Source organism: Cyrtonyx montezumae, unplaced genomic scaffold (genome assembly GCF_038088225.1).
Source record: "Cyrtonyx montezumae isolate F1298 unplaced genomic scaffold, pur_monq_1.0 scaffold_10, whole genome shotgun sequence".
NCBI classification, from domain to species: domain Eukaryota; kingdom Metazoa; phylum Chordata; class Aves; order Galliformes; family Odontophoridae; genus Cyrtonyx; species Cyrtonyx montezumae.
In genome coordinates, this window is record NW_027071826.1 from 1058230 (window position 1) to 1201202 (window position 142973).

Consider the following 142973-nt stretch of genomic DNA (forward strand, 5'->3'; position numbering starts at 1 on the left):
CTTTCAAAGAAGAAATGCTTCCTAACATCCAACCTGAACCTCCCTCAGCACAACCTGAGGCCATTCCATCTCATCCTATTGCTGTTACATGGGAGATGAAGCCAACCCCCGCTCCACCACCACCATGGCTCAGAGGGATGAGGTCTCTCCTGAGCCTCCTCTTCTCCAGACTGAACAATCCCAGAAACAACATTGATTTTGGAAGAAAAAAGGCCACCTTTCCTCGAGGTTGTAACTTCTCGTGTTGTACAGACGACCTGCTCAGCAGAATAATCACTGTTCTGGTCCCAGCAGAAGGCTTGCACCGAATGAGCAGAGCCTTACGGGAAGTTTCCCCATCAGCTGCAGCCAGGGCTGGCTTCAGCTCAGAGACAGGAGACTGCACTGTGCTTTTAGAGCACACAGAGGCCCTTTAGTGGCTTGGTGTCGGCATGGGAAGGTTCTGCTTGGAAGCCTTATCTCCAGCTGTGCCAAAGAGACGGGCTCAGCCCAGGCTCCCAGCAGCTTCTGGCAACTGGCAGGGGAGGCACAGCTCTGGAGTGATGCTCTGCAGCCTCCCAAAGGAAAGTAAACATGTTCCCAAGGCAGGGCTGGGGCTGTGCTGCTGCTGGGATTTAGGTCCTGATTCCCCAAAGTCCTTAAGCTTGTAAAGAATTTGTAATTTGCTTGTAAGCAAATTCCCCCGTGCGTCAATGACCACATGCATACCCATGCTGTATGGTGTACAAGGAGGTCTCACCTTGGGGATGTAGCTCCACAGCTCCCACCACCCACAAGCCCTGTCCTTGGAAGTTGCTTTTCTTGCACTGAATTGCCACAAAAGATGCCAGACCAGAACCCTGTTTCAAAGCAGGTAGGGAAAGTATAATAGGAGATGTATTTGTTGCCTCTGCAGAGTGGGCTGATGAAAATGCAGGTGTCATTTAAATCCCATGAAAAACCTCTGATTGGGGTGAGGAAGTGTGACTGGGGAGTGGAAGTGATCTGAAGGGCTGGGAGAGTCCTGTGCCCCAGAGATGGAGTGAGGAAGGGACACATCACCTTAGGCTGTTGGTGAGCCTCCATCACCTCACTGGGGCATAAGGGAGCTCACTCCCAGGTCTTCACCCACAGGGGAAAGGAGCTTGTTGGACAGGAATTAAGAGCCTTCATCAAGGGCACAGCTGCACTAGAAACATTTCAATACCCCCCAATTTTCGATATGATTCAGCCTCCTAAGTGCCTATGCTATTTTGCAAAATGAGGACTTGGCTGGCTAAGCCTAATCTTGGCAGTCTGTCCTCAGTGACCCAGACAGGGTCACCCAGAGCCTGAGGCACCCCGAGATCAGGCCGGGTGCTCCACATCACGAGACCATCTGTGTTTGCTGGCTATTTTGGTCCCCCTCATTTGTCCTGCATCATTACATTTTTGCAGTGCCTGACTCCAGACGACTTCAAGTTCGTCTCCGGTAAGTGCAAAGCTAAGAGGTTTTGTTCCTCCGAGTTGGAATGTGAAGACTCAGCGACCAGCACCAGCAGGAACATTTCCCTGCCCCGTGACGGCTGTGTAAACAGGCTGAGTGCTCCCAGTATCTTTCAAAATATCTCTGTGGCTTTCTCAGGTCCAGGTAGTGGATTTCTTTGCAAGAACAGGACTTGGGATGGAAACAGTATGTTGGTACAGCACGAAGAGATGCTCTGGGATTGGTACCAGGGCTCTGTCCCCATCCTGATGGCACCAGGGAGTCTCCATGCGAGCAGGCAGGGAAATCCTGGCCGCAATGGCAGCACTGGGGACCTTCTCAGTTGCATTCTCCTTAGTCACAGCTGCATTACTAACCCCATTCTTATATTTTCCACGGAGACAGCATGAGTAAGAGCTGACTCCTAGGGCTGGTTGCTGCCTCCAGAAGCCCTGAAGGGGAGAAGCTCTGATGGTACTATTGGGCTGTTGAAGTTTCGGGACAAATCACAGTTGTGCAAGGAGCAGGATGGGGACAGGAACTCTGGAATGGATTGGTGGGGGGCACAGCATCCCCAGGCTGGTGTCATCTGTGAGGTCACCTTTTCCACCATCTCTCACACACCTCCATCTCTCCAAGGGACATATTCGAGACACACGCTGCTCGCTGGAGAAAAGCCCCCAGCTCTCTCTGGGCAACTTCCCTCTGTGCAGGGCTGGGAAGGGTGGGCAGAGGGAACAGGAACTTTCCCACTTGGGTGAGGCGATGGGAACCAAAAGCGCTCCCCCGGCACCAACCGCCCAGGCGGTGGGAACGTGAGCTCAGCCCCGAGGCGACTTAATGGGCTTTAAAAAACAAAAAAAAAAACCCAACCCTTTGTATCCGACCCATTCTTCTTCCCAAAGCCGGCTGGCACTGCTCCAAGGGGAAACCTTTGAGGCTGCAAAAGCACCGCAGCGATCACCCCGAAGAGGCTCAGCTATCACCCCCCCACTCCCCTCCCTCATCCCGGCCCCTCGGGAAGACCAGCTGGATGCCGGAGGGGTGCTCAGATCACTGCACCCGAAAAAAAAAACCCAACCCTTTGGCTGCAGCAGCCCCCTCGCTGCTCAAATGAACCCCCACCCCATTCCTCCCCACGGTGCTGGAGGCAGAACTGGGGGCTGTGCTGGGGCTCGCCGGGATTTACGAGCTCACAAGAATCTCGCCACCCATTTATCCCCCCTCCTCACTTTTTATGGCCGTGCAGATAGGGACTGAGCGATAGAGCTCAGCGAGTTCAGTTTGTGGATTGCAAACAGTCCTCCCCAGCGCTGCCCAGGTCTGCACACCCCTCCTGCCCACATTGCAGCTGCCCCCACCTGACCCCATCGTCCCCACCAGCACAGCACCGAAGGCCTGCCAAGCATAGCACCCGCTCACGACTCCCATCCCTCGCTCACACATCCCCTAATCTATCCCCATCTTCATAAAGTAGGTTTTTATTGCTTTTAAATTGCTGGCTTTTTTTTTTTTCCAGAGATATTTTTCTTTTCTTCAGATTGTACAAATCCTGCTCTTCTGCAACGCTCTCCGGTCTAAGTCTGGGATATTCTGCAGGGATTTAGGGCAGTGAAGTGCTGCGCTTCCAGCAGGAGCTGAGCACTTCTCTCCTTGTCAAAATCCCACTCCCAAGCAGGTCACCAGAATTTTTGAGTAGCTGTTTTCTCAGCAGTCCAAAAAAAGCATTCAAGCTACAATTCACTGATGCATGGTCATATTCAGAGGCTGGCAGCTCCTTTGAGTATCCTCAGTGTGTCTGGGGGTGTTTAGTTTTATCTGGGGATCACTGGCTGTTCCTGGGGGTGGATCCAAAGCTGTGCATTCAGCAGCCCCCTCCTGCCAGCAGTGATGTGAGCTGGCAGCACTGACAAATCCAGCCCCTTTGGTGGCACGTAGCCATTGCCACGGCTTAGCTTGTCCAGCAGAGGCTGGAATGGCTCAGTGTCCCCATCCCCGACCCCATCCCCACCTCCACACTCAGCCCTAGCCCCATTCCCATCCCCATCCCTATCACACTGGTGCAACCAAACCAGCTCAAGGTGAAGGTGATGAGAATATGAGGCTGAGCCAGCTCTGCTGGTGACCTGCACCACAGGGACACAATGTTCCCCAGAAACCTATAGGCAAGCAGTAGATCCTAGCAAAAATCTGCTGCTTTCCTTTATCAAAACCACTACCACTTAGTTTGGATGCTCCGGGCATGATTCAACACTCATTATCTTCACTGCACTGGAGATTAGGCTGCAATCTTCCCAGATAATAGCATTATAAGCTCAATATTATTCTTTCTACATTATTTATTTACTCAAAGTCCAGAACACTCAAAGCTTCCACTGGGACAGTAATATTGGTTCAGTGGACAACATGCACTGATTTCTGCCCTGGCAAAGACTGGATCCTTTGTAAGAGCAATCTCAGATCAAACGTGTTCTTGCTGATGAGGACAGGCTGCAGGAAGGTGAGTGTCTCTACGGTCACCTCCTCAGGTGCTGAAAGTGAGAGATGGGAGTCCTAGGGCTTTGGCAAGGGGTTGCTGAGCTCTAGGGTTGAGGATGAGAATGGGGTGGAGGATGGAGATGAGGTTGGAAATGGGGATGGGAAAGAAGATAGGGATAGGGATGAGGAAGGAGATGGGAATAGAGATGGGTAGGTGTAGGGGTTGGGGATGGGGATGGGGATGCTGAGCCATTCTAGCCTCTAGTGGGCAGACTGTTCTGCTCTTGGCCAAGTGACTGCCAGCACCTGGGGCACAGCTCACTGCATTAAAAATAAATTAGACTCCACTAATTAATCATTTAACGATAATTGCATGGGCTCCTGGCTTTGGCCTTGCTCATCAGCAAGTATAGGGAGCCCTTGGTCACAATGGGGCATGGGGCATAACAACAACCTGGCAGCCCAGCAAGCCAGGCTGGTTACAAGAGCTGGTTTGTGTCAGCCTTGTAAGGGCTGCCCAAGAGTATTGCTGGTGAAGTCACCCGGCCACGATTTTCCTCTGTGTTGGCACCATGGCAGAGGATGGCTGAGAATGACTCTCCTTTCCTTGATGACTTCAGCATGCAAGGCAAGAGCTGACTCTCCCTACATCCAGCTCTTCTCAGCAAACACAGTGATCATCTCTTTGCACTATGGCACAGGGCCCTCCACTCTTTCCTTGGCAATCAGGAGCGTTCACAACGCAATCAGCACACCTCCAAGGTGGGACTGGAGGCACCCAACTTGGGGTTGGCTCTTTTGGTTCACTCTGCCCAAGGGCTCCTGGAACCCACAGCCTCTGGCAGTGAGCATCACCCTGTGTTGCCCTCTGATGCTCACTGGAGAAAAAGCTGAAGGACCACCAGGGGAGCCCCAGACAGCTCCAACCAGGAGTGGTTCCCACTCCAGGAACAACGCCTGCGACGTGCCCACGACACACCAACAACACAAGCAGATGCTGTGGGCTACCTTTGATGTGTGTTTCTTTGCTGTTCAAAACAGCCTTCCTTGAAAGGGCTCGTGCTGGAGTCTGTTTATCAACACTGGTGCTGTTGTTAGGCTCCATCCATCTGTTGGATATGGAGGTGCCCTGAGCCATTCTGCACGTGGGAAGCAGAGGTTAGAGACTCCTTTGGATGTGCTCAGAAATCTTCCCCACGTTCAGGCCTGGATGTTTACAACCATCCATCTTTCATGACTCTCAAAGCACAGACTCATCCCTGGGGTTTGGTATAAACACTGGGCATTGGAGATGGAGGGTGTGATCTGGAGGTGCCATCATGAGCCACCCTGCATCACCAGTGCTGCAATATGCAGCTGCCTGGAAAAAGCCCAGTGGAGAAGCCATGCATCCCGGCACACCCAGCCCACCCCAGGAGCGGCGAGGGACGGAGTACACCAGAGAACATGCATCTCTGTGTCTGCTTGCTGTCTGTGTCCACATCAAGCAGAGATGTCTGGAAACAGGCTCTAGATAACACTTCCTGGACTGCTGCCCTTTGACAGCCTGACTCCAGCTTTCTGGAGCTGCCAGCAGCCTTCCACCCAGCACTGCCCCTAAGTGAAGCCCTGGTAAGTCAAGAAGGGGCAAGCTGTCTGACACCAACCACATGCTTGCAGCAACTATTGACCACAGGAGGGGCATCCCCATCTCTCTCCCCTCCTGTGGCCCACACCCTCATAACCTACCTGGGATCTGCCATCCCAGAGTTGGTTGTCACCACCCAACTCTGCCATTGAGATGTGCTATCTCTGAGCACTGATGTCCACGGAGAAGACACAAAGCCCTTCTGGGACCCAGGCTGCACCCCAATGACTTGACCCAGACCAGAGCATGGATCTGTGGTGGATCAGGGATGTGTGCTCAGCCTCCTTCTGTGTGAAAAGCAGCCGGACTGCCCATGCAGCTCACCCTGCTCAGGGCTGCCCACAGCTGGGGCTGCCAAGGTTCTGTCAGCCGCTCCCGTGGCTCTGCAGAGAAGCCATGAGTCGAAGTGCAGGGTTTGCTGACTGCATCTTGGCCCCGGGGAGCTGTGCTGGATGAATTGCTGTATAATCACAGCACAGCACAGCCTGCAGAACGGCATTGTAATACTTTTTCCTCTTATCATCACGCAGCTTTGCAGGCTCTCATTTGATCTTCTTTATCCATGTGAACGTGGCCAAGAACAGAGCAGCTTCTGCCTGCAGAACAGCTCCTTTTGTTCCCTTTGTCCAGCAGCTCTGGGCTGCTCCTCCATCTCCTCTCTCCCTTTTTGGAAGCTGTGTGGGAAAAAGCACCTTTCCAGCTCGATCTCAGTATAAGCTTGGCCATCGAAAAGAGCTTCATGCCCTGAATATTACAGATACTCTGTGAGCTGGAGCGCAGCATGGTAAAGAACACCCTGAGCTACACAGGGGCTGTAAGAAAGAAGGGGACAGATTCTTCAGCAGTGTCTGTTGTGACACGACAAGGAGAATGGTTTCCAACTGAAAGAGGGGAGATTTATATAGGATATATGGAAGATTTTTTTTACACTAAGGACAGTGAGGCACTGGCACAGGTTGCCCAGAGAGGTGCCCCGTCCCTGCAGACACCCAAGGTCAGGATGGGGGGGGGCTCTGAGCACTGATGGAGCTGTGGGTGTCCCTGTTCACTGCAGGGAGTGGGACCAGAGGGCCTTTAAAGGTCCTTTCCAACTCAATTGATTCCATGATTCTCTGATTCTCACTGGCTGGGTTCACTCCCAGGATCTGCCCCCACTGCCACTGTGTACCCAATGCCAGAAACAGACGTTGGCTCATTTTGGGTGATCTGTCTGACGAGCTGACCCTTTCTGTTGGAATAAATCCACAGCGAACCAGCTTGGAAGAGAAACAAAGAATGTGAGGGGCGTGAGAAATACAGCTCCACGTTTCACTCTGCTGCTGCTCCTGATGTGAAAGCTTCCACATGACTTCAGGCTGGAAACCGGTTGCAGTCAGCTTAGATTTTACAAATATTTCATTCAGAGGTGTTGTGAGCATAGAAGTGAACTCAGTGCTGCTCTGAGCCAGGCGTCCTGCCTTGCACAAAGCCTCTCCACATCGGATGAGCCCATTTCTAGCCCAGCCCTTCTCACTCTGGTTTCGGACAGGTGTGCAGCAATCATTCCTAATGCGATTTGCACACCCTATTGACTGAATACTTTCAAAACAAACCCCAGACAGATCTCAGCTCCCTTCCCTTCATCTCCCTCAAGGAGTACCTGTAAGAAGACATAGAATTACCCAAATGAGGGCTTTGGCAGGGCTGGTGCAGAGCAGGCTGCCTTACTCATCACAGCTCCAGCGGGAGGCTGGCGATCCGCTGGCGACTTGCAAGCGAATTATTTTTATTCTCTGTTTACAAAATAAGAGGAGGAGGTTACTGGGGAGGCCTTGGGGCGGGATGCATCACTGGTGGTGGTAAAACCGAGATGACACAGCTCGCTTGCACCAGACGAAGGTGTGCTCCCTCATTAAGCCTGACTCATCCCAGGGCGCGGGGGCTGCGCATGGCCCCGAGCTGCTGCCCAGCTGCCAGGAGCTGGCAGAGCCCTGAGCCCCACTGCAGGGCTCCAGTGCCACACGCACAACTGGTGGGACTGGTTGGGAGTGGTTGGCTTTGGCTTTCCCATCTTCCTCACTGGGAAGTGCTCTTTAGGCTGAGCTTGTGCGGGCTGGAAGATGAGGATGGTTGTGTTTTTTTTAACATGGTCTTGTTTCTTTTCTTTTGTGTGCTGTTTTAGACTCCTGGATACACAGCACTGTTAATCTCAGGCTTCACAAGCCGTAAATTAAGCCTCCTCAAATCATGAGGGGTTTATTTTTAATAGGTAATTCCAAAAGTAATGTATCCTACACATATTTCCATGGAAACTACAACAGATACAAAAAAAGCACAATAACCCCATTTGACAGAGCAAATTCTCACCTATAAAACACTATTTTCCACCTTAGTCACTACCATTAGCTCTGCACCTTTGCCAGCAATGAACAAGAGCCTGCATGCCAGCTTACTACAATCTGCACCAGAGCTGGTGACCTGTCATCACTGCTGAAACTCACCGCCCAGATTGTGACAGGACAACGGGGTATGGACTTAAACTAAAAGAGAGGAGGTTGAGTCTAGATGATAGGGGGAAACTCTTTACTCAGAGGGCAGTGAGGCCTTGGCACTGCTGCCCTGAGCTGTGGGTGTCCAACCATGGAGGTGCCCAAGGCCATGGATGGGGCTCTGCACTGCCTGAGCTGGTGGGGGACACCCAGCCCATGGCAGCAGTTGGGGCTGGGTGGGCTTTAAGATCCCCTCCTATCCAAGCCATTCTATCCTTCCAAGACCAAATTGGCTGCTTGAGTGGGATGAAGGAGCAAATGACTGTCACCCTTCCAAAGCTCTTTCCTCTGCTCAACTCACAAAGTAAGAGAGAGGAACAAACCTCCTTCCCCATCCCTCCTGCTTCCCAAGTTCCCTCATCATTAGGGAATGAAAAAGTCAATATTGAACGTGTTGAAATGAAGCACAAGGAACGAAATGCCTCCCTCGCTTGCCAGAGGCTGCTGAAAGAGCTGCGCGTGAACCTACATTTTCCAGAGCCTCCATCAGCTCGGGGGGACTGTTTTAGCTGGCCAATGTGCAGTGAAGGAGCCTGATTTCAGGAAGTTGAAAGGGAAAAAAAAGCACCTTCTAGTGTCTCATAGCTTGGCCTCCCCTGACAGAGGTTTAGAAAGCATCTGGCCATGTGGGAAATTCAAGAGGTGGTGCCCAGGGACAGAACAAGGGCCAAGGGACACAAACTGGGACGCAGGACATTCCACGTGAACATGAGATGAACTTCTTTACCGTGTGGGTGGCACAGCAGAGAAACAGGTTATCCAGAGAGGTGATGGAGTTCCCTTCTCTAGGGATATTCAAAACCCGCCTGCGTGCTTTCTTTGCAACCTAGTGTAGGGATCTGCTTTTGCAGGGGTTGGACTGGGGGATCCCCAGAAGTAATCCCTTCCAGCCCCTGCAATTCCTTTATTCCATGTGTTTCTGTGTGATTCCTTCTGAAAGGCAGCATGAGGGAAATACCTGCTGCTGCAAACAGATACATCCTATGGGACAGTGCCAGTCCTGCTGACATTTCCCCATTCTTTATCTTCAAACAGGGACAGTCAGTATACACTCAAATACTCCTTTCTTGTGTACCAACAAGACAGTTACCTTGGTCTGCTGGGTACAGTGGTGCCTGAGGGAGGCTGAATTAAGCCCTGCTGATGAGTTACAGTGCATAACGCTTCCCAAACACAACCACTGTGATTTATGACTGCTGAGATTACAAAGATTTTGTTGGGTAGTGAAGAGTGATGGTTGATGTCCCTCTAAATGCTTATCATCTCTGGCAGCTTAATTGAATCCTGTTAACAGATGCAATGAAACTGAGAAGCATTTCTCTCGGTAGCAGTCCTCACTGAAGCAGAGAAGCCTGGCCTGGCATTATTTCCTTGTTTTCAAGTATTTCCCTTTGAAGTCAGAGGTTGCAGAAATGACCTTCCTGAAAGAAATACGCTACGAAAGCAGCAGATGATTCAGGCATTTGATGGTTGCACCGTGTGCAGGAAGAGAATCTTTAACAGCACTCATCTACAGCGGCCACGGATGGCCCAGAGTGACTTTTAGGAAAGATGAAGGCACACGTGCAGCAGCAGGTCCACTTGCAGCAGCTGGGCTGTGCTAGTCCCACATCAAGCTCCACGCTCCATGGTGTTATCTTTTTCTTGGGAAAGCCGTGGTGCTGGGTAGAACTGAAATTATACCCCATGGCTCGCTCCTCTGATGGAGGTTGTAATGAGGGAGTTGGGATTCCAGTTATAGCTCAGCACAGCAGATACAGCTGGGTTTGCAGATGATAAAAATACAGCCTTGTCTCAGGAATGCTGCAGAAGTGAGGCATGCATGCAGTTGGTTTGATTTCAGAGCAGTCCTTTAACTCTGGCTGTACTGCGCAACAGTTGTTCCCAGTGGGAATTCAATATTTACAGAGTAAACAGCGAGGGGACATGGGCTGGGTGCCATCCCAGCAGGTAACAGGACCTGCTCTGTTCACTCCTGAACCTCAGCCCCTGGAAAACGTTACTCTTCTCTCCTCTGGGGTTGCAGCAGTTTTTCATTTACCACTGAGAAATACTACTTTATTTTACTCTGCTCTGCATGTTTCTCAATGCCTGCTTGTGAGGAAGAAGGTGGCTATTGGAATATAAGATGCTACAGTGTGCATGTTTCAATAGCACTCACAGCTCACTTCTTCCGATCAGAATTCAAGGCCTGGCGAACAGAATTAGCCATCCCCTCAAATAGAAGAAAGTTATCGTAGCAAGTAATCGTAGAATTATAGATCATTAAGGTTGGAAAAGACCACCAGGATCATCTAGTCCAACTATCAACCCACCCCCAACACAATCAGAGCCAGCACTCCATATATACCAAGCTTCCAATACAACCCACATACCATGGACCTCCCTAGGCTCCTGCAACCCTGCTGCCTGGAGAGGCCTTCATCGAGGAGACAATTACAAGAAGCTGCAGCCCAGCCAGGAGAGCAGCACCATGCCCAGCAGGCACTGCTGATGGCTGCGGGTGCAGCAGGACTCCCTGCTCTCTTTGCTGGAGTCCACCTCTGGCTTTGCAGCAGCACTCAGTGCTGTCTGTGCAACACTGCCAAGCACTGCGTTCCCTCGCATTTGCAGAAGCAACTTGCAGCTGTAAGAAAAATGTTTTCTCTCTAATCTGTATTTACGCAGGATGGAGATAAAGACATTCCTCAGCAATCACTTAATCTCTCTTTGCGCTGACACCGCCGTCTTTGCTCAGCCCAGCTCCGAAGCAGATACGTGCAAACACAGCACCGTGCTGCAGCCCGGGGAAGGTCCAGCTCAGACAGCAGGATGCTGAGACAAACGACAGCCCCTTCTTGTGGAAGCTCTGGAAGTTGGAAGTTTCTGGTGTGTGATGTGAAGCACAAAGCCTGCTCTCAGCTCTGCTCCTGTTCCCAAAGCAGCCGCGTGCAGGCATGCCATCCCCGCCGCAAGCCCGACTCGTGCGAGCAAGCTCCCAGCGAGCTCCGTGTGGGCTCACTGCCTGGCCCTAAAGGGCTGGAAAAACAGGAAACCCTTTCAAAGGTGTCTGAGGATTTGATGTTGACATTTGAATTTCCCCTTCGTATCACTGTGACTTTTTTGTTTGCGCACTTCATCCCTGCGCTGCAAAGCTGTCAGTTGTTTCTAGTTGGAGATGCTGTGCTTTTGAAAGTAAAGCCAAAGAGGACAGGAAATAAAAATGTTTGAAGACACTTCAGAGCATTAGACAAGTATTTGGCATGAGAAGCTGGGCCTTGAGGGGAAGGCATATCTCATGTACCAATAGCAAAGGCAGAGCTGTTCTGCTTAGCGACAGTTTTGGTGCTATGTAGTGGCAGGAAATAATGTAATGTACTCATCAGTAGAAACAGAGTTCTAACACTGTGACAATGATCTGGAAGGAGCTGGAAGGGACCAGCAGTAAAACAGACTGCACTGCTGGGCACGCAGCGTCCCTGCTCAGCCAGGCCTAGCAGCAAGCAGAGTGGTTGCTCAGCATGGCTGCAGGGGCTGCAGGTGCAGGGTGAGAGCATCCTGCAAGTGGACCAGCTCTTGGAGCAGCAACTGGCAGCGAGTTCGTCAAAAATGCACTCTCGGTGCTGAGTCTGGAGCTGGACACTGGCAGAACAACCACATGTAGTGTGTTAATGTAATACACTGGCTGAAAGTCCATCCTACTTGTCACCCAGTGCAGCAAATCTCAGTGCCCTGTCCCTGCATTTGCATTCCCATCAGAACCAACTTTCTGAGACAACGGCCTCCTTTGCCCTGGTGGACACAGAAAGAAGGCATTTCCTCAGAGGAAGTTCATTTGGATTTTCAGGCACACAGAAAAAGTAGGAAGAGTGGGAAAGCTTTTCAGTAATATGGGAAAGAGTTATCAGACAAAATTTCTTCTGCTGAAGGGAAACACTTTCCCCAAGCATTGAGCAGCCAAGGACCAACACATTGCTAACATTATTTTACCTCTAAAGGAAGAAAATTATTTCACTTTGCCATTCATTTTACCAGCACACACACTGCGGTGATTGAAGACCTGACTTTATTTTCAAAGAGTGCTTCATACATGTTGCTTTTGTTTCATTTCTGTATTATTTTCCAAGCCATAATAAATTTCACGTCAGTGGAGCAGAATGATTTATACCTCAACCACATTTTTGCTTTGAAGTGCCCATTGGCTGTTAATAGAATAAACCCTGTTACGTTCCCTTGGAAGTCACGGAGCAAACACGTTCAGATGCTGTGGACTAAAGGAGGGTGCTGGTCTGTCTGGCAGTGAGGATTGAGCCAAAATGGGGAGGGGGCTCCTATCTCACCCCTCTTGGGAAGTGCACTGAGCTTGTTTGGCCAGACCTCTGCACGTGGAGGCAATGGAAGAGTCAGGACTGGGTCTCTGGAGGTCATTTTTTCGAGGCTGGAGCCTGGGGAATGAACATTACAGTTCGTTAGAAAGCCACTAGTGCTTCTACAGCACACATTTAATAAAGATAACTTATGTCTGGCTGAAAGTTAAATACCTTGTAACTCGGCACTTAGTGTTCAGTGGAATATACTATGTGGTCTGTGTCTGACCTACACCTGAATTAACAATATGCCTACAAAGACTTGTGCCTCTGAGACATGGGAAACATGAGGCGATCAGAGAAGCAAATTCCCAGCTGGTGTAGCTTGGCAGGCACCCCGTGAAACCATCAGAGGTGTACCAAGCTGAGGCTAGCTGGGAATTAGCTTGTGTAGTTCAAGGGCTAGCTAATTTTTTTTAAAGGCAGAGCAAGAAGCAAATGCTGAACTCAGGTAATGACGCTTTAGACCACTGCAGTTGTGCAAAGATCACTCCATCCTCAGGGACAGATTTATCTTGGGAAACAGTGCACAGTGCACTGCTACCCCAGCTCTGAAGCTGCACTGCCAACACGGCACAGAAAGGGGAAGGAGGGAGACAGAGTCAGGGCAAGACAGAATTAAATTGGGGCATCTCGTCAAGAAGGCATTCTGTGGAAAGCTCTCCAAAAAAATGTTTCCTTTTGCTAAAACATCTCCAGTTTACATTAGGGAAATCTGCATTAGTTGTTTCATTTTGGTCATGCAGTTCTAAATCAGAACATGCCACTGAGCATGATATGCTTAAGATCATCTGATAGCATTCCTCCATGATGCATCTGACTTACAAGAGCCAACTACAAGAGAGCAAGACATTTCTTATGGACAGGACACTTTGGCAGGCTACATATCCAATACATACCAAGCTGTGAGGTATGGGAAACACCAGAGTTTGGAGAATGGTTTGAGCTGGGAAGCCCACTCATCACAGAGAAGGGGAAGACGATGTTCTTGGGATACTTGACCCCTGCAAAACAGGGAGATTCGGGTTGACAAGAACTGTTACCAACCTTTTTACTAAACACATGAAACACAGGCATCCATCGTTATAAAAACAGAAGGAAAACGTGAATTTTCCTTGTGCAGGATTTTAGGGTTCGGCACGAAAGGAAGTAGTGGATTGCCCCAGGGTATCAGTATGATTCTGCCAACCTGCAAGGCCAGACTTAGCAGGTGAAGTCCCTCCACGTAAGTAATCTCCAGTTGTCCTCTCTCCTCCATGGGACTGCCAACTGTCAGTACAAGTGAGAGCCCTTCTCTGGCCTTTGCTTTCAGCAAGGACTCAGTCTCGGCACACCTTGAATTCCCTATCAAAGTGTGTTAGACTTACACTGGCACAAACAATGACAACAGAAGGCTGGCAAGCTTGATGAGCTGCTAATGTAGTACAGCTTAGGTTTCAGCTTTCTACCTTTGTACCACAGAGCCTTCCAGTAGAAGACAGCTCACATGTGGGGCAGACTTTCATCAGCTAACTGCCAACAGGCTGCCCAAAAGGCCTTCTGTCCCACCCGGTGTCTCAGTGTGGACAAGAGACTACAGAAGCAGCTTTCCCATTTGTGTTATGGGAGCATGGACCAGAGCAGTGCCAGCAGAAGCAGCCATGAACAGCAGCAGATGCTGAGCCCCAGTGATAAAGTTAACCTAAGTGCCTGTGAGAAGTGACAGTATGAGACGCTCACAACCACCCTGCTGTGTAGATTTGCCCCCTAGGTTCTCTCCCTGGCCTCAACATGCCCGTTTTCTTCAGTTGAGGGTCACCCAGGGGAGAAGTCCTTGACTGGGTGATCCAGAAGGCCCACAGCTGAATTCACCAGAAGTCTTCACCCGAATCTTGCACTCAGGCACCACTGAACAGCTCTGAAACCACTCAGCAGTGAACAGCCCTCTGTGTTAGAAACTGTGATTACTGAGACACATCAGAGCAACAGCAACGTGCAATGCGTGCTGTGGGACCAGCTCAGACCTGAAGCTGGGGAGGCAAGAGAAATGATAGAGATATTATTTATTAAGGATGGAGCCAAAACATAACATCCTCCAGGCCTAAGTGTTTCATTTGTTCCACTGCTGAAGAGAAGTCACCACTAATGACAGGATGAACAACTCCACAAAACATACACTATAGAGCCAAAGGTCCTCATTACAGTGAAAGCTGACTCCCCCATTGCAGATCAGGGCCTGAACGAACATTACCTGTGCTGCTGTGGGTGCTGCATGCTTTCCCCAGGCAGCCTCCAGGACTGCCTCAGCCTCCTGCCTGCCTGGCCAGGCGAGGAAGCACAGTGTGCAGGTAAGAGGCCAACAGCAGCACGCAACAGCAGAAACAACAAGAATTTATTATTGAATTGGACTTGGCCTCTCCCAGTCTCCGTCTAGATCAGTCTCAAAAAGGCACCTCCTCCCCCCAGTTTCCACTGTTCTGATGTGTGATTTTAAACGTTTTAATGGGGCACCCACTGTCTCTCCCCAGTCTGGGGCTTGAAGAGCAGCTGATCCCCCACAGCTTTAACCTAAAGCAGGCAGGGCTGTAAAAGGGTAACTGATCCATGGCATATTGCCCCTGGGTTAGCTGCCAGCATCGTTCCCACGGCCGTGTCCTAACCTATCAGGAAATCTCACCTGTATGGCTGCAGTCAGCTCAGCTGCCAGCAGCCGGGCTGTGTCCTGCCCTGGATTCATCATGCCGCCAGTTTAGAGAGCTGCAGTAGAATGGAGGGTGGAAATCTGAAAGGGACTTCAGCCACTCAAGTCCTCGGCTGGGTTTTCTCTGTCTTCTGCTCTCATGGCCAGCTTGCTTAAGCCTTAACCTACAAAAGCAATAGTGATAATAGTAATATAATAATAATAATACAACTATTTCAGTAATACATATTAGAATACAATAATACCATTATAGCAGTACTATTGTTTAATAAGAAATACTGAAACAATACAGCATCGTAACACTTGAACAGCAGTTTAAATCAATAGCTACATGAAACCCCCATGATTCCAGGAAGCATTCTGTTTGGAAATAGCACGTTTTCTACCATTCCCCACCAGTGTTTTGTGTACACGTTCTTTACATCTGCTTGGCAAACACGGGCTGTGATGGATGTGGCTAGGAGAGCTGTGACTTCTCCATTCAGTTGCTCACCCAGATTTAGATCTGTGTATTCTGCCATCAGGGTTCTGCTGACCAAACACCTCTTGCAGCTTGTAACTCTTACGTCGGAGCAGGCAAAGCATGTGAACAGTGTCCACAGGCACCACAGCATCTTCTGGAGAAAGGTTTAGCCCAGGCACAAACAGACCCACCCAAACACGTGGGGGCCTCGATCCGGTTCAGGTTTTTTTTCCTGGGGAGCTGCCACTCACACCTCTGGTGGGAGTGACTCGGCAGGCACCGAAAGCCCGTGGGAGTACTCGTGGATGCCCTACAACTTCCCTGCCCTGGGCCAGCCAGGTCTTTCATGTCACAGGCGTGTTTCACTCAGTCCAGTCTTTGCAACGGATTAATGGATTAACCCCTCATCTTTGCAGTGAGCCTGATTGATGGCTCCACTTGTTTTCTTGCCTTTTGCATCAGCAACACAAGAGAAGGAACCACCGCACCAAAGAAACAGCTGCTGGAGAGAAGAAATGAAACTCAGCAAGTAGCTTACGGGCAATTTCCATTTTTTGTGCCACAATAGGTGTGATCTGGTGTAGCTAAACATTCCGCAGGCGTAGTTTTTCTCTCCTTCCCACTACTGTGGGGTCACGTTGCTTTAACAAGTCTGTGGGCCGACTGCAGGCCGTGAAAGACTGATTTCGAGGAGGGCAAGTGTCATAAGCCATTCACTTGTTAGGCTACTTCAGGATCAGAGTGGAATACACATATCTCTGGCTCCAGCTAGAGGCTACTTCACGGCAGTATAATGCAGAATCAAGGCGCATGAAAATACATACCCCAAATAAAAGAGAATGGGAAGAGCAGAGACCACAGAGACCTTCACATGTTGTCTGTTGCAGACAGCAAGATTTTCTTCCTCATCTGTCAACCAACAAGTCAGGATGCTGCTCCCTTCCCTCAGTGTTACCAAGTCAGTGAGTCTTGTAATGTATTAACCCTATTTGACATTGTGAAACAAGACCTCTGTTTGACTGAACTATTGCCCCAGAGGTTAAGTGCAAAGCCAGGCTGCTCAGTTAGAGGTAAAGCCCAGCCAGCCAATGCAGTGCCTGCCTTCCCCGGCTGGGCAGGGAAGGATTTGCCTGGGATGTGATTCCTGGGCCAGACTTCTGATATTGCTCAAGCTTCACTGCATGTAGTGAATGGAGTGCCCCTACAGAGACCAGCATCCTTATGGAGGGCTGATGACACACCAGTTCAGCCTTCTTTCTGACCTCTGGTGGGTGAGGCAGTGCTTGGGCAAAGGGACGTGCAATGGGACGGTGGCACACGAGGTCACACAGTGGGTAACTGGCAATGCAAGGCAATATGTCAGTGAGTCCATTTGGCAAAGACTCAGCCTGATGGGGCATTACCATTGTTAGAAACCAGCTCAGCTGGAATACACAGAGAGTGCTCAGACAGTGGAGGAGACAGGCCACATTTCTGCATCGGTTCACAACGAGGGACCAGAGAAATCCAGACAGCAGACACAGGGTAAGAACAAGCTGTCCACACCAGTTTAAAGAGCTTAGTCATCTCATTGAGTGCAGTGGAAAAGTTTCAACATATTTCAAGGGCTGGGACCTCAGGGGAGTACCCAGATAGCGAGATGAAGTCACCCACGGACAGGCACAGGTAGCCAAAGGTGGCAGAGTAGGCAAAAGGCATGAGAATTTCCTGGTCTACAAAAAGCAGACAGGAGTCAGCAGTGTGCACTTGCAGCCCAGAAGGTCAACTATATCCTGGGCTGAATCAGCAAAGAGAGGGCACTGGGGAGTGGAGGGGATTGTCGCACTCTACACAGCCCTCGTGAGACCCCATCTGAAGTGCTGTGTTCAGATCTCGGGCCCACAGTACAAGAAGGATGTGGAGCTTTTGGAGCAGCTCCAGAGGAGGGCCAGCTCACAGGGCTGGAGCACCTCTGCAACAAAGACAGGTTGACAGAATTCAGCTTGTTTATCTTTGAGAGGAGGAGGCTCTGAGGAAACATCATTGCTGCTTTGCATCACTTGAAGGGAGCTTACAAAGAGGAGGGAGACTGTCTTTTTACACAATCTGATAGTGACAGGGCAAGGCAGAATTGCTTTAAAATAAAGGAGAGATTTAAGTTAGTTGTTAGGAAGACACTTTACAGAAGGCAGTGAGGCACAGGCACTGCTCCCCAGAGCTTTGGGCGTCTCATCCCCAGCAGGTGCACAAGGTCGGGCTGGACGGCCCTGGACAGCCTGATCTGGTGGGGGCAACCAGCACAAAGCAGGGGTTGGAAAGGGATGGGATTTAAAGTCCCTTCCAACCTCAGCCATTCTATGATTCCACCAGCTGCCGGGAGAAACAGTTTCCTTTATATTCATCAACCCTCCCAAAACACAGCAGTTCCATTAAGTCTGCACTAGCACCTAGAGAAATTTACAATCCAAGAAAGAAATCAGAAGACATATGAGATTGTCATTCTTGTAACGGGGTTTGCAGCAGACATTGTGGGATACGACGTCAAACTGTTGGGTTTTCCTGAGACACTCTATCTGCTATACACACTGCTATAATCAAACATCTCCCCGGGCACAGGCTCAACGCCTTAGAGGAAGGAGTTCAGACGTCGCCAACGCGCGGCGGTGCGGGAACGGGATGACAACAGCCAGACCCCCGCGCGGCACCACGGCGACGCCTAGCGGCAGAAAGCTAAACAGCGCCGGGCAACAGCAAGCACACCAGTAGACCCGGCAGGAAAAACCATAAATGAGCTTAGTCCAGCCCCCAGACAGGCAAAACGGAGTTAAGAAAAAGAGACTTGTAAGCAAATAAAGCCCTGTTGCGAATGGAAAGACCATGCCGGCAGCCAGGGGACGGGGGGAGAATGGAAACCAAACCGTTGCAACTTGTGGGTTGAGGTGAAGATTTTTTATTAAGTCAGAAAACAAAGAGAGAAATAGCGATAAGGATAAGATTGGAAAACTGTCTCGTGAAGGGTGTGTGGAGAGCGTGTGACCTCAGTTTTAACAGGATTTTGCCAAGCTGCAGGAGAAGGCCAGGGGGACTCCGGTCAATCTGCACGTCGTGGAAGAAATGGCTGCGTTCCGCAGTCCGACTGCGAGCAGAAAGAAGCCGGAGCTTCTGTAGCACTCAGACACGCACAGCTCATTTGATGGATGTTTGCTGAGGAGCGTGCAGATCTTCTCCCTTTTCTGCAAGGCCTCAACAATGCCCAGAGCTGCGAGAGAGAGGAGGACTGCCACCACTGCACTGCGTCGTGGAGGAGGTGGGAGAGGACATCAGTCAGTCACCTCTTCTGCAACACGCTGCCCGATCCTGTGGCAGCCAAGCAGCCAGCACCCTATCCCTTCTTCTTTGAGAAAGAGATATGGGCAGAGGGTTTCTTCAGGCAAGCCGTTCATTGCCCGTTTTTGTAGAGGACAATGCTCCTGGAGCAAACGGACGCTCTCGGAGAGGCCGCGTGTTCTCTGCCCAGCTGGTTGGAAGGGCCTCTGTTTCAGGCATCCATGCGGCACCGTCATCATTGGCACGGGGTATGGCTGCCCACAGAGAGGGTTTGCTGTGAAGGAAACATTCAACAGCAATTCCTTCTGCATACTGAGCAGCATCTTATCCATGTCCACCATGCTCAGCTATGGGACAAGTGGAAGTCTGTCATTTCCCCGTTGTCAGAAGAGTTGTGAACCGATTTTGCAGCTCCCGCATCTCATACAGCGCCTGCTTGTGTTTGTCTGGATGCTGTGCCAGGTGCTGGAACAGGTTGGGCGGTCGGGACACTCGGAATCCCCATGGCAAGATAATCTCTTTAGGCACCGCCTCATTTCCTATGAAGAAGTGGTCCAGACGTTTCTCCTCCAAGCAGCAGCGCAGGTAGCGCAAGATGTCGTTCATCCGCAGCACGAAGTACCTCCGATTCCAGCTTTCCATAGGGATCTTAGTCAGGAGGTGCATGAGCACTGTCTTCAGCTCATAGATGGAAAAGTTGTAGCCCCGCAGGATATAGGAACACACTTTCAGACATTCCAGGTGGAAACTGTCCTCCCCAGCACGGGCAGCTATATGCTTGAAGAACTTTGCCTCTGCCACTGCGCAGGTCTGTGGCCAGGTCGTGCTGGGCATATAAGCAGCCTCTGTCTCCTCGCTGCTCAGAAAGATGTCAGTATTGCCTTGCTGTACACCAAACTTGATCTCAATCAAGAATTTTCTTTGGAGCATATCTATGAATTGAAGCCTGCAGGAGCGCTTTAACAGCATCACATTCAATCTGCTTACTGCTGACTGAGGCAAGCATTTCCAGCATTTTTGGAACAGTGACATGAACCAGCTGGCAGTCTTCTCCACGTCTAGGTAGGGGCCGGTGCAGAGGGTGTCTAGGAGGCTGGGTTGCTGATCTTTCAGCTCGTCCGCAGAGGTGTGGAGGAAACACAGCATTTTCAAATTCTGCTCTCGCCCACACGTGCATTTCAGCTGTACACGGATACAGGAGTTCTTGACTGGCAGCTCCTGTGTGGTATCCACTTCCAGGAAGAAAATGTGCCCACGTGGGGGTTTCATGGACACAAGCAAGCAGAAGACAGTTTCCTCCTCAAGGAGACTCCAGCCTTCGTAGGTACTGCCCATCATAAAGGATCGCTCTGGTATTGGAAAGAACGTATCTAACACAACAATATGACCTATATTGATCAGGACATTCACCATGCGCAGGATATCTTCTCCATGTTTCTTAAGGTGCTGGTTTGGCCAAAAAGATTCTGGAAGGAAATGTGATTGACCAGATTCTTCCGCTTGCAAGTTCTCCTCCCCATCTTGCTCCTGCAGATCCTCGATCCCCTCGTCTTCATATTGCTCTTGCTCCTGCAGATCCTCGATCCCCTCCTCCTCATATTGCCCTTGCTCCTGCAGATCCTCTATCTCCTCCTCCTCATATTGCCCTTGCTCCTGCAGATCCTCTATCTCCTCCTCCTCATATTGCTCTTGCTCCTGCAGATCCTCTATCCCCTCCTCCTCATATTGCCCTTGCTCCTGCAGATCCTCTATCCCCTTCTCCTCATATTGCTCTTGCTCCTGCAGATCCTCGATTCCCTCCTCTTCATATTGCTCTTGCTCCTGCAGATCCTCTATCCCCTCCTCCTCATATTGCCCTTGCTCCTGCAGATCCTCTATCTCCTCCTCCTCATATTGCCCTTGCTCCTGCAGATCCTCTATCCCCTCCTCCTCATATTGCCCTTGCTCCTGCAGATCCTCTATCCCCTCCTCCTCATATTGCCCTTGCTCCTGCAGATCCTCTATCTCCTCCTCCTCATATTGCCCTTGCTCCTGCAGATCCTCTATCTCCTCCTCCTCATATTGCTCTTGCTCCTGCAGATCCTCGATCCCCTCCTCCTCATATTGCCCTTGCTCCTGCAGATCCTCGATCCCCTCCTCCTCATATTGCCCTTGCTCCTGCAGATCCTCTATCCCCTCCTCCTCATATTGCCCTTGCTCCTGCAGATCCTCTATCCCCTCCTCCTCATATTGCCCTTGCTCCTGCAGATCCTCTATCTCCTCCTCCTCATATTGCTCTTGCTCCTGCAGATCCTCGATCCCCTCCTCCTCATATTGCCCTTGCTCCTGCAGATCCTCGATCCCCTCCTCCTCATATTGCCCTTGCTCCTGCAGATCCTCGATCCCCTCCTCCTCATATTGCCCTTGCTCCTGCAGATCCTCTATCCCCTCCTCCTCATATTGCCCTTGCTCCTGCAGATCCTCTATCCCCTCCTCCTCATATTGCCCTTGCTCCTGCAGATCCTCTATCTCCTCCTCCTCATATTGCTCTTGCTCCTGCAGATCCTCGATCCCCTCCTCCTCATATTGCCCTTGCTCCTGCAGATCCTCGATCCCCTCCTCCTCATATTGCCCTTGCTCCTGCAGATCCTCGATCCCCTCCTCCTCATATTGCCCTTGCTCCTGCAGATCCTCGATCCCCTCCTCCTCATATTGCTCTTGCTCCTGCAGATCCTCGATCCCCTCCTCCTCATATTGCCCTTGCTCCTGCAGATCCTCAATCCCTTCCTCCTCATATTGCCCTTGCTCCTGCTGATCCTCTATCTCCTCCTCCTCATATTGCCCTTGCTCCTGCTGATCCTCTATCTCTTCCTCCTCATATTGCACTTGCTCCAGCTCCTTGGCTTGCTCCTCCTCACTGCTGGAGCTCTCCTCATCCCTACTGACTTGAACCCCATGGAACTCTTTCTGCCTCTTCCACACGAACCAAAACAGAAGTCCAAAAACACAAAGAACAGTCACGAACTTCCAGAAAGGCAACACAGCAAAGAGCAGGGCTTGCATGCCCATCCTGCTGTGGTACCGTTCTCTCTGCTCCACCTCCTGCAGCAGCTCTGTCATCTTCTCTCGCAGAAACTCCGCACGCTGCTGCATGCGCTTGAGCGTCTCCTCATTCAACTCGTCACCAACACATGGCAGTGCTTCCATGAACAAGACAAGATCAAATGCCAAAGCCATGATCTGGAAGAAAAGAGAGAGTGGAGGTCAGTGGGGCTGGGTGGGAGTTTGCTCGTGGCTGGGAGGGCTGGGCCAGGAGCCACAGCCCCTGGGGCAGGTCGGAGTGGGGCGAGGGAGCTGGGAGGCAGCAGGGGCTGAGGCCAGCGCTGCCGCTGGCTGCCCAGAGAGCCACTCACAGGGTCCCCTGAGGACTAGGCCATCAGTGCGGGCTCCGAAAAGCCCTCGCGGGCTGGTGCTTGCGCATGGCTCAGCCCAGCCTTCCCCCTGCTGCTGCACTCCCCGATTGCCCAGGCCAAAGTTGAGCAGTGCTTCCTGCTGATGGCCCCAATAGAAGCCCCGCATTGTGACGCGTCCTCTGTGATGTCACAGGTGCCCCAGCCCCACCCTTTGGCCCCACCCAGATCAGTTCCTCTCGGCTGTCCTCCGGGGCACCAGCAGCGTCCATGTTCAGTGGCACGTGGCTGCACTGAGCTGCCAGGGAGCGAGCAAACTTTCTGGACAATGTCTGCCGAACCCCCTGGGAACTCTCTGAGAACTGCGGCCACTGCCGTGGAGCCGGAAGCTGATGCTTTATCTCCCGCAAGACGAGGTCACGTGTACCGCTGGTTTTACAGTCTTTGTTGTTGCTTATTACCTTTTAATAAATAATATATTCATAAAAGCCAAGTTTTGTTCCTGATCTACACTTTCTGTGCGGCCCAAGACAACTCCTCTTCACTCCATGTGGCCCAGGCAAGCCTGGAGGCTAGGCTGTCGCGGCATACGTAGAAATGCCAGTGGCCACCAGGATACGGGTGCACAGCTGCAGCTATTTTACATACAAACCGTCACGTCAAGCATCACGTGCCTGAAGGGCTCTGCGGCCTCCTTGTGCTGACTGTAACGTCGGCCTCTGCCTCCTGGCTGCTCAGGAAGATGCTCCCTAACCTTTGCGGTACCCAAACTGCCTCCACGCGGACAGCTCTGAAGGCATCCAGCACCTGGATGGAGCTCGTCCTCAGAGCACTGCAGGAAGCACAGCATGTCTCCCACTGGCATCTCGACAGGTGAGAGAAGGGGATTCCATTTGCACAGCTGCAGCAACCTCAGGAGGAAGCCGACGGGGAGCTGGCACCGCGGCCGCGGGGCCTACAGCTGCCCCTGGGGCACCGTTGCCATGTCTGTGAATCTGTGATTCTCCTAATCCCTGATTCTCTGGCTCTGATGGACCACAACGGCTGTCGGCTGGACAGCAGTGTAACTGATGAATGCCAACGGCTGTCGGCTGGACAGCAGTGTAGCTGACAGCAGCCAACGGCTGTTGGTTGTTGGGACTGTTGGAAATATCGAAATAATTTTGTCAGGACGTACCCTCTGATAAAGCAGAGTTTACTCCCTATTGCAATGGCGGGTGCCCCATAAACAGGGAGCACACAGAGACAAGAGTGTTACATCTTTTATCCCCTATTGCCCAACGCTTATCTCTTCCTCCCCTGGTTACTCATTGGCTGAGTACTGCAGGTTCACGCTCTTTGGCCACGCTTCTCTGATCATACAAATACCAAATAAACATAAATCCCTTAGTAATCTAAACAGCAACAAATGGTTGTTGTCTGAACACCGACAAATAGCATCTGGTCATTGCTTTCGAATCAGATACCAGGTCATGGCTGTCAAGTACCTGTTTTACACTTTAAACATAAACATTCCTCTCTGGCCTCTTACATTAACACTCGGTCATTGTTTTGTATATTTGTCTGTCCTTGCACAGAGATAAGCTTTGGAAAGAGGATGCAGGGGAGTAGGGCATCTTGAACCCTGCCTGTGACATCCTAACCTTCCCACAGGGCGCAACAGTTATTCTTTGTATAAAGGCCTGGGCTCCTTGAAAGCTTGTTAATTATATTTTACTGTTGCTGGCCTAAGCAAAGAATACTTAGCACAACCTTGTAATGCGTCTTTCTAGTAACTTAGAAGACTACACTTTCATCGTGTGGAACATCTACATTCTATTGTGGCTCTGTGAGTAAGAGCCTATGTGTAACTATGTGTCTAGAATCTTTTCCTAAACTGTATATGGTATTCCTACTTTCCACACAGACTATTTCCAGGGCTAAGTTACAGAATATTGAAATATTAAATTCCACTTCTTTGGATTAATTACACTTCTCAATATTCACTGCAGAAACAATTCAGTTCCCACAGGACAGCGATGTAACTCTCAGAAGCCAATGGCTGCTCCCCCAGGGATCCCAAGGGCCCTGTAGGCCCCAGCCAGCGGCCTAGGTGCGGCTGAGAGTGCTGTGTGCCCCGATGCAGGAAGGCCCAGAGGCCAGGCCGGAGGTGCAGTGCTCCCTTGCAGGGCCGGCAGGAGCTGGTGCAGCTCGGGATCAGCCACAGGGCCTGTCACAGGGCAGGGTTGCATCCAGAGGCATTTTCCTCCTTTGAGGATTCTGGCTCTCATGGCATCGTGTTTGACTGGCGCAGGCACACCGCAGTGAGCTGTAACTCCACGGCACTGCCTGGATCAGGGCACATAGTTTTGAAGCTTTCTGTCTCCATTTTAGGATTGCGCACTTGAACATCCCAGGAATATTCCAGATAGAGAAAAACCCTTGTACCTTGCCTGGAGTAAAGAACGGACTAGTTCATAGTTTCACTGGGAAGGTTCCTGAAGTGCAAAAACAATGGCCATAATGAGTACAAACACCCAGTTAAATCCATCGTGGGTGAAACACGAGTGCATGCTCCATACAAGTAGGCAAAACCATAAATGAGCTTAGGCCAGCCCCCAGACAGGCAAAACGGAGTTAAGAAAAAAAGCCTGCTAAGCAAAAATAAAGCCCCGTTCTGAATGGAAAGACCACGCCGGCAGCTATCAAGCTACTGCGAGGCTTACAAATGCTTAAGAACATGTACCACACTCCAGGACATGTGCGCAAGGACTTTGCTCAGCTCAGCAGCTTTTGCACATGGTAAGCGTGATGGGTCAGGACAGGAGGAGCAACACAGCAATCCTGAAGTTCACTTCAAGGGTATTTTAAAGGCTACACAATTAGAAACTAGAGAAGGAGTCCACATGCTGGTCTTCCACGCAACAAGACTTAATAAAACTCAGAAACGTGACTCACCTGCAGAGCATGCTTGCTGGCACAGTACCCTGAGGCAAGAGGAGCGCCCATGATCCCCATCACACTGCTCACAGTCACAATCTTTCCCCTTCTCCTTTGGATCATGTGATTGAGGACATGTTTTGTCAGAGAGATTGTGCCTAGGTAGCTAAGTTCCATTATGGCACTGAAGACATCCAGGTTTGTATCCACAAACAGAGAGCGTTGGGAACGTCCACCATTGTTGACCAAAACATCAATCTCAGGAAAGACAGGAAAGATAAAGTGATAAATAAATATGACATGTTTTCTTTAATGCTTATCCTTCCTCAGGAAATTGCTAACTGACTGCTCTCTTCCCTCCTGCCTCCCCAGGACACTGCTCCTTTGAAATGAGGCTGGCTACTTTCAAGCAGGGACAACAAAACAGAAACAGTCTGATGCCAAACATGAGCTCCTAGTATAGGAACAACGGCAGCTGGAAACAGAACAGAAGAAACAAATCTGGTACCAAAGGCTCAGAAGACTAAAGGTGTAGCTTGAAGCTTTGCCCATGGTACAAAATGTTGATCGGATCCGACTGTCACTGTCTGAACTCTGGACTCACAGTCCAAAAGACCACACCAAACAAGGCAAGCACTCATGCCTGATGTCCAGTTTTGTTCCACATAGCTCTGAATGCAAATTACGCACATTATAAAAACTACAAAATAAAAGCCCTGACTTTCATACACAATTTTAAGCCTAGAATATACAGACGAGGCTTGCTCCACTTGCTCGAGAAATCCAGCGACATGAAGCAAGTTAGTTTTGAATTCTTGGTAATGACCACTGATTGATTGTTGTTTGCTGTATCTCTGCAAAGCTGCCAACACCCAGAAGAAAACAACAGAAGGGATGGGAAGTTAGGTATTACTTGTCATGTTCATCAATGAAACTTAAAGAAGATGTGAATGTAAGCATCAGTAAACAAAGTGAAATACAGACATACATGCAGAGATAGGAGAGGAGGAGATGTAGAAATTCAGCCCCAGAAACACTCCTCACCTTGCCAAAATGCTTAAGAACACTGTTGGTGGCAGCTTCATGAGAGTTTCTGTCAGTCAGGTCAAGACGTAGAACAAGGATATCTTTGTCACTCAAGTTGCTGATCTCTAAAAACAAACATTAAGCGAATGGGAATCACTAAGATTGCTAATACAACAACTGCAAGAAGCGCGTATTTAAACACAATCACTTTCAGCAAAAAGACACCAAGAAACCATTACATTAAGAGGGAAATCAAATGCTTTCTCTGTCTTCATTCTGACCTCCATATAGAATCCATTTTTATCTGTTTCTCTCAAGACTTTTTCTCATCACTATGTTTACGCTTGTAAAAAGCTTGACTTCACTGAACAGGCTTGCATATCACAACATAGGCAATGCAATTCTCCAAATGAATTGCAACTGTCAGAAGCAACACATTTTGAGATTACTATTGGCAGCCTTCACATCTTCTTTGTAGGTAAACTGTTCAACCATGTTTACTCCCTGTAATGGGAACAGTACAGTTGAGGCCAAAGCCAGAACCTGTATAGGTGAGCTCTGAGGCAAAACCTAGAGAAGCTGGTTTATTGCAGGGGGAAGGAGAAGAATCTTTGCTAGTCCCTTCTAACTTGGGATATTCTGTAAGTTTTCTGTTTAACTGAGAGTTCTCAACACATTTATCTCCTAGAATAAAAGTCAGTTGTCACCAAGTTCAAGTCATTATGCTGAGTGTTTTCAGCTCTGCCTCTTCAGAACAACTGACCTTTTCCACACAAAGTACACCTACAGCTGCACTGTGCTACTGTGGGGCCTGGGGGCATCTGGCTCACAGAAACAAAACCTTCAGTGTTAATCTTCCATCTCTTTAAACTAGATATTTTTAAAAATTCCTTTATTTATACTGATTTCATAGCACAATTTTTGTTTCTAAACTGATTCCTAGTCACAATCACGTACACCTGCTCCCCTTTAACCGTTGTGCTCTTTAAACACAGAGTTTTTCATTATTGCTTGCACATATAGGTCAGGTTGAACTTCGTCTCTGCAGTGATGCACAGATGAGGTTACTGAAACCCATAGCTTGCTTGTGTTCAAAGGTCACTAGTATTTAGGCAACTGGATGGATATAATATACCCATTTGCCTGCTTTAAAGCCACTGCATTTCGATGTATATCCCCCTCCAAGACCTCTCCTCTCCTCTCTCCTCCACGCATTTTCCCCTCTACTTCTTTCATTATAGACAGCAATAAAACCCTGGTAGGTTAAACTACACCTCTACCTCCCACAAGCAGATTTGCGCAAGCATATCCTATTGAGACAGGCCACAGGGCTGGTCAAAGGGCTGGAGCACCCCTCCCATAGAGAGGGTGAGAGAGTTGGGGATATTTAGCCTGGAGAAGGCATCGGGGAGACCTCACTGCAGCCTTCCAATACCTAAAGGGGCTGCAGGAAAGATGGGGAGCAACTGTTCATCAGGATGTGTAGCAATGGGACAAGGGATAATGGCTTTAAGCTAAAAGAGCACAGATATAGCTTAAACATTAGGACAAAAGTCTTCACAATGGAGGTGGTGAAGGCCACTTAGAAAAACCATTTCAGTTACACAAATTGTTATATACACCATATAGTTCAGATTTGGCACCTTCTGACTTCCACCCCTTTGTGCTGATGAAAGACGGACCTCACGGGCCACGTGTATGCCCAACACTGTCATAGCAGCTGTGAGGTCCCCTCAGATTTGTCCAAGCACCGCATACAGGCTCTTGTTCACCAACAACAGAAATGCATAGCTACTGATAGTGACTATGCTGGAAAACAGCATTCTGTAAGCGAGAATCTGCTCTACCTAACACCGTTATTGTGCTCCCTGCATATGTTGCCGTTTCCATAGAAATAAATAGGGGGAACTACTTGTGAAGTGACCTATGCAGAATGAGACCCCTTCATTTGTTCCCTTCCTTCCCCACTGTATTTATTAGTAACTTAAACATGGAATTAGTAATGAGATTTTGAGGTAACACCGGTTCTTGAAGGCACTCGTACTGCATGCTTCAGTTACGCACAGTTTACGTTCACCACAAAATGTACTCCTGTGCTTTGTGGGTCACTATTTCTGTAGCACCTCCACCACAGTAAGAGTGGAACTGCCCACACAGAGCAAGAACTTGTACTTACGAAGGCACTTCTTTTTCACTCTTTCCAGCTCATCCTCTCTTCTTGCTGAGATAGCAAGCAGAGCTCCTATCTTTGGTAGCTGGTAAGCCAATTCTTCTCCAATTCCACTTGAAGCTCCTGTCACCCAGACAACCTTGCCACGCAGTTCATGCTCTGTCAAAAGAATCAGGACAGAAGTTCACACACACTGCCAATGCTGGAATAAACGTAAGTCACCGCAATCTGACGCCGCTTGTAAGACCTGTGCTCAACTTTATTGGCTGTTACAAAATCTTGACTTCTTTATTGTTTTGGTCACATGTAGTTGTGAAATTGTTCAATGCTGTTCTTCTGCCACTAGAACTTTGTTCCAAGGCCAATCTGAACAAACATGGATTATCTACCTGAGGAGGTATCTGACTGCAACTCTGCTGTGTCGTATTTCCACAGGCCTGATCAAAATGAGGTTCAGAGGAAAAAAGGGGAATTCGAGGAAATGACAGAGAACTGTCACAATATCTCAAATCCAAACAAAAGGCTGAGCAAACCTACCTCCAAATGTTCCTGAGGAATTGCTTAGGGAAGCCAGTTCCCTGAGCATAGAAGACCTATCAGAACAGAGTGTGTTCACCCACTCTGTTTTGCGTCTGGTGCAGGTTAATTCTTGCATTGGTCAGAGCACAGTACATTGAGTTCCCAAGGTGTAAGGTCATGCATCAATCTCCTGTGTGCTCACAGCTCTTGCTCAGGTATGCTTTTTAAACCTCTAGTAGAAGTAGTACCTTACTGTTACTCCTCTTACAGCCTGCTCCCCATTGTTTGGGGTCATTCCCACTCCAAGGCACATCTGCAATTTGTGAAAAAGTTTAGCTTTCCAGGGATATAGCCAGAATCATCAAATACAAATGGATCAAAACCAAGCATTTAATTCTAGAACACACTTCAAGCACTAACATCAGAGCACTTTCAGCATATATTGACTAAAACTTGCATCTGTGTTTCAAGATCAGTCGGTGGAGTGCTGCTGTGAAGAACTCTCCCTTCCATTTACCAGATACATACAGAGTATTCAAATTCTATTCAATTTCTAGCCAACCAAGAAGGATTTCACATTATAGATCAATCAGTACAGTCAAATTCACTTCCTGGGATTTAAAGGCCACTTGATTCTCAAAATAGCCAGAACAGCAATTCTAAGCTCACCGAACCTTAACCACTCACTCAGGCAAAAAAAACAAACCCTTTTTTCACTAAAGCCAATGACTATGACAACTCTCACTTCCTGCTTCAGGATCAATTCCCGCTTCTCTCCGCACTAAACCACCTCAAGTTTCTACTTGCAGAGTCTTCATGATAAAAATCCCATGAAGAGATGAGCATAGAAATCTTCCCATCTGACTGGAAGAGAACATTCAAGACAACCAGAGCTCAAGCAGGGTTTGCGGGATTGGCAGCGGGCATTATTTTCTCTTTTTTTCTTTATTGGCTGTATTACCTGAACTACAGACAGATCAGAAAGGCCAACACAAGCGTTTCAAATCGCGTCCCTTCGTTTTTTAGAGGCTCCCTACCCGAAGGGGTTACGGCCACACGCAGGAGACCGGGCCGCCCCAGGAGCCGCTCCGAGGCAGTACCGCATCCCCTGTCCTTATCGGCCCTCGGCTGTTCGTGTAACAGAGCCGGACGTGTGACCGGAAAAGAAACGAACCATAGTTTGGGGGCGACCCCGTCCGCGCGAGCCTGCTTCAGAGCCGCTTCACTCAGCAGCTCCCTGCGCAGCTGCCCCGCAGGGAGTACGCGTCAAGGGCCAGGCGACTCCGTGCCCGGCTTCCGAGGAAAGCCCGCACCCCCACGCAGCGTCGCACCCCTCCTCCTCACGGAAAGCCGCCCCGGGACCGCCTCCCACAACCCGGCCGGTCTGGGGCGACACGCGGCCGGCTTTACCTGGCTTCTTCCCCCGCCACTCCACCCACAGCAGCGTGAGGTCGCCGTCGGCGCGCAGCCAGCGCAGCAGCTGCAGCAGCAGCAGGGCCAGCACGGCCCCGCCCGCCAGCAGCGCGCAGCCACACAGCATGCCTATGCCTATGCCTATGCCTATGCCTATGCCTATGCCTATGCCTATGCCTATGCCTATGCCTATGCCTATGCCTATGGCCGCCGCCCGCTGCGCGCGTTTACGAGGGCCTCTGCCGGGCGGGAGCCGCCCGCAGCCAGCGCCGGCCTCCTCCCCGCCTCCCGCCTCCCCTCCCACTCGCTTTCCTCGTCGGGCTGCGGTGGGCGGCTCCGCGCTGCTTTCTCCTGGACGACAGTTTTGTGTAAGCGTGTTCTGCTCAGATCTGCCCTGACCTAAATCCTTCAGCCCCCCCGTTGGATGCTGAAGTGTTGTTGTTGGAGCTGGCACGCAGCTCAGAACCACGCGGCCGTTTGCTCGCACCCTCTCTCGCAGGGGACGGGGGGAGGGGGGAGAGAATGGAAACCAAACCGTTGCAACTTGTGGGTTGCGGTGAAGATTTTTTATTAAGTCAGAAAACAGAGAAATAGCGATAAGGATAAGATTGGAAAACTGTCTCGTGAAGGGTGTGTGGAGAGCGTGTGACCTCAGTTTTAACAGGATTTTGCCAAGCTGCAGGAGAAGGCGAGGGGGACTCCGGTCAATCTGCACGTCGTGGAAGAAATGGCTGCGTTCCGCAGTCCGACTGCGAGCAGAAAGAAGCCGGAGCTTCTGTAGCACTCAGACACGCACAGCTCATTTGATGGATGTTTGCTGAGGAGCGTGCAGATCTTCTCCCTGCAATCAGGGACTGCTCTCCCAGCCAAGCAGCCAGCACCCTATCCCTTCTTTGAGAAAGAGATATGGGCAGAGGGTTTCTTCAGGCAAGCCGTTCATTGCCCGTTTTTGTAGAGGACAATGCTCCTGGAGCAAACGGACGCTCTCGGAGAGGCCGCGTGTTCTCTGCCCAGCTGGTTGGAAGGGCCTCTGTTTCAGGCATCCACGCGGCACCGTCATCATTGGCACGGGGTATGGCTGCTACACTGAGGATTTGCTGTGAAGGAAACATTCAGCAGCAATTCCTTCAGCATACTGTGAAACATGTAAAGGTGATTCGTGTCAAAGATAAAAAGTCAAAGCTGCTGACACAATACCTTCGGACTGGCATTAATTCCAATTGGTATACAAAGTTACTTAAAGGAGTAAAATGTCCTTGTGAGACATGGAAGGATAGAACTTTATCTGCATTTCAAACACCAGTCTCGTGTAACAAAAAGCGTATTCCTCACACCAAGGGGTGAAACTAACACAGACCTTGGAAGATTAGCCTGGAATGCACCGAAAGATGGGGCCAGTGGCCCTTTTTGGGGTACTTAGCTTGGAGAAGCTAATCCTTGGAAAAGGACCACATGGTGCCAAGGGTGCTCCTCCCTTACTGATTTATGTGTTGGGCCAGCTGTGTTAAGCTTATCGCTACCCCTCCTAACAAAATACCAGTGAGGGGCTCTTCCCCTTCAAGGTTTGAAGATTTACATCAAAATCAACCCTTAAGTGTAATCCTCTTTATAAATCAGAGTTTGGAATGTGATGAATATGTATGAACTATACTTTTAAATAGGTATTCTTTCTTTCTTTGCGGTGTGTCGTTGGTGGAGAGAGACTCCCCGGCACACCCAGCGCTGCTTGCTTATTACTTTTCACCTTTTGATTATAACAAAATATTCTAAAACTCAGATTGGACTTTGAGCGTTTATGACAATACTGAGCAGCAACTTATCCATGTCCACCATGCTCAGCTATGGGACAAGTGGAAGTCTGTCATTTCCCCGTTGTCAGAAGAGTTGTGAACCGATTTTGCAGCATCTCCATCTCATACAGCGCCTGCTCGTGTTTGTCTGTATCCTCTGCCAGGTGCTGGAACAGGTTGGGCGGTCGGGACACTCGGAATTCCCGTGGCAAGATAATCTCTGCAGGCATCTCCTCATTTCCTATGAAGAAGTGGTCCAGACGTTTCTCCTCCAAGCAGCAGTGCAGGTAGCGCAAGATGTCGTCCATCCGCAGCACAAAGTATTTCCAACTCCAGCTTTCTATAGGGATCTTAGTCAGGAGGTGCATGAGCACTGTCTTCAGCTCATAGATGGAAAAGTTGTAGCCCCGCAGGATATAGGCACACAATTGCATATATCTGAGGTAGAAATTGTCCTCCTCAGCACGGGCGGCTATATGCTTGAAGAACTTTGCCTCTGCCACTGCGCAGGTCTGTGGCCAGGTTGTGCTGGGCATATAAGCAGCCTCTGTCTCCTCGCTGCTCAGAAAGATGTCAGTATTGCCTTGCTGTACGCCAAACTTGATCTCAATTATGGAGGTTATTCCAGAGATATCTATCAGTTGAAGCTTGCAGGAGCGCCTGGACTGCATCACCTTCAATCTGCATATTGCGGACTGAGGCAAGCAGTTCCAGGCAGTTTTGATCATCACTGTGAACCAGTAGGCAGTCTTCTCCACATCTAGGTAGAAGCCGGTGCAGAGGCTCTCTAGCAGGCTGGGTTGCTGATTTTTCAGCCTGTTCTTAGAGGTATGGATGAAGCACAGCATTTTCAAATTCCGCTCAAACCCACACGTGCATTTCAGCTCTACACGGATTTGGGACTTCTTCCCTGGCATCTCTTGAGCGGTGTGCAGTTCCAGGTGGAAAATGTGCCCACGCGGAGCATTCAGGGACACAAGAAGGCAAAGGAAAATTTCCTCCTCAAGGAGACGCCGGCCTTCATTAGCGCTGTCTATCTCAATGGGGGGTGCTGGCACTGGAAAGAAAGTATCTGCTACAAAATACTCTATTATACTAATGAGGTCATTAAACAGCAAGAGGATCTCTTCACAGTTTTCTTGACGGCTCTGGATCGACAGGACCATATCCACACCGGAAAAAATATCCTCCTGCTGTTTGTCCTCATCCTTCTCCTGCTCCTGCTGATCCTCCTCAGTCTTCTCATCCTCTTTCTGTTTCTCCTCCTCCTCCTTATCCTCCTTCTCCTGTTTCTTCTCCTCCTCCTCCTCCTGCTCCTTCAACACATCCTCCGCCTCCGCTTGCTCCTGCTGCTGCTCATCCTCCTTCTCCTCCTCTTCCAGCTTCTCCTCCTCTTCCAGCTTCTCCTCCTCTTCCAGCTTCTCCTCCTCTTCCAGCTTCTCCTCCTCCTCCTTCATCTCCTGCTCTTTTGAGACCTTGTCCTCCTCCATCTCCTGCTTTTTGGAGACCTCCTCCTCCTCCTCCATCTTTTGCTCTTTCAAGACCTCCTGCTCCTCGTTCATCTCCTGCTCTTTCGAGATTTCCTCCTCCTCCTTCATCTCCTGCTCTTTTGAGATTTCCTCATCCTCCTTCATCTCCTGCTCTTTCGAAACCTCCTCCTCCTTCATCTCCTTTTTCAAGACCTCCTGTTCCTCCTTCATCTTTTGCTCTTTCAAGACCTCCTGCTCCTTGTTCATCTCCTGCTCTTTCGAGATTTCCTCCTCCTCCTTCATCTCCTGCTCTTTTGAGACCTCCTCCTCCTTCATCTCCTGCTCTTTCAAGACCTCCTGCTCCTCGTTCATCTCCTGCTCTTTCGAGATTTCCTCCTCCTCCTTCATCTCCTGCTCTTTCGAGACCTCCTCCTCCTTGTTCATCTCCTGCTCTTTCGAGATTTCCTCCTCCTCCTTCATCTCCTGCTCTTTCGAGACCTCCTCCTCCTCGTTCATCTCCTGCTCTTTCGAGATTTCCTCCTCCTCCTTCATCTCCTGCTCTTTCGAGACCTCCTTCTCCTCGTTCATTTCCTGCTCTTTCGAGACCTCCTCCTCCTTCTTCATCTTCTGCTCTTTCGAGACCTCCTCCTCCTCCTTCATCGTTTGCTCTTTCAAGACCTCCTGCTCCTCCTTCATCTCCTGCTCTTTCGAGATTTCCTCCTCCTCCTTCATCGTTTGCTCTTTCGAGACCTCCTCCTCCTTCTTCATCTCCTGCTCTTTCGAGACCTCCTCCTCCTCCTTCATCTCCTGCTTTTTCGAGACCTCCTCCTCCTCCTTCATCTCCTGCTCTTTCGAGACCTCCTGCTCCTCCTTCATCGTTTGCTCTTTCGAGACCTCCTCCTCCTTCTTCATCTCCTGCTCTCTTGAGACCTCCTCCTTCATCTCCTGCTTTTTCGAGACCTCCTGCTCCTCCTTCATCTCCTGCTCTTTCGGGACCTCCTGCTCCTCGTTCATCTCCTGCTCTTTTGAGATTTCCTCCTCCTCCTTCATCTCCTGCTCTTTCGAGACCTCCTCCTCCTTCTTCATCTCCTGCTCTTTCGAGACCTCCTCCTCCTTCTTCATCTCCTGCTCTTTCGAGACCTCCTCCTCCTCCTTCATCTCCTGCTCTTTCGAGACCTCCTCCTCCTTCTTCATCTTCTGCTCTTTCGAGACCTCCTCCTCCTTCTTCATCTCCTGCTCTTTCGAGACCTCCTCCTCCGTCATCTCCTGCTCTTTCGAGACCTCCTCCTCCTTCTTCATCTTCTGCTCTTTCGAGATTTCCTCCTCCTCCTTCATCTCCTTTTTCAAGACCTCCTGTTCCTCCTTCATCTTTTGCTCTTTCAAGACCTCCTGCTCCTTGTTCATCTCCTGCTCTTTCGAGACCTCCTCCTCCTCCTTCATCGTTTGCTCTTTCAAGACATCCTCCTCCACATCTTGCTCTTGCTCCAGCTCCTGCTCTTGCTCCTCGTCACTGCAGGAGCACTCCTCCTCACTGTTGTCTTGATCTGCCCAGAACTTTCTTTCAATATTCCATATGAACCAAAACAGAAGTCCAAAAACACAAAGAACAGTCACGATCTTCCAGAAAGGCAACACAGCAAAGAGCAGGGCTTGCATGTCCATCCAGCTGTGGTACCGTTCTCTCTGCTCCACCTCCTGCAGCAGCTCTGTCATCTTCTCTCGCAGAAACTCTGCACGCTGCTGCATGCGCTTGAGCGTCTCCTCATTCAACTCGTCACTAACACATGGCAGTGCTTGCATGAACAAGACAAGATCACATGCCAAAGACATGATCTGGAAGAAAAGAGAGAGTGGAGGTCAGTGGGGCTGGGTGGGAGTTTGCTCGTGGCTGGGAGGGCTGGGCCAGGAGCCACAGCCCCTGGGGCAGGTAGGAGCGGGGCGAGGGAGCTGGGAGGCAGCAGGGGCTGAGGCCAGCGCTGCCGCTGGCTGCCCAGAGAGCCACTCACAGGGTCCCCTGAGGACTAGGCCATCAGTGCGGGCTCCGAAAAGCCCTCGCGGGCTGGTGCTTGCGCATGGCTCAGCCCAGCCTTCCCCCTGCTGCTGCACTCCCCGATTGCCCAGGCCAAAGTTGAGCAGTGCTTCCTGCTGATGGCCCCAATAGAAGCCCCGCATTGTGACGCGTCCTCTGTGATGTCACAGGTGCCCCAGCCCCACCCTTTGGCCCCACCCAGATCAGTTCCTCTCGGCTGTCCTCTGGGGCACCAGCAGCGTCCATGTTCAGTGGCACGTGGCTGCACTGAGCTGCCAGGGAGCGAGCAAACTTTCTGGACAATGTCTGCTGAACCCCCTGGGAACTCTCTGAGAACTGCGGCCACTGCCGTGGAGCCGGAAGCTGATGCTTTATCTCCCGCAAGACGAGGTCACGTGTACCGCTGGTTTTACAGTCTTTGTTGTTGCTTATTACCTTTTAATAAATAATATATTCATAAAAGCCAAGTTTTGTTCCTGATCTACACTTTCTGTGCGGCCCAAGACAACTCCTCTTCACTCCATGTGGCCCAGGCAAGCCTGGAGGCTGGGCTGTCGCGGCATACGTAGAAATGCCAGTGGCCACCAGGATACGGGTGCACAGCTGCAGCTATTTTACATACAAACCGTCATGTCAAGCATCACGTGCCTGAAGGGCTCTGCGGCCTCCTTGTGCTGACTGTAACGTCGGCCTCTGCCTCCTGGCTGCTCAGGAAGATGCTCCCTAACCTTTGCGGTACCCAAACTGCCTCCACGCGGACAGCTCTGAAGGCATCCAGCACCTGGATGGAGCTCGTCCTCAGAGCACTGCAGGAAGCACAGCATGTCTCCCACTGGCATCTCGACAGGTGAGAGAAGGGGATTCCATTTGCACAGCTGCAGCAACCTCAGGAGGAAGCCGACGGGGAGCTGGCACCGCGGCCGCGGGGCCTACAGCTGCCCCTGGGGCACCGTTGCCATGTCTGTGAATCTGTGATTCTCCTAATCCCTGATTCTCTGGCTCTGATGGACCACAACGGCTGTCGGCTGGACAGCAGTGTAGCTGACAGCAGCCAACGGCTGTTGGTGGGACAGCGATGTAACTCTCAGAAGCCAATGGCTGCTCCCCCAGGGATCCCAAGGGCCCTGTAGGCCCCAGCCAGCGGCCTAGGGGCGGCTGAGAGTGCTGTGTGCCCCGATGCAGGAAGGCCCAGAGGCCAGGCCGGAGGTGCAGTGCTCCCTTGCAGGGCCGGCAGGAGCTGGTGCAGCTCGGGATCAGCCACAGGGCCTGTCACAGGGCAGGGTTGCATCCACAGGCATTTTCTTCATTTGAGGATTCTGACTCTCGTGGCATTGTGTTTGACTGGCGCAGGCACACCGCAGTGAGCTGTAACTCCGTATCTGAGGTAGATATTGTCCTCGAGATCAACTGCTTTGGAATTGGCACATCTGGAGCTACAGTGGCAGATTTTGAGCTACAGGGGTTTTTTTTGGGAGGTTCCTGCCTCAGGGGAACCGAGTGAGAGCAGCTAGTCCCTTCAACTCCCGGCAGCTGTCTCGTGAGAGGCTGACGTGGCGTAGGCATTACCAGGGCAATGGTGCCCTTGCCCACACCCTCAGCTCTGAGAAGGCCTCAGGGAGGCTGCCCACCACGCATAGGGAGGAGTGATCTACACGTGAGTACCACCCCGCCTTACTGTGCTGCTGTAGGTGTGGGAGCTCGTGTGGCAGGGTTCATGCTATTTATTGTCGGTCTCTGTGTCAGGTTTTTTGTTTTTTTTTAATATATATTTATTTTTTATTATTATCTTTTACATATATATACATTATTATTTTAAAGTATTTTTATTTATTTATTTATTTATTTTTATTCTTTTATTTTGTGTGCCATGGTCTCTACTAGACAGAGGGCTTGACTTAAAAAGGCTGTGGCGACCCAGACAGAAGGTCTGCCTAGAAGCATGGCTACACAGGTCTCTGGTTGCAGGGAGTGCCAGAGCCTGCCGCTTCTGTAGGAGGATGGCAAGCAGTTCCCCTGTGTGAGATGTGCATGGTGACAGAACTGGAAGAGGAGGTTGAGAGACAGAGGGCCATCAGGGACTACGAGTGGGAGACTGACTGGTGGAGCAGCTCCCTCAAGTGCCAGAGAGAAAGGCGCCGGGGAGATCCCCCGCAATTGGTGGTGGACTCCGTGACCTGTCCCCATGGGACAGAGGGGGGTTATCTGAGGGATGGGGAGGGCTGGCAGAGAGTCCCAGCTCGGTACCGTGGGCAATCTCCCCCTCTGCCAACCTCGTGTCCCCAGGTCCCCCTAAGCAACAGTGTTGGACATTGAAGAGGAGATAAGGGGGGAGGTGCAGGAAGATTCCCCCAGGAGGCAAGGCAGTCAACTCCGTGCATTGAGACTGCTACTACTAAGAAAGAAAGGAAGGTGATCGTAGTGGGTGGCTCCCTTCTCAAGGGAACTGAGCGCCCCATTTGCAGACCAGACCCAAACCGCAGGGAAGTGTGCTGTCTCCCTGGGGCCCGGGTCAGGGACATTGCTAGAAGACTCCCGGATTTGATACATCCGACTGACTGTTACTCATAGTTTAGGCAGACAGCAATGAAATAACATAGAGAAGCCTGCGAACTATAAAGAGATTTCATGGGTTTAGGGCGATTAGTTCAAGGGGTGGGAGCACAAGTAGTGTTTGCTTCCATACCTTCTGGGGCGGTGAAGGACACAGAATGGGCTAGGAAGACACAGGTGATGAATCATTGGCTGAGAGGCTGGTGTAGAGATAGACACTTTGGGTTTTTTGACCATGGGGCAGTTTACTCGGCTCCTGGCCTGTTATCTGTTGATGGGATGCCCCTGTCTCAAAGGGGGAAATGAATCCTAGCACAGGAGCTAGCTGGACTCATTGAGAGAGCTTTAAACTAGCTGTGACGGGGGAAGGGGATAAAACAGGGCTCGCCAGTAAAGAGCCTAAGGGAGCTGTGCTGGAGCAAGGGTTGAGGAAGATATCTCAGCTGAAGTGCATCTACACCAATGCACGCAGCATGGGCAACAAACAAGAGGAGCTTGAAGCCATTGTGAGGCAGGCTAACTATGACCTTGTGGCTATTACAGAAACATGGTGGGACCACTCCCATGACTGGAATACTGGGATTGATGGTTACAAGCTCTTCAGAAGGGATAGGCAGGGAAGAAAGGGTGGTGGCATAGCTCTCTATATCAAAGAGTGTTTTGATGTTGAAGAGCTTGAGGTTGGAAATGATAAAGTACAGTGTCTATGGATAAGGATCAGAAGGATAGTCTTTAGGGGTGACATCATGGTGGGGGTCTGTTATAGACCACCTAGTCAGGATGAAGAGATAGATGAGGTGTTCTACAAGCAACTCGTAGATGTTGCATGATGGCCAGCACTCGTTCTCATGGGGGACTTCAACTTCCCTGACATATGCTGGAAATATAATACTACGCAGAGCAAGAAGTCCATGAGATTTCTAGAATGTGTGGAGGATTGCTTCCTGACACAGCTGGTGCAAGAGCCTACCAGGGGAGATGCCTTGCTAGACCTGCTCTTCACTAACAGGGAAGGACTAGTAGGAGATGTGAAAGTTGGGGATTGTCTTGGCCACAGTGACCATGAAATGGTGGAGTTTGCTATTCTGGGTGACATCAAGAGGGTGACTAGCAAAACTGCTACCTTGGACTTCCGGAGGGCAGACTTTGACCTGTTCAGGACACTTGTTGCAAGGGTCCCTTGGGACTCGCTCCTGAGAGGTAAAGGAGTCCAGGAAGCCTGGATGCTCCTCAAGATGGAAATCTTAAAGGCACAGGAGCAGGCTGTCCCTGAGTCCAGTAAGTCAAGCTGGTGGGGATAAAGACCAGTGTGGATGAACTGGGAACTTTTGTTGAGACTCCATGAGAAAAGAAGAGTCTATGTCCTCTGGAAGATGGGACAGGCTACTTGGGGTGACTACAGAGAACTTGGCAAGATTTGCAGGCAGGAAGTTAGAAATGCAAAAGCCCAGCTCGAACTAAGACTGGCTACTGCAGTAAAGGAGAACAGAAAATCCTTTTACAAATATATTAACAGCAAGAGAAGAACTAAGGAGAATTTCTCTCCCTTACTTGATGAGGCAGGGAATGTAACCACAGATGATAAGGAAAAGGCTGAGGTTCTCAATGCCTTCTTCACATCTGTCTTTAATAGAGAGAGCAGTTACTTTTTGCCCTGACCTGGAAGTCCAGGACGGAGCACAAAATACACCCCCTGTGATCCAAGCAGAGACTGTCAGAGATGTACTCCTCCATCTGAACTGCCACAAGTCCATGGGGCCAGATGGGATCCACCCAAGGGTGCTGAGGGAGCTGGCAGAGGTGATTGCCAAGCCGCTTTCTGCCATCTATCAGCATTCCTGGTTATCTGGAGAGGTCCCACAAGATTGGAGGCTTGCCGATGTGACTCCCATCTACAAGAAGGGCCATAAGGAAGACCCGGGGAACTACAGGCCTGTCACCCTGACCTCGGTATCAGGGAAAATTATGGAGCAGATGATCTTGAGGGAGATCACACAGCACATGCGTGGCAACCAGTTGATCAGACCCAGCCAGCACGGGTTCACAAAGGGCAGGTCGTGCTTGTCCAACCTCATCTCCTTCTATGACTGGGTGACCAGACAGGTAGATGAGGGAAAGGCTGTTGATGTTATCTACCTGGACTTCAGCAAGGCCTTTGACATGGTCTCCCACAGTATTCTCCTGGGGAAGCTGGCAGCCTGTGGTGTGGACAGGTTCGTATGCTTGAAGAACTTTGCCTCTGCCACTGCTCAGGTCTGTGTCCAGGTTGTACTGGGCATATGTGCAGCCTCTGTCTCCTGGCTGCTCAGAAAGATGTCAGTATTGCCTTGCTGTACGTCATACATGATCTGTCATCAGAGAAAATGGCCAGAAGCATGACATACACCAGTATGGTTAAACCATTCTCCTTTTCTTACCTGGGCAGTCTTAGTCTTATAGTGTTTAAGACAGGGGCATATAGAAAATAGTGCACAATCATTGGCAGAGAGCCTCGAGAAAAACAACTCTAAAAACGCCCCCGGCAGTTAACAGTTCTGCAAAACACATCCCAGAGGGGATAACTTTTGAGTGTGATATTGTACTAGTTCTGCCAACTCTATGCTGAAGGTCAGCTCCATGAGTCGTTCCAAGCCATGCACTCTTCCTCCAATTAGGGTCTGCCATCCCACAGCTTACTTGAACTTGTTTTCCTTTTCATCTGGAAGTGTCCTTGGTTCACAGCCTTCCTTTCTCGTGCTGTTTATCCCGTTCTACATCTTCTGCTCTAAATGCACTTTCTTTTATTTCCACAATTCCACCCCCCCTTTTTTTTTTCCTCGCCCTGTACACAGCATCCCAACCGCCTGATTTAGAGCTTTCTTCATTTTGTGTAACACTTTTTAACAGCATTGAAAGGTTCATTTAGGTTATCACAACTTAGTCAAGGCTTCAGTAGTTAACACACTGAATGTAAGAAAAGATACAAGGCAATCGTATCATAATGACAAGAAATACTATTAGACTTATTAACAAAACAACAAACATGTTTCACTTACAGCTTAAGTTCTTGCAACCTGAAAAAAGAGTCCCTGAGGGTCCCATTCTGTGAGACTCAGTAACTGATTAGGAAGAATCTTCAATTTTTATATACTCTGATATAGTGATTTTTTAATGTTCCCTAAGATTCACATAACATGTGCCCTTAAAATCCTCACAGTCATACCTTTGATTAATAATGGGAGATCAGTGATGGCACACTTTGTAAAGTTGCCCATCAGATAGAATCAACCTCAGTTGGCAAGCCTACTAGAGCATCACTAGTGGTATTGCTTTCCTTTGCCAGCTAACATCCTAACTTGGTGACTGTGGCTAAAGCTTAAGCGGTGCTGTTTTGGGGTATGTTTGATCTGAGAGACAAGATGTCTCAAGAGCAGAAGCAAGCAAACTGCATATTCAGAGCAACATAGAGTTTTAGTCAACACACACACACACACACACACACACACACACACACATCCATTTTAGATAAGCACAAGCGAGAAGCAGAAACTCCCTAAGCAAGCACATTATTAGATATTGACCCTTGAGAAATGGCAAGTTGACAGAGAGACAGAAGGAACATGCTGGTGGTGGATGCAATAGGCAGTGCCAGCAGGGCATCCCCTGCTTCAATGTGCACTTCTCCTCTCTCACCCATCAGATTCTCTCCTTTTACTCTTCTTAGGGCCTGCAGAGTTTTTTCCATTTCTACTCTGCATCTGCATGGCCAGTGCGTGATGCAGAACCCAAGTGGAATACCTGCTTGCAAAGCAGAATAAAATACTAAGGTCAGCTCTCTCTAAAAATACTTACAGTCATAAATATCAGTTGCCATAAAATTATCTGAATACTTTGTTCCTTCCCAAAATCATTCTTCTGTCAGGGGCCTTTAGGTCCCTGATATAGGTGCTAATTGAAAGAATCAGTGAACTTAAATATCTGTTGGGCAATATTCGAGCATTCTCTATTAAAATCATATGTTGAATCAAAGTAAGATAGTGTGTGCCGTTGTCTCGAGTGATGCACAGTCATATTTTTAAAATTTTGATTAGTGGATGAAAGAGAGTGAATCGTTCTATAGTACAGGGTCATCCCTTTATCTGGGATTCCTTTCCAGGTTTTGTCTTGAAAAACTAAGAAAAGGCTAATTGATAGGCTAATGATATAACCAGTGATGAAAGGATAAAACTAAACTAAAAAGGTTATTTCCATGGATTATGACAGTGGAAACATCAAATCCTGTTCATTTTTATATTTAATCTACCACTAAAATAGAAAAAGCAGCACACAACAACCTAAATAATACCTAATAATTCTAATTCTTAAGGTGACATCGGTAACACAGAAAAATCACCCATTCTTGTCATACCATGACCAGTGTTGTTACTGAGGTACCATCCAGTGGGTAATCCAGCTGTTTCTCATCACTCACTATGGCATGCATAAGTTATTTACAATACAAAAATCTACAAAACAATAAGAAACACACAATCCCAGTTCTTATGAGGGCTGGATGCTATTTTCTGCCTTGAGATAAGGCCGAATGTATCATGCTGGAATCCATACAGGGCTAGTGCTTGAGGAAACACATGGATATTCACAACCCTAAGTTATCAGTGGTAAGGGACCTTCCCAATGCCCTGTGGTCATATTCAGAATAGATTCATAGATTCATAGATACATTAAGTTGGAAAGGACCTACAAGATCATCTAGTCCAACCATCCTCCTATCACTATCCCTACCCAACTACTAAATCAAATCCCTTAGCACCTCATCTAAACGCTTCTTGAACAGCGCTAGGGATGGTGCCTCACCCACCTCCCTAGGCAGGCCATCCCAGTGCCTGACCACTCTTTCAGAAAAAAAATGTTTCCTCAGGTCTAATCTAAATCTTCCCCGGCGCAACTTGTGGCCATTCCCTCTCATCCTGTCATTATTTATCAGGGAGAAGAGGCCCACCCCCTCCTCACCACAACCCCCCTTCAGGAAGTGGTAGAGTGCAATAAGGTCTCCTCTGAGCCTCCTCTTCTCCAGACTGAACAATCCCAGCTCCCTCAGCCGCTCCTCATAAGACTTGTGCTCCAGACCCCTCCCCAGTTTTGTTGCCCTTCTCTGAACACGCTCCAGGGCCTCAATGTCCTTCTTGTAGTGAGGGGCCCAAAACTGAACACAGTACTCGAGGTGCGGCCGTACCAGAGCTGAGTACAGGGGGATGATCACCTCCCTGCTCCTGCTGGCTACACTATTTCTAATACAGGCCAGGATGCTGTTGGCCTTCTTGGCCACCTGAAGACGTGCTGTGCCACGGAGGTTTGTCCCTATTTGAGGCAAAGGGGCAACTGTCTGGAAGTCTGGGCATGTTAGAATAATGTTATGGATTTGGTCCACTGTCAATTGGAATTGTTTTTGTAAGGTTCCTCTGTTCTGATGGAGAAATTGATGGGAGGGCCGTGCCTGTTGAAATAATTTGAGGGGTAGCAAAGGTGACTGTGGCTTGGTCAGCCTTATGGTTGCCCTCAGTTAACGGACTAGGCAATGTAGTGTGTGATCGAATATGCATAATAAAATAAGGGAGAGTACGGTAAGAGACATAATGAAAACCCTGTTTGAGCTGTGCAAACGAAACAGGGTTGTCAACTTCCTTAAGAAAAGATCTTTCAATTCGCTGAATGATACCTGTAACATACAAGCCCTCCTAACAAGAGGGCTCTGCGCCCATTCCCGAGGGGCCCACGACAGCTGCTGGGAGAAGAGTCATGTTGGTATTGGTCAGCATCACTGACTGGGCGGTGGCCACATCCACTCCTGCACTGCCAGAGGTTACTGGTCTCAGTTTGCTGGCCAAGCATGGGCTGGCTGATTCAGGACCACATTTGTTGTCATAGCGTGCGGGCTCGCGCTCATCTTCCCGTTTCCTGACAGATCAGAGGGCATTGCAGCAGCAGGGAATTGAGGTCGGCAGTCTCTCGCCCAGTGTAGCCCTTTCCTGCACTGGGGACAGGGTCGAGGTGGAGCAGCACAAGCCTGCCTAGACTTTTTACAGTCCTTTTGTACATGACCGGGTTCCCCACAATTGTACCACTTCATTTTCTGAGCTATCCCTTCATCGAGTCAGGACACCAGCCTGCACTGCTCTAAAGCACTGTAGTACACTGCGGGAGCAACAAAATTTCTGCCTCCCATCCCCTTCCAATTATTGTCAGGAGGGAAAAAGTTTGGTTTGTCTGCCTGATTTACTGAACCGGGATCGAAATGATCCTTTGGGAGAGGCAAACGATGTGTGCGGGGCGGAGGGCAGCAGCTTGCGGCGGGGGGGGAGGGGGTGATGAGAGGCAGTGGCTCAACGAGCAGAGTGGATTGGGGGGTTCAATCGGGCTGTGCCGCAGTCCCGCAGCTTCTCAACGCTGCTAGATACACCTCTCTTAGAGAGTAAACTAAACAAAAGTTGGATCGCTGCCTCTACTTCCATCTTTTCTTTATCTTTACGCCAGCAATCCTTGACGAGCCGCGGGCCCGTAGGGTCGCGATCCCCACTGCACTCCTGCTACTGCGGCACTTGCCTCACAGTGCTACTCTTCCCTCTGTCTCCCGCAGATATCCCGTCCAGTGCGATCCGCAGAAGCTTTGAGGTACAGCTCTGTCGCTGTCCGGCGATGTGCACGTGCCAGTCCCTGTTCGGGCACCACTGCACCATGCGCTCTTCCTCCAATTAGGGTCTGCCATCCCACAGCTTACTTGAACTTGTTTTCCTTTTCATCTGGAAGTGTCCTTGGTTCTCAGCCTTCCTTTCTCGTGCTGTTTATCCTGTTCCACAGCTTCCCCTCTAAATACACTTTCTTTTATTCCCACAGTTCATGAAAGTCCTTGACGGTATCCACAGGAGTTCCGCTTTAAGTCCTGAACAGCAAACTAGGAAATCTGAAGAGCTCTGCTGAAGAAAGCTTTGGCATAAGCGTATAATAACCTGGTATAAGATCACAGAATAAAAACCAAAATGAGTCATGTTAGGAGACTGAGTGTACTGACCACAAATGTGAGTAACATATTTATAGAAGAACTGTAAGGTAATATAAAAATTAGGGTCGTCTAATAGCTTCAGTTCTAAGCACAATAGGAAGTAAATCTGCAACGACATGACAAGGTATTTCCATGGCAACTGATAGCATTTTCCATTAATCTGGAGTTCATTTCAGACCATAATCAGCCTGAGGACACTGAATGTGTGAGATTGCAGCAAGGTAACTAATGCCATATGCATCGTTGGTATGACGGGATCAGGAGGGAGCAAGAGCAGGACTGCAGTAGGGTTGTCCTAGCACATCATGTCCCAGACAGGAAATGCTCTTTGCCCTCCATTAGCACCGGATCTTGCTGCATGGATTTCCCTGCAATAGACTGTAAATAATGCAGTTGCGAGAAGTCTGCATCACTTCTCTTTCCCTTGTCCCATGACTGCGTCACTGGTCTGTCCTGGTTTCAGAAATAAGATATTAACTACCTTACCAGACATGCAGCCTTCCTAATTACTAGAGTCCTGGCCAGTCCCTCCAAGGCTTCCACTCACCCTTCAATGGCCCAGGAGCCCATTTCAGCCTAACCATACTTTAGCTCAGTCCAGGGCTGTCAGTCAGCCTGCACAAATAGTAAATGTGCTGTATTCTCTGAGGCAATCAGCTCCAGTGCCAGCATGATCTAAAGTGGAGCAGCGCAGCACCCTAACACGTACAAAGGCAGCCCCAGGGAATGAGAGTGACCAGGAGTGTGGTGATCAGAACGTGACACATCAGTTTGGCCGTGATGTGGCAGTTCACGCAGGGAGGGCTAAAGGCCTGAAGGCAGAGGGGGATGTCATGGGTGCAGTGTACTCAGCTTGATGAACTTTTCAAGCAAATGACCAAATTCCATGTGAAAATCACCAGGCTGCATAATATTCAGCAATCGGAGAGGTAGAGATTGATGCATGGTATTGTGCAGTGACGCAGGCAGACTGCCAGCCCTGTCTTAATTCCTTGCAAGAGGAGGAAACTAAACCAAATTCCAACTTGAGAAGACAGACCACAGAAACATGCAAGACAAGGGAAATCTTGTCTCTGCTTGGAGCAGGAGGGATCTCCTCTTGTACTGACCCTAAGCAACAGATACAAGGGCCTGGGGTTGGAAAGAAATGAGGGCATGGGTAATGATCCAGACCCAGGAAGGAACAACTGCATTAAATTACTCCAAGGACCCAAGTTAGAATCAATGCCACCAAACACAGGCAAAGGGTGTTAGTAACTGAGGACTCCATGCTGAGAGGCACTGCGGCATGAGAAATACATGGCTCCCTGACACCTTACCCACCTTGATTTAAGAACTGTGACCGAGCTCAAAACACTCAACATCTTCCATGAGATTTATGTTTTTCTTCCCATCGTACTGAGGAAAGAATCCTTCTCTGTTATCTGCATGTCTGCAGTCTGCAAACGAGGAAATACTGCATTTGCATATGTAACGGTGTTTCTATCATCTCACAGAGCTGAGATCCTGAGAGACCTGAAAAGGCAAAGCTGCTCTTATCTGAAGAGAAGGAGATGAGATCTGAGGAAGAAACACACCTTCGACACTCTATAGCTTCAAAGAAATGAAAGGAAGCGTTACATATCCGGTGTCTACAAACCCTTTTCCAGCAGCTTTACTGAAAATCTTTACATTTTTGAGGTGTTGCAGAGCTACTTACCTTCATTCATAGGTTTCCTGTTTTCTTCTGAGGCAAAACAGATTTATGTGCGAAAGGACAACCTGCACTTGACAGAGTGATGCCATCTGCTGCTTCTTGTTTACATCAGCTCTGTGAAGTCAGTTTCTAAGCCTCTGCATTTTCCAGTATGACTTTTCTGTAATTAATTATATCCTGACACTGCAGTATCACAGGATAATTCAGGTGAGAAGTGACTTGGCAGGTCCAACATTTTGCTCAAAACTACCTCAGCTCTGTGATCAGACCAGGTCAGGATTTTATCCAGCTGAGACTTAGAAAACCCAGAAACAGAGATTGCATAGCCTCTCTGGATCCCCACATCCATTTCCTCAGTTGCTCCACAGTTAAGTCAGTCCTGTATCCTTGCAAGGGGTTCCACTTTCCTTGGGGCATGCCTTTGCACTGATCTTTGCTGAATTTCATGAAAGGGGGTTATAAGAAAGGACAGACTCTTCAGTGGGGTCTGTTATGACAGGACAAGGGGAAATGGTTTCAAGCTAAAAGAGGGGAGAATTAGATTGGATATAAGGAGTAAATTTTTTACAATAAGGATGGTACGGCCCTGGCACAGGTTGCTCAGAGAGCTGGGGGATGCTCAGTTTCTTGAGACACTCAAGGTCAGACTGGATGGGACTCTGAGGACCTAATGGAGCTGTGGATGTCCTTGTGCACTGCAGGGACTGGGGCCAGATGGCCTTTTAGGGCCCCTTCCAACTCAAATGTTTCTATGATTCTAAGCTCCTCTTGGCTTTTCCAGGTGACAGCCCTGACCTCAAGCACATTGCCTGGTCCTCCTAGCTTGCTCTTTGCAGGTCTGTATGATCCTTCCTTGGCCTACACGCAGACTAATGAATTACAGGAGAGCAGTCAAGCTGCATTTGCCTGGTGCTGCCCCTGAACACAGACTAAGAAGGGTCTCTGTGGGCACTGGGACTTGCTCTGGGATACAGTTCTAGGAGATAGTTGGAGGCAGAGAAGAGAAAACAGTGGTTTTTTTTTTCCAAGGAAGCTCTTGTTTGAGCCCTTTGCGGACTGTCCTCACCTGTTCCCAGAGCCTCTGGTGATTGCTCCATGAGCAGGAGATGGCCACCTGCCAGCTCCTCACATCCTGACTCATTTTTCCTGAGAACTCAGCAAGTCAGAGTTTCACAGACAAGAGGAAATCCCTAAACAGCATGCAGCCCAGAAAGTGGAAAGTTTTTTGATTTGTTTTTTTCTTTGGCTGTTGTTGTCTTTATTTTGTTCGCTAGCAATAATAGCAATAGCAATTTTTTTTCTTTAAATTCCCAGCCTCCCCATGAGTGTATGTGACAGTGCACTTTCCCTGTCAGATCCCAGTGGAAATACCAGTTAGGAGGGTTCTTCCTGCCTAGGGGAGGCTCTACAGGAGGCTGTGGGATTTACCAGTTGCCACCTCTTGCTCCCTGCCCGTTGCTGGGGCCATGTGCAGTGGCAAGCTGCAGACAGCTTTGCTGGGGTGTGGGTACTTTGTCTACTTGCTGGTGGGTGCAGCCGTGTTCCAGGCGCTGGAGAGGACAGCCGAAAAGCAGCAGAAAATGGCAGCTGCCCAGATGAAGGAGGCTTTTCTGCAGAATTTCACTCACCTCACAGTGGCAGAGATGGAGCAGTTTATGAAGGTGGGTGCCAGCCCTGTGGAAGTCTTTTCTCCTGCCCATTTCCCCCCCTTAAATGTTATTTCCTATTCATCCTTGCTACTCTCTCTGTGTTCCTGTTGGTTTGTTTGTGTGGATTGTTTTTTGCCAACCCCAAGCCCGTTCCCCAGTTTAAGGAGGCAGATCTGTATACAAATACAAGTTCATGTGGCATGATAAAACATTGTGTGTCAGCTATTAACACCCCCTGCTCCAAGATGGCCCGATTCTTTGGGTTCTTGGGTTTATTTCTAGGAGATGCTGGGGGTTGGAACTTGATCCTTGAGGTCCCTTCCAACTCAACCCATTCTGTGATCCTATTGATTCTATGCTGCAGAAGTTAAACAGGCAGTGCAGTCAAGAGAAAGGAGTTTCTGGTCACAGCATGGGAAACAGAGAGCGACTACATTTCTCTCTCCATCATCAATATTTCCTAGCTGCATCTGCTACAGTACAAAGAAAACAGGGATTGCAAATAGCTTTGCAGTAAGTGTGTCTGTATGGGAAAGTGATGGAGCTCTTAATGAGTTTAATGAGTTTTGAGGATAAGGAGAGAAACACTATTTCTAATAATGCAAACAGCGGCTCAGCCCAGAGTTCAAATATGTATGCATCCCCTTCTTCATGGATTTTTTATTTTTATTTTTTAATTTTTCTTTTGGAGGGGGGAAATGGGTGGGAGGGAAGTAAAAATAACTTTTTCAAGACACTGAAATCCTTGTGCAAGCATTGCCAAGTGATTTATGCTAGCCTTGACTTTGTGGGACTCTAGTAAAATGATGAGGGAAGTTAAAACCTTCCTGGTGCAGTTTATTCCATCGAATGCCTTGTTTTTGCTAGAGCTCTGCCTTAGATTTTGTTTCTGCTGTTTCTGTAGAAACTAATCTGCATTCCAGATGTCCAGAATGTCCTCTGTATGCTGAAGCAGGGCCAGTTGGATACTGGAGTTTTTCTCATTGTTATTCTTGTTTGTTTTTTTAAGCCTTAGAAAAATCAGCATCATTTAGAATGAAATCCACAAAAGAAGGAAGGAGACTGAAAATACACAGTTATAGACGAAAGGGATGTAAGGGCTTGGGAGATAATGCCCTGCCCCAGGACATTATCAATCCAACCCAAACCTTCTCTGTCAGATGTTCATTGAACCTCATCTCAATGACTGCGTTGTCAATATCATGCCTGTGGTTCATGCGTGCCCTTTGCAGAATGGTGTACATGTCAGGCTGGATTCTGATTGTAGTTGCATCACTATTAATGCTTTGCAAACCACACCTGGATTTAAATAAGGAACACTAAGGAGACTACAGCCTTAAAAGTACATTTTGTGTATGTCATGTGTACCTGGCTGTAACTGCCTACAGGTGAACAATTAAGGAGCTCAAAACCAGGCACCCCATCAGTTAAATCAGTGGGCTGCTATGTTCTTCCATGTCTTCTGTAGATCTTTTTTTTTTTTTTCCTCAAGTATTTAACATGCAAGAATCAAGGTTTTTTAGGGGTGAACTTCACACTGAAGCAAACAATATCTCCTAAAAGCCATAAGAGCACTCAACCTAACCAGAGGGCAAAAGACAATCTTTCAAAACCACTGGCTGACTGCCAGCTAACCTTGGCAGCAAAGGTGTGAATGGTGTTAGAACATCAGTGAAAACAGGTGAGGTGAGTGGTGTTCACAAGAAAGGAGCAGCAATTGTCGTAATCTGTAGTATTTGTTCAGCAAAGAAGTGAGAAATGCAGTTGTGTTGATTTAAAAAAAAAAAATCCTTCCCTTCCAGAACTTGACTGAAGCGATTCAGAATGGAGTATATCCTGTTGGAAATGAGTCACAGACTGAAAGCAGCAACTGGGATTTCAGTAATTCCTTCTTTTTTGCAGGCACGGTGGTTTCCACAATAGGTAGGTTCTTCAATTTCCATATCTGTGTGTGTGTGTGTGTGTGTGTGTGTGTGTGATGCTTCTGTCTGCTTACTAGGACCTAACAGATAATACTTTCAAGGATAGAAAGACTAGTCCTTTATTGGCTTGGATGGGAAGGAGCTACTGGCATGGTCCTGAGACCACACGGATGCCCAAATCTTTGTGTATTACTTTTCAATACCAATAGTCTTTCATTTTGATTTTTTTTCCCCTCACTTGTTTTTCCTTTTCAAGCTATCTGTTAAAATCTCGGCTCTGCTGCCAGTTGTGGGTAGATTTTATTTACCTGATCTTTATTCTATAGTCAAGCAGGCTTTAAATCTGGGGGTGGTGTAAAGCAGAAAAGAATGGTAGGAAATAAACGAACTTTGCTGGGGCTTGGTCACCATCTTCAGTAACCACTGTTGAGCTCTTAATGAATGTACTGGATTAGCAATAAGCCAGGAGGAAGAAATGAGAAGATGACAAGGCAGTTTCTAAGACTTCTACTTCTTCAAGCTGTTTTCACCCTTGCTCCTGCCTGTCTCTTCCTTTCCCTCAAATATGCATCCCAGAAGGTAAAGGCCTGCAAAATTTGAGCATAAGATCCATGGCTGCTGCTTCGTGTTGTTATGCAATGAGGATTAAATGTGTGTTTTCACAAGCTGAGGCCTGTCCCACTGCACCCTAAGCACAGCTGCAGCAGTGACCTGTAAGTAGGACATGTCTTGGGCCCCTGTGGTGCCCCAGCATTGTGGCAGGTGTGTTGCTGTTGCATGAACTCACATGGAAACCTCTTGCTGTAGAAGAAAGAGGATGCACAGGGTTGATCAAAGTGTTTTCCAGCAGTCTGCACTGATCTCCTGGAACCTTTAGTATAAAGAGTATAAAGAACCTTTAGTATAAAGTATAGAGAAAAAGTCTCTAGGAAGATCTGGGGAGGAAAAGTAAGAGTTGCTTTCCCCTGTCGATAACATTGTACAAATACCACCGAAGAACTTGAGATGAAAATCAAATCTTACTGATTTTTTTTTAGCTACTCAGCACTGCAGTTATAAGTCCAGACTCCATCAATATTGAAGAGGTCATTTTATTATAGAAAAGCACTGAGTAGCTAAGTACTCTGAAAGTCTCCTGATCTGTTACATCAAAGACAAACATTTCATGGAAACATCAGTATTTACCTATTAATAGCCAATACATTCCTTGCCACTACCTGTATTATTGTAGTTCTTTCATTGTGGCATTTCTCTGCCAAGCAAAAAGGTTGCTTCCCATCAAATTTGTTTCCCCACTGAGTGAGAAAGGCTGTCCCAGGAGAAGTACCACTTGCTTGTTTCTCTGTGCCCCTACTTCAGAGGGCTGTTCTTGAGATACTTTTACCCATCTTCACCCATCTTGGCTTTGCTGCTGTGAAAATGCAGTATTTGTGCAACAGGAAGCACAAGACAGCCCAAGCATCTGAGTCCTAGCAGCCAATACATCACTCTGTTGTTTTATTTGTCTTCTCCCCAAAAGAAAACATGCAGTTTTCTAAGTGATGGATGCCTTGAGTTGAACTGTGCTCTGGAAAGTGTTTTTTTCTCATGGTAAGGGTAAAGTAAGGACATACACAAAGTACAGAGCTCTTGCACTTAAAGATACACCTCATGGGGTCTAAGAGCAACGAAGTCTCCAGTTCACTAAAGGACATATTTGGAGTTCTGCAGCTGTTGTTTCATTACTTATCTAAATCGTCTTCCAATAGGATTTTAAGAAAGATATCTCTCTGGTGTGAATGAATGGACTACCAGTCAAGTCTGGGTTAATTAGTGCAAGCTATTGCAATGCACCCCACACTGTGTCCAGGACTTGAGCCAGTATCTGGACATACCAACCTACTGGCATTCAGCCATGGAGGTCACTAACACACAGGCATATCAACAAGAAGGCAGATTGTGTGATTCTAGCATGAGAAACATCCTGAGACTCTAGACTAGACATCTTCCAGGTCCCCAGCCTGGTTTTTGTCTTCATGTCCATTTGTCACAGGAAATGCATGTTTTCCATAATGGCCTTTAGATTATGCTTTCATTCCCATTAAGGCTAGGTTGTGAGAACAGCACTCTCTGCATCCTCCAGAGCATCCAGGATGAATCACTTCTGCTTACTGGTTTTGTCAGAGAAAAGTGAGCATATGTGGGCTGAGAAGTGCTGGCCACATCTTCTGGAAACAGAGGCAGGCCAGGCTTGGCTGTGTGTGACTATGACCATGGATTGCTCCAGCTCTCTGGAATATCCCTCTGACACATGCTTTTTGGTGTTTTTTTTCATAGGTTATGGCACACTGCGTCCTAAAACTGTTGGGGGCCAGATCTTCTGTGTCTTTTTTGCTCTTTTTGGAATTCCTCTGAATATTGTTTTTCTGCACCGTGTTGGTAAGATCCTCTCACTGCTGTGTAAAAAGCTGGGGAAATTCCTGTACGAAAAAGGAATGAGAAAGGTAATTGCTTTTACTTAGGCACAGTGACTTGCTAGTTTCTAGGCTTTTATCAAGATATATCTTGGAATTATCCTCTATTATGCTTGTTCTCTTGCTGTGTTAGGCATTGTGCTAGGAGAGGGAAAGAAATATTCTTCACCTGCAGAGCCAAGGAGACAAGGCAACTAATGGAGGCTTTCAGAGAAGGGGATACGTTTTGCCTGTTCATCTAAATGGGATGTTTAAGCCCACTTCAGCAATCGATGGAGGGAGAGAGAGAGGGTGCTTCGTTCCACTTCTCTTGATACTTATCTCAGGAGCTAACATTTCTAGGGAAGTACCTGCCTCTCTTTTTATTGGCTGTTCAGAGATAGATGATTAAGCATTTCATCTCCAGAGAAGATGAGTTGTAAAGTACCTGAGCTGTAGGAGTTTCAGTAGATGGTGGCTCAGTGTTTTAACACCTCACTTTCCCTTATTCACTATACACTCCTTTACTCCCTTTCAGCCTTTGACTTTTACAGGCTCAGGTTGTCCATTTGAGCCCAGTTGCTGAAAGGTGAGGAGGCACTTCTAGGGGCCTAAAGGCACGGTCTCTCTTGTGAGGTTATGCCCCAGGTTATTTGGAGCTTCTCACATTCTCTCAATGTTTCTGATGAAGTGAGAATAGCTTTTCTGTGTCTCCTACCTGTAATTCTCTTCACATTAGGATTACGTATGACTACTACAGACAACCCCAGTCAAACTGTTAAATACCCTCCTGTGTCTGGCAAACTTAAGTAGAACATAGGCTAGATTAGGTGTAATCTCTAGCACAAGCACAGTACATGAAGGCGTGAGAAAATGTCCAACAGTTGCCGTCCATTTCCATACAATCTGAACTTGAACTATGCATCTGGTTGAAAAATCCATTTTAACCAGCCAAAGTTTCTTCACAGCTGCTTGGTGGCTGGATGCTTCAAAAGTTACTGGATAGACACTTCTTCATCAGGAGTTTGTTAAACATCTCCTTGTAGTCACTTATCCACTGGGTAGGATTTAATTTGAGGCACTGATGCAATGAGAAAATAAAGTCAACAGTCAAGACTATGAGATAATATGATATTGGAAATGATGTAAATTAGTTCTTTAAATATCTATTTTCCAAAGCAAATTTGAGTGTTCTTGAGACGCAATACCTGAATAGCTGAAAATTAATTAACTAAAAGTGAAGTTGTTTGGTGAAATCTGGAAATGGTCTAATTCTTAACGATAGCCCTTGGGAATTCCTCCTATACTCGTGGTCATTGAAGGCTAATAGAAGCAGAAAAAAAGACTGCATCTCTCCTGGTTACTATGGGTATGTAACACCTATAATGTGTAGCTTCTCCCTGCTTCAGGGCAAGGTGCAGTGATTATAGTAGGTATTCCTAGATGATCACCAATTCTGAATACCAAACATTACATATGGCCTGCTAGTGTGTCAAGTCATGATTGTAATTTGTTTCTTTTTCAGAAGAAGATCAAATTTCTGACTCTTCTGTTCTTTCTTGTGACCGGGATCCTAGTGTTTCTGTGTTTGCCGTCACTCTTCTTCCAGATAACAGAGGGTTGGTCCTACAGTGAAGGAATTTACTTTGCATTTATCACCCTCAGCACCATTGGCTTTGGAGATTATGTAGTAGGTAAGGTTGATTTCAGAGAGGAGATGCAGCAAAGCACCAGGGTGGCAACTTTAATTACTGTGAGTTGACTGCACAAGTCACCAATGTACTGTACAGACAAATCTTCCATCTAGTCTTTGACCTGTCTTTATGTTGAATAGATTTGGGTTAAATACTTGTCTCTCTAGGATTGCACGAGGTGATTAAAGCAAATTGCTGTCTAAATGTAATTAAATGGTGTATTTTGTGGTGCAAAGATGCCAGATATTTTGGGGAGGGAAGAATTCAAGAAGCCTTGGAATTTGCATATACAAAAAGGGAATTGTTTGTGACTTCTGTACAAAACACATATCCCTAAGTCCTACATTTCAGAGTATACAGTAAAGAAATAAGTGTTTGTGTTTCAGATGATTTTGCCCAAGTCCAAGAAGTAGAAACTGTAGTCACTCTTGTTGGAGTGCTTCTTAAAACACTTCTGTGACTCCGCTGGTCAAAATATACTCTTAACAGAATTAGCTTCTAGAGGAAATCCACAGTGAAAACCAGGAGTTAAAAGAGCATCCATGGGAGAAGCAACTGAACACCTGGATTCCTTGAAGAATCAAAAATTTCTCTCCAACAACCTGTCCTGCCAGCATCTCTCCAGTACACATTTTTCCTCAGAACTGGTACAAGGAGGAAGCTCAGAAGCTAAGACTTGAGTGTGTTTTGCAATTACAAGAGCAAGTCACAGCCCCAGAATAACTGCTTCAACAGTGCTTTCCTCATCTGCATCATGTTATTTTACAAACACGGTTAAAAAAATTAGATGAGCCTCCTGGCTCTGTGATTTCATCTTCATTATGATGACTTAGTTGGAGCTTCAATATTTTTTCCTGCAGTAGTTATCTCAATTGGTGTCAAGCAACGGCAATAAAAGGATAAGTTTTAATACCACACAAGCAAAAAATGATTTAATACCACACAAAACAATCAGAATGAGTGTTCTTAATTTAGAATTGATTACCAATGACAAATGGCTTTGTGCTGGCCAAGTAGAAAAAAACAGGCTTGAGTTTATTTGAACTTCAGTAATTCTAACTTTAGTAGCTGCTGTACTTCAAGGATGAGATAAAGCCTATTTTGTGTGAGGAGAAATCCTGGGAAGACGACAGTCTTGATTCAGCTGTTCACATGTATACATATGGGTGACATTTCTAGAGTGAAACTCCCCTTGGCCTGTGAACCAGCTTTATGCCTTACTGAAGTTCAGCTTTGAGTTAACATTATCTAGATATTACTAGCTGCTTTGCAAACAGTGTTGAAGTCCTAACCCCACATGAACTTCCAGATAAGAGCAGCAGGAAAAGAAATGCTCTACAGGAAGTCTAGCAGTTTCTATTCCAACTCGATCCCAGCAAAAGAAATGAAACCAGCTGTTGGTTATCTATCCACGAGGACAAAATGCTGCCCTGTTTCCAAAGCTTTGCATGCTGAAATACAAAAGTCCTACTAATTGATTTATTTAATGCAAAACGCTACAGGACACAAAATGAGATGCCAGCATCCTGATTTTTTCTGGGCACCTTCAGAATGTGAGATGCTCCACCAGGGTTGTGATGATCACCCTGTTCATGCATATTGCTCTTATCTGCTTTGTGGATTCACCTTTGACAGTGACTTGCAACATTCACTAAGTAGTATTACCAAGCTTTCATGCTGATGCCAGGGCTGTATCATGCTAATAGCTCAGGACTAGATGAAGTAGGAGCAAATGCTGTCTGAACATTCCCTGTGGATTGCTGACAAGCAAACAAATAAAGTGATCTATGTGGGCATGTTGGACTGAGTGATGCTAAGGGCTGCATGAAATAAGCTCCACTCCGCTGGTTTCCAACGCATAAACTTGTGTTCTTGGCAAGGAGTGAGTTCTCATCAGTTATCAACTTCTTAAATGGAAGATGCTCCTGAATCCATTCAGAAGTAAAATAGAAATTGCACTTTCAATTCTGCGCATCTATAATTGAGAACAATTATCTATCAGGTCTGTAATAGTAAATGGGATGGAAAATATTGCAATAATAGTAGGGTAGCAAATTCTTTGGCTACAACAAATGAGAATGAGTCCAAATGCAACAGACACAGAAATGAAGAAAAGGAGCTGCTTACTTGTAGAAGGTCTCAGATAGGCAGGGATCCCTTAAATGAGGTCTGGGAAGGAGTGGGTCCTGGCTCCACCCTGTCCTGTTACTTGGGTGCACTGCATACACCTGAGCTCCCTGGGGTTGGCTCTGCCTTCCCACCAGGTGCTCCATCACTGCTTCAATCTGTGGCTGAGCATTTCTGCTACACAGGTCACAGTCGCGTTTTACAGAATCACAGTGACATTGCTTGGATGCTAATCCTCACCAATTGCAGTATATCTTTGTGAGAGACCGTTGTGTGTGCTAACATACATAAACTTGAAGCCACAAGAGACTGCCTCAGCCTGAACCTATAGCATGTTTTCCTCTGACCTTTAGTATTGCTGTAGTATTTTATATATTGCATATTATTGTAGCATTCCAATGGTCACCTTGAAGTATTCTGTGTAAAATACATTAATGAGTCCATTAGGGTTGCCCGTTATGCACAGACAAGGTCACTTGAACTTGTTAACTTTCTCCTCCTTTCTCTCCCCCTGCCTGCAGGTAAACAGCCTGGCAGGATTTATTTTTCCTACTACCGAACACTTGTGGCCATCTGGATTCTTTTTGGACTTGCCTGGATTGCTCTTCTATTTAATTTATTGACAACGGTTCTGGAAGATACTGAAAAAATAATTGTCAAGGATCTTCATCAAATTGGAATGGTGGGTGAGGATAATGCAGCAAGCCAACCGAGAAGGTGCTGGCCTGTTCAGTTTGTTCCAGAAGAAGAACTAATACCACATGCTGAAGGAGATGCCCAGAAAATGGAGCCATTAGCAGCAGAATGTGCACAGAAAAATGGAGTTAGCAGCAGCATGTTCTGAACAAACAAAAAATGGAAAAAAAAAACGTGTTTTCCGATAGCCAAAAATATTGGCTGTATACTATAACATGGAGATTTCATTCTTCATTGGAAATTTGCTAGTGCATTACTCTAAATTCCCATGGAAATAAAATTTATCCCACCTTTTGCTGAAATACAACCTTTGAGAACTCAAGACTTTTAGTTACACAGTATTAATGTTATGAAATTTGCTCTACAGTTTGAAGCCATATTGTGCTAAGACATGACAAGTGCACTCATTTTGCAAGGCTTTTTCAAGATGCCTCCACAAAACTGCAAAGGAGAGGCATGGTGGAGCTTTCTTAATGTGCTTGGATTTTGCTGCTTGTAAAAAAAAAAAAAAACATGGCTCTTCTAGAAAATGTCACGTACAAATTTTTCTGAGTCACTGCATAGCACCAGCACCTTTGGAAGAAGAAATAAGGGTATATAACATAATAGATGCCTTATTTGAGACATTATAGAGGGTAAACAGTCATGATCTGAATGACAAGACCTAGGCACAGTTCAGAGACTGATGAGCAGGGTTAGAAAAAGGAGAACTGCATTAGAAATGATTAGTTCTACCTTTTCCTGATTTATGCTAAGATGAATTGAAGTTCACTTTTTATCTCTGTGGCTTTGAAAAGCCTTTCTGATGAATGTACAAATTCAAATGTTATAATGATTTTATTCCACAAGGATTTTACAAGGTCAGAAACTTGTTTGAATGGATCACTGCATCAGAGCCTTGCTTCTATGCCTGTGTTCCACAGATGCTATGACGACATTTAAAAGCAATCCTACTGTGCTGTGCTAAAGTAGCTTTCCAAGTGCTCATGTATCTAGACAATGCCTTCTTGCCTTCAACTGGGTAGAAATAGATGACAAACCTGAGCGTGGTGTTTTACACATGCTGCCATTCAAGCTATCCCTGTTTGAAGATCTGGCATTCAAAGGGTTGATCTATACTTCAGGTGCTTTGTGTATGTCAAGAGTACAGAAGAACCCTACCATGAACTTCTGGCAGCCTCTTTTCCAGAAGCTGTTGGCCCTCGTGCTGTCAAAGCAAGAGGTGGGGTAACGTGTACTTCAAAGTTTGCAAGTCTGCCCAAATGCCAAACTCACATCAGCACCCACAGCTACCCTTCTAAGGCAGTCCATAGGTCCAGGACATCAAGTGCTTCCCTTTGCTGGTGCTTCACAGGTTTTTCATGATCCTGAGTTTGTCAGACAGTGAATAATTGTACTCAGCTAACCCTCTGGGTGTTAGTTACAGCAAAAACAACTCTTGCCAGAGCTATTCCTGTACAAAAGAGAGAATAAATTACAGCTGTAAAGCAATTCTAGACCATAAAGATGCAATCAGCCTTGAACTTGTATCTTTTTCAGTCAAATAATACCACAGTTCTTGCCAAAACAACCCTGCTGGTTCAAGATCCGGCATGTAGACCCAACCAAATATGTACTTTCTTTCCCCCCACAAATTATTTCCCAGTGTTAGCCTCAAGGCTAACTTCTAATCTAACATCCTTCTCAGGAATCTTCTCTGAGGCAGCAGGAAACAAGAACTGCCCAAAAATCAGGGCAAATCTCATCACCTCCCCATGTTATCTCAACAAGCCTCGGCTCATGTTTTTTTCAAAGCATGATTTCTTTCTTACTGTCCTTTCCCAGTCCTTCCCATGGGGACCATTAGCTCATTCTTCATTTCCCAGTCCTTCCCATGGGGACTCATTCTCAATCCAATAGAGATACCATGAGGGCTGGTGTAGAGAGAGGTGATCTTGCCTTGAGCAGTGATGGGCACATTGCGTGGCCTCTTGTCCTTTCAAGGATGGTTTCTGGTGTTCGATGTCTGCAAACTTCAAGGTGCATGTGTCCGTTTGCTGTCTGTTGCTGGAGAGAAAGAAGAGCGGGGAGGGTGTATGGGAACTGCTGAATCACGGCCTGAACCACTGATTGGTCACCTGAGGTGAGCACCAAGTCAGCCATGGGGCCACAGGTGAAGGTGATATACCTGTGTGGGTGGAAGGGGTGGAGCCTAGTTCCTCCTCTCTCAAACCCCATTTAAGGGCTGACCACCACCAGGGAAGGATCTCTTCTTGGAGATCCCTCCCATGTGGAGTCCTCTGCGAGCCTTGTCATCTTAAAGGTGAGCCATCTTCTCTTTTGTATTACCTGTATAACTGTTTATATAGAACTACTTAAAATATACCATCTTCTATACTATTCCCTGGTGGAGTATCGTCATTAGGAGTTATTTACCCTACAGAGGGAAACATTCCTTCTGGGAATATCTTGACGTCAACACGCTTTCTTCAACATGTTTCCAGTGTCCTGCTTGTTCCCTGTCATCACAAATCATAGAATGTCCCAAGTTGGAACAGTTTGCCCAGCAAGATTGTGGACTCCCCATCCCTGGAGGCTTTCAGTGCCAGGCTGTGAGCAACCTGATGTATAAGGAGGTATTCCTGCATACAGGAGGGGTTGGAACTGGATGGTCTTAAAGGTCTCTCCCAACCCAAATCATCCTATGATTCCTTTCTAAGCTGGAGGGGACGCTTGAAGATCATCGAGTCCAACGTCAGAGCACTGTCCCAACTGATAATGTCCCACTGCATCACAAAGCAATGAAGGGTGTTTGTTCAGGCAACTCAGGAAGGGCAAGAGGACCAGGGGTCATGGAAGACAGAAGCCAGGAACTACCACGTCACTGAGCTGCCCTTCTGCAGACACAGTGTATTGAAGTGACACTCCAGTGGGACTGGGTACAGAGAAAACACATCTACAAGCATAAAAAAAAAGCACAAAAGCTTTCACTCAGGACAAATACAGATGGCTGCTCTAAGAAAGCAGTCTGAGCTCCCACAAATCCTCGCAGATGCAAAAAGGTCTTTCGAGGAAGAGCTTCGGCTTGGTTTCTTGTGCCCTCTCGTGGATGTGTGCTGCAAATCCATTTCTTCGCGTTTCTGCCGATTTGGAGCAGTGTTGCTATTCCTGTCCGGTGTGGATGATGTGGATGCTGCAGCCTCGGCCAGCACCATGCCCAGGGCAGCAGCTTTGTCACCGTGAACCAGAGGAAGCCGTACTGCTCTTGGTACGGCTCATGAGCCCACTAAGCACTAAAACACGCTCAGTCTCAAATGAGAGGCAGAGATGTGCATCCTGGTCTGGCTGCGATCCCGCCTCGTACCCACACTGACGCAGCTTTGTAGGGGTTCACTGGGGATACGATGGCTTTATGTCAGCAGAACCCCAGCAGTGGGTAACACACACAGCACACAACACACACGCACTGGGGATGGTCTAAATTCTCACCACGTGCCCGATGCACCAGCTGTCACTGCAAACTTTCACCGCAGGACTGACATGCATTCACACTTCATCATGAAACCAGCACAGAAGAGTGTGTGGTCCTCTCTGCTGGGGATGGAGAGGGGAGAAGCCCAGGAAGGCAGCAAACCATGGTGGGAGAACATTTTTTGGATACAGTGTTGTTCCTCATGTTTCTGCTGAACAATAAAGTCGTCTCCAGAAGGGTTTAGGCACAGCAATGACTCTCTGTGTCGGAAGGCACAGCTTCCTCCCTTCCTGCATTATCACCCTCCAGGTGCTGCACAACCAAGGCAGATCTTGTCCTCGCTTAACCCTCGAAGGAGGAGCTGCTGCTTTCTGAGCAAATAGTAAGGCCTCAGAGAAAATCAAGTGTGTTGCCTGAGCCCAGATATGAAGCTTTCAGCAAACACCTGGGCTGGTGCTTCCTCAACCCCAAGAGTCCTGGAATTGCCTATCAATAAATTGAACTAAAACAGTGTTCCTGTAGTTGCTAGGATTAAGATAATCCTGAGTTGACAGCTAAGTTAGAACAAAGTTTCTCCTCAACCGTAGATTCAAAACGATTTCAAGGCTTTTGAGTACAAGCCAAGCTCTGGCTCATATACATGTTGCCCATGCCCAAGGCACAGAAATCCAGCCCCAGCTCCCTCTGTGCCAGCAGCAACCCTCCAGAGGGACTTTTTCCTCGGGACTCTGTGCAGCCTGGAGCTTTTCCCAGCTATAAAAAAGCCCTCACAGCCACCCAGCCCTGCTGTGCCACGTGGGGAAATCCAGCTTTCACAGACCACGACTGCCAGCTCTCCCACTGCAGCTCTTTTTCAAAGCAGGGAATGTTTCCAAGGCAGCCCAAATACTTTCCCATGCATTTAACAAGTCACTGAAAAATTCCAGGAGTAGGATTGTGTATTATCTTGGATTAAATGGCAGCAGCAAGTTCCTGTATTCAGGCTGAGCTTCTCCTCATACATCACCCATGGCTTTGCTGCCAGCTAGCAAACAGTGTGCATTTCTGCACTTGAAACCGAGGAAAATGCCATGAGAAATTATCCTCAGAAAGAACCCCCTGAGAAACTCGTTTGCCTCCAGAGAGAATAAGAGAAACTGCACTTTGATCTGTCTTTAATTAGTATATGGGATTGTTTAGGGAACTTTTGAGGTCTCCTTCAATTAATAGCCTGTTTGTTTGGAGAGATCAGTTTTTTGTGTTTTTGTTGGTTTTTTTCCCTTTTTTTCTTCTTTTTTTTTTTTTTTTCTGGAAGCAGAGAGTCTTCTCAACTGGAACTGCTTGGCTAATGTAATATCATATAGCCAGTGGGATATTTTTTTTTTTTTAACAAAAGTCACTAAAATTGGGCCACACACATATTATTTCCCACTCCATCATATTTGGAGATGTGCATTCTCTCCTGAATTGAGCCCCAAAGGCTCTACATCCAGCTCAGAACTGGTTCAAGAAACATAACTCCTCAGTCTCCAGAGGCTTGCTCTCCATTCCTCATGACTGCACCTGAGGAAACAACAACAACCACAAAAGCTAGAGTTTTGGGCATCAGCCACATCTTCTTGTGCCATTTTGGAAGGGTTTAAAGTGGCCTTGGAATAGGTTGGGTTGGAAGGGATCTAGTTCTGCCCCCTCTGCCGTGGGCTGGGTGCCCCCCCAGCTCAGGCTGCTCAGGGTCCCATCCATAGTCTTGGGCACCTCCTGGGATATCCCCTGATATCTAACATAAATTTTCCTTCTTTTAGTGTAAAGCCATCCCCCCCTTTTCCTATCACTATCTGTACATATATAAAGTCACTCTCCCTTCTGTTTAAAAGGTCCATTTAAGTGCTGAAAAGCTGCAGTGAGAGCTCCCCAAAGCTTTGTCTTCTCCAGCCTGAATACTCCCAGGCCTCAGCCTTTCTTTGTAGGAGAGATGCTCCAGCCTTCTGACTATCTTTGTGTCCTTCTCTGGACCACTTCAACAGCAGGACCAATGGATTGTCCTGCAAGGTTTTATACCAGCTCTCATAATGTAAGGAAAGGAGAATCCATGGGGACTCCAGCATCCATGGCTGAGGTCTGGCTTCAGTCAGCAATGCTGGTTCAATGCTAGCAAAGCCAACACTGAGTTATTCTCTGGATAACAAGTTTTGGGGATAGCCAGTGCACCCGTCTGTACCCTGCTGACCTGCAGCCAACCTCTCCTCCACCTTAGGACATGAGCTCAAGCAGCTCCAAAGCTGCTAAGAAAATGCAGCTATTTCTATCATGAGGAGTTCTGGACTTGATTAGGATAACTCTCCACCAGTGGTTTGGAAAAGCTCATTTTGCTGAGTTAAAGTTAGGGCAATTATCGAATCCATTTAATTGCTAGTTCAACATGATTTAGGAGACATGTCTCCTGAACAAATACTTTCCCAATTTCTTTTTCAATTATTCTCACATATGTGGTTGGAAACAATAGCTGTATTTCTGTGGTAAGATGCCAAAGTATGAAATAATTCGTCCCCAGAAAGAGAAATATGCTGATAAGCAGAAGGATAATAATAACAACCATGCATCATCGAAAAATGAAGGGAGGTAACAAGTTAAGTTAACGGCTTCCTTGAGAGGCACTAGCCAGAAAGACATTGGTATTCTCAAAGAACAAATGTGATTTTAGTTAAATCCAGTTTCTCAAAGACAATTATTTACCATAGCGAGGCATAGGGAAAATCATGCATCAAAACCAGGCAAGAACTTGTCAGAACTTTTGCTGAAAATCCTTCAGTTCATTATTCCTATTCATTTAAATGACTCACTGAGTGTCTTAAAAACAAGGTAAAGGTCTTAAACTTAAAAAGCCATCAGACGTTCACTAGAAATCAAGGATGAAACCTGAGCAGAGACCTGTCTATTCTTAACTTAGAAAGTCCAGCATTTGTCTCAAAGTACAGTGCAGAACAGGAAAGCTGTGGAAAGCTAAGTGCAGGCACCTTCCTTGGTGTCTTCTGCTAGATGGTGACTCCTCCTATTCAGTAAGTACCTCCTCACAAAACAGGGTGCTTTGTTCAGCATCTCCACTATGAAAGCCTGTTGCAGTACAAATGCTGGGATTGGAGCATGTGTATTGCTTAAAAGTAGACAGAAATCATTAAGAGGATATTTTACTGTGGCTGGAGAACTTTGGCCAGTTTCCCAATGCCTGTTTGTTTTATGGATCTTTTGTCTCTCTTCCTTTCTTTCCCCCAGCCACCAAGTTGGCGGTGGGACGAAGAGTGTGTAAATCAGAGTTCATGACTATTACCAAAATGTGTGGACAGCTCCTAGAGAAACCTTGCCCAGTTGCAAGATCTATACCAAGAGCTTAAGAGGTGAACACAACTGCAATGGTGGTAGCACAGTTCGGTGATGCCAGACAGCCAGAAACTACCCAGAGGAAATAAAAAAGAGGAGTTCCTGGCAGTGGTTGTAAAAGTACAACTTTGCTCGCAGTACGTCTGCAACAATTTGAGTATAAGCAGTCTGGGCTCTGTGCTCAAACATAGCTCAGTCGTAGGGCTGGTGTTTGGCAAGGACACCTCCTGTCACCATCCCATGGCCCTGTGGAGCCTCAGTTAGCAAAGGTGGGAAACCTCCTCATGTGAAGGGAGAAGCATGGTTCCTGGCACGGGGCAATTTGCAGACTGGCTTACTGGTATTTGCAGTAAGGAGCAGAGATAAAGCATACGGAAGCAGGCAGGGCTTTGATGTCACGGCCAGGGTGCCTTTAGGCTATATTTCTGGGAAGTTAAAAGCATGGCTGAAAATTTCCATATGAAGAGCCTTGCTTTGGCAGATAGTTTCCTCAGTTAGCAAAAGGAGGGAAAGTGGCCTCATGCTATAAACCCCAAAGCTCACAGATGCCAAAAAGCAGAGAAGCCAGATGCAGAAAGATTGTCATCCCACATCCAGGGTCATCCATCATCACATACGGTGTCAGCGTGGCACAGAGAGATGGAGTAGAAGAAAGACAAACAGAGCTCCCTTCCCCATGGGATTATGGGTATAGGCTCATTTCTGGGGTCAGCAGTGTAAGACAGCCTGCCTGGGTTTCAGTAATGCTCCAGATGTCCATCAGCTGAAGCAATAAGTCCTTTTTCCATCATAGATATCTTGATTCAGTTCTCTCTATCTTTTTAACTTGGTCAGACCAAGGCTTGCTTTGTATCTAGACTCGCCTTATTCAAGTTTGGGCTTGTGTTTGCTGCCCAGGTCATGAGCAGATGTTAATGAATGGGGAACCAGTACAAACATGCTAAACTCTACCCAAATACATCCAAGTGCCAGGCACGCCCAGGGTCAAGTCACTGTGGCTTAGCAAGATAGTTGAACAATGCTTCTTACAAAGCATGACCATGAAGATGAGCAAAAATCCATGTAGCACGACCTGCACGCAGCCGTGAACGTGTGCACAAAGGCAAAAAGCAACGTGTGCACACTGCTGCCACACAGCCTCCAGATGTCAGCATCAACCCAAGCAAGAGATAGGCTCCATGTCAGAGGAGCAGAAAAACCCAATTGCAGGCACTGACTTCCGGTTCTTCCTCTCTGGGACAGACAGACGGACAAGATTCACCCAGAAGAAGTGCTCAATTCCCAGGAAAGGAAAAGGAGGTATCATGTGCATGTAGCTGTGCATGCAAAAATTTTACACTGTGCTTTATGCTAACACAAGAGCGTGTGTGCTTTTATGCACATAGGTGTATGCTCATCACATAGATTTACATTTATATTTTTAACATTTTAATGTATAGATTTTTTTTTCTCAATCCTTGCAGCATTTAGGAATAAGAGGTTATTTGCCAACAGCTGTATGTGAAGGCAAAAGCAAGGCGTGTCCTTCACTACCTTGTCTACCTGTATGTATATTCATTTCTGCAGTGTAAAAATGCGTGTGCAATGTGCCTGCTGAGCTGAGGAACGTAGCAGTCAGCCCGGGGAAGGGATCTGAGCAGATAAGCCCTGAGCAGATGCCCCCGTGGTGTAAGGCAGCATAGCTTTCAGCCTGTGCAGGAAGGTCAGTGTTATCTGATCAAGAAATTCCTCTCCTCTTTTCCCCTTGGGCTAGCAAGTTCACTTCCAGTCTTTTAGCAATGTACATTTGCCTACTAGGAAAACATACACATATTGGGAAGGAAGAAAGGCCCCAGATTCTGCACAAATCAGGTGTTTGCACCATCCCTATCCCAGAGGCCAACTACGACACAGAACAAAGTCACCAGAACTGTGGCATTGCCCTGATGCTGAGCCCTGGTGGGTCACCCTGGGCAGGCTTCAGAGGTGCCAGGTTCCCCAGCTCCTTTAGGCACAGGGATGGTGGTTTTTGCACAAAAAGATACTCAGGAACCTCCCACATCCGTGCACCCGAGTGGAGGTATGACACAGAAGATTAATGGATCTCTTCCAACTGAAGGCTGAAGGTTCAGTCGAGCACTACTAATGCAGGGTGCTGTCCTGAGACCTCTCTTAGAACAGTGACAAAGCTTTTTTTCTTTAAAGTCCTCTGTGGAAAAACATAATCCTCGTATGCCAATGGATCATAACCTGGAGATCCCTGGAGAGCAGGGCAAATGCAGAAAGAAAGGGAAAGGAAATCCCTTATTTCATAATGGTGCAAACAGATGTGTCAGGAGAATTACATCAACGTGCAGCACATGTGAAATTTAATACTTCTCTTAATGCATTTAGGTGAGGCAAAATGCAAAGTCTATACTGCCTCTGGGAATAATTCTGGTAGGAAGCTTTCACCGCTAAGAACCAAGGACTTTTTACTTACTCTGGAATTTGAGCTTTTGTTTGCAAAGCCTTCCTGAGAGACTTCACAATCAAGTTTGTGAAGTGTGCATTCCCCTTTGAAGATCTGTCTTCCAGAATGAAACACCAGTGCTCTTCCCAGAGAAGCTGGTGTAAGCTGGGAGTAGCACCCTTAGAAACCAGCAAGTATTCAAAGATGAGAGAGGAGATCCTGATCCTTCACATTGCAGAAAGCCAGGATATTCACATACTCATCCTTCACCCCCTGCCTAGCATTGCTGTAGGGGTGCATGAGAGCTGTGTGGGTTTCCATGAGGTTTGAGGCCCTCGGAGGGTTATAAACCCAAGCAGTATTTCCATTGGAGTTGCAGCCAGGAGGAGCCTGAGATCTTCTGGTTGTTTTATTTTTCCCCCTATATCAGACGACAGAGATAAGATTCACCAAATGATAGAGCTCAGATGTGGCTTGAATTCAGACAAGTGACTTGAAGTGATGATTTCCCCACCACCGTGCTGCAGATGATCGATGTATTATGCATGAAAATAGTGCCAGGCACAGATGGGATGGGAGTAGAAGGTGTGAGCTGAAAATGACAGCAGCCAAGCTCTGCTAGAAAATGCTCTAAAACACGCTTGCATACTCGGCAGAAAAAAAGAGGCAGTGTGCATGAGAGACTCACCATGGCTTAAAGGGCCAAACAGTTTAATTACCACCAAAACTGAGGTTTATGCAAGGATTTGAGTAGCATGGTTGCCAGAGGGAGCAGGGGATTAGCCTTGTGTATTTGAGGAAGTGTCTTCCATCCAGTATTCTTGAATAGCCATAGGAAGATGAGAGAAATACTTAATGCTTGCTTCCCTGAAGACAGGGAATCCAGCGTGGTGACACGGGGACACATCAGACACTGCCTCCAGCAGGATCCTGGCTCATACCCAGCACAGCACTAAGAACCTGGCACCAGACCCAGAGCTGAAACAAACAGGAATTTCTCCATGGACAGCGGACAAGACAGCCCTGGCCCTCGATGCAACAAAATACTGACCTTGAATTGACGGTGCACTGACATTGTCCTTAAATCACATCGTCCCTCCCTTTTGGAGGACCTAAAGGTCTTCAGCAGAACCAGCTTCACGAGCTTTAAAACCAGCCCCAACCCCTCACAGACCAGTAACTGCTCCTTCATTCCCACTCCAGGTATCTCCAAAGTCAGATTTTGTGGTGCTAGCAGCATTGAGACCATGTAGCAGTCAGGATCCAGCTCCAGCCAAACCTGCACGGCTCGTCACATGCAGTTTCAAGGAGCTCCACAGCAATTTATAGATTGAAGTAAATCAATAATACCAGAGCCCTTTCACCATACTGCTTTCACTAAATTGCTGCATCCTTTAAAAAAAGAAATTGTAGCAGCACAATGCCAGACAGACTGTCACTACCAAATTATGTTTATTTATTCTCTCCCTGGCTCTTGGCTGGCCCCATTACCAGCATATCTCAGTGTCTCTCAGCCATCAGCATATTTGCCTTTCTCCCTCCCCCTACTCATAGTACACGTCTCCTCTCAAGTACAAAGCGGACTGACACGGCAAGTTTTGGAGTCTATTTAACACCAGCTTTATCTGAGGAGAACTAGATCCAGTGACAGAGCCTCAGAATTAATTACATGAAGGTGAATTCCTGTCACAGAGCCTGGCACAGTGTCACACAAACACTTAAACAGCCAGGCTCTGGCCCTGGGCTGCCTTTGTGTAGTGTAAAGCAATTATCTGTACCTGCTTGCAAGGGTTGGTGCCATTGGTGAGCAGGGAACAGAAAAGGGTGCATGGTTCAGGTGGAAATCTGTGCATCAAATTTGCCCAGAGATGAGCAGGACTACCCCATAAGGTTCAGAGGAGATGATCACAAGAGAGCAGAGCGTGAAAACCAGCAAAGCTGCACTTCAGCATGGAGCAAGGAAGGGAAACTGTCCATTCCTGCTATGGCTCACCTCACCTCAGCTGCAATGTGCAGTGTTCCTTCATCTTAGAATCATTTGAGTTGGAAGGGACCGTTAAAGGCCACCTTGTCCGACTCCCCTGCAATGCTCAGGGACACCCACAGCTCCATCAGGTGTTCAGAGCCCCATCCAGCCTCACCTCGAGTGTCTCCAAGGATGGGGCACCCACCACCTCTCTGGTCTTCCTCAACAGCTAGGGCAAGGAAAGATGGACAGAGGTTGAATGCAGTGGAGACTGAAGGGAACTGAGGGTTATGGCACTAAGGGACGTGATTTAGTGATGTCACTCAGTGGGTTGATGTTTGGACTTGGTGATCTCAAAGGTCACTTCCAATCAAGATGATTCAATGATTCTCATGGGTACCAGGGCAGTCAAGAAGCAGTGATGGAGACATATTTGCATTTCCTGGAGGAAAAGAGCTTCCTCCAGGTACTAACCTCTCCCTCCTCTGGGGTAGCTGGGGCTGTAAGGCTCTTTAAAGAAATTCTAGAGGCAGATCAGATTAACCCATGGGATCTGGGGCTCAGTCAGAGCTCCCAGACATCCCTGGATGGACTGCCAGCTGTGAAAGACCTGAAGGTTACCAGGAGAAGTGCTGGAACGACCAGGCTGTTCTCACACAGAAAGATCCATAGGCTGGCATGCAGGGGCTAAGCTATTGGCCAGAGGAGCCTAGGCAAACCCAGAGGGAGGAAGTTTTCCAGTGCATTGGCAGGAAAAAGGGGCAGTTCTCCATGAACTCAGCCCCAGTGCAAAAACAATGTCCTTCCTCATTAGGGAAGAATTCAATGGGCCTCGCTGGGATCGGGTGCTGCGGCACGCGAAAGGTCAGGTTTCAGTCTGGAAGCCTTTTCTCACTTTCTGCCAGCAGGAAAAATCTTTCTTTTTTTTTTTTTTTAATGTCCAAAAGGAGCCCCACCTCCCTGAATTCCCCCCTCACTCCCTCCTGGCCAAATACAAAAGGAAAAGGAAATCATCTCAATATGGGTAAAAGTGCTACAGTTGGGCTGACCAGTGTCACTACCCAGCCCACCAGCCCAAAGATCTCTTTGTATCTGACAGCCTCATCATTAAAAACCCACATTTAATTAGGAGGGGAAGGAACAATGAGTTCATCCTATTCCCACAACACCACTCTGCAGGGATACAAAGACTGGAGAGCCAAGGAAATGTTTACCATCAATATGCATCAAATTGTATATAGGATTTTCTTAGGGGAAGATCAGAAAAATCAGATTCGCTCTGATCCACAGAGGATCACCTTAGAACCAGAAAAGCATAGAATCCTTAGAGTTGGGAGGGACCTTTAAAAGTCAGCTAGTCCAACTCCCCTGCAGTGAAAACAGGGACACCACAGCTCAATCAGATTGCCCAGGGCCTGATTCAGCCTTGCCTTGAAAGGTTAGGGGCATCAACCTCATCTCTGGGCAAACTGTTGTTCCAGGGCTTCACCACCCCTCCTGTCCCATAGCACAGTATTATATAAAACTTTCTTGAAACCCTTTTGTGTCCTTGACACATGGGAATACAGAAACCTGCCTGTGGCCCAATGTAATCTTTCTGCACTATCTCCTTCTGCCTCTGAAATCGTTTGAGAGTATGAATTCCCCTCCAGCCATCAGGGCTCTTTGCTTAAGAAAATATTGTTATTCAGAATTCAGCATCTCTAGGTGTTCCTCCCGTGTCCTCTGCTACTTATATGGATTTTAGGATGAATTGGTTGTAGTCTCACATCACCCAAAATTTAGAACCTGAACTGAATTAGCTTTCTTTCAGCTATCATCAACTGCAGAGGTCACTGCTAAGTGAAATCGGCTTTAACTCAGGCTGGAAAACTGTGTCTGCTACATTAGCAGAGAGATCAGATGACGGATCTGGTCTGGCCTCATTATCTAGCCATAAAAATGTAAGGGCCTGAAGTATTTGGGGAATGGGAAAACAGAGAGCAGAGGGGATTTCTGGAGGATCTCTATGCAGTATTTGCTGTCTGAGCAGGGGAGACCGAAGGGGCCTGCCCCCAAGCCTGTCTGATGGGAGCTCTTATCTCCAACGACAAACTGAAACCAGGGGAATCAGTCTCTTCCTTTGGCAAACAGTGTGTGGGGGGGGGGACAGGGTCTTCTGTGTGTCTGCAACGTCTCACATTTATTTTTAGCTTCTTCTGTTTGGTTAGTGAGGTCACTGGAGCCCAGGCTTAAACATGTTTTAAAGCAAATGTTACCCTGACCTGCCAAAGCTCTGCACTGTCTGTAGCTGTGCACACCCCAAAGAAACACAGCTCGTGGTGCACGGCAATGTCATGTCAGTGCTTTATGCTAGAGTTGAAATAACGATGTGTCCTCGTTTGCTGCAACTTTATTTTTTTCTTTTTTAGGGGAGGGGGTGGGAATATGAAAAGTGTAAAACACACTTTGAGCACTTTTGATCCAAAAAACATTTCATGAAGTTATTTCCTGGCTGATGCAGCCCCTGCATGTTTTCCAGTAATTCTGCATTTAGGATTTTATTTACGCAGTGCAGGGATTAAATCACAATTTCCAGTCCTTAGTATAAAAACGAAACAAAACAAAACAAAACAAGATCAAACCTTCCTTTCTGGCAGAGCTGAGGCATTATCCTAATCACTGCAAGGAAACAGCAGTCACGGTACCTTGAGAGCAGCCATCATTTCCAGCCTCGTGCAAACTAGAAAAGGGGGCTGCAGGGGAAACCTCATGGAGCTGCAGAGGAAAACCTCATAGAGCTGCAGAGAGATTAGCAAATAAGTGCTTTTTGTGAGGAGAGCCTGTTCTGTGGATGCAATAAGCTCCTATGAAGGCCCCGAGCCTGGTGCTGGAGGCCTGCCAGGCCAGAGGGGCAGGGGAGCAGGCAGCACTCATTGCTGTTCCAGATGTGGGATGGGGCTGGGGGGGCTGTAGGGAGCTCGAGGGCTGTTAGGCAAGGCTGCAAGACGTTGCAGGAGGAACAAACACCTTCAGAAGCCTGCAAGTATTCTTATTTTTCACCTTTAAGATGAGTCACTGAGGAAAAAGTCCTGTTCTGGGCGCTGATAAAAACCACCTCTTCCCCAGGGATATATTCATGTAGCTGCAGGTGACCAAATTAGGGAAGCTCAGCAAAAGTTACTGTTAACGATATGAGCTAGGGTGACTATTCATGTGCAGGCTTTTAGCCTCCTGTGAAGGCAAAGCAAAATATCCCTGCAGGGTGACTGGAACTAATAGGCTTTACTTTACATTTGCAGTTGGCTGGAAGATGCACGTGGCTCCTTGCCGAGGCCCAAGTGATAATGAATTGAGCTCCTGTAACACAATTGCTTGCAAGCACTTGCTGTGTCACTGGTGGAAAAACATTGTAGAACCAGATCTATTACCAGAAGAGCAACCATTAATACAAGTATCTTTCTTGATCTAGAGAAGCCGTTGTCGCCGCATTGGCAGGCCATGGGATTTCCAGAAATTAACAGATTTTCTAGAGAATCTAGAAGAGCATTGTGCGATGATGTTGTTTCGTTGTCATAGAAGCATATCATGAAGGTTGGTAAGACCACTAAGATCACCTAGTCCAACCTTCAGCCCACGCCTGTGACCACTCTAGGCTGTGCCCCTCGGTGCCATTTCTACCATTCTCTGGAGCACCTCCAGGGATGGTGACTCCTTTCCAAAATGGATGCTAAAGATCCTCCTTTTCCACAACACAACAGCTGCTTTTGACTGATTTGCAGCACAGACCTTCATATCCCCATGTGTCCCCACCTATTCACTAATGACTGGTCAAGACTGCAAATCAATTGCAGTTTATTTAATTGTTCCAAGGATCTGATAATCAAATAACCCACTGGGTGACACCACGAATGGCATGTACACAATGAGTAGTCGTCCAGGAAACCTCACTGTAAACTGTTTAGGGACCTGTGCTATGGAAAAAGAGTCATTAAAGCTCTCCAGACATACAGTAATAAACCTGGGCTTATTCTGAGTGCTTTGGGAACAGGCAGAAAAAAAAAAAAAAGAAAAGAAAATCCCCTGATAACTCATCTGCACAGGGTAATTTCCTAGGTCTAATCAGAGCAAACATCTCTGCGGCTGGAACATTGAAATAAATTAAACACAAAGCCTTCAAGGTCATAGTTTCTACTAAGGCAGCCCTGCTGCAGTCAGGTGGATGTGCTGAGGGCAACCCCCACTGCTTTGCTAGGGGAGATCATCACTTGGATGGAGTGGCAGTATTTCGAGCAGTGATCGGGCCTGCCTGAAAGACAATGGAGTAAATAAGGGATAGAGGGGATTCAAGCTTCAAATGCAGAGATGTGATACTCGAAGTAGGGTAGATGCCTCAGACTGGGTAGAAAATAAGAGGTGTTTGTACTGGAGGGTGTGGGGGCAAAGAGCTTATGGAGGGTGTTAGCAAGAGGAGCAAACCTTGCTGTTCCTCTCCAAAGCCTGGATTATTCTTACTATCTTTAGTATTATTATTATTATATGTTATTTTAGCTAAATTTGCTTTTCACAGCCATCCTCAACTCCTGCTCACTCCTTCCTTGCAACAGCCTTTCCTGTGAATCTTGTTGCTAAAACAACTTTCATCGCCCTATAGCTGCTAATTTAAGGTTAAATCCTGTACATATACATACACACATGCACACCCATGTGCCAGCTTTGATTTAGCCTCCTCTGTACATGCTATAGTACAGCCTAGGAAGATGTGACCCTAGCCGTATCATTCTGCCCTCTGCCGGTCCCTCCTTTGCTCCCTTCACAGTGATTCACATCCCCTAATGAGGTTGTGAGTGCCTCTTCCTCCCCCTGCTCATCAGACAGCCCGCTGTTCTCACTCACTTGCCTATCTCTAAAGTGCTCTTTCCTTGAGCCTGAAAACCAACCAGCACTAATGGACGCATCTTCAGTGGAGCTATTATCCCTATTTTCGGAGATGGGGAATGGGATTGCAGAGCTAGGAAGGTCAACACTGTAAAAAGCATCTGCTAATTTGAGAAAGCACGAGGCTTGATTTTTCAGAGCACTTGTTTCCATAGCACTTTGCGTGGTCACAGCACAGTTCCCCTTTGACTGCATTTGCAGCATTGAGAGCTTCACCCCTGTGTCTGGCAGAAGCGAGCAGTGTGTAATTACTGCTCGTCTCTGAGGAGCCTGGCCTGACCAGAGGCACACTTGAAAACTCCTGTCTGAAGCAGCTCAGGGTGGAACATCTCTAAAAAACTGATTACTGAGTCTCCTGATGGGAGATTTCCCCTCAGCTATCAGCTCTGGTCTATGGCTGTTAGCTGGTGGCCCGTCATACAGAGTTCTCAGGTGCTCCACCAAAGAAAAGCAATGTTTTTCTATGAATTCAAGCCTACTAGAAATGAGTTTAGATTACTGCAAAGGCACTTGGTCCTCCACCAGGAAAATCTGAGTGTGAAAATGGAAGCTGTGGGACACACCAGGTGCCACAATGGGAAGCATCTCTCCAATGAAGTGAAAGCAAGATGCATGATGTTCAGACAACCATGCACTGCACCAGCGGTCTGAGTTGTCAGACTATCCCCAAAGTGTGAACTTGACTTATGAGTGCCCTGGTCAGGTAGGAGAATGTTTTCTTCACTCTGGGTATTGGCATGGCCTGGGTTGGGGTCTTACCCCAGCAAATCCACCAGTTTCAGCACAGCTGTGGTTATCCTCAGTACCTGATTCCCCATCAGAAAAACCTGAGTTGTCTTGGATGTTAAAAAAAGAAAGAGCAAATTGTCCTGGAATCCAGGGGATGGGAGTGCAGCCTTTCCTCTCTGCTTCTCATGGTCCCCAAAATCCAAGAATTTTTTAAAAAGGTCCATATTTTCTGCCAAACCTGGTGCTTCTTTAGGCTGGGGTAAAATTCCATCTTTTTTCTTCTTTCCCCCCCCCCCCCCCTTTTTTCTTTTTTGCATAATTCTCTTGTGTTTCTACTTGGCAATAATTGCACCTACGCAGGTTTCAGCTGGTGCTAGCACGAACTGCCATCTGATCAAATTTATGATCCGGGGCTGTTAAATAAAACTAGTCTCATCAGGCTCCACGTTAGATAAGGGCATATGCTCGCACAAATCTGAAACCTTGCTGAAGAATTTCATTTTCAGGCTTTCCAGCTGGTTGCCATTCTGTCCAAATTCGGTGGAGATGGGAAAAAAAATAAATAAATTAAAAAAAAACAACACAGTAAGAAAACTGGTTTTAATATTTCCTAAAACTCATGCTCTTCCCTTGGAAAAGATGTGCTGGCTTTTTCTCCCCTGAATTGAAACAAAGACAACGAGTTATAATTAAAGAATCAATGAATGGCATGGGGTCCTGATTCTGGACCTGGTTCTTCCTGCACTGGCTCCCTTTGGGGCAGAGGTTTCCCTTGCATGATGCTGAGTCTTTGGGGGAACACGCAGAAAGAGCAGTGATGCAGTGGCACAGGCTGCACCAAGGAGATCTTGGAGTCACTGTCCCTGGAGATGTTCAAGAACTGTGGAGATGTGCCACTGAGGGACATGGTCAGTGGGCATGGTGAGAGTGGGTTGAGCTTGGTCTAGATGATCTTAGTGGTCTTTTCCAACCTTAATGATGCCTTAATGATCCTTAATCATAGGATTTCTTACCAATCTGAGGAGCAGTACATGTATACACCAGCTTAAAAAGCCATGGTGGAGAAGAGAGGTGTGAAGGGAGATGGATGGAGAGCTGGTGCGGTACTCCGATATGAAGTGCTGGAAGTTCAGACAGGTGTCTCCGAAAGCACCCAGTGTGGTCAAAACAAGTGGGTGGTGCCACTGGGAGCTAACCTGCACCCATGGAGCCTGGAAATGCAAGTTTTGGTATCAGCCCTCAGTGTGAAATCATGCACTGTCAGTGAGAAACCTCTCCCCCAGCGTGTTTCATTGACTCTCAGTATCATCTGGCAAATGCAGCAGACTGACCAGGTTTTGGCCATTCTGCTCATTCTAGCAATAGACATCAGTCTGATCCCAAAGAAAGAGATCTGGTGAGGCACCGAGCTGGAACCAACAACAAAAAACCTGTTTTTAAGCAACTAATGAGAAAAAAACACCTATTTGACTTTGGCACACGTAGCACTTAAGCCACCTGAAAAGAGTAAGAACTTCGTTCTGCTCTCATCATCACTTGTATCTATTAAACTTGCAAGTGCTTAGAGCACTGCCAGTGTTTCCACACATGCAAAAAAACACACCTAGCCTTCAAAAAAAAAAAAAAAGCAACAACCCTGCAGCCTATTACTCACATCCCCAGAGAAATCATAATAAGAGACACAGAGTTTACCACCTTCAAGCAGGAAATAGCTGCCTTTCTAATGCTTGCTAATTGCTTCACTTAAGACTGGGTTGATTACTTGGCACCAAGACAGTATTTTAAACCTGAGTTATTGCTTGGAACTTTCCTTTCACCTACCAAGAGCCCAGGTCATTAAAAATGTGTAGCAAAGGTCTCCCTGCGAGGTGCAGGACTGCCTGTTAACTCTTTTATGAAGCATATGAGATGTTTGCTTCTGGGACAACTTTTTGTCTCGCTATGTGCTCCATGAAAACAAAGGTGTTACTTATTAATGCAACAGACCCAAGAGAGCACACGGAGAAACCCAGACTGCTAAAGCAAGAAATGCTGTGGAGCTACCAGAAATATTCCTAAAATCTGTCACCTGGGGTAGGATCACGTTGTTGATTTCTGAAACCAATGAGACAAATCTATCACCCTGGGGTTCCAGCAAAAACAAACTATTTCTTCACTTGGCTTGACTTTTCCCAAGGAGGACATTATAGTGCTGTTCAGGAGAGGGTGAAGGGCATCAGGAAGGCAACTACTGGAGCAGGAATTGTCCACACTGACCTTCAGGAGCAGACTGGTTGGGGCTTGGCTGTGCCAAACATTGTCATTAACACTGTCTTTGTCACAGTGCTTCTTTGGGATCAGAAATTAGCTTGCATTTTGTACTTGACAGGAAGTTATTAAGAGATCTCTACCGTTACAATAAAGCTGATGATTAAATTGCAATCTTTCAAAAAGAATTTGAATCTGAATATGAAGCATCAAAAAAGTAAGCAGTAGCTACGCAGTTGGCACGTCCCTGATGTGTCTGTTCCTGAAACTCTCCATCAGATGTGACTTGGAACTGGGGGCAAGTCACATATCGTGGTCAGGGATGTGCAGGGCACAGTGATTCACCTCTATGAAACTTGTAGGAAGAGTTGCAGGGGGATTTGGCCACACCAACCAATAACATTCCCCATCAAATTCAATGCAGTATTCACAAAGCTTTTGATGACTGTGGAGGAGTTGTTCTGTGGGATGGGGAACACTTGGGGCTTACTCCTCATCATCCATCAGGATGAGAGGTAATGGCCTTAAGCTGTGCCGGGGGAGGTTCAGGTTGGATATTAGAAAACAATTTTTCTTGGTAAGAGTGATAATGCGTTGGCATGGGCTGCCCAGGGAGGTGGATGTTTCACCATCCATGCAGATGTTCAAGAGCCTTGGAGACATGGCACTGAGGGACATGGTGAGCAGGCATGGTGGGGGTGGGAATCTTAAAAGCCTTTTCCAACCATAATGATACCATCATTCTATAATTAGTGAAAATAGGGATAGTCAAGAGGTAGACAAAATAGTCAAGAGGATAGACTTTGCTGTGGTGCTATCATATTTTTAAGCAGCGTGCATCCAAAATAAAACTTAAATACAAATAAGTCTTAAGTGCAGCACCAACACAGAGGAAAAGCTCTGGGCCAGTATTTTCATAGCTGCAGTCGACTAAATGTTAATGAAGAGAGGCTCCTAGCTGGGCCCTTGTGTGTTACTGCCATAAAAGCTGTAAGTAGAAAATGAAGATTAGCCCTAAATAACCCTCTTTCTAAGATAGTACTGGCATAAATCCCTGGGAAAAGTTCTTGGTAACCCTGTTCTTGGTTCAGCCCACAGGACGGTTGAGGGAGGGACACAAAACATGAGCCACTAGTATCCTGCCAGCCCCTTCCTGCTCTGACATTACCAATGCCTGTGATGGTGGTACCCCAAAATATGTCTTCTTGCTTGCCTCAAACCCTGAGGGAAGCTATTTTCTACAGAAAGGTAGGCAGGGGCAGATCAGACATGAAGCATGCTTTAGAAAGGCAATACTTCAGAAAAAGAAGAGAAGCAGCTTCTAGGAAAACACCAAAACTGGGCTTCTGCTTTATGTGAGCAAATGAAACCCAGGCAGAGAGCACAGATCTGAAGAAGTTTCTGTTACAAGATGTAACATGGGCTGAGCTCATCTGATCTCCTGAATTCTGGAGTGTCCTTGACGCTGGTAGCTCTGAAGATGACACAAGTGCCACATGGTGGTGACTCAACCTTGGAAAGCACCAGTTCCAGCTTCCTGAGCATTAATTGTGGCACCCAGCATGACTGTGGCATGTGCAGGATTGGCTGAGTACACCAGCTTACGAGAGGAGCCATGTGCCAGCTATAGAACCATAGAATCCCCAGGGTTGGAAAAGTCCTCTAAGATCACCTCTAAGATCACCCAGTCCAACTGTCCATTTACCACCACCATTTTCCCACCGTGTCCCTCAGTGTCACATCTCCATGGCTCTTGATCACCTCCAGCGACGGTGACTCCACCACCTACGTGGGCATCCTGTGCCAACCACTCTTTTGGAGATGAATTTTTTCCTAATATCCAATCTAAAGCAACCCTATGCCTCCCAGATAAACATTTGTGGGTTTATGATCTTTCCTCCTCTTCAGCCCACTTCCTGCAGTCCTTTACTGGTCCCCCAAACTCTTGATGAAAGACGAGTAAAGATCACGGCAGGAGCTGAAACTGAACATTTTTGTTTTCAAACTTCAAAAGTATTTCCCAACCCTCTCCTATTCCTCTCCAGGAAATCCCTTTAAAAACATTCTCCACTGAGCAGTTAAGTAGTTGAAGCGACACACGTCCCATCTCAAGTTTCTGCTGGCAATTAATAAACCGAAGGAATATCTGACAGGAGGGCAACTTTTATCATTTCTAGATAAGTGCTAATGCGTCTGGTTATTTCCAGACCTTCACTGATGCCATCAGAAAAAGCAAATTAGACAGTGTTGTAGCAGTCTGTTTAACATTCCTTCTTTTGTGCTCTTACTGTTAATTTATTGCCGTAAGCCAATTTTTGCACTGTCACTACTGGGAAGATTTTCTCAACATTTTAATTAGAAAAAAAAATAAAAAATAAAAGAACCCTCCAACATGAAATTACTACCGGACAAAAATCGATATTTAAAGTGTCAGTTTAAAAGCAGCTTATGTCTTTTGTGTGTGTGAGAGCACGCACACCCATCCAGCCTATCTGAACATGTAAATTTATAAACTCCCCATTTTTGTAAGGAAAAACATTTGCCTTGACATTCTATAGTTCTCAGGGCTAAATGTTTCTCAGTGAATAGAATAAACATTTCTACACAGAAGAAAAGAAAGAGAGCATACATCCGAGGAGGTCCAGACTCCCTGAGAACCCAACGTTTTATAAAGATATTTGAGCATGCATAATTTTTTGCCCATAAATTCCACCCACTCAGAAACAAAGGAACTAAAGTAAGCTGTAATTACTTCCCTACACAATGGATTCCAATCGCTGCTATCAGGAAATATTACATAATTATTATAAGTTAAGGCTGTGATTACATATTTGCTCAAAAAAGAACCATACATAATAGAATGCAGTAGTACTCCTGGCTCTTCATCTATTGTGTCAACTTATACATTTAAATCATTTGATTAGAAAAGTTGAGTCTTAAGCAACACCTCCACTTCTGTTGTCGGGATTAAAGGAAGTGATAAATGTAGGGGCAAAAACTGGATTTAAGGAGGAATTGATAAGAGATATCCTGTATCTGCCTATGTCCATCCATCTATCCATCCATTGGATCCTTGGTCCGCCCCTCTGTCTACATCTCAAAAGGAATGTACAAGTTGATAAGAAAATCTGTATCTTCTCCCTACAGAAGATGAAGGTCAGCCCATGGACGATGCCAAGAGAAATCAGCACCTCCCCATTTTCTTCTCCATGCTCCCAGAAGCTCTCCCTGTCCCCTCCCTCACTCTGCTGCATTCCCATCTACTTGGGCTGTTTTCCATCAGCGCAGGAGCTGCAAGCACTGGGATGTAGGAGGATGAGGAGGAGGCAAGGCTTCACAGGGGCTTACCACATTTCTTGACAACTTTGCACGTCTGATTTAAACCAAGCGTTCTTCACACTCACAACTCATGCTTCAGATAACTCGCTTGACTTTGATGCTGCCAGCACTTGGGATACGTCCTCCTGCTTCCTATCCTCGGATAACCCGCGCAAAACAAGATGCAGATGGCTATCAAAGTAGGGACAACCTATTAGCTAGAGGCTCCGAAGACCAGATACAGGGCTGCTGCAGATGGAAAATGTCGGGAGATGACTTTCCATCTCTGGTTTGCAAAATACCTGACCGCATCCCAGCAGGGCGTTGAGTCAAATGTGGGCATGGACTCCGGCTGTCTTTGTTAGCAGCCCTGGTCCCACCGCGCCGAGCGCTGCACTGCTGCCACGCCTGGCTCTGAGCCAGTGCCACATCAAAGGGGGAACGCCGCACGAAGCTGATCTGCCATGGGTGTGCTCTTTTATTAGGGATTTTTATATTTATCCCTAGTCATAGCAGGAGCAGAATCACGATTTCCCAAAGTGTAACAAATCGAATGTGTCGTACGTATTGGATGGAAGTAATTTAACATGAGAGCTCTTTAATTTCATAGATCTCAGTTGCAAGCGGTTCCCGGGTAATGATTGGGGTTTTGCTGTTTTGCCTGTTCAAAGTTAAATATTTGAAGTCCAGATGGAGAGGGTTTTTTACAGCTGTGAGGAACAGAGACACTAATACATGCTGAACTCTGCAGGCGGTATTAACATTCTGACATCGACTTTAAAAGGATTTTTGAAAGTCATTTTAAAGGGACATCGTCAACGTGAAAATCACTTTGGATCTCATAATATTACAAGTAATATTTCAGATTACCATGCGAAGCCAGCTGGCAGGGGGGAAAATAAATGCTTCATTCTGCTCCTCCAAATAAGCCTGTTTGCTTTGCATTTTGACAACATTTTACACTAAATCTGCAGGAGCTTCTGGGTGGGAGCTGTGGCCCCGTGAGTTGTTCTCATTGCTGCCAAAGGCAGTGGAAGCCCCAGTGCTGGGCTCCTGCACCAAACCCTGAGCCTCCAGCGGCAGCCAAGGGCAGGGGTTGGGCTCTCCTGTGCTCATGGAGATCTTTCTGACACTGGAGACAAATGCCGGTGCTGACACTCCCCCACAGATCCTCCAGAAATCTCTATTTTGCAGTGACTCTCTCTGGCTGCTCATAGAGCAGTGTTAAGATCTGCTCTCCAGCAAAGCCAAATTTCAGCACCTGCAGAAGGGGAGCACCACCCACTGGTGAGAAATGGACCTTTCTCCTCTGGCTCCTTTGGACACGGGAGATGCTGAGGACCACACTCACAAACTGCCTGTGCCTGTTTGCTCCCTCCAGTTAGCACAGGGAAGAGAGAATTGTCCTTTTGTAGCATTAAGAGTATGGAAAGCCTTCTGGTTCCAGCTGCTTTTGCTCCCCCTGTGATCTCTTTGAATTTTATTATATCTTGGTCAGGAGTGCTCACTGTTCAACCTACAGACCTCCAATTTACGCGGGATTGGGGCTGCACTTTATCCTCTGGGAGAAAAAATGCTTTGGAAATGGAAAGTTCTCCCCTTCAGAACAACTCCTGGAGTGGAAACAATGAGCAAATCATCTGGAAAGGGAAAACTCTGAGCAGGAAAATGCAAGCCAGGTTGTGGCTTAGAAAGGGGTTGAAGAAACAAAACACTCTGTGACTGAAAGTGTATTTTAAAGCAGGGAGGGTCAACACAATTTAAGCTCCTTTTCACAATCACCTCACCTGCTGGGCTTCATTTCCAAGCCCAGCAGTTTTATGAGACAAATCCTTCTCATCCATCCCAGTTAATTCACACATCAGCTTGCAGGAGAAAGGAGGCCCCTGTGGGCATGGTGGGATGGGGCAGCCTGGGATGGGGCTGGATCCATTCTTCCTTGGCACCCTCCCTGCAGCCAAGCCCATGGAGGTCTGTGTGGTGTTTTCTCTTCCCTGTATACACTCTGATACATACATACACACACATATGTATATATATATGCATATATGTTCTTAAGGAGGATGGGCTTGAACTACCCACACTTAGTTCCTCAGGTGGGTATTGCTACAGAAGCATGGACAGGTCCTAGGGGAGCCCACCTTGGGGAACTGACACTGTTTTTCAAGTTTCATCAAATGATTATTTTTCCCACTAAGAAAGTGCTGAACTAGGGTGGCCCTGAACACAAGACGTGCTGGCAGAAGAATGGTGTGGGGAAGCTGAGGCTTCTCAAGTCATCTGCTGCAAACAATCAACAAAAAGCCCCAATGTGTCCCATTTTCTACTAAATCAAATAAGCAGATGCACATGGGGGTGACCAATGTCCTTCTCAAACACTGGGGTCAGATTTAAGGGAATCTAAGCCAGAGAAGCATTATGAATTCCAATAACTGAATTTCACTCGGATTTCACTGTGGTTGGCAAGCTGGACATTCAGTATCTTAAAGGGGGGCTATGAGAAAGAAAGGGACAGGCAGTTTAGCAGAGGCTGTTGTGATGGGACAAGGTGAAATGGTTTCAGACTAAAAGAGGGGAGGTTTAGATTGGATGTAAGGGAAAAGTTGTTTACACTAGAGGTAGTGAAGCATGGGCCAGAGAGGTGGTGGGTGTCCCATCCTTGGAGACAGCCAAGCTCAGGCTGGACGGGGGCTTTGAGCACCTGATGGAGCTGTGGGTGTCCCTGTTCGCTGCAGGGGAGTGGGACCCGATGGCCTTTTAGAGCCCCTTCTGACTCATCCCATAATTTTCATTGGAAGGTTTTATGAGTTTGTCAGAGCTCTTCACCCCAGCAGCCTAGAGCAGCAGGAGGTGGGGATGGGTGCTAATTCCCAATTAAAATGGACTGGGAGGGAACAGCAACGGAAGCTTTGTAGGCTCAGAGCTCCCTCTCCTGACAGTTCCTCACCGGCCCCTTTGGGATGTGGTCACCCCCCCACCCCACATCTCCCTGCAGCTTCCGAGTGGTGGGAGCGCTCCTTGGCCAACTCTGTGCCATCCCATGGGCTGGAAGGGAAAGTCTCACACGTGCAGGGCTGCTCCTGAGGTACAGCCAAACATCTCCCCCAGTATCTTGGCATATGCAGGCTTTCTAATTTGGCTGTACATTTCCCAGCCTCTTTTTTTTTTGTTGCTGTTGTTTAAGAAAAATGTGCGTTGGTGGGGCCGCAGCCCCGGAGGGAGCACCCAGCTTGTCACCATTTATTTTGCCCTCTGATTGCGTTTGGGTTTCAATTAGATTCATCACAGGGGTAAAGAAACAAACCCCAAAAAAGTCCCTCTCAATAACAAAAGCCATAAATGCAAAGAGCCATGGCATTTTGCAATCTAATTGCTTTAACATGTCAGGATGGGGGAGGAGGGGTTTATTACTCATAACACCGGAAAGCTTTCCCCGAATAGCAGAGAATTATTAAACTTTTCAGGAAATAATCCGGCGTGCACGTTTACCTGGGCGATTTTCCCTTTTCCTGTGGCTGAGAATCACTTTGTATTACACTTTCCCATCTGTAAAAGCAGCCCTTGTTCACAGCTGCCCTGCGGTGCTGGGGATGTTATTGGGTCTGTGCGGTGCAACGGGGACTGCTGTGAATTCCTGCCTTGTGGCTCTGTGCTTCACATAAGCAAATACCTTTGCTGAGCTAGCTCAGGCCTCACAGTGCCCGAAATCCCGTGGGGGAATGAGGCATCCTATTGGAGGGAGCTCTGAAACCTTAGTTGCTTTACCACGCTTTTCTCGGGCAGAACACACAAAGCAAGCTTCTGTGCTGGGTTTGCTGCTTTTCACAGATGCCGTGTGTGCATAAGAGATGCATTGAAGCCTTTGCAGAGGGCAGAGATCTCCCCTCGGAAACGTGCAGGATGTGATGGGGAAAAAAAACGGTGCTTTCACTTTGTGCTGCATCCCCTGTGCCCCGTATGCAGGTGGCTGCCTGAGGACCAGAAAACACTGATGGGAGAAGGGGGAACAGCCTCAACAGGGGCATTCCTGGCTCAGAGGCACTCACTGAAGAATAAATCATAGAGTCACAGAATCATTTGAGTTGGAAGGGACATCTGTAGTGATCAAGGACAACTGCAGCTCCATCAGGTGCTCAGAGTCTCATCCAACTTGAGTGTCTCCGGGAATGGGGCATCCTCCACAGCAAATGTTCCCATCTCCCACACTGCTCAGTGGCTGAGTGCTCTGAGGACTTGCAGCAATGCTCATGGCTGTAGGTGGGTTCTCTGCCTTGGCTTTCTGCAGCAAATATCAGTAGGCAAAAGAGCCTTTGAGAAATGCCTGATCTGTTGCTGACACCACTCCCCCGGTGGGTTTTATTCATTTTCTTCCATTGCTAATTAGAGCCAGGTGAGAGGTAATGGAACCCAGTCAGGGGGTTGAGGTAGGGGCATTCCTGAAGGAAATTACTTTCTGAGAGGGCACTTCCCTGCCCGGAAGACCTCTACGCATAGAAAACACACAGGACAACCTCCTGGGGTAGAGAAGGGAGATTGATCCCCAGAGACGTGAACGAGCTGACAGCATAGCATCCTGCAATCTGGAACCCAAAATGCTGCACTGTCTTTCTCTTTTAAGCTGGACATAAGAAATTTTTTTTTTATGATAAAGGCAGTGCATCAGTGGCACAGTTTGCCCAGAGGGGTGGTGGATGCCCTGTCCCTGCAGACAGCCAAGGTCAGTCTGGATGGGGCTCTGAGCACCTGGTGGAGCTGTAGGTGTTCCTGTTCATTGAAGAGGGGCTGGACCAGATGGCCTATGATGGTCCCTTCCAACCCAAATCATTCTTAGATTCTACGATTCTTTGATCCTTTTTTGCACAGCACTTACTGGGGAGCAGTGTGAACAGCTGGCATGGGCATTTCTTGGGGAGAAGGGCGTTCCCAGTGCTGTTTTCACACCATCCCTGTGTGGGAAAGCAGTACCATGCCTGACAGCTTGCCATGCCCTAGAAATCGTGCGTGTACTCAGGACACATCCCTGCTGCTCATCATCTCCAACTGTGCAGCATCGCTGTTTTGCTTGCGCACTCGCACATGCAAAGCACATGCAAGAAAGCAGCATAACCAGCATGCTATTTCCTCACTTATAATGAAAAGTCTGTGCTGTCTTAGACTTCTTAATCTGAAATTAAATTCTGCATCATCTGCAGCTGAGAGCAGAGAAGGGCACAGGGTGGCTGCACAGCAGATCCCATCTCAGCATTCCAGATGCTTGCGCTCGCTCCCCAATGTCGTGTTGCCACCAGACACATTCCAGAAGTCCTCATTTTCTAGGCAGGAAAACATTTTAACAATAACCAGAAATTCTCCCGATTACATGGTTATGTTGGGCTGCTGAAAACAGACTCTTATTAAGTGAGGCAGAGAGCAATTAATGTCATGTAGAGAACAGTCCTCCACATGGCAAAAAGCTGAGCTAATGCATCCTTCCCACCTCCAGCAGCTGGGACTATGAGTCAAGGTTCTAAGTTTGCAAAAGCCAATTGAGACACTTGGTGTAAGCACGTGTGCAGCTCCACTCAATTTGGGGCCTGGTGAAAAATCTGGCTGTCATGAGATCCCCAGTGGTTTTAGCACTGAATTAAGTGGGAACAGCACTTTATCTCTGTTACGTTTTCAAAGATTTTTATCTGCCTTTGGGCCCTTCTCACCATTGCCTGCCCTGATGGATGTTATTTCATTGGTACCTTGGATGCTGAACGGATGCACAACTTCATTTTGAGCCTGAGTGGAAGTTCTCCACCAACTGAAATCTTTGAGTTCTTTATTCCTACTTTTTTCATGGAATCACAGAATCACTAAGGTTGGAAAAGACCACTAAGATCCCCAAGCCCACCCTCACCATGCCCACTGACCACGGCCCTCAATGCCACATCTCCACTGTTCCTGATCACCTCCAGGGACACCCACCATTCCCTGGGCAGCTCACTTGAAGCATGTGCTTGGAGGCTTACTCTCTGAGCACTGCAGTCCTGCTGGTAACTCACAAGCAGCCCAAAAGGCTGCAGGATGGATGAGATATTCACTGTCATCTCTCTGGTGCTGCAGCAGTGACAAAGGCCCTGGAGAATTTGCCCAGCACGACATTTGCTTGCCTCTGTGTTGTCTGCCTGGAGAGCTGCTGCTGAGGATGACGTTCCTCCCATCCAGCTGTGCCACCTGGATGCTGCAATCTGGACCGATTTGCTCCATCCTGGCTTGCTGTCAGCACACTTGGGATATGAAGCAATGCTCCCACGGCTCAGGCTGGAGCCACTCACCCTCAGCAAGTCAAAGGTTCAGGATGTTCCAGGATTTATAGGTTGGTTGGTTTTTTGGGTTTTTTTTTTTCCAGAGAATTGTGGTGTTCATTGATAAGACAGGGAAGTTACAGTAAAACCACTAACTCTGCAATGAAAAGGCTTTTATATGCTCTACTGCAGTGGTGGTTATGGCTGCCAACTTTGCACAATCCACTTTCAAGCACGAGAGCAGCACAAACTGGTTTAAGACGATTTCTGAATGATGAATGCTGACTTGAAAGGTTTCCAGTACGACATAATTACTGTGCATTAATGTACAATACACAATGGTCTATATGTATCTCAATGGGAATCTCAGTGGGGCTGCATGGGCTCCATTCCAAGCGAGCTCTGCTGGGAGTCACGCTTAGAGTCCCGCAGCCCGAAATGCAAATAGATCCCATATTCATTCCTGAATTATTTCTGTGCAGAATCAGAAGCGAAAGATCCCGGCCACATTCACTGGTGTGTGGCAGCACACAATTGCACTCAGCTGTGGTGAATACAGCCCATTTTATTCCCTCTCCTTGGCCTGGTGCTTTTGGCTTCGGCCAATGCATGCACACCTCAATCTTTGGTCACCCAGAGACAGGCACCTCTAATGAACTCGCTGAGGTTTTAGACAAAGAGATGTTCTCGGGAAGTGAGGTCAGGGAGGGGAGACACAACCACTTGTCCTGAGCAATGGCCAAACTGAATGAAAAATTCATGTACTGATTCCCAGCTAAGCACCACTCTGAGCTGAGCTGTAACCTTCTGCAATGACTGTCCTTCTTCAGAGGCAGTCCTGGTTGTTGGGTGGATAAAATAACACTCAAGTTCAACACTCACATCATCCTGATCAACTTTTGAAGAGCTCAGCATTTGGCAGGCACTGCTTTTGTCACTGCTGGGAGGATTTCGGGGTGCCAATGAGGAGAGGATACATACATTGAAGGGAAAAAGACTTTGATAATTATTTCTTGGCCTTGAGCTAAAGTTTCTTTCAAAAGTTCAGAGCTACTTGAAGCAGGGATTCTAACCTGGGTGCATTTCCAGCCTACAGTATGGTAGCTGTATTCATGTTACTGCACTGTGCTGTTCTCAGCCCCGGGGTCATGGCAGACTGATGCATGGGAAAGCAAGCTGGTGAAACACCATGGAGATAAAAACAACCCTCATTGCAGCCAGCAAGTTCTCCATCCTGGGCCAGCATCTCCAGCCGATGGGATGGAGGGGGAATATTTCATTAACATTGTGGGCATCTCTGTTTCCCTGTTTGGCTTTGTGTTGCCAAGTGCCTGGGGTGGAGGCAAAGGCAGCTGTGAAGGGGCTGTTAAAAGGACTAAAAACAATGGTGCAGAGAAGAGCACTGCAGATAGACAGCTTCAAAGGCAGGAAGATAACAATGGCTGGACACATCCCAGGTGGAGAGGGCTGTTCTTCCCAGAGCGAAGCCTTGGATCAAAGGAGACCTCCAGCCTCCAAGGCCCTGAAAGGCAGAGCAGGTTAGGGTGGGTGGTGAAGGGCAGCAAAAAAGAGATGGAGAGCGGAGGAAGATTCCCTTTGACATAGTCAGGGCAGGTTATGAACAGAGGAGTTCGTTACTTGCTGCAAGCAAATAGCTGCCTGGTAGATAGTAAGAGAAGGCCAAGTTAATACTGAACGTGTACGACTCATTTTTAGCTCCGGAAGCAAGGTTTATATGAGGATAAGGCCTCTCCACCCTCAAACTTTTGAACTAGCTTGCCAGTATTTAACCACATTTAGAAGATGCCTCCAAGATAAGTTTCCTGCTGATTTGTTTCTCACTGAACAGACAAAGAAAAAATCATCACTCACATAATGAGGAGGCAAACTCAACCAAGCAATGTGCAGAGAGAAAAAGAGGAGCAGTGTCTCTGTCTGCTCCCATTGCCCTGTGGCTGGCTGCTAGCTCAGCATGCCCTTATCTCCCATCCAGCCAGGACACGTAAGGGAGAAGGCTTATGAGCTGCAGTGATTTCAGAGTCACTTTTCATCAGTTGCTGCCCTAGGCTCCAGTGCAACACTTTTTTTCCAATGTCAAAACCCACCAAATTCACAGGAGGGGTAGCACAAGGGGATAGGTGTCTTGGCCTTGTGTGAAGGGTTAGACGTGGGAGAGGAAAGATCTAAACCTAAGTACCAGAGGACAGCAATGTGAGACCTTGAGGATGGTTCACCCCTCAGTGAGGCAGCAAACCACTTAAAATAAGTCAATAAAATGTGATAGGTAATGGATAGAGCTGAACACCTCCCTACCCCAACACCATCAATGAACTGCTTCTGATCTGTTTTTGCTTGTGACCTTTGGGTTGTTTCTGTGAATGCAACAAGCTGGCAGCTACATGAATGTAGTGGTGCTCCTACCAAAACTGTGCAGTTGTGATCCTAGGGCTGAAGCATTCTTTGCCCAGGGCTCTCTCTCTCCCTTGGCTGCTTTTCAGAGCTGTGGAGCCAGTGCTCTTTCATCTGCCTCTCTGGCTTCCTGATGCACCTCTGTATCTGCTTTCAGGGTTTTGTTTTAATTGCTCCTTCTTTATCTGCCCTGTCCCCAATGGTCAAACGTAACCATGCCATCACTAAAACTCTATTTAAGCAAACAGCACCTGGTGAAAGCCCTTCTCACGGGTACAGTACACGTGGGGAGAGGTTAGGACCTTCTAAAATAACCCTGTCCTTAGGGGACTGGTTACTGCTTCCAGGCCAGGTCTTTAGGAAGGGATAACATCACAGTGGAGCAACTGATAAAATTTGAAAGACATCGTTCATTGTCTCAGGAACAAACCCTTCCTCAGATTTGAAATATTAGCATTGCAAACCACAACAGCTGAGCACTTGGTGATTTTTCCACTGACGGGGAGAGCGGCTCAGAAACTGAGAGCTAGGGTCTCATCTCCCTGTCATGGCAGAGACGGATATTTTGAGGTTCAGCTCCGTTTCTCATTGCGGGATGTGGTGCAGGGCTGAATCCTGGATACCCACTAAGGTTCTGCATAAGGAGCAGCCCTGCAAAGCTCCATTCACTGCAAATGGGGCGGGGGGGAGTCTGCTCTCCAGACCCACTTGAGAGCACAGCAACACCAGTGCCAAACCTCGCTCCTAAGATGCCTGAGGACCCCACTAATTGAGCAGGATTGTTTGTGCAGGCAAATGGGAAGTAGCCTCTGGCCAGGAAAAGGAATTATTGCAACTCCCCAAGGACCTTCTGGCCTGTCTCCACTCTGCTTTTTGTTTAAAATAATCTCCATGGGCACTTGCTTTCCATCCTGCCAAGCCCCACAGCCAGCCCTCGCAGATGTGCTAACGGCCCTGTCCATTACCCTGTCCCAATCCCTCTGAATGCAAAGCAAAGCAGTAAAACCCCACTCATGCTCACTTTCAAATGAAGCCACTCAATCAGAATAATCAAAACCACTGATAATGCCACCACTACCAACACTGAGACAAGAAGAAAATGAGAGCAGATGTTCTCTGTTTTCTTTGCAGAAGAACTGGTTGGGTTGGACGCTGTTAAGACTTGCAGTTTTGTTCCCAAGCCCAAAGGATCAACATCTTTGGAGGTGTTACTGCTATACCCCAGCCCCTCACCCTACTACCAAAAAGAAACCTTCCAGTTTGACTCAACTTGAGATGGTTCTTCTCGATAATGTAAAAATTCAGCGGTCTGCCAGTGGAATTTAAGCCCTCCTGCTACAGGATGAGATCCACCTGAGAACTGGATATAAGGAATAAGTTTTTTACAATAAGGGTTGTGAAGCATTGGCACTGGCTGCCCACAGAGGCCATGGTGCCCTGTCGCTGCAGTCACCCAAGTCAGGCTGCTGGGGCTCTGAGCACCTGATGGAGCTGTGATGTCCCTGCTCATTGCAGGGGAGTGGGACCAGATGGCCTTTAAGGGACCCTTCCAACTCAAACACTTCTATGATTCCACGATTATATGAACATCCCCAAGGCAATGTGATGATGTGTGGCAGAGAAATAGCAGATTTGACCAAGTGTTGCATGTTCTCCCAAATACACTTCTCCTGAAGTCACACTCAGGAGTTAAAGCTTAAATTCTGACAAGGAACCTCAACAATGTGAGGTTTTGTCAGATCTCCAAAGACTTGTCTTCGCTACTGAATAAGTGTTATATTTCTTTTCAATAGAGGGTAACTAATAGCTGGCAGTTATTTGGAGGTAAACAACTCAGCTGAAATGGAGAGCATGAGTTTTACCGTGGGTAACCACACCAAGGTCGCTGCTGTGCCCCTGCTCAAAGCTGACCCCTGCACATTTTTCACTCAGGGTACTTAAGTTTTGTTGTCTCATTTGTGGTTTTTTTTTTTGCTTCAGGATATTGGATTAGCACTGCTTCCCCCGGGGCTTAGAAAAAGATAAAATTCTAGCAGTAAGGACAAGACCAAACACATCTTTCGAGGGGAAAATACTCCTATGGGGTTAAAACAGCTCTTCTTTGCATAGTTTGACCAACAGAGATGTATACTCTTTTCCCACTGGCAGAAAATAGCATAAGCCAAAGAGGCAAGCTTGCACTCTAGGGGATGATCCTACGATTCTATGATCCTATGTTCCTATGAAATGCTATCACCAGAAAAATTGTGTCACTAGGAGGGAATACTTACAATGCTGGTAAGTTATCAACACTTTATAGAAGGCATTCTACTGCTGGTGAAATCCCAAGTACAAAAGCATAGTTCTGGATTTGGGGTTGGTAAAATTAATGTGATATTGGAAAAAACCAACCAAACAAACAACAAAAAAAAAGCACAACGAAGTGCTTGCTGCTTGCAAAAGCATTTTGTGCTTTATTGTGAGTGACCAGAAAAGGATATATGCTTTTCTCTTTTTTTTTTTTTTAAGAAGCCCATCTCCAACACAAAGCTGCTTAAAATCATCAACTGTTATATCTTAACAACTCACATGTGGTGGTTGAAAAGCGAACTAAATAGCGTTTTGCCCTCTGCCGTGCACTTGTATAAAGCAAAAAATGCAGCTGAAATCGGGGAGCTGTTGGCTACTTTCCGAGGCCGTCGTGGATATTTTGGCCAACCAGTATCTCAAGACAGACCCAGAAGGAATGTGGACATCCAGGCTGTGAGCCCTGGGTTTCTGAAACACATCTGTCAAAATCTGCGGAGTTATAGCATCACAGAATTGTTCACCCTTAAAAGCCCTCTGGTCCCACTCCCTTGCAGTGAACATGGACACCCACATCTCCTTCGGGTGCTCAGAGCCTCATCCAGCCTGACCTCGGGCATCTGCAGGGATGGAGAGAGTATCCACCATCTCTCTGGGCAACCTGAAAGAGTTGGTGGGGCATTCTTTGACGCCATCCTTACACCTTTCAATGGAACAAGCAAACAAGAATTTTTCCCTGGCTGTTGAATTTTAATCAGGAGTTTTCCATCTTTAAAGACTGCGTTAATTTGGATTTCTAACGTGGGAACTTCTATTATCTTCAGCTAATATTAATGAGCATGAAATAATAGCAATCTTTGGATTTATGTGGCTGCATATCTACCTCAGGACCATCTGTGCCCTCCTCACTTTCTGGAAAATCCCCTTAGACTTTGAATATTCATCACTAAGAAGAAGAGAAGACAGCACAAGCCCATGATTTCAGCTAGCAAGTCACTTAATGAATGAGGATATTTTCTTCCATAGGTTTTTTGCTGCTGTTTACTAAAGAAATTGCCTCTTGCTACAGGTCATTTTTAGTAGCATTGTAAGATCTGCATTACCAAGGCAGGACACTGCTCTGTGCAAATAAAGCAGCGTCAGGAAGGTCTGAATTATCAACATTCCAAAGTTTTCCTCCACAGAGGAAGTTGCTTTAACGAAGATATCTACTCAGAAGATATATTTTCTGTTCCTAGGTTATACGACTGTAGGAGAACAATAAATTCCCAAGAGTTCTTGTGAAGATCAGTCATGCCTCGTTGTTTTAATGCCATATTTTGAAGTTTTGCCCCCAGAATATTGATAAGAATCAAAGCAACTTTTGATATATGGTGTTATATATGCTCCAGAAATAAGATCCCTCTCAAGTCAGACTGTCTGCAGACAACTCAGACCACCCACTTTCAGCTTAAACGCAGCCTGTTCAAAGTCTGCGGCAGCTCAGATCAGAGCAGTAGCTGTCTGCTCAAACTGTGAGATCTTGGCATTCATCAGACATGTCCAGTGCACATCTGATAACACTGCTTAAACTGCCCAGGGCCATTCCAAGGCAGGTGAGGGAGAGCTAGGTAATATCAAAGGCGGAAACGGACGAATCTTCAACTCAGCACACTACACATTTTGAATTTCACACGCATTCCACAAAATTCCCCAAGTCCCAAAAGCTTTAATCCAGTCACTTTGCAACATATGTGTGTTTTATTTAAAAATAAATTGTTCGGTATTACTTTTCCCTTCTTGTATCCAGCTGGCAACATTTTTGGTTAGTTCTACTGGAGCCAGCATAACCTCCTATTAGTTACGGTATTGTCCGTTTGTCTACATCTTCAACTCATTTTGAAGCTCCTGGTCAATGCACGCAGTTGACTTATTGGTGCTGTGGGGACCCCCGTGACACTACCATGACTTTTGCCATGTGTCTCTTAGGCTCTTTGCCAATGGAGTGGGGGAGATGGGTACAAAACCCTGATGGACCCAGTTGCTCCAACACACAGCTACCGCTCTGCCAAGCTGGCCTGGGGAATCTGACTGCACAGTGTGAGCTAATGCAGCCGGTGTGGGGTAGGATCAGACACACATTGAGGGATCATTGAGGGATGGTAACCTCCTGTCTGGTGGCAGATCAGTTAAATCCCTGTAAAATCTGCATTAGGTTAACGTGTAAGTGACACCACCAGGGGAAACAGGCAACAACAAGAGACAGCACTGTGGAAATGTCCATGTAGATGTTGGTCTCTGTCAGAAAACTCCTGGCCAGGAGAATGCTAAGAAATGTTTGATCAGGAGCAGAGTCAGCCAGAAATCCTCAGCAAGCATCTGCGTAAGGCTGTGACAGACCTCCACCCCAAATTGCATTTGTTTCTATTTCACCATCTCAGCAAGGTGACCAGACATGGATGAGAGTGATGATGATGTTTGGAGATAGAGACACTGCTCAGTGCAGTGATATACAGCCTTGTTCACCTCAGAAGAAGAAAATGAATAAAGAGAAGCTCATGAATGACCCAAGTGGAGCTGAATGGGTAGGTTTTATTCACAACCTGACATTTAGCAAAACCCGAGGAGCAGCCTATTGAATTGCCAATGGCTGGTTAAATCAGCAGTACGTGGGTGACCAGTAACAGGGAAAAAATCCACACTAAGCCCAGTGCATAGTAAAAAACACCTTGAAGAGCAGGAGAAGAGGTGTTTTTGAGTGATGACATCTCCCCTTGATGTCTCCTCCTTTGATCTTCTCAGAAAGGAACCGTTCTCCTGAAGCACTGGCTGACAGCACTCTGAGAGCTGATGCTTTGCCATGTCCTGCAAAGAGACGTGTGTCTGGAGTACAGTTTCTCCCCCATTTCAGTGCTGTGTTTTCCCCGTGCATATATCTTGGCTGTCCTGGGCTCCCTTTTCACGCCCTCCGAGAAAATCTGCATGTTGCTTCTATAAATGGGTGGAGAAGAGCAGTGGCATCTGGTGATGAAATGGCTGTTTCAAGAGAGTTATTGCAGCTCTCACTCATATTTTCTACAGCTTCACATATTTTCAATACTGCTCAGCCACATCCTTACCTATAACACAGGGATCCTTTCAGCAGTGCTCAGGGGAGGGAGGGCTTGCAAATCAGATGTTGTTTCTGAGGGAGCTCTCATTGCTCCAGGGTGACCCTGTTTTTATATCTAATGAGTTTTCTAAGAACGTTTCCAGCTGTGCACAGCAGGAGCTGTAGATCCTGGCTGCAAGGCTTTAATGCCTCCAGTGGCTGGCAGTCATGTGTCTATCTCCACCAAATCCAGTGGCTTTGGGGACTGCTGGGAGCTGGAGGGCCACAAGTTGCCATCATGACCTGAGGACATCACCAATGGAGGATAGGCTGCAGAAGCACAGTTGAACCCTAGGACATGGAAGGGAAGGGCTCCGTGGGGTCCTACTCCCAAATTTCTCTGGTCTGTACCATGTGAATGTCCAAGAGGTTCCCTCCCCATTATTTCAGCTTTCGTTGATGAAGGTGGGCAGGAGTCCCAGCTGTTCAAGCACAGCCAGTGGGAAAGTCACTTTTTGCTTTTTTTCTGAAGAAAACCATCCTAGAACCACTGAAAATTAAACCCATAGAAACATGGCCTGGATGCACCCAAGCATGTAGAGGAGGAGGCCTGAGAAGTGCCAGATGGAATACAGGCTTGAACAAGAAAGTAGGAAGGGGTAGGGACGTCCTGATGGATGCAAAAGTCCCTGGAGCTGCCCAGCTCCGGCAGTGACCCTGGGCTGGGCCCTGGTCCCAGCACTCAGAACCCACCGTGTCCCCCATACCTTCTCACACCAACATCTCCTCCGCTCTCCATTGTCTTATTCTCTCCAATGCTGAGCAATGGAGAACTGCTGTTTTTCTTCATGGGTCACTGCAGAAAATACCCTTGTGCTGGACTCTGGTATTGTGCTGAAATTAGAGAAATACCTGGCACCAATAATAAGCAGATGGTTAAATATGAAAACAAGATTAAAAATATATGTATACAATTGGTCTCTCATAATGGAAAGTAGTTTTCATGTTCTAGTTAAAAAGAAAAGACCCAAAAGAGGCAGCCCCTTATTAAAAGCCTTCTACTCCATTTCTAGGTCTAGTGAAATTCCCAAGTGCAATTTTTATTCTGCTCTCTTAAATGATCGTCTCCTTTTAATCATCAGCTAGAGAATTAACCTGCTGAACAAAGACACTTTCAGCGTTTTACATATTCAGCAGCATAATAAAAGACAAACTGATGCTAAAACATCAAAATTTCTGTGAAACCAAAAGAGAGACAAAGAAATTCTCAGGGTAGGGCGGGAGGAGGGAAATGGTATTTTGTGAAATGGAGCACTGTACAGAACTCCTCCGAGTGCCCACCTGTGCCACGTCCCGTCCACTCCTCAACCAGAACAGCAATTTATCACCGCATCGCTTCGTTGCTTTATTAGCCATAAACACAGCAAAGGCTCAGGCCTATGAAAAGCAGGTCAGGAGGGGGTAATTAAGGCAGAATAATTGACTGGCTTGAGGCTGCAGCAGGGAGCAGAGTGTCAACCTGGCATTATTACGAACACGAGCGTGTTGTGACAGTGAAGGCAGTGGCGGAGTTTGGAGTGGGGGTCGGTACAAAACCACTGCAGAGCCGAATCCAGAAAGCCTGAGCTCTTTCATCTCACCCTGCTTGGTTGTGAAGGTCTTCGGAGGGGTCGGTGTTGGTAGATTAATCAGCATCATCTATTTGCTGCTGAGCACAAGGGCTCCGTTCTCTGCACGCCTGAGCAAGGTCACCGCGCTGCCGGGAACGGCTCGCTCATTAGGATTCCACACGTTGCACGGGTTAAATTTGCCATTTCATTAAGAAGGCTCTTGTTTGCATTTCCTTTCCATATCATGGGCCTCATCAGAAGAAACAGGTGCTACTGGTAGAGATCCAGTAAGAGTCTGTACATATTTACAGCTAATACTGGGCACTGCGCCGTGCTTAAAACCCTGAATGTTCAATGAGCAGATAATTCTTTGCATTACAAAAAGAAAGAAGGAAGAAAGAAAGGATGGTTTGGAATTGGGGCTGTAAGTATTTGAAGAAAGCGAAGGGTAAAAATCACAGTAAGGAAGAATCTCTTTGTATGAATGTACAGAGGAGAGTGGCACGCATGCTCTCCAAGCCTGGACCTGGGGAAGGCTCCCAGTGCCTGGGATGAAGCCCAGTCACTACCATCATTTATGCCAGTTGCCCAATAAACCAAGGTCCTTGTGATTCAATGCACTTGCTGATGTCCAGAGCCCCCCACAAACTTGCTTTCCTCCACGGCTCCTACTCCACAAACCCAAGGTGTAGACACAGCTGCCACTATGATGGAGGGAACCCACCCTGAGTCCTGCAGCACAGGGTACAGACAAAGATCTTCCTCTTTTTATTAACAATTACAGGGATCCTTCTTGCCTATACCAATTTCTAGGTCTAATTCATCCTGAGCCCAGTCCTGTGCCTTTGAGGCCATTAGCCAAAAGCAAAAAAATGCTTTTAATTGCCTATTCCAAGCATTCATGTGTGCCCATGTTCTTATGGAGGCTGTTAAAAGGTAAACTCTTAAAGTTCCCAGGCTCTCGTAATAGCACAGAAAATGTCATTCTTTACACCATCTACACTGGTGCCACAGTTACCCACTGACTGGCTGGGCTTTAACATTGCAGTGCTTCCTGGCATTTGAAATATTCAGTTAAAAACACATATAAATAAATAAAGAATCTGCTCCCATCAGGAAACAGAGAGAGAGAAAACCCTAGAGTGCTGCTTACAAAGAGCCCCTTAAAACCCTTCCATGAAAAAAAAAAAGGAAAAAGGAAAAGAAAGAAAATAAAGGAAACTCAGCTAATAACACGTTTCCACATAAATAATGTAGATTATAACTGGCCTTTGCAGAAGCCTGAGCCCAACAGAGGTCCCTTTGTGAGGCGGAGTGCTGATTGCATACTGCTGGGCACTTTCATGATGATAGCTTTTCAGACGACGGCATGGCAGCGCACTTAAAATCAATAACCCGGGCTGCCTGCTTCCAGCAGCCCTGCCCTGAGGTGGACACCTCCCTGGCAGATGTCAGGCAGAAGGGCTGCAGTCCTTTCCCAGCAGCATTTCTGGGGCTTGCAGGCTACCTGCACCACTGCAGGTCTGTGCCGATGTTTGCCCCTACAGTGATAATTAAGGGGTTAGATGGCACAGCTACCATCCTTAATGAAGCACTGTGATGAGTCCTGATGCATACGTACCTGTGGAAGAGGAGATGGCTGCAAACCCCCTTGCAAGGTCTGCAGTGCTGAGGGCAGCTGTGTCAGGCTGCAGGACGCCTGGAAAAGACTCCCTTCCAAATAGAACAGTGCCCCCTGTTCTCTCTCCTCATACATTAGCACTTGCAAATAGTCCATAAATAGTCCTTTTCCTTTTCTCGATGGGAAAATGTGGATATAAAGCAGCACCTCTCACTCTTGCTGGGCACTCTCCTACCACACCTTCCAGTCTGGCCATCCAGTATTTGGCAGTGCCAGGGACACTGCGAACGAAAGACATCGAGGCCCTGGAGTGTGTCCAATGAAGGGCAATAAAGCTGTGAAAGGACAGGAGCACAGGTCTTATGGGGTGCTCCCATAAGCTGAGAGAACTGGGATCTTTCCATTTGGAGAAGAGGAGGCTTAGGGGATACCTTATTGCTCTCTACAACTCCCTGAAAAGAAGTTATGGCAAGGTGGGGGTTGGCTTCTTCTCTCAGATAACAGTGACAGGGCAAAGGGCATGGTTCTTTACAGCACATAAAGAATCCCAAGAAGACTAAGTTACAAAGCCTAAAGGTAAAGCAGAGTGTCTAGAGCTGAAGTTGGGGGCCGAAAGCTGCACAAAAATCCAGGTATCAGTGTTTGGCTTAAAATTTTCTAAGGGAGAAAATGAAAATGTGCATGTTGTTTATTATCCTTGGCAAAAATCATGGTAGTCTGCAAGAAGAGGCAGATCAGAACCCTTAGATGTGTGTTGAGCATGTGATGGGTTATTGTTATGGAGAAGCTCCACATCTAAAAGCTGAGAATATCTCACTTCTAAACGCAAGCGTGAACCTTGACAACAAGCACGATATTGCTTTACTGAGAAACCTCTCACAACAGAGCTCTATTTTCTGACAGCCAACATGCTAAATTAAACAGCTTCCACGTGTGTCAATAAAAGGAATTGGCTTCATTATTTGCAGTCCCCCAGTGATAATTTCTAGTCTCCTTTGGTAAATGTCATTATGCTTCCAGACAGCCATCTGCACATGGGCAAATGGGTTGGTGAGTGCTGCCTGCTGGGGAACGGAGCGCAGTGGGACCGGAGATACGGGGGCAGGAGGTTGGGCAGCATCTGGTGGACCCCTGTGGTCTAAGGAGGACTGGAGGGCCCACTGGATCAGCACAGGGAACTGATTGAAACCAGTCCGTGTCTGGCATGGCAATGCGACCTGGCCCAAAGCCCATTGCAGAAGCTCTGGGCTCCTGGTTCCATTTCTCTCTCCTGTTCACTTTCTGAACCCATTTCCAGGCCCTTTCCTCACACTGTCCATAACTTCCCCAATCCTGGACGTAGCTCTTCCCTTTTCTCCTCCATCAAGGTGAAGGGGATCAATGAAAAACCATGAAAGCCACTCAGTGCAGGAGGCAAACAGGTGCAAACATGTTGGGACCTTACTGTAACTCCAAGCCAAGCTCCCAAATGCATCCTCTCAAGGGAACCAAACCTATCAGCTGTAGTGTGGGGCTCTACTGGCAGAGCTGGGAAAGCTGCAGCCCTGAACAGCAGCAGCCATTCAGACCACCCGTGGAGGAATGCACTTGACTTATCCACCTACCTGCTCATGACCCCGTTCGCAGCACCATGAAGTATCTCATAGGTAAAAGGTGCCAGGCAGGAGGGGGAGAATGTATGATTTTGGCCCAGGATGGTTGGAAAACTTTTTTTTCCATGTATTATGAATGTGTATTGTGTCAAGCAGATGCTTGCAGGGGTCTCCTTCCTGATCAAACAGCCCTGCAGTCAGTAACTCAAAACTACAAATAAATAAATAAATATTTCGTTCATTTTCCAAATGATTTCAAAAAAAATAATTGCAGGTTGGTTGGTTGGAGTTGCTGACTGACAGCACAGCTGTTGCTAGCCCAGGACTGCCTGATGCTCACTGTCACTACAGCACAAGGAAAGGCACTGGACTAGTGGTGGGACAGTCTCTGACCCTGCTTTTTCCCCTGGTCCAGGCCTGCTTTCCAGTTCCCCCTCTGTAACTAACAGCAAAAACAGGCACAGCATTTTCTTCAGCAAAACTGTCTCTGCACTGAAAAATTACCAGCTAAACTCTGCTTTCCACTAAATGCCAGACTGCTTTTCATTCACTCCGGCACTGCAGCTTTTCTTGGTGTGTTATTTATGTCTCCTCTCAGCGTTTCCCACCTGCACCACCTCTATCAATGGGCATGAAATAGAAATCAATAGCAGCTGCAGGTCCAGCAGCACTAGTGTAAGACCTTGGCAAGGGACCGATGGGTGATGCTGCTGAGAAAACAGGAGTGCTTTGTGCATGCCTGGAGGTGAAAACCAGCTTTCTCAGCTCAGCGAGGAGCAAGCAAGCTCTCCCAGTTGGCATCCTTTGTGCTGATCCCCCAGGGCATAAGAAGGCTGGACCTGGAGGCAGATGGCTAAGCCCGTGTGAAATTACAATTCAACTTTGCAGAAGTATTTCTGCTGTCACTTGGTTCATAAAGTTTATAGAGCACAAAGAAGGAATTATACTAACTTGTCAAAACCCGTGATAATTGAGGTGTGCGTATCCTGCACAGAATAAGAAAGGGCAGAAGGAAAATTTGGCTTCTATTCATAGAATCATAAAGCCATCGAGGTTGGAAAAGACCTCCAAGATGCCCAAGCCCAATCCCACCCCCACCATGCCCACTGGCCGTGTCCCTCAGTGCCACATCTCCATGGTTCATGAACACCTCCAAGTATGGTTACCCCATCACCTCCCTGGGCAGCTGTGCCACTGCATCACCACTCTTCCTGAGAAGAAATTGTTCCTAAAATCCACCCTGAAACAGAGACAGGAGCTAGGCACCTCTAGTGTCTCCAATGCAGTATCCTACTCACCGTCTCCAAAATAGAGGTAAGGGTTTGTCTCTATGTATTTGCAAGAATCCCTCTTCAATCACAAGGGAGAAAGGAGGGAAAGGTCACAATATCCACACAATTAGCACCCGCCTAGGTGCAAGTGCTCAGGGGGAGAGGTGTGGCTCCAGAGCCTTCAGGATCAGCACAGAAGCAGATTGACCACACTCAGAACAGCCCTATCAGCAACACCCTCACGTGCACGTGCCAAGCTCATGAATTGCACCAAGAGTCTGGTTACACACCAGGGAGACACACAGGTCCTTGCTGAGCCACCTCCTCCAACCAGCACTTAAGGGAATAGCCCCAGGGCCAGTGCAGGGCCCAACTGGGGCTGGAATGCTCAACAACCTCCCCAGTCCACACAACTGGAGTGGGGCCATCTCTATGGCCATCATGTACTATGCACAGCAAGTAGCTAAACACCAAAGCTTGCATGCAGCCTTTGCCAAGCAGGACAGGAGAAAAGAGGAGTCAAGTTAGCATGTGATGGATGTTAGCTCTGCCAATGAGTTCTCAGCCCCCCCAGCAATGTAGGAGGAGAAAAACGTACACAGAGAACATCCATCTTGTCAAGCCTTGAGATGGGGATATGCTGGCTGGGTTGTACATAACTGGACACTGGTTTGAAACAGCTTTCCCCTTACGGCTTTTGTTTTCTGGCTACAGTCCATCTGTGAGCTCCCAGCCCATTTCCAGCATCTCCAGAGCTGAGGTAAGGTGTGCGGGGGAGGTTTTATGTCACCCCAAATGTTTATGCCTGGAGCACACCCAGGAGCACCTCCCCGACTCCTGGGTGGTGGAGGCCCATGCCAAGAGCAGGTCCTCAGTCCTAGTCTCAGAAGAGTCCTGGGAAGGCAGAGGGGTGGACAGCAGCTTGATGGGAACACGACAGTGACAAAGACAACTACACTGCACAGCTGGTAAGGAGATTATAAATCAGGAATAAAATATGTAGCATACATGAATGCAGGCCCTGCTGCCAATTATTTCCACTCGAGTCAATTACCATTGCTCTTTTTGCAGCTGTACAGCATTTTGGCTAAACACATTTTGTCTTCTTTTTATGTCTGCCAGCTGAATCAAAGGTCTCCGTGCAAGTAGTGTGCTCCATGACACAATCCATCACACTTTCCTGGGGAGCTCTGGGTTTCATGCAGCAATAAATTGATTACAGAATGGAAAGACATCCTTGTCTGCCTTTGATGGAAGGGTGGAAGAAATGTTGTCCTCAGGAAAGGCTACACAGCCCCTGAGTAGGAATGCACTAAGTCAATGTGGTGCACTGGAGTCATAGTTAAAAACTTCATTCCCTCTACAGTAATTATTCTGCAGCGTTATCTGAGTACAGACCTCACATATAACGTGATATGTGCCATGCATGTATTTTGTCACAAAACATAGGACCTTTGTTGTGCCAAAATCCAAGTGTGGGAGGAAGGCTGCAGCACGACAGCCCATAAAAGAGACCACAAATCAGTGTGACCCATATCATGCTCTACATCCAAAGATAGGACGACAAGGAAAGAGTCTAAACTCGGGGAAGCAATGGTTGATATTTCCCCAGCTCCTAGTCACTTTCTGTGCAGGGGATTCCCAAGATGGACGTGGTATCTGTGCACTTATCAGCCCAGTGTGGTTGTTCCTAGAGTAAAGTTGATTAGCATTCGTTGCAGCCCACATTCATTTTTTATCATCTACATCCACACTTGGTCAAGGGGCTGTGGTCGTTCTACAGGCAGCAACACACCGTGAGAAGATGCACCTCCTTGCATTTGCTCTGTGCTTCTCCCAGCTGCTTTGTGTTGCCTTCGAGACTTTGTAGTGAGAAAGGGAGTGAAAAATCCGTTCCAGTCCATCCTGGCAATGCCAATACATCACTGGTCAGCCCTCGAAAGGCACTCATGATGTTTAAAGTCCAAACTCTTCCTTCTGTCAGTAAGTCTTTCAAAGTCATTGTCTTAGGTTTCCCAGCTAATAGAGTTATAAAACATAATTGTTCTGTCACTGATGAGCACGTTTGTAACCCTAATCCTAATTGTTCCATGACCCCTGTGTTATTTAGTCACGGGAAGTCTCACTGTTTTAGAGTTCCCTAGGTAAATCCATGCCAAACTTCTGGAGCATTACTGTCAGATCAAGTTAAGGTTTTCCTCATGGACCTGGTACGTCGCCAACAATAAACCTCAAATAGAGGAATTCAGTCAAAATCTTGGTCCTTGTGACACTGAGGGAACAGGGTAATGGCAGTCATTTTAAACAGAAAGCTTCAAAATTGCCTGTCAGTCTTGAAGGAGGATTTGGTCTCTCGATCTTCACTCCCTGACTCTCATATGTCAGGTAGGACTGGTGACTGGCTTGGTAATGATTTAGATACATGAAATCCCTCCAGGTGCCAAACCAGTCTCACTCAAATCCAGAGCTTAAAATGGATATTAATGTGGCTATCAATCTTATCCAGCGTTATCCTGATCAGTGATAAGCTATTTCAAGGGGACTTTTACACCCAAAAGCTTAAACTAGTCTCAGAGTTACAAAGGCAGAGGGAACCAAACAGCAAGATGCCAAATCAGGGCTACCTACTCATAGGTGTGCAGATTATCATGCAATGGCAACAGCAGCTCTTTGGGGACTCTGCTGCATTTGTTTTGTCTTGCATTGGCTCAGTGGGAGCCACTATTTTGTTTTTTTGGGTTTGTTTTGTTTGTGGGTTTTTTTTGCCTTTTTCCCTTCTTCTACAATGACCCGTTTCATCTTTGGGTCATTCTTAGCAAATGCTGTGCTGCTTCCAGAGACTTTCACTGACTTGTCTCCAAGCTCCTTGTTGTGCTCTGCCTTCTCATCCATTTTCCAAGCCTACAAAGAAGCTGTTGCAAGGAAATCATATTCCTCCCGGTTGTTTGTAGCACAGCTCGTCTCAAGGTCACTCTCATACATAAATTTCAAGTATCATCATATTAGCACCACTATTCAGGGATTCAAAAACAAATCTAAATGGGAGAGCTCATCAATTTAGCTGTCTCATGGCTAAGCCTCACCATTACGCATGGCTTCCTTTCCTTACTGATTACACGACAGTAGATTCATTACTTTTTTTTTTTTTAATTTGGTTAAATACAATGATGTGGTATCTTTTAATTGCCTTTTTTTTTTTTTTCCCAACTGAGCTGCCAAGGGACGTAAGCAAATTATATGGCTTTACAATTCTGTCTGCTGCACTCAGACTTGTGTGGCCGGCGTACCGAAGACACTGTGAAAACATTACCTTTTACTGGAAGTGTAAACTCAATAAACCCCCAGGAGAGCAATAAAAATGCAGTAGCCAGCAGATTTAACAAGGACATGCTCAATGCACAGTGTAATCTTATTATGTGCTTAATGCCCAGTGGAATTACAGGAATTTGATTTAGCAACATCAGATTTCAGTTTCTCAAATTATACTGACTGCTTATAAATTAAGACTGCGATTTGGGATAATTGCTTTTCATTTGCATTGGCGAAGCCCATCTATTATATTTATTCTCACCACACTGTTTGTATTTTCTAAGTGACACAGAGCATTGCCTTTGGGACATAAAGTGAGGTGATGGAGAGCTTTCCTTTGCATCAGTGACACTCAAGTTCCTTCCCTATTAAACTCGGGTAAATGTTCTACCTGAGTGATCTTTATATGCTTGAATTGTCTATTTTATGTTTTCCCAAACCTGACTGAACACAGTGAGATATGAGTGGCGAAAGACCCTGTCTTATCCAGCAATTTGAGCTGTGACAGCATCTCTGGACTGCCCATGATCTACAGATGTGCAGAGTGAAGGTGAGTGCAACAGTGTCCTCACAGCCAGACCACTGTGCCCTGCAGTGGTTTTGCTCCACGTGATCCATTTTTGGAGCTCTGCCACGGCTGTGTGTAAACGAAACAGGGAGAATTAGGCAGCCAGTGATTAATTACCTCTAGAGAGGCAGTCGTGATGTCAGACCTGACCCAGCAGGTAGCTGCAATGCTTGGGGACTATGAAGCCGATCAATGAGCGGCTATCAAGCTGTGTGAGAATATGCTGCACACTTGAGCTTTGGGACAAACCATTTCGTCTCTAGAGTAATGAATGAAATAATTGCATCCAGAGGAATGGCCCAGAGGGCACAGAAATACCTCTGGAAGAAGACAAGAAATACCTTTGCTGATGACTTTGGCTTCTGTGCCTGAGAAATCTGTATAATCTTCATCGAGCCACCATAAAAACTACAGCATGCAGTAGCATCATTTGAACCACTGAGGATCATTCAGACCAGCTCATACAGCAGTAATTCTCTGTGATATTGACATATCCTGGGCTGGAAAACCTTTCCTGCTCCAAAGTCACTAATAGGTCCTAATGTGTTGATTAAAAAAAAGATGATCAAGGTAATAATTCAATTAAGTACTATACCATTGGGCAATACATAACAACTGCAATTGGCAAGCACATCAATGGACTGCTGAACAGTGATTTCAATGGCTCTTGTTCAAGGCTAGAGGCAAAAGTGTCTTTTAAGCATTTTGCAATGGCCAAGGATATTTGCTGCGATATGCGAATACCATTCTTGTTTTGATTAAGTAAAACTGAACCAGCAAATCCTTTAGCCTGTGATCAAGGCATTCGGTGGCAAGTCGTCTGGAGGGAACTCACAGACAGCTACAGAATTTCCCTTACTCCACACTTATTTGGAAATGTAACTCATTCCTTAACGTTATCTAAGATGAAGTCCTCTTGCATTTGCTCTGGCTTTGACTCATACTAGCTATGTGAACGAAAATATTTGAGCAGAATCCTAGTGCTGTCCAGGATTCTCCTGCAATGCAGGGGTTTTCTTCCAAGTTGGGATTATGCACTTTGAATACCATTTCTGCAGCCCTCTGCTCCTCCACAGGTGCTATGGGATAGCTTATTGGTGGTTAGCAACAGCCTCAGTGCCATCACATAGCTCATGCTGGGGTCAGAGCCCTCATCATCTCCAGGGCTCTTCAGAGGAAGGATTTTTTCCAGTAATAGAAAGGGTTCCCCATGGCCATGAAGAACATGAGGTCCTAGAGAAGCCAGACAGGCACGTTCACAGAAACACTTGATCTGGACAAAGTACTGAAAGGTTAACCCAGCACAGAATCATTAAGGAAAGGACCCCCAAGCCAAACCCCAGCCCACCCCCACCATGCCCACGGACCACGTTCCTCAGTGCCACATCTCCACAGTTCTCGGTCACCTCCAGGGACAGTGACCCCCCCACTCCCTTGGCAGCCGTGCCACTGCATCACCACCAGAACACCATGCTGCTGCTCTGCACTTCTCAACAACTGAAACCATAAGGTGGAAAAAATCTCTAAGATCAACTAGTCCAAACATCCACATACCACCAGGAGAGCTGTCACGGCCCCTTTACATAGCACACGTTTCTTCAGCTCTGGTTTGCTGTGCTCCTGGCACTATTTTCCTGATCCATCTGCTCCTCAGGAGGTGCAGCTCAGTCACCTTTTCTGATGTCACACCTGACAGATTTATGTGTGTTGGCTCTGCATGACCGCGTGGCTCTGCGCTGTTAACCTTCATTAAGACACCTTAATAATCGAATAAACGATGCACCAGACATGTGACTGAATCTCAGAATGTGACAAAACAGAAGACAATAACATGAACTGCAGTCTTGGAATAAATACCACCATAAATATCACTAAGCAGGTATCACACGAAAGCACCTGCCCTTGACATTAAACAGCAAGCTCAACCACACAGAGGGAGGAAAACAATGTATAATACATTGCGTCTTATCTGCATTTCAATGCCATTAAATGAGCAGGGATAATGCTTAAATAATCTGCCAAGGAACAAAACCAGTGTTCCTTTTGCTGTAAGGAAACGCTTTGTTGGAGCTCTGCACCTCCCTGACATGGAGAGGGATGGGCTTTAGGAGGGAGCTCTGCTCCACACATCTCCCCAGATCCCCTTCCCAGACTTCCACTGGGGCAGTTTATAGCAGACATTATACTGTCAGTCAATGAGACTGAATTTGTCCAAGGCTTCCAGAGCCTTCTCGCTTACCCACATCCAGACGTACAGTGGGATGGGTAAAAGTGGCACTTAGGGCTGGGGTGACAGATTCAGGTGGTCCTTGAGGTCTTTTCCAACCCAAGCCATTCTATGATTCTGTGACAGGGCAGGAGGATGTTCTTCCTGACTCTGCTCACAGGGCAGGGTGGAGATTTGTTTCCCAGATTTTAGTGTATCCATCTCACCGAGGAGTTCAGTGTTTTCCCTCTTTTAAATAAATATTTTTTTCTCGTGCTTATGATTTCTGTGCTGTAATAAAACAGCTTCAGAGATCAAAAGCTCTCGGGGGGTCTTTCGGCACCTTCAAGGAATTAAAAAAAAATAAGAGAACTAGGTTAGAGGGGCAGCTCTGCTTCCTAGCAGGCTTGCACACACACATGTTTCCAACTGATGCTTTAATCTTGAAAGAAAGCAAGGCAAGTGAGTTGAAAGTCAGTAATTTTCTAATTTTCTTCTATGGGAGAAAAAAAATCCCTCTAATGAGGAATTTGAGTTAGAAGATTTGGGGAGGCAAGACCCAGGGCGAAGGTCCAGGTAAGATGCTTTCTTCATTTGCATTTGCACCTGCAAACAATCAGACTGGAATTTACTGGTATCTAATGCTTCCTGATCTCAATCAATTTGCTGTAAAAGAAACTCCAGATGTAGGCATTAAACTGATTCTTTGCCTGTCCCTGCTGACAGCAAGTTTTGGGGACCATTTCTCTTTATTTGCCCATTGCTGGGGCTACTAGCCCCAGGAAGGAAATCAATAAAACCAGCAGAAACTAACCAAAAGATTGAGCTGGAAAGGAAGCCAGGGTCCCTTTGGGAAAAAAAAAAAAAAAAAAAAGTGGCTGGTGCCATTGAAATCCACATCAAAACTTTCAGTGAGTTTAATAAATGCATGTTCAGGCTCTGTGCCCAGTTCTGCTGGCAAAGGAGCATTATCAGTAAAACGTTAAATACTCTCAGTGGGGCCTGATTTCAGTGAGAAATGAACATGCAAAGGTCCCTGGTCTCACTCTAATTTTGGTTCTGCAGCTTGTGATCCCAATCCAAGCTGGGAAGAGAACTCCAGAAGTACAAAACTCATTTCTGTCTCTCTTTAGAAAGAAGCTGGCATGCCTGCAGCAGAGATCCAGACTGAGCTGTGCTTATCCAAAGCAGTTTTTTGCCTTTGATGAACCTCAGCATATTTGCTGCTGGGACAGTCACTTTCTTCACAATCTTTGGCCAATGTTGGAAAGAAAAATCCCTCCAGTACTCCTGGCTCAGACGACAGCCAGTCCCAGTTTAGCTTTGGCTCTCACAGGATGCATTTTGGGAAAATAATAGTTCTCCAAAAGAGTGGTCAGGCATTGGAATGGGCTGCCCACAGAGTGGTGGGGTCACTGTCCCTAGAGATGTTTGAGAAACATGGAGATGTGGCACTGAGGAATGTGATCAGTGGGCATGGTGGGGGTGGGCCGGGGTTGACCTTAGTGATCTTTTCCAGCCTTGGTGATACTATGATTCTGTGATTCCTTCTGCTCCTATGCCATTCCTTCACCTTCTTACTTACCACTTGGGAATCAGGCTCAGCATCCTGCCGACCTGCCCCTGTGGCCAGGGAAGGGATGGCTGGAGCAGGCACGTTGCTGAGGGCTGGTGCAGGAGATGCAGAAGATGGAGGAGATTGCTGCCTCCTTGCTCTGGTGGGCAACCAGCCCCTCTGTTATCTCTGTCAGGAACTCCAGTACTGTTGGAGAGGATGAAGAGAAAACAAACCACAAGCTCACTCTGTCTCCAGGGGGCTTAACTTGAGGTTGGGAATAAATAAACCACGTAATGAAATGTCTTAGATCTCCATTAACAGAAATCAGAGATGCAACCAGGAAGGAGAAAACATGGGGTCACCTTTCACCCTGCAGCACCATCCCTCTCCCTTGCACCCACCCCCGTGCAGCTCACACACACCAGCACAGCCTTTTCTCCTCCTGGCATGCTCCATCACGTGCTTAGAGTTGAGGTGCACTCCTTGAGCAGCAAGGAGTTGTCCACTGCACAACAAGAGAGAGAGCAAAGCAGATTTAGAGGTGGAAGACCAAGTGAAAATTTACATTTTCTGGTTCTACAAACTACCATCCTCAATGAGCTCCTGCTCCAACTCATAAAGCAGAGAAGACTCAGCAGAAAGGTGGTTACCATGTGGCTCTGCAGACCTCCTACCTCCTAGTATGTTTGGGATGCCCGTATTCCTGCTGCTGCTCATTCCACCTGAAATGCAAGGAAATGCCAATGCACGTCAGGTACAAGAAGAATTAAGCAGAATTTAGCAAATGCCATCTGCCAAGGCAGGATCCAGAGCTGCAAGCAGCTCCTTTTCATCACCCAATACTGCATTTCCAAAGGGATCAGCAGTGCTGTCACCCATCGGTAGCAGATCTCTCAGGCTGGGGTTACAGGAAGGTGGCAGCTTTCAGGGTACAGCTTTCAGGGTACAAGTGCCCTTCTGCTTCCCAGCCAAATTGCTCTGGTTAACAAAAACACTGCTGGTGAACATCAGTATTAGCAATGTATTCCTGACATAGTCCATCCAGATCTTGTGTTGGCAGCACAAACATTTCAGCAATATGTTTCTTTAAAAAGACCACATCTAATTAGCTGCATTTAAAGCAATGCTCATTAGTCCTTTTTCTACGGTTGAAACAAAACAAACGTGCACACCATGCAAGCAGAACTGAGACATTTTTTCCCTTTGATTGCCTTCTGTACTCAAGCAGCAGAGTTTTGCCTTTCATTGTGAAGGAGTTGATTTTATGCAGGCTGTGGCAATCCTTTTTTGACTTTGTGTTTCCTCCAAAGAATCCCCATGCAGAACCACTCCACTATTTCCTTAGGGAGCTCTTCCTGATATCAACATGCAAATGCTGAGATCACAAGCCTAATATTCAACCCACGTACTCCGATATAGAGAGCATGGAAGAGAAGCACCCTCTGCAACCTACATTTTGCTACCTGTCCTGCTACATCGGGGTTAGCCCCTTGTGGCAAAGCATTTTGTTAACTGACCTGCAGGTGATGTTCAAGGCTAATGCTTTTCTTGATAGAGAACAGCATCTCATACAAGCACAGCCTCTCTCTAGTGAATCCAACACTGTGGCTTGGTGGGAAATGCTCCATCTGGGTGCCTTAGTTACTCCACAAGAAGCATCAGCCTGTAGAAATGATTTATTTAGTCCTAGATAGCAGCAGATTCCTCACTGCTAACATTTCTTATAACATGTTCATCCTTCAGTATGTTATCAAGGAAGCACTTGTAGATCGTTGCTCCTGTCTGAATCTCCTCATTTAGTAGCTCCATTCTCACAGAATCACAGAACTGTAGGGGTTGGAAGGGACCTCTAGAGATCATCTAGTCCATTGCTCTCTCTACTAAAAAATCCCCGAGGCCTTTAAAATGCTAATTAATCTGAAAATGGCTTTTTTTTAATTTATTTTTTAACCTCAAACTACTGCATATTCTTTCAGGAGGAAGCTATGCTCCCATCAGGTAAATGGAAAAAAGCTACTAAGCATGGCCATCCCTCCTATCCTTTCTCCAGGCTGGTGTCATAGTGAGGTGCTGGCACAGGACCCAGGCACTTGGCTGCTGGGCTGGGCAGCCCCATGGTGCACCAAGCCATTGGCTTCCCCAAAAGCTGTAGGAACAGTCCTCCTGGCACGGATTTTGAGGAGTCCCTTGGGATGGAAGTGTAGCAGTGTAATTGTAGCTATTCAGATGCAGTGCAGATGTCTGGAACCGCTGGGAATGTTGATTGCTGTGACTCAGAGCAAGGTCCTCAGCCAACTGATAGCATCATAGTACAAAGAGGATAATCATTTCTGATTGCTACAAGGTACTGCAACAAAAGCTGTCTCAGGGCTCCTGTTCCATTTTGGCATCTGCTCTGTGCAACATTACTCATCATCTACAGAGATCTCATGGACTATTAAGTGGGGAAGTTGAAGATCATCTTTTCTAATCACTGTTCCTCCAGTGAGGCTTGAAGAATGAACACAGCCTGTTTCCCCTGTCCCCACCCAGCCTGTCTTCCTCTCTTCATGCAAAAGTTATTAACCCTACTAGAAAACACTTGCATGCATCAAATTTGGTGGAGGCAGAAATCCAAGCCCCTAAATAAGAAATATAGATATACATATATATATATTTATATATGTATATCTATATGTGTACATTAAACAATAGAGACAATCAAGTGCTCCGCAGCTTGGAGGCGTATAACATTCTCTCACTGAAACTAAAACAACAAATAAATAAATTAATTATATATGGTAACAATAGGAAATAAACCTGGTCTGTGTATATAAGGCATCCCTAATTGAAGCCAGACCTGGGCTCTCACTTCCTTTGTGGTCCAGGTGGACGTTCGTTGTCTTATGAACATAACGAGGGTGCAACAAAGGCTTTTCATGAGCCCTGCAGCCCCTGCTCAAGATCAGAGAGGCTTGCTCAGTTTGAGAGCTTTCTTCCTCTTGTTATACAATGCAGGAAGAGGAAGCAGGGGTTGTTATTGCTGCAGTGAGCTTGGCTTTTGATAATATTAAACTGTTTAGGTTGGATGTGAAACCTGACTTTGTCGAGAACCATATGGTGCTTAAATGATGTCGCTGCCTTGCAAGTCTGCAGAGTGGAAAACAGGGCCAGATTCCACAATATCTGTAAATTAGCAAAGCTGTGAATGTAATGAAGAAGAAAGAAAGATTAAGGTAGCTCTATTTTGATGGTGAAGGTATAACAGAGTATGGAAATACTCAATCGGAGAGTGGAGGCTACCCACTGTAAATTACAGCACGCTGAGATATGGATTTAACCATCAGCATTAAGGACGGAGACTTGGAGGGACTGAGAGCCCACAGGACTTAAACAGACACACTCATCTTTCTCAGGTTATGGGGAACAACATCATCATCAGTCTTTCAACATCAGTAATGATATTTTAAAGCTTCCTCCTGCACTCATCTGCTGCATCGTGACTCAGTTCTTTGTAGGTGACATTCCATCCAGAGAGTGCACTGCACCATAAGGGTCCCTGATGGGAAAAGGGAGATGATGTCTTGGAGCACTCAGTGCTTTCTGCCTCTTGAACAGTACTGTACAGAGTTGATGAAGTGCTCCAGCATCCTTCAGAATGAAAAGTGTCATATAAGTGTGAAATAATACTGATAAATCTGAGAGAAAAATAAGCACTCATAGCCTGGAAGCATTCTCTGCAATGGCAGGAATCATCAATCCAGACTTCCTGAGAGGCAATGAGAATCGTGGGAGTGTTTTTTGCCAGTGTATCCAAAATCATACATTACTTTTGTGCCACATCAAGGATGTTAAAAAGAGAGAGAGAGAGAGAGAGAAATTTTTTTAAAGGCTCCTTAAAAATCCTCTTTTAATTTTTTCTATCCACCTCAGGAGAGGCAGAACTACTGGAATAAATACTTATGATGTAAGGAAGTCTCTATGGAAGAACCAGGGCTGGCAGCTGAACTCACTGCCTTCCATGCTTGGGTCATCGAGAAAGCCCTCAGAGCTGACACTGTAGGGCAGAAGTAAATTCTTAGGGCCCAGCCCTTAAGAGGAGGTGTGAAAATCAGGCCTTGCACCTCACTGATTTCTAACTGGAACTTGTTCAAGGACAGCACTGAAGAACTCCCCAGAAATTTCTTCCAACTCCAAAATTGTCCTTTTGGTAAAATTCACTAATTCTCTCTTACAATCACTTTCATACCCCATGTCACTTCAATTCTTGTATTATTCTCTCCATCAGCTCACCTAGTCTTTTTTCATAAGGCACTATAGCAATTACTTAACTGAACTCAGCTAGGAAATGCCATAGATCTAATCTATGTCTAGAAAAATCCATTATTTTATCAAAGATATCAGACCCACACAACACAATCTGCCTTTGCTAGACACAGACTGCCTTCTCTCCCATTTTCAGTTAACCACATTTTACTGTTCTCCCCAAACAGTCATTTATATCCACATAATTGGGGTCAAACCAATGGGCTCCAACCCTTCCTTCTCTCCTTCCTACCCACCAACCTGCCTTTCTAAATAACCTTCATCACAGCTTACTTCCCACAGTTTGATCCACTCGGGAGCCACCGTTGCAACTGGATTTGCAATCCAGCATTTTCTCTGTTCTGGTCTAGAGAGTTTCTGCCCTGTTTCCATCCCCTCACCACCAGCCTGAGTGCACTCAAGTCTGAAATTAGCTCCAATCCTGAACGCAGTAATTTCTGCACCCTCAGCCTCATTATCACTCTCCCACCTGGCTTTGCCTTAATAACATTCACTGCTTCCCTCAGACTGGGACAAGCGATCTGATTTGCTTTCAGACCACACTGCAGGTTATCTGTAATATCAGCATCAACCTCATTATGTAGGAAAGCACTTTCTTCCATTTAAAATACAACCCTTGAACTGCGCTGTATTTAAGTTTTCTCAATGAGCTCTGTGCAGTCCCATTGCTAGCAAACGCCTGCTTGTTTTTGTTCAGAATTTCAGCTGCATTGCTGATGATCCTCACCTCCAGGAGGTGGCCAGGTTGCCACTTCCTTGCAGACATCTCCTGCAAGGGAACACCAGTGGAGAATGACTTCAATCTCCAGCACTATCAAGAGCTTGAGTCAAGCCCCATCCACCCAGCCTCGGGGACACATTCCCTACTTGTTCTAATCACAGAATTTCTATTTCCAATTTCTACTTCCAAATCCAATTTACAACAACAAAGCCCTGAGGAGGGCAGGGTGAGCGGGACCTGAGGGTAGAGTAATAGGAGAGTTGAAAAAAGGACAAATAAAAGAAGGATGGCTCAGAAAGACAGCATAGGGAAAATGTGAGGATCCCTCGAGCAGACAAAGAGAAGCAGAGGGCAATCAGCCCATGCCCCAGGCACCATCCTCGTGAAATGGTGAGCTCCCAAAATGCATGAGGTCATCACAGCCCTTCCGTGTGCCTGTAGAAGCTGCAGGGAAGGGGAAGAAAAAGTGCTTCTACTAGCACTGAAGAGGTTTGCCAAGGAAAGAAACAACTGCTGGCAGCCTAAACTCCTGAACACGTTAAAATGAGTGTTCAAATCTTGTCAGAAAGACAAGTTAACATCCAGATGGGCTGAATCTGATCCCTCCAAATGAACGGAGCTGTTACTGATTGATACCAGTTACGAGTATGGCCTGCTGCCTAGTACTTGAGGAAGCACGGGCATTCACAGCTTCTAGGAACCAAACACTGCAAGATGAATAATCTGGAAAATCTCCTTCAGTTTCAGGGCTGCTACATTTTTATTTCTGTCTGATGAGGACACAAGCTGCATATTCTCCTCATTCCCTGCTAGCTGCAGATTAAGGCATGGAAGCAATGTTTTCTTTCCACATACAGAGCTAAAACTGTGCTTTGGCATCTGTAGCCCTGGAGACTATTTCTTTCACCCTGGACATGTTCTGTTTATCTTCTGAGCCCTTTCAAAGTCAGATGGACAGAGCTGTGTCTGACAGCAGTCCTGGGACAGAGCTTCGGGCAATGCTAAGCTCACTGCCCTGCAAACTCTTTAGACTTTTCTTTCAGCAATGTTTCTGAAACCGTACAGGAAGCTCTTAAGTGGGGATCAACTCTTAAGTGAAATGACACTGCACAGTGTGAAAGGCACCGGAGGAAAACGTGAAGCCCTATCTCTGGCTTCTGAAGTCACCCATGAGCTGTGAAAAGGTGCATTAATTTCACATCACAACCACAAAGGCTGAACTTCCACGCTTCACTCTGGAAAGAAACTCCCAGCACTGATTCCTACCCCACTTCCCTGACAACCAGAACATCTCTGATAGTTATTAGCAGTTATTATTTATCGAGACCAGTTTTTATCAGCATCTTTCACTGCTTCCCCATTGTTTGTAACGGCTTGCAAATGCTGTGGAAATTCCCAGCATTTCAGTTTGACCACAAACCTTCACCGAAGAGACTCTCTCACAGCTTGTAAAGAGGCAATTTAATAAAAAGTGTCAGTAGTCTACTAATTAATAACTGGCAGCAATTAAATCAGAGCAACTTCTAAGGCCACTGCCTCCCTGGCTGGTCAATTCTTTCAGCCTTCTACTCATTCAAAACTGAGCAGCAAAGAAGTTTGTTGAAAAGACGTATCAAGCCAAGATCTTGGTCTAGATAGCAGAAGAAAGGCAGAGGAAAGGCAGGAGATGCTGAGAGGACAAACAAGTGGCCTTCCCAAAGGCTGAGAGCTTTCTTCAGCTGAACATCTGGAGTGTTTACTATCTCATATTTTGCAGCTTCTAAGCCATCAGAATAAAAAGTAGATGAGAGTAAGGAGAGTTGAATAGCAGCTTTTGAAAGAAAGAAAACCTGGCCTTTCTTACTTCCTTTACTTTTTTTCCTGTGCATTTTTCCTTTTCATTCTTTTGGCAGGTGAATTTGATGTGCTAAATCCATCCCTGGTGGGACAACACCAAACCAAGAGCAAATTTTGACAGTAAAACTCCAGCTACAGCCCACAGTGCCATTATATATTTTCCTGTCCTACTTTCCCATTCAAGTGAAGACTTTCCTGGAAAATATAATCGGTGAAATGAGTGTAAATATGTATTTACCCTATGGAAATCAGGGTGACTTCTCTAAATAGCACTTCTTGCACCCACTGAACCAGTGCTTTTTGTCTTCATGGCCTGATTTCTGGGTGGTGCTGTGTCGAGTAAGGAGTCGGACTTGATGATCCTTATGGATCCCTTCTAACTTGGGATACTCTGTGATTCAATGATTCGTGAGAAAGTAACATCAAAACAGTATCTACCAAATAAATATTATACAAAACACCATTGCAGATGGTTAGATGAGCTAAACTATTTTGATTTCTGTTTGGCTCAGATTTTGCCCTAAGCCCCTGACCTTTTTAATTCCTGACAATATTCATATAAACGCAATTCTGCTCCTAACAGGTACTTGTGAGACTGATTAACCAACAGTAAGTGTGTGTTAGGACCGAGCTAACTTCACTTTGTATAGAAATAGCTTGCTAAGTTTAGAGACTCAATTACACATCTCATCAGGCATTGAAGTTCTGGTAGTTTCTGAACGATCCTAATGGAGGGCTGGATCCCACATGGGGCTTTCTTTCCTCCAAGCATGTTCTTGGGTGGGTTGTTTCCTTTATCCTCCCTCCCCACTCCCTTTCTTAGGGCCTCCACCACCATACGGGCCATGTCACGTCTCTTGGCTGCCAGGATGCTATTTCTGGAAACATCTCCTAGCAGAAAGAAAGCTGTGGCATGGAAGCTATGATTCATACATTTCGTAGGAGCAGAAGTGTTAGAGAACTTGGGCAGGTGGTGGGGTGGGACCATGAGCACGAGGTGGCATGACGGATGTCAGCAACGTGTGCTCCGGAGGTGCAAGATATTAGGGCAAGCTACAAGCCCTAGGGAATTACTTCAAAGCCACAGAGGCCCCTCACTCAGGCCTGGGGAACTTGGCACCGTAAGCGTGCTGACATGTACTGTATGATCTTCCACTTCTGCAGCCTATGTCACGAGAAATCGCCATGTCCTCAACATCTTCCGTGTCTGAAATTTCTCCCTTCTCAGCTTCTGATTGTCTCTGTTTGCACTCTGCCATCACCACCATCATCTCTCTCCCTCCTTCCCACACCACGACTCTGTGGGGCCAAGACATTACAGCATTTCCTTTGCAGCTTTCCCCTTGCCACACGGCCACCTCCTGTGACAGCCCTCATGCTTTCTCCCATCCCTCCTTCTGACAGCACCACACTCCTGAATCCAGCTCCTTCTTCAGCTCTACTGCTTTCTCCTACTCCAAATCCAGTCATTTTTGACTGATTTAATTGAAAGATGCTTAAGTGGGCGCTCCCAGCAAAACAGCAGTAAGAAATGCTTTGCCACTCTGTATGGTCCAAGGTATTTCAAATCTGAAATATTTTCTTATAGAATCATAGAAGTATTAAGGTTGGGAAAGATCTCTAAGGTTATCAATCCAACCATCCACCTACCACTATTACCCACTGCCCATGTCCCTCAGTGCTACACCTCCACAGTTCTTGAACACCTCTGAGGATGGAGACTCCTCCACCTACACCGACAGCATGTGCCAGTGCCCAGCTACTCTTTAGGGGAAGTTTTTCCTAATACCCAACCTGAACCTCCCCTGGTACAACTTGAGCCAGTGATAAGATTAAGTGATAAGCTCCTCAGCAGCCCCTGCTTAGTTCTTGCATAGCGAGTTGTTGAGGTTTGTAATAAATCACAGCTCCCACTAAAGCTGGAGCATGGCTCAGCTCCACCGCCACTTTCCAAAGCATCCATCTTCCCCTCATACTTCATGCAGCAAGCAGGGCTTTCAAAGTTTTTTTTTTTGTCACTGCTACAAAAGGTCTCTTTTATTCTGAGGAACAGCTGTAAAAGGGAACTTTGCTTATATGGAGGAAAGCATAGATGCTCCTCTGAGGGCCAGGGGAGAGAAAATAGCTCCTCTTACAGCAATAACCCCCATCCAAGGTGCATGACCACACACAGGGAGGGAGCTTGGAGGAAGAGGGAGAAATTCAGTGGGGCAAAGAGGGTCAGTAAACCTACAAGAAAACCCCAGCACTGGACAGAGAGCAGAACCAGCCATGAAAACTGGTGAACACCTCTTTTAAGAAGAGGGGCTTCCGCTATGGACCACAGTGCCCCATAAGAAATAAGGCAGTGATGAATTACGCTTCATCATGTCAGCAGTGCCCCAGGCATGGTGTGATAGAGAGCCCTGGGGTTTTAAGGCCAGCTGGACCCCGTTTTCTGGTGACAATGCACGAATCCTTCCCCTTCACATGTATAAGCCCATTCATCTCCCCGTTCTTCGCAGCGCTGGCTGTCTCATATAAACACTACATAGTGTGTGCGGTGCACTGCAATACTTTAAGGACATTGGAATGCACTTTATCAGCACTTTTAAACACTGCTGCTTTATGAGAGGAGTCTGAAAATGTATTTACCATTCCAGACTTTGCACAGATGTGCATTTAATATAACATCCTGATGTTTTTCTTCTCTTCTCATGACCCCTTGCTGTCCAGACAAGGGTGCTCACCCTTCTTTGTGTCACCAGATGCCATAGAAACTCCCCCTAGAGCACTAACCACAAGATATTTCTTCAGCTCCTGCTGGTGCTCTCCTACTGGTGCTGTGGGGTTGCTTTGTGGGGAACCATCCCAACTGCATGCACTTGCCACAGGGCTATTTCTGAGCAGATGTCACCCGTATCTGCATATCTCCAGGGAGCTTTTTCCTCTGCACCAACCATACACTGCAACAGGACACGCAGACTGCCAACAACAGATACCCAGACTGGAGCTCCTTGGGCTCCTTCCAATAAAAACCAGGGATACTGGGAACGTAGAGGAAATGCCTTCAAGATCAAGGTGTGTGGAAATCACTTCCGTGGTGCCCATGTGCTCTGAGGCAGCAGGGGCATGATCCAGGTCTCCAGAGCATGTTCAGCCCCAGCCCTGAGATAGCAAAGGTGAACAAAAAATTCTTCTCAACTCCGCTGATTTCAATGGGCCAAGGGAAAGAAACCATCCCCAACTGAAGGATAAGAAGGAAAAATCCCTGAACAGCCAGGAAACATGAAGAAACCTGAAGAAAAAGAACCTGCAGTGAGGACTTCCCTGGGGAAAAACAAAAAGCACTCAAGTCCATTTTCTCTAATAGGAGTTCTTGCTTTTACATCTCCATTTGACAGGAGCCACTTCCCAGCTACTTTCACCCACATCTGTGACGATGCTCTTTGACATTTTGTTTTTTGTAGAGCATCCCAGGTGTTAAGCCAGCAGACCTGTTTAAGACCAAGCACAGGCAGAAAAGAAAGGCAAAAGCTCTGCTCCCTCTCCAGCCCCAGATCTCACAGAAAGCTGCTCACGAGGAATTGTTTGCTTCCATCCAGAATCTTCTGCAACACGCAAAAAAACCCATCACCTCAGCCATGGGCTGGTGTCTCACCTCTTGTTTATGGGCATCGACAGCTGGACAAGACGATCTTCGTGGTCTTTTCCAACCTTAATAATTCTATGGTTCCATGATTCTGTATGTTCTAAGGAATTGCTCTCCCTGTTTCAAGAGCAAGGCTCACAATACCCCCAAGGGGTTAATTGCAACTGCTGACCCGAGAGCTCAGCACACATTTGGGTATGCAACCAATAACAGGATGAGGCCCAGAGCAGCCACTGCAGCTGACTGTGAGCAACACAGCTCAGTACAGCACACAAAACCCACGAGGTCAACAAATGACAAGAATTTAAAGTATTCTCAGCAGGTACTGGCTCAATAGGGACGCAGTCTTCTACTGTGTGAAGATCCACCTGAGCCCCGTGTGTGATTTAAGCCCTGGGGCTGAGGCCAGCTCCCATTTATGTCGAGTGAAGATTTTCCATTTACTTTAATGGACCTGGAACAAGCCCAAGCAGAACAGTATAACAAGTAGTGGTTTTATTCAACAAGAGAAATGGCTTTTTTTTTTTTTTTCCTGACTCCCTCCTATTCCCTTCTACCAGCTGCAGGTCAGATCCTGCTTTCTGAGCTGAGTCTTCCACTGGGTGGCATTTTGTTGGCCAACCACAGTGTCATTTTTAAAGAGGGGAAAGATTTGTTCCATTGCCAAGGGTGACAGCTTCACATTATGAGTTGGACTATGTCTGACTCAAGCATCCCCTCATTTTCTGAAGAACACCGTGCTGATGTTATACCCCCTTAGTTTCTAAACTGGGAGAGTCATGGTCTTGCTGTGGTTACATTTCTTCTTTAGAAACATATTTTATCTTGGAGTGGTATTGGGAATTCAGAGAAATACACAAGTTGAAAAGACAACAGAAACATTTTTGCCAAGGGAGGATGGATGTAAGCGAACCTGGCTCTAATAACCATGGAAACAAAACATGCATGGCAAGAAAATGATTCACATTGTTTGGAGGACTGCTCTGGAAGGCAGTAACTTACTGCCTTTGAGGCAACACAGCAAAACATCACAACAAAAAAGAAAGGAGAGATGGGTCAACTTGTCCTTGTTACTCCTAGGATGTAATTCAGATTCCATCTCCCAGGAACTCTCAGTATATGTGCCTCAGGTCGGACCACTGAAGCCATCGTAACCCTTGCAACCATCCTGTGTCCACGTAATTGTGCTGCTAGTGGGGATCAGCTCCTTCCCTTCAATCTGCACTGGGGGCTAGGAGCTCTGAGCTCAAGCCCGATGTGGTATCAAAGCTCTCCCCTCCCCCCTGCAGCCTGCAAGCTTAGGCAAGAAGATAATGCATAAAGTAGATACTGTGTCATGCTTGGCTCACTTCAGTTGTCCCAATTCACTGTCAGCCCACTGCTGTACACATGTGGAACTTCTCTCTCTGTGTATGAGCAACCAAACTCCTCACCAACACACCAAGGAGAAACCACACATACCCCCTGGCACATTGCACAGCGCCTGAAAAGTAGTGATAGCATTTAATCCTCTTGGCAGCACATTACAGCAGCTTTCAGACTCCAAGCAAGCTGCACACTGCCACAGCCTTCCCCGTGAAATTATTTATCATGGGTTGGTTTATAGAGTCTTTTATTAGCTTCATAATGGCTAATAATGGCCTGGAGGTCTTGCATCCATCGGCTTGACAGAATCCGTGTTTATGAGGCACAGAGCTTGACTCCTGGAGGAGATTTGCAGTCAGGAGCCACACTGTCTGCTGGACCTGGACCCAGGGGATATGCTGCAGGGAGGCATATATGGCACTGGATGGGATTGGATGGGGTTGGGTGGGCTGTGTGCTTGTGCTCTTGCTCTGGCGAGTTCTTTTCCAGTGGGAATGAGATGTCCTTGAATCTAACAGTGTCCCCAAATGAAGCCGTGTTGTAAAGCACTGGGAAGCAATGTTTTCTTAAGCTTTGGGTGGCATCCACCCCTTTTGGGAACTACTGGGGGCTTTCAGGAGTTTGCCAGTTGTGATCTGCCCTGGATTCCCAGCTCTGAGAGTATCCCTTCCCTACATTGCTCCAGGACCATTATGGGTACACACTCCTTTCTTCAAATCCCCAGGAAATGGGGATAAAAGCCAGGCCAAAGAAAAAGCATAGTTTGTTTATTATAGCAGTGGGTTCTCAACAGATACTAACAGGTAGAAAGCAACACGGAATAAAAACATCTTGGCTAGGTAACATCAGGCCAGTGGCTTTTCACTTAGTGACCTAAAATACAAGTGTGTTTAATGATATTACAGTCAATACAGTGGGATTTCAGCTTATAAAATAATACACATCTACAAATCACACAGTAGCTGTAAGCTGAAAAGTCCAGAGAGGCAGGTAACGTCTTCTTTAGAGGCTTTCTGAGGGCTTGTTTTTACAAGCCTATATAGAAATGCAGAACAAATACAGTGTAGAAGAGGAGAAAGCTTTTCTACAATTTTATTTTTATTTACCTTAATACGGAAGAGCCATAAGGGAAAAAGTAAAAGCTTTTGTTTTGGAAAATGACTGCCAGCTTTGGAGAGATGTAGCTGGCAGGGACCAGCACTAAGTGTGTTGAAAGAACCTCCTGTTTCCAAATAGATCTTCAAAATAGAAAGTAAATATATGAAGCAAAGAGGCACTATAAAGTGCTATTTTTTCTCTTTCTAACTTCCTTTTAATTTATGGCCAGCTCTCTCTAGGCAGCAGTGTCAGGATACTAATTGTTCCTACTGATCAATGTCAAGAAACAATTCTACTGGGATTAGGCAACCACCGTGAAGACCCAAACACAGGGTTTTCTTTCCTCCTTCTTCACAGGAAGGGTGATGGAGCACTGAACTTGCTGCCCAGAGAGGTGGTGGGTCTCCTTCTCTGGAGACGTTCAGGACCCGCCTGGACACCTACCTGTGCAACCTGGGCTGGGAGCTGCTTTGGCAGGGGGTTGGACCAGATGTCCTCTAGAGGTCCCTTCCAGCCCCTACAATCCTGTGGTTCTGTGATTCTTACTGGGGGGAGGGCAGGAGGCAGCATTCAGGATGCTAGGAGCAATAGCAAGCACCTGACATCTCTGCAGCCAACAGCAAGAGGCAAGGGGACTCAAACACAGACACAAGCACGGGCACTTTGAGTTAGCTCTGGTAGCCCAGACACATCCCACGGCCATGTCCAAGGGTTTTTATGGCCCTTATAACTCTGCTGGGCTGGCACCCAGCCCAAGAGCACAGGGCATTTTTGGGGGTTGCTTGCCCACCTGAGGCACCCTCCCCGTGTTCACCACCTGCCCAAAACGGAGAGCCAAAGGAACTGGCTGACACAGAGCTGGCACTGGTGAGATTTTTTCACTCCTCTCTCCTCACCTCATGCTTTCAGTAGCATTTTGCATGAGCCACAGAAACCAGATGGCCCCAGCAATGAAGTTAGAGCACAGCAACCTCTGTTCTTTACATTTTCCAAACTTCCCCTCAAATCCATTAGTCACACAGGTCATTCTCCTGCAAGGTTAAATGAAAACCTCAGCATGCACCCTACCTGCCAGATAAAATCAGAACTTTCATTGCACAGCAAGCAGACACCCTTCCCTTTCTCCTCAGGAAGTCACAAAATTATCACCAAGCTACTATTAAGTGCGACAGCAGAGAAGATTTGGAGGAGACATTTAGAAGCAGGAGAGCAAGATGTGTTTACTGCCAGCTCACTGCAATTAGAAAATGTTGAATGGTTTAAGCTGCTGTGTAAGAAGTGCTGGTTTAACATCTTAACCAGGATGGCATTTTCTAGAAGCCTGGAAAATGCTTGGGGCCAAGGTTGCTCAGCACATGAGAAAAAGATTCAGTTCAGGAGATTTAAAGACTCTTGAAATAGCACTTGGCTCAAATATCTTTGCTCTTAGTTGGCAGCCGGACTGCAATGAAGGCTGCACTTATACTGAGCTGGGAGGTTTGGAGGATGCAAGAGATACTCAACCAGGTGAAAGAGTTCCTCACTTTGCACAGCTTCCAAATGCAAGGAAGACTTCTCCAAGTGCAGAGCTCTGCCACTGGTCTTCTGCCAACTCTGTCTAGAACCATGTCATTCCTCTAATACTCAGCAGTGCTCAGTACACTTTCCATTTCCAGAAACAGCATTTCTCCACTCTACAGACATCAATTCCAGGCTCTATTTTTGGGACCATTGCTGCACTTCTTAGGGAACTGTCCTGGCACTCCCGTCACAGTCCATGGGCAGAGGAGATACCTAAGACTCAAACTTCCTTATTCTGTGTATATATGTGAAAGTCAGACTCCAAATCAAACCTCTGTCGTGTACTATTTCCCCCTCACCTTTGCAGGTAGCTCCTTTTGCTCCCTCCTTTGACTGCAGACCCCAAGAAAAACGTTCCTGATTACTTTCTCTTTCCTACTCTCTTCTGTGCAAACTACAAGTATCAGGGTTATTTTCTAGCAAAGCTCCCAAAGCCATGGAGGAACACAAAGGGTCCACAACACAAAGGATTATGAAAATGGTCATCTACAGCTTGAGTGTAGTGGGAGGTATGAAACAGTCACTGGCTTGGGTAGGAGAGGGAGAATTGCAGAAGGAGATCTCCATCTGCTGTGCACGGAGCAAACCCAGCGAAGCAGGACAGCACTGCCACTTCCAAGCAGGGTGAACTTGCAATGAGGAACCCAAGTGCCGACGTGCAAATGGATGAAGACACTCCTGTTCAAACAATTAGGTCACGATCACAGTGTGTTGTTGTCTTTGGTCTCACTTTGGCTGTCCAGAGTCTGGAAACACACCTGAAAGCCAGTGAGAGTTAGCCTTAGTGTCTGTCTTTTTGCCAGCTTTCTAGGAAACATTTACTTTTTATTTCACTCTTCTAAGCTCCGGCTGTTGCCAGCACACAGCTTGCTATAAAAGGAGGATGAGAGGTTCTTATTATCAAAATCCTTTAGAGAGCAGTGGAAGTGAAAGACAGCTCTTTGATTAGGTACAAATACTCCAATAGCTGAATAATCAGCCTGGTGGCCCCCCAGTCTCTCATTCTCCCACCCATGATGGAAGAAGAATTTGCTCTCCAAAACCTACATCAGTCTGAGGTCTTTGCAGAAGGGAGGGAAAGGTGGCCCTGGGGTCAGTGGTTGCAGCTTGAGTGTTTTTCCAGTTATACTAACACCATGAATGAACATTTCCTTTGCCAATGAGGCTATGAGACAGGAAATACCCCCACGTGAACAAACCCCAGCCGTGCCATCGCAGCTGTCAAACACAAAACATTTGATACATACATGAAACCCCGGGGCTTGATATTTGCTTTTATCTCAAATGGAGGGAGGATGTCCCTCCCCAGGACCCTCACCTCCTTCAGACACCCCTCCTTTCTCCATCCATCCACAGGGACACACCAACAGTCAGATCTGTTCTCTGAAGCCACAGTGATGCACAGCGAGGAGCCCTGGGGGTGTGCAGTGGATGTACCCAGTTTTGGTAACTGAGGGTTCTGGGGGAGTAGGAGAGGGAGGAAGCCATCACCAGCTAAACACACAGACAAATTGAAGACAGTTTTGCTGAGGGGATTTAAAAGCTAAGAGTGAATCAGCTGGCTGCTGGGTGAGACGTTACCATGCAACAGTGGCCCGCATGCTCTTGGTCCCCCACTGATAAGAGAGAAGTGTGGCAAATTACTCCTCTGTCAAAAGCTAAGGATCTCACACTGGGGCTTCCCAGAGTTCACCTGCCTGAGATGGAGAAGAGGCTTTTTAGTAGTCTGCCCTATAACAGTCAGAGAAGGGGTCACACCCGAAACAGTAGAACAAATTCAGTAGAAACATCAGCACTGAATTCAGATAAAACTGATGAAAAATGTGGCTGATGTTTCAAACAAAGGCAATTAAGCTTTTGACTCAGTCAGCAAGGGAAGAAGTGAACCTTGTGGGAGTTTCCCAATGAGGAACATTTTTAATGCGAGGTATGCAGTGGCCAAACTTGTTCTCAACGTGAACAGTGACAGGTTCCACAGTGCCTGGTGAGCAGATAATTAAACAATAGGGTCTTCCAATTGGACCTTGCAGAAAATAAGGGGGTGACACTTGGCCTGACCTTTTCTGGATCTGTCCATGGCCATTCTGCACTGCAGCCACCTGGTGAAAGCATGGGAATGGCAGAATAATTGGGGCTGGTGAAGAATTTTGGAGGTGTCAGAGCAAAGCCAGCTCACAGGAGGTTGCTCAGGGCGTTTTTCTACTTGAGTTTTTAGTATCTCCAATGTCAGAAGTTTCACAGCACCTCTCAGCACCTACTTCAGTGTTTGATCACAGAATCATCTGAGCTGGAAGGGACCCTTAAATACCACCGGGTCCAACTCCCCTGCAATGAACAGGAACACTCACAGCTCCATCAGGAGCTGAGAGCCCCATCCTGACCTTGTGTGTCTGCAGGGATGGGGCACCACCACCTCTCTGGGCAGCCTGTGCCAGTGCTTCACCACCCTTACCTAAGAAAGAGTAAAACACTTTCTTATCATGAAAAAGATTCCCTAATATTATAATGAAATTTTCCTCATGGAAACATGCGCCCAGAGGAAGCATGGGCATGGCTAAAAATGACCTTAGGGGTAGGAAGCATTTTCCCAGACCCAGCACAGTTTGCTCTCCAGGATGGGTGAGAGAAAGCCTTGCAGGACAGTGCCAGCATCCCCCTGTTGGCTCTTTCCTGCTGATCTCAGCAAGCTGCTGTGTGGTCTGTGTGGAGAAGCTGCAGCCTGCCAACACTTTGCTCTTTTCAGCTGCTTTAATTATTCTCTCATAATAACTCTTCCCCTTCTTCTATGAAGAACAGATGATGGACACTGATCACAGAGTGTTTCAAACACCGCTGTGTCTATCAAGAGAACACTTTCCAGCCACCTTTCCCCACCTCCCTGGATGAGTGGGGGATGAGCTTGCACCACCGACTCCAAAGCCCTGCATTCAGTGGTGACAGCACTGCCAACACTGATATTAAAGTAAATGCTTTCCATGTTGGGGTATGAGTAACAATAGTCAATATTTTGGTGAGGCTGAATTACAGGCAGCAGTTGCAACAGCTGCCTTCAGTTTTGGCTCTAACACCCTGCTCCCCAGTGAGGTACAACACACCATTTGATGAATCCCACACTCTATTCTTCGGTTACAGTTTATTAAAAGATGGATTAAAACATTGGCACCACAGTGGCCACAGGAATATTTTTCCATCAAGATCATCCCAGAAGGCTTTAGAGATGTAAAATTGTGTCTAATTCAGGGCACCGTTCATATGCAGTTTGAACTGATGTTCAGAAAACCAGTGCTCACTGTTAAAGCAATATTTAAAAGAAACAACCTAAGAAACACAACCATGTCCTCCTTTGACTCAAGGGATATACATTACTGCAAGTATGATAGAATCTGAGAAGCACCTTTTGGGCTTTAAAGTCAAAAGAAATACATCAGCAAGTGATTGGAAAGACTTTTTGTTTGCCAGCAGCTGGCAGGCAGTCATCACGAGTGAGCAGTAAGCTCAGTACGAAGCTCGACAAGTTGCCATTCCCACTGTGCTGCCTGGATCCAGAATATAACACAAGTTGTACAACAGGGTCATAAGATTCCTCCTGGCTTTCAGAGAAAAAGTGAGACTGACTGCAATCCAGGCCTTAACATCATGGAAAAGTCATCACGGGTAATTGAGTTAGTTCCACACAATGCCATGACAAGTTATAACTCAGAAGGAGACAGGGAGATGGTGGGAGCTGAAGTCAACACAAGCCAAGAAGCAGCAACAGGCCCACATGTGCTATGAGCTGCATTCCCCCTGCTCACTCCTTTGCTTTTCCTGCCAAGCATGCAAACGATCCAAGAAAGCTTGGCCGAATGCTTTGGTGTGAATGAAGGCAGGACAGGGAGGGATTGATCTCTGCTGCACTGGAAAGCAAAGTTCAGCTGTCTGCTCTATGCCAAGCTGATAATTCAGCCACCATCAAAGGGGTGAGAGGAAACACCCGCCCTGCTCAGCTCAGCGTTTCCATACAGATGAGTTGCCCCATCCTTCAGACCACACCAACAGAGTGGACAGAGACATTTCTACACTGGCTTTCATCAACATCTCCTCTCCTTTTGTAGGTGAGCTGCACACCTCCCATGCCACGAACCATTCAGTCCCAGTCAGAAGACTCAAGCATTACCCCAAGCTTTTGCCAGATCTCACACTGGCTGACCTGTGTGAGAAGGAACCTGAACTGCCACGTGCCTTGAGAATATTTCTTGTCCTGCTTACCCAGCAGCACCAAACAACAGAGTGCTATGTGGAAGCACCACAATGCTCTGCATGGTGTGCTCTGACCAGACGTCCCAAAGAGCATTTGCTGTTTCTTTTTCCCAAGGTACAGCTCCTAGCCTCACCCTGAGGAATTGAAAAAAGCAAAAAGAATGTTTCCCAGGAGCACGGTAACCCAGAGAGATGGCAAGGAGGCATTCTGAAGTTGCAGGGCTGCCATTCGCTGGCACCAACCAGGAATGTGCTGCAGCCAGCCACGGAGAAGTGGGCACTAATTACATGATAGCAACGAAGAGGGGATTTGTGGAGTTGTGTGCATGCTGCGGGGTTGGGGTCCATGAGTCCCCCACCCCACTCACAGAACCAGGCCAAACTGGCCCATAAACCCCTGATAGGACCCCAGCAGGCTTGGTTCAGATGTCCCTTTGTGGGACTCACAGCATCATCCATGAAACCCTGGGAGATGCCTGCACCAACCCTTTTTACCGTACTTGGTTTCACACAAGCTCCCATCCCACTTTAACAGGCCATCTCCTGTATTTCTTTGCAAATTAGTTTGCAAACGAGGGAGCTTACCTCTGAAGCATTTTGTGTCTCAAAGTTGGGCTGACAAAAGGATGCTGCCTGCAGAGATGAGCAAGCGTTGCCTCTAAATAGGCACCACTGGAGTCCCTTTCACATCTCCTCCCCAAACCAGACAGATTTCCACACAGCTGCTCATTGCTAACAGTATCAAACTGTGTATTTTTTGCTACCAAACACTGAATTCAAGTCAACTTGAATGCAACCAAGAAATAAATGAAGGTGACAACACTAACAACCTCCATAAGACTGACACCATGCTATGCAGCCAACCACGTAGCCCATTCCTCCCACCTGAAATAACTCCCCTTTCCTTCAGATGCACCCAGCCCAGACTTGCAGATGTCAAGCACAGCTCCATCATACGGGCTTCCTGCAATCAGAACAAGGGCTTCTCATTACTGTACAAGGGGAGAAGCAATTTGCTTTGCTTGCAGCTTCAGCCAAACTGGGCCACACATGCAGAAGCTCAGGGTTTACATTAGCACAGCTCCAATGGCTTTTGCCAGACCATAACAGCTGTCCCCCATGTCTGTGGCAGGTTGAGTTCAAGCTGAACCCCAGAATAGCAGTCAGAAGACAAAAATTAACTCTTCCAGTCTATTTCCCATGTGTTCTATTTTGGTGCACAGCTTCTTGCAATAGAGGAGAAACCCTTACATGCTGACATAAGCATTCATTATAAACATTTCAGGGCTACCAGTCAACACTCCTTTCATCTCACCAGTTAATGGAGCTGTCATCTGTGCAGAGGACCTCACTCAGAGCCTGATGCAAGTGTTAGGTCATCGGTGTGAAAACACCCTCAAGTGTTCACACCTTAACATGTCCTCTTCTCTGAGAGTGTATGCTTAAAGGTACAGCCATTGAGAGCTGCCACAGGCTGTCCAGAGAGAGTAAAGCTTAAGGGAAGGGCAGTTTCTACCCTGCATTTAAGGTATTCTTACATCTGCAGTGACAGCAGTCTCTCTGAGGCAAGGACAGGATAGCAAGACAATCCCCATCATGGCTTTCATCTACAAACACAGCAACAAGACTCCTATGAAGAGAGGATCTCCTCCTCACCCAGGGGGCTGCACCTTCCCCAAAAAGGGTCATTCTCACCAAATGCATCATGCAAAATTGCCAAAAGGTGAAGTGGTTTCTCTGGAAACTGAAGCATCACGTAAACAAGTAGGAGCCCTTCCATATCGCAGTGCCAGTATGTACTGCTGTGCTGATTACAGCCACAGCAATAATGGCACCAGGGTATAATGAACATCTTCCAGCAAGATAAGGTAAATGCATGCCACGATAGCCCACTGAATAGCTTTAAATACAGTTGAGACTGGCTTTCTGCCAAAGCCATGCTCAGCTGACAGTGATTTGTGACGAGAAATGAGTCTCAGCTTTGTTTTCAGTGCTGGAGCTGCATCCCCAGGGCTATGGAGGATTTTTCTGACAGTGGCATCATTTAAACTAAGAATGGAGATCATATAGTGTAGTAGACATGAGGTTGGGTTAGACAATTGTTTTTTGGCTGTGTGGACCTGTAACTGAGGTACTGAAGGCGCAAGCAAATAGCTCTCATGTAATAAGAATAGAATTTTATTTTCTAAGAATGCATTCCTAATCCACAGAGCCAAAGACCAGAGGAGCCTAGACAGAAGGCTGTAGAAGTGGTCCTCCTCCCTGGGGGCCTTGTGCTGCTTCCAGGGGGAGAAAGGAGCTCCCAATTCTGTCACTAAGGGATGGAGTTGTGCTACTAAAAGGTTATGCAGGTGGGCTGCATACAGAGTCCCTAAGCTCCACGTTAGGGAGCAGAGAGGGAGGGAGGGAGGGAGGGAGAGAGAAGTGAACCTGCACTGCCCCTCTAGATCCAATGTTGCTCGAGTTCATTTCCACTGAATTATTGATTTTAGCTTGCAAGCAAATGTAGGGATCTGTGGGAACTGCAACCTACTGCAGGGAACCTGCTTTAGCAGGGAGTTGGACTTGATCTTCAGAAGTCCCTTCCAACCCTTACAATTCAGTGATTCTGTGTAAAAAAGCCAACAAATGTTATCAAATAATGTTGATTCTGTAGATCCCACCCACCTCCAGGGACACACACATCCCAGTCACCACCCCCTTCTGCCCCCAGCATCACTCAACGTTGTGCAGCTCCTGCAGATGACATCCTACCTTCACGCCTGGGCCGTGTCCCCCCCAGCTCCACCACCGTAGCCCAGGGTGAGACCTGGTTCTGTTAAGGGTGTTAAGAAGGTGTTAAGGGTGACATGGAGCTGTGCCACATCCTCATCTCTCCTCACTCAGGAGTCCCTCCTGACTCCTTAAGGGTAGATTCCATGACTCTCTTCTCCAGCAGGAGCTGGTTGAAGGCTGGTACCTCACCCATCCCTCTGCCAGCATTTAGGGAGATCAGGACCACGGAAACGTCATTTACATCAAAGCCTGTTCCCACTGAGAACCTGAAAACAAGTATCTGCACTACTTCTTTGTCCTCTGACCATGACACCTTAGTCACAGCCCAGACAGTGCCACTGAGAGGTGCAATTTGGTTAATCCAAGTTGGACTACATGATTTCAGTGGTCTTTTCCAGCCGTAATGTTTCTATGATTTGATGACATGCCACCACAAAGCCAGCAGTGCTGGAGGAGCAGGGTCACTTGGCTCCCGTCTCAGCTGAGTCCGCACTGTAGCAAGCACACATCTGCCTAGAAGAGGTCATTCCTGTGCCTCCCACTTCATATTTAAAAGTTGTTTCTCTTCTCAGCCCCGGCTCTCCGGAGTGTTCACGTCTCACAGCACAACCGACCACATCCACATTTTTCAGATGTCTATGTATGTTAAAAATAAGCCCCGGGCTTCTCTTCAAACAGGGATGAGATCAAACCTGCGAACAGCCCATTGTGATTCCGTGTCAATTTGCATGATCCCTGGGGGAGCAGAGAAGGGCTGGGAGAAGAGGGAAAGGTAATTTGTAATGGAAAAAGCGATGAAACGTCCAATCCTCTCCTCACCGTGCAGCACACCACTCCTCACCTTCTAGAGGGCTGCCTTGCAGCAGGGAGGCTGCAAAAGAGTCAAGGACATTCCAAGCGTGGCTGAGGGGTCACAAGAGGCAGAGCATGGCCAGACTGCACAGCTTCAGAGGTGGGACCTGTGTCCTGATGCAGAGCGGCCAGCCAGAGCCTCTCACACAGCACTGCTCCTTTAGCTGATTAGGCAGGAACACAGCGGGAGAGCCACGCCTGCAGCCCTGGGGAGTCCAAAAGGGAGGGGGAAAAAGGAAGAAGATGTTGTGCTGCTTGAAGAGACAACAGGGAGAGGCGTTCCTGATGCGTGGGTTTAATTATGGCTCTATCTGTGCGCTTGGAAAGACAAAGGCAAGCACAAGGGTGCAAGAGGAGAAAGCTGTGGTGTCCTTGAGAAGGTGACCTTGCACCCTGCTCTGGGTCTGGGAGGCAGCAGGGGCTCCTGGCTTTGCACACACCTTGGGGCAAGGTGGCAGCTGCTCAGGGACTGCTACCTGCAGTGTTATTCAGCTTGCATCTGTTGGAGTCTCATTGTGCTGTATTGCCTGGGTAAGTGAGGGGGAAATTGCTGCTGTTCCTCCCGGTACCGAGGGATTTGCGAGCGGATTTCTGGAAGTCAAAAGGAGTTCAAGAACTGGGGTTGCTGTCCGGGTTGGGAAAGATTTCCGAGGGGATCTCACCTTTCACAGTTTACATACCGCTATTTTTTTTCTATAATCTCATTGCCAGATGAATCAGGCTTGAGGAAACCAAACAAAAGCCATTTCTTTATCGGAAGCTGACTCCGGGGTGATGTGAGAGAAGGGAAGAAAGGCTGGGCAACACCAAAGGGACTCACACAAACAGCAGGGAAAGCAAAGATGCTGCATTTCCCAGTGTCATCCCATGCTCACGTTGGGGCTGTCTGTGCAGCTCAGAGAGCAGCCCTGGAGGAAGCACTGTGCAGCCCTGTGCTGCTTGTTTGTTTAACACAGGGCTCCACTCACCAAGGGAAAGCTTACAGGGAGTTTGGCCAAGAGGAAGGGGAATTTTTGGAGGATCCAGAAAGAGGCAGGAAGCTTTCTGGTCTGTTTTTCTTTTTCTTTTTTTTTTTTTTTTCTCCCAATAATTTATTTCTGCATTGATTTTGGCCTGTTGAGTATTCCCTTTCCTCCCACTCTCAGATGTAGAGTGCAGGAGCAAAGGACAGCAGTCAAGAAGGGAACCATCTCTTGACAGGAGAGACGGGAAGGTCAGGCCCCAGAACTGCCCATTAATCCTGTAAACCAGAAAGAAACCATCCTCTCCTTCACCATCCTCCATCATCACCATCCTCAGCAAATCCTGTCCCAAAATGCAACATGCTGGCATGAGGCTGCATTCAGCAGTGAGCAGGAGGAAGGCAGATCCACTTCTCCGCATTACACATATCCTTTGCAGCCCTAGCTCCAGCTCCTCCAGCTGCTGGCACAATGCATGGATGGGTGCCCAGAGGCACAAGGGGACATAAGTGACACCCAGTACACACACCAGCCCCCACCTGCTGCAATGCTGCTGGCTTGCAGAAGGGCAGAGGAAGGCTGCTGCAAGGACTGGATGAGCTCTACCTATCCTCCCTGGTTTCTTCAACCCTTATACCAGTTCTGGACCTCCCTTCTGCATGGGGTGGGAGAGTGGTGTGCACAGAGAGAAGACAGAGGGGATGAGGAGAACCCCAAAAATTTGTGCAGTGACACAGAAACATGCACAGACACAAAGAAGTGGAATGTGTGCTCAAGTGCTTTTGGACAGGTAACTACTCATGGTAGGTCCTACTGATGGGGCCAAGCTGAGCTGTCCCTCATGCCATACAGGAAACGATAGGGACACTTCTGCCATCTCGTGCTGATACAGGTGGCAGGGAAAAATACAGGAGCAAGGCTGAATATTGCAAATGTATGGGGGTAGCTCAAGGTAGTTGGAGCATCATCTTTCTTCTGGCTCCTGGAAAGATATTCCATCCTTTTCCCTCCATATCTTTCCCTTTGTTCTCCATCCTGCCTCCCTTCTGGCCATCCAGCACCATTTCTTTCATCTCTCAAGGGCTCTCCAGCTGCAATCACTGCCAGAGTCCTTCTCCTCCAGCTTCCACCCTGGCTTTGCTCCAGCTCCCACCCTGCTGTCTCCATTCCCAGAGCCAGTTCCCTGTCTTGCAAGCTCTCGGGACTAGTTTTCCGGCCGTGTCCTTTGGGTTGCTCCAAAATGACCAGCTGTGCTCTGCATTTTCAATTTTTTGCTCCTTTGCCCTCGTGATTCAGACCTCTCCTTGTTTTTTTCCATCTTCTCAGCCACTCCCTGCACACCCTGCAGCATCTAGAATTATGCTGTGAGCAGAGCGAGCTCCCTTCTGAAGCCAACCTTTCACCAAGGTGCCTACAAAACGGCATGAATAAGGTTAGTCATGTGCTAAGACCTCTGGCCACTCAAGAGTTTCTCATTATTTCTTTTCTCTCCTCATTCTGTCTGTCATCGTCTGAGGACTCTTGTCTTCAGCCGCAATGGGGCTGCTTGCTGGCACACAAATATCCTTTCATTTGGAGCAGCCCGTGACGGGGCTTGTTCAGCGTTAGAAAAATTGTATATAAATAGCTTACAATGAACCTCACCCTTGTGATCACCACAGGAACACAACTAATGAATGAGCCCATGGCATTCAGACTGTGAATATCACCAGCATTTAGCAAAACATTCTGTTATCACAGCACCATAGCCACGACTGGTGGGATTTAACTTGTCAGCTCCTTCCAGCAACGCTGTCCATGGCCTTCCAAACAGCCATCATCTGCTTGTAGAGGAGGTAGAATAGAGCCTCTTTCTTAAAATAGCTGTACCACACACAAGAGTTATCCAAGTCAGTATCGGAGCAAGCTCAAATTATTGCACATTACAAAATATTTTACATTTTATTCTAGGGAGAGGGGTCAGCCTCCCATTGCTTGATGAGCCATAAAGTGCACCGTGCCAGCAGCTGAAGAGCTAATTACAGCCCCACGCCTGCCCCATGGGACCTCATTCCTTTCCTCAGGAATGGGGAGAGAGGTCCCTGCTCACACCACTCTCCCCATTGAAGAATTAGGTTTGGCAGTTCTGTTTTGTTTTTCTTTTCTACATGTATGCAAACAGAGAGCTAAAACCTGGGAGACCATCTGCCAAAGAACAGTTGGAAGTGGTCACTCTATATATACTCCATTAAAAATGTAATGGAGTTTACTCCAGTAAAAATGTGTGCTGCCTCTTTGTTATCTTCTTTCCAGTTTTGTTTTTTAATTGATTTTCTCCTATTTTCAAAATCACGTTCTCTAGGACAAGGATAGAGGAGCCCCGTTTAAGCAGGTTTAAATGGTACCTCATGAGCATGTTAAGGACCAAGGACACAAGCAAGCAGGAGTGGGTTTTGAGATCCAGAGGGAAATTGAGAATCTTAGAGGAGTCTGGAGCAGATAGCTTAGGAGGTCAGCAAGTGGTGAGGGTGGGGTTCTTTCAGAGGTCCCCACCTTGACAAAAATGTGACAGGTTTCTACAGAGTGATGATTGCTGCCCTTTTCGAGGCCAGTCACCTCCTGGGCTACTTTCAAGTGCTGCCTCTCAGCACTGTGCCATGCTATCAGCACTCAAGTCCCTGTTCACACAACCCTCCAATGTGAGTTTCCACAACTCTTCCACACAAACTCCTTGACAACAGGTTGCAGTGGGCAAAGAATCTTATATATCAGAATTGCAGATGGAGAAAATATAGTGCTGGATGTGCAAGGATTCCAGCTCTTGCAAATGGCTCAATGGCCCTGATCCCATTGTCATAGGTGAGGGCTCAAGCTGCCACAGCCCTCCTGCAGACCTGTGGGTCCAACGCTGCCACTGAGTCTTGATCGCCTCCACCATGCAGAGCAGAAGGGTCCTTCTCTGGGCTTTGGTGTACAATACGAGGCCCTTGGCGATGGCTGGTGGAGACCAGAAGCAAGCTGTCCCACCTCCCACCAGGGTCCCAACACGGCTGTTATCTTCTTCCTTGTGCTCAGTACACAGATGAGAGCTCCTGGGATTTCAGACAGGGATCAGCTCTGTTTAGCTCAGCCACCCTGCAGTACCATCTCTCTGAAATACTGGCACTCCGCATCAGCACACAGGGTTTTATTTGTGTTAGATGACTGACTTTGAGCCCATCCCCACCCAGACGGGCTGGCTAATGTTATTGTTCTGCCTCAATAGCATGAGATTGAATTTCTACACCTCCGTTTCTCTAAGTGCTGCCCATGCTCAGATGCAGAGAGGCCTTTTCCCTTACTCATTACACGCACTTGCAGCCTGTGGTGGCTGCAATCAGAGCAGGTTAAAAGCAATCCCAGCCCCGCTCTGCCATGCCTGTACTTTAGGAATCAGAAAGTATTTAGCCTCAGTGGCTATTTCACGCCAGCACCAGAAGCTCACATAGTAGCTATTGATAAAATATTCTGTTAGCTCTACAGGGAGCTTTCTCTGATGGCCCAGCTGCGAGAACATTTTCCAATGTTATGCACTGCGTGCCTATTAGAAATAAATGTGTTTGCTGTATTCTCAAAGAGCTGGCTTAACAATGCTGAGTGTGGAATGGAGAGATGCCAACATGACACAAATACTGCATCACTATTTAAGATTTTGAGCACATTGGCTTAAAAGCTTAAGCACTGATCACCCAGGTTTATGAAGGGGATGAAATCCTATTCACATCACCCTTCCCAATAGCATAAGACCATGATATTACCAGATGACCTCACTGCATCCAACTTTCACGTTTCCTCCTGGTCTCACTGTGTGCCCCATCCCTTGTGTTCACCATTTCCTTGGCTGTATGCTCCAGTGGCTAATCACTGTAACGTGATAAATGTGCTGCTTCATTCTGCCTTGTGCCTGTCTGCCATCACCCAGGGGTCTTTGCTCTATCCTTCCCGTTCACAGGACAGTGACAAAGGAGCTGCAGCTTCTGCTATGCAGCCTAGTCAAGCCCTTCTGTGCTTCAGGGCCAGCTCTTACCCTCCCCTGTCCTGGAGCATGTCACACTGTCTCCAGGAGGTGATACACCATCCAAGGCAAGTGACCTCTGCTTCTCTCTGAATCTGTAATGTGGTGTTCAAATGTACCTTGTAGGAACAGGCCCAGCTGACCAAGCAACCTGGGTCACTGTTATTATCTTAACTACCCCTTATCTAACTCCACATTCCTCTCTCGAACCAAAAAGACACTTTAAATGTCACAGATCAGACGGAGTAAGGCATCAGGGTTACAGCTTTAGAAACACGTGCAGAAAATCTTCCCCTGTGGTTCAACTCTTCCCTTTATCTCCCTTTGCCATTGACATTCATCAGCTCTCACAGCCTCTCAGACATTTCCTGAAAGAGAAAAAGGCAAGGAGTGAAGTAGAGTGAGTTAGGAATGCTGGGGATACACATCATCCAACCATGCTGCAGATCCACTGAGACCCAGGTACATCCTCACTGCTAGCTGTAGAATTTTAGATGCAGTGGGTACTCACAGCCTCTGAGTCCTATAAAAATTGGGTACCCCCAGCCAGGTAGGATACCCAATTTGGTGGTGGCTTGTCCTGCGTGGTCCATGGAGCCTTTGAGATTAGCTCCTGCAGCTATCCATCCACCCATGACGGATATCTTTCCTCCTTCCATCCGTCCAAGCCTCCATCCATCCACGATGGACACCTCACTCTCTGCCCACTCGTGGATATCCATCCCTCCGTCCATGACAGATGCCAACGAGGGCTGCAGATGACACAGACAGTGGCACAGGAGGACCTGGGACGTGGTGCAGCTGCACTCAGCCCACACGGGAGGAGCTGACACCCACACTGCTGCAGCTCTGCTGTGCCCCTCCGTGCGCACAGGCACGCTCTGTTGGAGGCACGAGAGAGAGTGTCCTTTCAGCCCTTTGGCTTCAAAGTGGAGGGATGTTTTTCTGTAAGGCTGCTGCAGGGACTTTTAGACAGACTTCCCATTCATCCAGAGGTCAATGAACGTAGGCACCTTTGGTGGTATTTTCAGAAGCCCCCAGATACCAGAGGGCTTTGAAACACTGCCTTACAAGCACAGAGCTGGGCTCTGTGGATACCTGGAGCCACACAGCAGCACTGAAAGCCAACTAGCTTATGAGCCCCTGGTTTTGACAAACACTCATTTTGCTCTACTCTCCGTATACCACTGCCCTGAAAGAAAGAAGGGCTGGTGTAATTGGGGTGCCCTAATTTGCTGGTTGCACTATTACCCACATGCAAAAACTCTATTTTTCTCATAGCCATGGTGCTGAAAGAGCAACACTGTGCAAGAGAGCAGTGGTAGCTGGGGGAAACAAGGACACACTGTAAGGTTAAACCTATTATTTCTCGAAGCCCAACCCCATTCCTCCGTCCTTTGAAACATCCCTCCTTGGAGTGCCAAAGAGATAGCATCAGAAGAAAACAATTGTCACTTGAATCTCTGGGAGAAAAGGCCAAACCTCCCGCATTCTCTGTACAGTTTACATAGGGGAAAAATGAAATGAAATGAAATAAAAACATGCCTTGTCTTGGCAGGTCTGCTCCTGTGAACCCAGAAGGATGTCTGACCTTCCAGATGAGCACAGCACTCTCCTTGTGCTTCCAGAGAAAACCTCCGCAGTTCTGGGAAGTCTGGGGAGGGATTCAGCAAGGGCACTGAGTTCTCTCAACAAGCAAACCAGAGGCCAGGCTGGGAGACCCTTCCCTCCAGTGGATCCCAGCTGGCCAGAAAGGAAACAAGATGTTTTTACCACCCTGGGACTAACGATGGCTATTAGTGTTTCCCGACAATAACTTGTTTGGGCAAGGCTTGTAGTTGGGTTATGACAGGAGAAGAAGGAAGAGCAGCCAAAATATTAACACTTTCCTCTTGCCATGCCGGTCCCTTGGAAAGTGCTCCTGGTGCAGACTTGGCAGCAGCCAGCAGGACGCTGAATGAAAGGGACATTTAGAGCTCAGACATGGGACAAACGATGCTAATGATAAATCCATTCCCCGACACTGCGCGGACACGGATGTCCACAGCTAAAATAAACAAATGGTCTGGGTGAGCTGACAGGCTTGTTTACATTCTGCTCGGGATAAATCGCAGTGCCCTTTGATCCCGTGATGTTTTTGGCGCCTGTGTTGCTGTCTAGCAGCAGGGTATATTTTTCTGTCCCGAGGAGCAAGTGGATGCAGCTGCCTATAGCTGATTTATAGTAGGAAGCGATTCACAGGAAATCAGAGCTTCTCACACAGTCAGAATTGCTGTCTTTTCACCTCCACCGTCGATGCAATGATTACAGCTCTAGGGACTTCGGTGGGGAAAATCAGCAAAGCGTTCTGTGCTTAGCATAAATCACTTCCTTCTGTCACACACGAAGGATGCTCACAGTGGGCTGCACCTGCCTGTACATCCTGGTGCAGCAGCACTGACGGCGTGTTCGTTCAATTTCAAACCAGAGATTTGAAATCCACATTGCTGTGCTCGCTGCAGCAGTGTGCTGGGCAGCAAAATGAGGGCAATGTGCAAGAAGACCAAATACCTTACCAAAATGTGCTGATCACCCATGCGCTGCATTACAAGACGTGTAATTCTGGTTACTGCTTGCAGTTTCTGATAACTGCTCACATCAGCTCAGAAGCTGATGAAGCACGTGTTTATTACTGCAAAAACTTGAGACCCCATGGGACATTCAGCAAATATCTCTGTGCTTCTAAGAGAAGATTTGGCTCCCACTGTATCCACTGTGAGTGCAAAGCTGAGTGAAATGAGGAGGATTTGCCATCAGCGTAATCAGAAACATGGTGAAAGGGAAGGATGGGATTAAGACTTGGCTGCTGGTAAGCATATGTCACTTCAATTAATCGTGCGGAAATTTCTATGCTTGAGATAGCGATAAAAATCAAATAAAAGAAGTGTGAAAACTCAGCTCGAGAGTACACGCCTGGCTAGTTAAATATAGAGGTGTTTGTATGCATACACACAGGTCCATGCTGAATGATTATTAATATAAATAAAGGTCCAGGCCTTCATGCTAGAAAAGCCAATTAAAGTCCTCGTCTCCTCTTTGCTTCCCCAAGATCTGGCTCCTGGGGTGAGTTTTCAGCCACTCTGACATCTCCACACTCCTCGAGCTTAAACAGTGCCAGTGTTCAGGCATTTATCTCTATTAACCCATGACCTCACACATCTTACATCTGCACAGCATGACCCACAAACAGCCGCTGACCTACTGTTCTCGGATCACTTTGGGTTTTCCCCTCTGTTTCACCCCCCCGGTACAGGAGGGATGGCTAAAACCTGGGGAGAAGCTCTAATTGGAGGGGCTGTTCCCAAAAACTGTCTTCTGGAGACCTATAATAGACTGGGCCTATGGTAGACTACAAAGGAGGGACTTGCAGAAGATGAGAGGTAGCAGAACTCTCCTATCATGAAGAGAAAGGGCAGGGTAAGCAAAAAGTATACCAAGCCTGCAGCAAATGCACCCCTGGGATCATGGGAGCACACACAGAGGCATCAGAGTAAGGGGGATTTGTAGCCACATTCCTGGCACGGGCTTGATGCCACTGAGAAGCAGGAAATTACCTAGCTTGGTCAAGCTGCACCACCACAGCTTTATTCTGTGGATCAAGCATAAGCAAAATCCCCACCCAGCAGGACCACAGGGCATTCACGAGGCCTAAAACATGTCCAAGGCACACCAGCTGCACGGGCAGACTGGGACACCGCACACAGCAGTCCATTGCTCTGTACCCATTGGTCCTACACGCACACCCAGAAGAACTCCCTGTAGATTTGGGGGAAGAATCCCATGATCTAAGGGAAACAGAAGTGGCTGGTTTGATCTTTGTGCAGAGAAGGCAGGATCTGACCATACCTGAAAGCAGCAGAGGCTGCAGGAAGCGCCAAGAACTACAACATGTTCCATCCTCTAAGCACTTAGTGGCTTGCTCTAATCAGTGCAGCTAGCCAATTTCTCTTTTATTTTTGCAAACCACTTTCTTTGTATTTGGTTTGGGAAACCTTTTTTTTTTTGTTTTAATGTCTGTAGTAAGTTACAGTTGTTGGCATTAGTAGCACAGATTCAAAGCGACCCAGCAAGCCAGGATATTTCTCCAGCAAAAGAATGACAGTGATATGAGAAATCTTACCCCTGTACTTTGTCTTCCATCAGTCTGAGACCAAAGTTCTTTCAGCCTGGGCTAAATCCAGAAGAGAAAATCACAGCAGAATGACTTTTTCATACTTTGGAAGAACTGCATGTGAAAAGATTCACTTGCCTTTTAGCACCGGGGTGCCTTCCTATTCAGGGTGGTTAGCAGAAAGTCTTTCCTCTACAAAGACCAGTCGGTCTTTTTTCTCAATCCGTTTCCTGAAAATATTGTTTTTTAAAACACATGACATGTTTATTTGATCTTCCTCTGTTTTAACTGGAAATTTTATTTCTTTCGTGATTGGATAAGATGCATTTGATTAACAGAAGAAAAAAAAACAAAAACAAAACACAAAACAAAAAAAAAAAAACCATCCAATTCGTTCATCCTCATGCCTTTTTAAACTATGCTGTATTGGTAGTTAGATACGGGCATACTGTTTTTCCCTCTCCATATCTGACAAAGTCAGAGAAGCAGGAGCCATGAGCCAGCAGTGTGGTCTTGTGGCCAAGAAGGCCAATGGGATTTTGGGGTGCATTAAAAGGCATGGCCAACAGGGCCAGGGAGATTACCCAGAGAGGTTGTGGAGTCTCCTTGTCTGGAGAAGTTGAGAACCCACCTACTGTAGGGAACTGCATTAGCAGGAGCTTGGACTGGATGATATCCAGAGGTCCCTTCCAGCCCCTGTGATTCTGTGACTCTTCGGGGCATTAAAAAGTATGGATTTTGTTTTAGTAGATCAAGGCATTTTTCTCTTCTGAAATTCACGGCAAGGTTGACAGCGTGAGCCTAGAATGGGAACAGGGAATGAACAGTCAGCTGCTCTTCCAGAACTCTGCTGGCCTTGTTCTGATCAGCAGATCTGGATCCCTTTAGCCTCTTCGGCACAGCTCCAGAATTCGAGTACATAACAACTGCAAAACATAGCCCTGAAACTCCACCCGGTTCTCACAAACATGCCCAAGTACACACATTTACAGAGTAACAGTCCAAGTATTGTATTTTATAGCTCCCTTCCATGCCAATACTGAAACAGAGAAGCAGACAATGTGTGCCAGCTCAGCCTCCATAGGAAAAGCTTCCTAAAACCTGCTCAATCAAAAACATGGGATCCCATGTGAGATGAGGTGAAATAAATTCAGGTGTGTGCATGCGAGCTAGCTCTCTAAACTCCTGTTATCGCATCTGAAATATTAGAAAAGCCTATAACAGACTGATATATATTAAAATATAAGCTAACGTTGCCAAGTGAGACAAGGATAAGGACAGCAAATCAGCCTTCATCTCCAAATGATGCAAGAGCATAGGGTAGACACCAAGAATTAAAAAAATTCAAGACATAACGCCAAATAATAACTGGAATTGTTGAACCAAAAGGATTTTGTCCACTTCGTCTACTATTCTAACAGGTTTTAATTCACATTTCAGGGGAAAAAGAACAACTCTCCAACGTTTGGAAGATTTTAAGAGACCTTGTATTCCAACCTGAAATCCTTCCGCTGCACCTAAGAGACGCGACTATTGAAGAGGTTAAGTTCTTGGTAAGTAAAGCTCTTAGTAAGCAATCTTTTCCCACCGAGTTGGCCTCTTCAAGTTTCTATTTGTGCTGTTAATGAGGTTCCCACAATCTCCAGGAAGCTGGTCTGAGTTCTAATTAAACAAGACTTGAGGAACTATCCTGCCAAAGTAAGCGCTGGATCTGCCCGCCCCGTTGACTGAGTAATGCAGCCTGGATACATGCAGGCTGGAAATGTAAATCCTATATTGACATGGAGAGTTATAGTCTCCAGTGAGGGTGCTTTATACAGCTGCAGCATTTATTAAACTTTTGCCATCATCCAAAAACAACACTCATAACTTGAACAGTCCCCAAAGCTGCAGAGTCTTCCAGGATTCTTCCAGCCATGTTCTGATGAAGAGATCTGGGATCATCTGACCTCTTGAACATGGTCCCAGACATTAAGGAACAGGACCCTGAAAAATACAGCCCTTGGGTTCCATCCAGACCTTTACATAAAATACACATGCGCTTAGGTTAACTGGTAATAGAGTACCCTCGTGAAGCTGCAGAATTCCAGAAACAGCCGTGGCATAAGAATGAGGACTGAAAATGCCTGTTAGACCATAGGTACAACACATCTCCATGAATTTTCCAGTTCAATACTTAGTATATGTATTATCAAAACAATTTTAATAGGCAAATTCCTAAGTGCTTTCATTTGCTCTGAATCAAGATGTTAAGCTATTTGCTTGATGGAAGTTGAAATAGTGCCTTCCCTCTGAGTATCACTGTAAGAAAAGGAGCTGATTAAAAATACAAAACTAACTCCTGTTCCATTCCCATCACACAGATTTTTGTTGTGTTTCGCACCATGTCCTGACGAGGGCCAGCAAAGTGCAATGCTGTGACTCTCTAGGGATGTGGCAGAGACAAGATAAGTGTCTATCCCCAGCCAATACAAACCTTCCAGTCTGTGATCACTCAGGCATGTTACAGGGCGTGCAGACCCTGGCCAGACAAAGGATTTCCAGCCAGTGTTCTCAGACAATCCCATAGTTCCCAACCACTCCATCCAGACTGAGAAGAAGCAATCTTCGCACAGACTGTGAGATGTAAGAAACCAGCCTGAGCATGTATGTTGAAGGAATCTGTTCATACTCAAGCCAGTCAAGGCTGGTGATGGTCAAGAACATTCAACTTCGTTGTGCTCTTCCATGGAACACATCACTTGCCCATGCCTATGCTACATGATTTTGAGCACGTTTGTCCCAGATGGGGCTGACACAGGGTAAGACAGGAGAAAGTTCACGTTCTGTTCTCTGTACCTGCCTCAGACTGTATTTCCTCATGAAGGGGACTGCCAGGTGGCCTGTGCTATGTGAGGTTGCATGAGCTGATAACAGGACAGGACCTTCAGGCTCAAATCTTTAGAGGCTATGCATAGCACAATAAAACTGGAGTAAACCTGGTAATATTTCTTTTCCTAGCAAAATATTTTAAAGGCTTTTTGGTGATAAAGCAGTGTTATCACAGGAACTCGATGCCTGAGAGGAAATATTAATGATATATATATCAGACCAGCAAGAAGGTGTGAGCAAGGAGCTGCTGCATTACGTGGCTTGCTGCCTGCTCCTATTGCACATCAAAGCAGCTGCACAGAATGGGACCAGGGAAGCAAATTGATGGCAAATGTTAGCAAGGCGCAGCTCTGGAAATACCGTGCTCCAAACCAGCAGCAATCAGGGAGCCAAGAGGCACAAAGCTGAGTGTGGAGAAAGGCAGGCTGCTAACCCAGACACTCCATAGCCTTCATAGACTTAATCTGAGATCCTCTGGCATAGGTGGATGGACTCCCATCGACTTTTTCAGGGTTTGAATTAAGCCTTTTAGGAATCAAGACAAAAGAGCAAGAGCTCATCTTTAATTGATGACTCATCCATCAGCGCAGCTCAAACTCATTTTGACAAGTAGAGGGAAAAACCCACAAATTAAGTGACCATCACCTGCCTTCCCCTTTCTTGCTGATTGTAAAGGTGAACTTTTGACCTTTCTGCCTTATACACCATGGCTTGGCAGGAACTGGTTGCTTACCCAAGCTGAACTGTGCTGTGCATGTACCCCCATACAAGAGGTGCCTTTCACGTGCTAAATGATCCTTCTCTCCCTCCTTCGCTCTATCACAGCACTATAGGAACAGACAATGGCACAGCTCCATGGCAGAGGGAGGAGGCTCTCATTAGGAGCCTCTCATTAGGGATGAAAGACTGCCTGGATCATCCTACTGTCATCTGTGCTTCCTACTGATTTCCAGAAGAGGCTGGTGGGAAGCACGAGTGTTCTGTGGGATTTT

The 142973-nt window shown here is 47.1% G+C and overlaps 4 protein-coding genes across 5 annotated transcripts; 1 reads left to right on the plus strand and 3 right to left on the minus strand.

Annotated features, from left to right (window-relative positions):
- Window positions 1-19188: 19188 nt before the first annotated feature.
- LOC136060846 (inositol 1,4,5-trisphosphate receptor-interacting protein-like 1) lies at window positions 19189-22176 on the minus strand. Its single transcript, XM_065755645.1, has 2 exons — window positions 21638-22176; window positions 19189-20347 (listed from the first exon to the last, which is right to left on the minus strand). The coding sequence occupies exons 1-2, from the start codon at window positions 22086-22088 to the stop codon at window positions 19242-19244; spliced, it is 1557 nt and encodes a 518-aa protein (XP_065611717.1). The 5' UTR covers window positions 22089-22176; the 3' UTR covers window positions 19189-19241.
- A 2547-nt stretch (window positions 22177-24723) lies between these two features.
- LOC136055549 (dehydrogenase/reductase SDR family member 7-like) lies at window positions 24724-30437 on the minus strand. The gene is made up of 5 exons (XM_065747352.1): window positions 30306-30437; window positions 28383-28535; window positions 26225-26331; window positions 25199-25438; window positions 24724-24738 (listed from the first exon to the last, which is right to left on the minus strand). Exons 1-5 carry the CDS (start codon window positions 30433-30435, stop codon window positions 24724-24726), a joined length of 645 nt encoding a protein of 214 aa, XP_065603424.1. The 5' UTR covers window positions 30436-30437.
- Window positions 30438-32138: 1701 nt separating this feature from the next.
- LOC136055560 (inositol 1,4,5-trisphosphate receptor-interacting protein-like 1) lies at window positions 32139-35842 on the minus strand. The gene is made up of 3 exons (XM_065747363.1): window positions 35795-35842; window positions 35038-35400; window positions 32139-33366 (listed from the first exon to the last, which is right to left on the minus strand). Exons 1-3 carry the CDS (start codon window positions 35840-35842, stop codon window positions 32170-32172), a joined length of 1608 nt encoding a protein of 535 aa, XP_065603435.1. The 3' UTR covers window positions 32139-32169.
- A 12502-nt stretch (window positions 35843-48344) lies between these two features.
- LOC136060848 (potassium channel subfamily K member 16-like) lies at window positions 48345-58154 on the plus strand. 2 transcript variants are annotated; one of them, XM_065755646.1, is made up of 5 exons: window positions 48345-48539; window positions 50330-50450; window positions 52766-52932; window positions 54407-54575; window positions 57224-58154. In XM_065755646.1, exons 1-5 carry the CDS (start codon window positions 48345-48347, stop codon window positions 57544-57546), a joined length of 975 nt encoding a protein of 324 aa, XP_065611718.1. In that variant the 3' UTR covers window positions 57547-58154. The 2 variants fall into 2 exon arrangements, with proteins under 2 accessions (XP_065611718.1, XP_065611719.1); XM_065755647.1 differs by having other exon boundaries at window positions 54410-54575.
- The last annotated feature ends 84819 nt before the right edge of the window (window positions 58155-142973 follow it).

Bases quoted from the DNA above. Each gene is read 5' to 3' on its own strand.
- LOC136055549 (XM_065747352.1), bottom strand. From the start codon at position 30,435: ATGCTGTGTGGCTGCGCGCTGCTGGCGGGCGGGGCCGTGCTGGCCCTG. The intron at 28,536-30,305 runs GTAAAGCCGGCC...TTCTTTTGACAG, and splicing joins GTGGCGGGGGAAGAAGCCAG to AGCATGAACTGCGTGGCAAG. The intron at 25,439-26,224 runs GTGAGGAGTGTT...GTCTTTCCTGAG, and splicing joins TTCTTAAGCATTTTGGCAAG to ATTGATGTTTTGGTCAACAA.
- LOC136060846 (XM_065755645.1), bottom strand. From the start codon at position 22,088: ATGGCTTTGGCATTTGATCTTGTCTTGTTCATGGAAGCACTGCCATGT. The intron at 20,348-21,637 runs AAGGGATTGAGG...GTCAATCACATT, and splicing joins GCAAGGGCAATATGAGGAGG to TCCTTCCAGAATCTTTTTGG.
- LOC136060848 (XM_065755646.1), top strand. From the start codon at position 48,345: ATGTGCAGTGGCAAGCTGCAGACAGCTTTGCTGGGGTGTGGGTACTTT. The intron at 48,540-50,329 runs GTGGGTGCCAGC...CTTCCCTTCCAG, and splicing joins AGATGGAGCAGTTTATGAAG to AACTTGACTGAAGCGATTCA. The intron at 54,576-57,223 runs GTAAGGTTGATT...CCCTGCCTGCAG, and splicing joins CTTTGGAGATTATGTAGTAG to GTAAACAGCCTGGCAGGATT.
- LOC136055560 (XM_065747363.1), bottom strand. From the start codon at position 35,842: ATGGACGCTGCTGGTGCCCCAGAGGACAGCCGAGAGGAACTGATCTGG. The intron at 35,401-35,794 runs GTGGGGCCAAAG...CTTTTCTTCCAG, and splicing joins GCCGAGAGGAACTGATCTGG to ATCATGTCTTTGGCATGTGA. The intron at 33,367-35,037 runs GTGGAGGAGGAT...GAGGATAAGGAG, and splicing joins AGCTGGAGCAAGAGCAAGAT to GAGGAGGAGAAACAGAAAGA.